This window comes from the organism of the source record quoted next, unplaced genomic scaffold, assembly GCF_019419815.1.
Source record: "Pyrus x bretschneideri cultivar Hongxiangsu unplaced genomic scaffold, Pyrus_bretschneideri_v1 Contig44, whole genome shotgun sequence".
Taxonomy (NCBI): Eukaryota; Viridiplantae; Streptophyta; class Magnoliopsida; order Rosales; family Rosaceae; genus Pyrus; species Pyrus x bretschneideri.
Window position 1 is genome coordinate 2,034,930 of NW_025999768.1, and position 117,939 is coordinate 2,152,868.

At 36.0% G+C, this 117,939-nt stretch overlaps 6 protein-coding genes, 6 long non-coding RNA genes and 1 pseudogene across 23 annotated transcripts; 6 read left to right on the forward strand and 7 right to left on the reverse strand.

Moving 5' to 3' along the window:
- Positions 1-8,210: 8,210 nt before the first annotated feature.
- LOC103960652 (disease resistance protein RPV1-like) lies at positions 8,211-11,682 on the reverse strand. The gene is made up of 5 exons (XM_048566960.1): positions 11,535-11,682; positions 10,819-10,882; positions 10,461-10,551; positions 9,888-10,407; positions 8,211-8,827 (listed from the first exon to the last, which is right to left on the reverse strand). The coding sequence occupies exons 1-5, from the start codon at positions 11,680-11,682 to the stop codon at positions 8,796-8,798; spliced, it is 855 nt and encodes a 284-aa protein (XP_048422917.1). The 3' UTR covers positions 8,211-8,795.
- A 2,080-nt stretch (positions 11,683-13,762) lies between these two features.
- LOC103960723 (GDP-fucose transporter 1-like) lies at positions 13,763-14,976 on the reverse strand. Its single transcript, XM_009373203.3, has one exon. It carries the CDS (start codon positions 14,435-14,437, stop codon positions 13,802-13,804), a length of 636 nt encoding a protein of 211 aa, XP_009371478.2. The 5' UTR covers positions 14,438-14,976; the 3' UTR covers positions 13,763-13,801.
- Positions 14,977-18,172: 3,196 nt separating this feature from the next.
- LOC103939144 lies at positions 18,173-20,577 on the forward strand. Its single transcript, XR_666080.3, has 3 exons — positions 18,173-18,613; positions 19,338-19,396; positions 20,318-20,577. It is a non-coding gene; the product is annotated as an uncharacterized LOC103939144 (long non-coding RNA).
- Positions 20,578-23,999: 3,422 nt separating this feature from the next.
- On the reverse strand, positions 24,000-111,461 carry LOC103939136 (disease resistance protein RPV1). Its single transcript, XM_048567300.1, has 7 exons — positions 111,327-111,461; positions 30,500-30,710; positions 29,525-30,085; positions 26,482-27,580; positions 25,983-26,258; positions 24,991-25,863; positions 24,000-24,878 (listed from the first exon to the last, which is right to left on the reverse strand). Exons 2-7 carry the CDS (start codon positions 30,655-30,657, stop codon positions 24,477-24,479), a joined length of 3,369 nt encoding a protein of 1,122 aa, XP_048423257.1. The 5' UTR covers positions 30,658-30,710; positions 111,327-111,461; the 3' UTR covers positions 24,000-24,476.
- On the forward strand, positions 37,689-40,245 carry LOC125469666. The gene is made up of 3 exons (XR_007251893.1): positions 37,689-37,853; positions 38,424-38,532; positions 39,448-40,245. It is a non-coding gene; the product is annotated as an uncharacterized LOC125469666 (long non-coding RNA).
- Positions 49,012-52,911, reverse strand: LOC103960722 (annotated as a pseudogene).
- On the forward strand, positions 53,751-66,534 carry LOC103939138. The gene is made up of 5 exons (XR_007251888.1): positions 53,751-55,305; positions 60,733-62,613; positions 63,922-65,636; positions 65,740-65,880; positions 66,370-66,534. It is a non-coding gene; the product is annotated as an uncharacterized LOC103939138 (long non-coding RNA).
- Positions 66,570-76,511, reverse strand: LOC108866578 (disease resistance protein RPV1-like). 4 transcript variants are annotated; one of them, XM_048567297.1, is made up of 6 exons: positions 75,310-76,511; positions 69,417-70,509; positions 68,904-69,185; positions 68,219-68,770; positions 67,531-68,094; positions 66,570-67,354 (listed from the first exon to the last, which is right to left on the reverse strand). In XM_048567297.1, the coding sequence occupies exons 1-6, from the start codon at positions 75,849-75,851 to the stop codon at positions 66,746-66,748; spliced, it is 3,642 nt and encodes a 1,213-aa protein (XP_048423254.1). In that variant the 5' UTR covers positions 75,852-76,511; the 3' UTR covers positions 66,570-66,745. The 4 variants fall into 4 exon arrangements, with proteins under 4 accessions (XP_048423254.1, XP_048423253.1, XP_048423256.1 ...); XM_048567296.1 differs by having other exon boundaries at positions 66,570-67,405; positions 75,310-76,507; XM_048567299.1 differs by lacking the exon at positions 75,310-76,511 and adding an exon at positions 72,332-72,695 and having other exon boundaries at positions 66,570-67,405.
- Positions 84,961-88,055, reverse strand: LOC125469662 (disease resistance protein RPV1-like). 5 transcript variants are annotated; one of them, XM_048567307.1, is made up of 4 exons: positions 87,279-88,055; positions 86,985-87,155; positions 86,308-86,399; positions 85,954-86,188 (listed from the first exon to the last, which is right to left on the reverse strand). In XM_048567307.1, exons 1-3 carry the CDS (start codon positions 87,374-87,376, stop codon positions 86,396-86,398), a joined length of 273 nt encoding a protein of 90 aa, XP_048423264.1. In that variant the 5' UTR covers positions 87,377-88,055; the 3' UTR covers positions 85,954-86,188; positions 86,308-86,395. The 5 variants fall into 5 exon arrangements, with proteins under 5 accessions (XP_048423263.1, XP_048423262.1, XP_048423264.1 ...); XM_048567306.1 differs by lacking the exon at positions 85,954-86,188 and adding an exon at positions 84,961-85,693 and having other exon boundaries at positions 86,985-88,028; XM_048567305.1 differs by lacking the exon at positions 85,954-86,188 and adding an exon at positions 84,961-85,669 and having other exon boundaries at positions 86,985-88,027.
- On the forward strand, positions 92,784-100,450 carry LOC103939813. 2 transcript variants are annotated; one of them, XR_007251886.1, is made up of 3 exons: positions 92,870-93,764; positions 94,220-96,392; positions 97,886-100,450. It is a non-coding gene; the product is annotated as an uncharacterized LOC103939813 (long non-coding RNA). The 2 variants fall into 2 exon arrangements; XR_007251885.1 differs by lacking the exon at positions 97,886-100,450 and having other exon boundaries at positions 92,784-93,764; positions 94,220-96,446.
- Positions 102,033-111,340, reverse strand: LOC103939141 (disease resistance protein RPV1-like). 2 transcript variants are annotated; one of them, XM_048567295.1, is made up of 7 exons: positions 111,166-111,340; positions 108,612-109,259; positions 105,216-106,308; positions 104,704-104,985; positions 103,995-104,558; positions 103,098-103,871; positions 102,033-102,922 (listed from the first exon to the last, which is right to left on the reverse strand). In XM_048567295.1, the coding sequence occupies exons 2-7, from the start codon at positions 109,139-109,141 to the stop codon at positions 102,374-102,376; spliced, it is 3,792 nt and encodes a 1,263-aa protein (XP_048423252.1). In that variant the 5' UTR covers positions 109,142-109,259; positions 111,166-111,340; the 3' UTR covers positions 102,033-102,373. The 2 variants fall into 2 exon arrangements, with proteins under 2 accessions (XP_048423252.1, XP_048423251.1); XM_048567294.1 differs by having other exon boundaries at positions 102,033-102,973.
- LOC125469665 lies at positions 110,278-111,597 on the forward strand. The gene is made up of 2 exons (XR_007251892.1): positions 110,278-111,220; positions 111,332-111,597. It is a non-coding gene; the product is annotated as an uncharacterized LOC125469665 (long non-coding RNA).
- A 1,041-nt stretch (positions 111,598-112,638) lies between these two features.
- On the forward strand, positions 112,639-116,348 carry LOC125469664. 3 transcript variants are annotated; one of them, XR_007251889.1, is made up of 5 exons: positions 112,639-112,884; positions 113,376-113,593; positions 114,487-114,541; positions 114,686-114,807; positions 115,152-116,348. It is a non-coding gene; the product is annotated as an uncharacterized LOC125469664 (long non-coding RNA). The 3 variants fall into 3 exon arrangements; XR_007251891.1 differs by having other exon boundaries at positions 112,643-112,884; positions 115,566-116,348; XR_007251890.1 differs by lacking the exon at positions 114,686-114,807 and having other exon boundaries at positions 112,666-112,884; positions 115,566-116,348.
- The last annotated feature ends 1,591 nt before the right edge of the window (positions 116,349-117,939 follow it).

Consider the following 117,939-nt stretch of genomic DNA (forward strand, 5'->3'; position numbering starts at 1 on the left):
CACATGGGAAAATGCTTTAATAGTAACCAAGCACGCATGGGAAGACTTCTGACAGCACACATGTACATGCACATACAGCTTGCCGTGCTGTATGCTTCTTCCAAGGTACATACACCCATGCTTGCCGACTAGGATTCTGCACTGCATGTGGAGCATCAAATCATGGAGTGGATGAACCGGCAGATTGACTTGGGTTAACACTTTCTGCTTCTTGATGCCTTTTCAATGCTCAGCTTGTGTTTTAATTTAATAAGCTAGAGATTTGTTTGCTTGTTCACTTTTTGGATTTTGTACATGTTCAGTTTAGTATTCAAACTAGTACGAAATTGAGCTAGATTATGGAAAACAACGGAAACTTACACTTTCGTAGAACTTAGTGATGAGCACTGTGTGCTTCGTATTCGTGTATGCAATATCTTGTATGCAGGAATTGATTCCAACTTGGTACTTAGCCACATATAATTTGTCTGTGCTCGGAGACCAATTTGTAGTAATCTTGTCAACAATTTCTTCAATAAGCATTGCTTCGCGCCTAAAATTGAATTTGCAAGCATTAGTGGATTTTATAATATATATATATATATATATATATATATATATATATATAGTTATATAGGCTCTAGTGGGATCTCCAATGGGGATAATGCTCTCAGCCGTCAGATCTCTTTTTATGAGATCGTGCGGCTGAAATTTAACAAGCTTTTTTTCCTTTTTTGTCTTTCGACGGGAGAAAGAATGACACGAACAGGGGGGCAAGAGAAAACAAGGGTAACGAAAGAAGACTAAATTAAATGATGTGTCATCAATAGAAAATGAATATGTTTATCAACGCTTAAGTAATAATTCAATTATTAATTTCTATGTTATTTAATTTACAAATTTTATCTACAAAATTAGTCTTCCTAGTAATCGTAGTCTTTGAATTTTCCTGTCCAAATTAGAATCAAATTTAGAGAATAACCAGACTTTTAAAAGAAAAAAAATCCCCTATTATTGAACCCAATCTCCAAAACTGGAATTAAAAAGAAAAAAAAAAAAACAGGAAAAGGAACTGCGAAATTGAATCAAGGAAAAGGACACTCAAACTGAATCCATTGTCCGTAAAATTGAACTGGAAAAGCCAAAATCCCAATTCCTTGAACCCATTTCTACATAAAACTAGAAAGAAAAAGAACCCTCTTATCATTGAATCCACTTATCGAATCGCCGAAAAAGATATATGAATTTGAAAGATGACACACCAGGGTTTCCGATTCGTCTTGTTCGCCAGCCCTTCTTCCTCCGTTGAGAGAAAAAATGGAAAAAAAAAAAAGAAAAGAAAAAAGGCATGTTAAATTTCAGCCGCACGATCTCATTAAAAGAGACCCCACGGCTGAGAGCATCATCCTCATTTTTAAGTTAAAATGGTGATCTCTCCTCTTAAAGAGTCTGTATAGCTTATATACTAAGAGCATCTTCACCAAATGGGTTAAATATAGTCTCTTTCAGAATTATAGCACTGCATAAAATTATTTTTAATAAACAGTGTCATGTCATATTCATATATTATCTTCAACTGAAAAGGTTAAACATAGTCTCTCAATAATTTATTATTTTTAAGTTTATTCTTAAATTTATTGATTAATTAAATTAAATTACCATATTAAAATAAGATTATCCAGACATGATTTTAAGTAATACGACAACATTTTAAGTTTGTAATATTTTTCAAATTTATTTGATATTGCAACATATTTTATTAAATATTCTCGAAATTGAGATATATTTACCCAATTGAATTTAAACGAACAAAGTTGATCAGAAACCTTGATTTGAAACTTTGCTTGAGATTAATTTGTTCTTGACATGGAATCATACTCAATTACTCAGAGAGTGGGTTCTTGAGATAATAATACCCATTAACCCATTGATTAAGCAGGAAACACAATCTTAAGATAGTAAATTAATAATTGGGATTATGGGATGAGGGTCCTGGTGATTTGAAAAAATTAAGGAGGACACGCAGCTATTTAATCACGTATTTGTGGCTTTTGTGTCGCTTTCAGGTTAGCTAATTGAAGACTTGCTTGCCGTTTAGTTTAATTGGATGCCTTCAAATCCCACCATAGGATTTGAAACGTTAATAAAGCCTGGCTGCTGGCCCATCAAACGGGCTGGAGTTAGCCAGCCCATTGGCCTTTCGGCTATTATTTGGCTTAGTGGGCTTTTTAGATTTATAGTCTAATCTTCTATTGTAGATGAATATTTGAATAAATCAGATTATCTTTTTACTTTCAGATTTTTATACTTTTCTATGGGAGATGGTCTAACTAGCTACACTCTGATTTTGTGACGAAACCAAGTCGTCCATTGACATATACAAGTTAGGTTTATTAATTAAACTCCAATTATGGTTTAGGTTTTATATGAGAGATTAAGGTGTATTAATTAATTAATCATGTTAATTTGAATAATCCAAGTTAAATCATGAAAAGCAGCTGAATGATTACCTATTGCCGATGGTTTGAAGATGGTGACCAGACAAATTTGCAGCTTTTGTAAGAGCCTCTCTCCACTGTTTTACTCTTTCTCGTTTGGCTTCACGTTTCTCGCCATCTTTTTCTTCATAGATGCTCTTTTCGTGATTCTTAAATGCTTCGGCAAAATCTCTGTTCTGCTTCCTGACATGTGAAGGATCAACATGATAGAATGTTGGCAAAACATATTGCCCCCGTTCGTCTTTGCACTTCATGATCTTCACCAGCTCGTCAAGACACCAACTCGAATCTGCATACCTCTTTGAGAAGACAATGATAGAGATCCTCGACTCTTCGATAGCCCGCAACAGTTCCTCTTTTATTTCTTTCCCTATTTTTAGATTGTCATCATCAATAAAGACCTTGTATCCTTTTGTCTTTTAATGCCTTGTGGAGGTGGCCTGTGAAGCCCATGCGCGTGTCTTCGCCTCTAAAGCTTAAGAACACGTCGTAATTCCAAAGTTTAGACTTGGAAGAGGATGAAAAGGAGGCTCCCTGGGCTGTCATGGCGGTATCCACCGTTATGGCACTGCAGAGCTTCAGATCACGACTGAAAAAATGGGAGTGGTTCACTGGTTTTGTTTGTATTCGAAGCGATGTTACTGAAATACCGAAGCCAAGTCAACCTTTCTTTAGTCCACAAAGGCGTCCATAATAATTAATCTTTCTTCACTGCAGGCCGGGAAGGTGCAGTGAAAGAGAGAGGAAAAGAGGAAACAAACAAACACGATAAAGACCATCCAAAAGATTCTTGACGGTGATTAAGCTATTCAAGTATCAATAATACATTATTTTAGGTTGAAATTTAAAAGTATTTTTGAAGCAGGATAGCAATAACACATAATAAACAAAAGTAATTTAAAAAGACCCAAATGTGAAAGGATAATTAAAACAATTATTCAAGATGGATGGTAAATGATTAAGTCATTTTCAAGATTTGAACTTAAGATCATAATCTACTAAATCGTTGTATTAACTATTAAATGGTGCTTTAATATACTATTTAGGAATTTCAAGGAGGTATATGGGGTGGACCATATATAGGGCTGATTTGGTATTGCTATACTTTGAAAAAAAACTGCTTTTGCTGTGATATGAGAATAAGCAGCTGTGAAATAAAGCAGCAGAGTGTTTGGTAAACTTATTTGTAAAAGTGCTTTTGAAAAAAAACAGTATTATAATGTTTGGTAAAGTTTTAATGTGAAACAGATGTGAAAAAAAGTCGGTTTTTCAAAGCTGAGTTTTTCAGCTTCTTGTTTTTGGCTTTTTTTCACCCAAAACTATGAAAAAAAACTAAAGCTGAATGTTTACCAAACACAAAAACAGCTCCCACCTTTTTTTGATACCAGCATTTTTCAGAATCACCTCAGTACCAAACCAGGCCATAGCTTTAGATGGGGCAAGTGTAATGTGGCAGAATAAAACTTGAATCATTTGAACGGTGGGAAAACCAAATTTCTGCTAAGTTTTGTCTGTATCAACGACCACACAAGAAACACATTCAGTTAACTTTCTAGAAAGTGATGCTCACGTGTTGTTACGGAATTAAAGATTGTTTGGATAATTATGTTTGAAATATTATCATTTTTTTTTCACACTAGATTATCAAAGTTAAATCTAGTGTAATTAGAGATCTCTAACATTCCAGTAGTATATAATTTTGCACTAATAAATATATCTTTAAGCTTTCAAAGGCGATTATTTTTTTTTAACTAATAAATGTATCTTTAACTTTCGACATTATTGTTAGCCCATTGTGAGGCTAGTCCAACCTCCTTCCTCTAGTGTAGATAATATTATTTGTTCTAAAAAAAAAAATATTTCAAAGGAGAATTTGAATTACATTATTACTAATCAATTGTAAGACTTAGCCCAAAGGGTAGATAATATCGTTTGTTCAACAAAAAAAAAATAATTGAAACTAATAGATTTGTTTTCTTCTGCATACTGGTAAAAAGTAACAGATCTTTCTTCTGTATACTGATAATTTAAGATTTGCTAAACGAATCCATAACTTAGGTTTCAAAGTGTACCATAACATAGATTAATCTAAACAGAACTTCCTCAGCAAACCAGACAATTTTATTTCCTCTTGAAATGTCCTTGTTTTGTTACTTTACAAAGCTAATTTGTTTCAAAAAATCTTGAAAACAAGTGGTTTTCAACTTTGAAAATCTCACACCATGAATAGATTAAAGAAACAGTTTCTTCAATTATATTCAACACCATGACATCATCTTGCTGGGAACAAAAAGAAATTTATATAAACAATCAGAAACAATATAATTGAAAATGTAAAGTTATGTGACCTAATGGTTAAAAACTATGTAAACCACCTCGACATCAAGCAATAAAAAGTATATGGGAACTGAGGACTTACTTGAGCTGAGAGTCCACATAATCCTTTTAAGAGTACTAAAGTTTTGTTGGATTGCGTTGCTTGTAATGAGATATCTCCTTTCTGCACAAAGGAGTTTCAAATTCATGTATTAGCCTAACTTAGATTTACAATATTTGAGAAATGTGTTTATACATAAATAAATACACACACACACACAATAAAAAAAGGAAGACAAAAAACGAGCTGTATGTATACTAAGATGCATGCCAAATATGATCGACAAAACAGATGCTCTTTTTTTTCTACGGAATTTCAGGGAGGCATACGGGGGTGGACCGTATAATACAACCAAATGGACCCATTTTTAGGCTCCACTGCTAAAAACTATTACGAAATGAACCATATAGTGAACTCAAATGGATGCCATTTATGCATATATAAAATTTGTTTTGAAAGGACAAGGGGTTGTCTTTTTATTTGACCTGGACTTGGAGTTCTTGCTGCAAATTGCATGTAATGACCTTCGAGCAGGTGATTAGCTAGTACAGCTATTCAACTCTCACAGTCTCACACTCTCCAAATGGTAAGGCCAAGAGAGTCAGGTGTCCGGCTGAATGTGGCCCGAGCAAATAGATGAATGATCAGGAGACAAAGAAACTGATGGATGCCACAATTCTCTATGAGAGTGTTAACTCTTTGTCAGTTTAAAAAGGGAAAGAGAGAGGAAAAGGGGAAGGAAATGAACACGAAAGGATACTCAACTATGAATATGTATAAAATATGATGTGAGTACATATGCAAGTAAGGAGCCCAAATCTTATTGGTGCTAATTAACTAATGTAATAAAATAATTTTATTAGACATTGGATTCCTCAGCAAGTGGAACTTTTTTTCTAGTTTAGAGGTCTAGTAGTGATTAATTAGTTGTGATTAGATCTTAAGAATTTTTTTTTTTTTCATCAATTGGAATCTATGTTCGTGTAACACTCATCACTTGTTAATGATTTGTGCTTTGGCAAGTTTGCTGCAGGATGGACTGAGGGGAGAGGCTTCTTTCAGATAGTCTGTATGAAATACTGGAGAATAAATTGTGGAGTAAAAAGAAACTCAGAAAATTCACGTGATTTTTATCACAATTGACTAGAATATCCCTATTAATTTGGCCACATCCGTTCTATGCGGAGTTCAACCACTACTAATGTAGTATTAAGTTTAATTTTATGTCACTTAGTTGCGGGGAAGAGGTCGAGAGGGGACCGATGTTTTTACACTTGGATTTGTTCACTGATTATTTCTAGTGGTGCATATATGGTTGCAGGTGTAAGTTGGCACGATAAAACTTGAATCATTGGAATAGAGGGTGAACGAAATTTCAGCTACGTTTTGTCTGTATCAACGATCACACAAGAAACGCATTTAGTTAACTTATTATTTATTTGTTATTAATGTTCTAAATTTTTTTTACCTTGTAATTGTTAGTGTTTTGTATGTTTTAGAATTGAACCAGCGGGGGTGCCTACCGTGATGCTGTAGGTTATAAAATCATATAAAACATTTTGAAAGTTCTAAATACATGTATGATAGACAATAATATTTACAATTAAAAAAAAAAAAAAAAAGAAGCAAAATAGGTGTCTAAGGAGGGAATGAACTGCATACTGTAAAAAGTATTTTAGCAACCCTTATACAGCAAATTGAGAAAGGGTGCCTAGACCTGCTTATACAGTTTGATAACCCGCAGCACAACGCGAGCACTCTTGCTAGTTTTTTTCTAAAGCCCAATTATATTAAATCACAAATTTGAAGCAGATTTGGACATGCAATAAGTCAATAAGATAGGAATTGCTTCAGACTAACCTCGATGGCAGGGCCTCTGGAATTGCCCGATCCGAACCAAGCTCCTAGGTTATAGGGAGATGACGTTGATATGAAATTCAACATGCAAACGATTGACGCAGCTTGTGGCGCTTGGTGGTGGCGGGGGTTCCACACTGAGAGAGACTCCAGAAGAGGAATCTAGTTTTCTAGTTCAGAGAAAAAGGAATGAAGGAAAATAGTGGAGAAGAGGGAAAACGATGTTGAAATCTTGCAGGAACAACCCTAGGTAGAGCTTTCAAAACCAACCCCTTTCTCTCCCTCGAATCATACACCCCCTGTGACTCTGTCTACCTGCAAGCCACATGCCTTCCTCTCACCAAATCTCTATCTCTCTCCCTCCCTGTCACTCTTCTCGCTCTGCTCGCTCGCTCTCTCTCCTGATGGCATGCTGTCACCGAGTCCCACTGTAGCTCACAAAGAAAGGAAATGAAAGTTGCTAACCCACCCAACCCGTTCGAAACCCTACAAACTAAAATTACCATCGCACCCCTGCCTTTCCACGATCATCAACACGCGGCATGAAGATCAGCTGCAGAGAGAGTCAGTGGCAGCCTCGTAAATAACGTGAAATTCGGCTCCAAATACTATTCATTTGTACAATGCAATTGCAAAGCCTTCTTTAGACTAAAGTAATAAATGTCTAATCATGAATATATGTTTAATTACTACAAATGAAATACATTACAATCTCAAAGATTTCAAATAAATGTTTTTCATTTTGTAAATTATGAATTGTAGCATCAATTTGAATTTCATTTTAGTTTGGAACCTGTAGTACAATTTCACATGAAATTTTTTTTGTTGAAGCTGTTAAAAATAATGTCATTGGCGTCCAATTTGATGCCCAATATTTTTTTTTTTTAAACCTGGTGGCAATTATTTGCAACGCTTACTTGCCGTCGGAAGCCTGTTTTAATAGTATTTGCAACGCACTCATAGTGTTGCCTATAATTGACCAACATTTACGATCATAGTTATTGCGATGCGTTACTTGCCGTTGCAAGCCCCATAAAAGGCCTATGGCGACACGTTTTTACCGTCCCAAAAGGTCCTCCTTTTTTTTGTAGTTTGGAATTTTGCTGATACTACATTGTGGATAGCCTTTTCTCCGCACCAGATGTAGCAACTGCGGCTGCAGATACAGAAGTTTTCTGGTCATCCTGTGAGTGTTATGCATTTGTATTCTCCTTTTTCATTTATATTCTCCTAGGGTGCCTAAACAATTGTACATACTTATATTCAGCTGAAATAGGAAAAATCATGTTCATGTCCAATTCTATACTTCTGCTTTAAAAAGGAAATTCTTTCTACATTCCATCTCATGTGTTTCCATTTTTCTCCCCACAGATCACTGATAGCTCGGAGCAAAGATGTTCCAAGGATTTGCAAAACGAGCACTTTGGACCAGTTAAAGTGGTGCTATGCATTTATAGGAAGCTGTTATCTTTGCGTAAGGAGCAAATGCAAGTCTGAGGTAGCTTAATCTTGTCCCTTAGCCCTTCACTGATTCTAAATTTTCAGTCTGTTCATAACCAACATTTGTACAAAATTGTATCAAAGATCAGTTATGCAAATTTGTTGTTTTATTCTTATATTACAATTTGTTTCCTCACAAAAAAGAAAAAAGAAATATGACATTCTAATCTGGAGGCAACCGAGGTTTGCCACCAACTGGAAGGATGTTCTCTAGCCCAAATTCTAGTACCCAAACCTTATAGATAAACGAGTGAGGTTCAACCTTACAATGGAAGGTGGTACATGTCTTATGGCTGTATCCTCTGCTTCAAGTATTTCAAATGATTCCATCTTCCCTATATCCTCATGCAGTTCTGTGAAATTCGGACAATTATTAAGACAAAGAGTCTTAACAGATTTTGACATACAGAATTGCCTTGGAAGAGAAATAAGACTAACAGTTTCTAAGGTTTACGGAAGAGAGATTTTCAAGCCAACCAATGAAGGGGTGAATCTTGGACAACCTGTCACAGTTTTCCAATATCAACTCTTTAAGATCTAGGACATGTGAAAAGTCCGGTGATTCTTTTAAGGATTTAGAATGACTAAGATTCATGATTTTCAACCTCTTCAGCGACTGTTGCAGAAAACCAAAGAAAAAGTAAAATTAATATCCAAAAGGAAGATGTCATAAAAAAAAAAAAAAAAAAAAAAAAAAGGAAATCCAAAAACAAATAGAAATAGAACATGATCATGTGTAATTGATTGTACCTTGGAACCCTCCCAAACTTGTACCAGTTTGCTAAACCGCATTTCTATAAAAATTAGGTTATCTTGACTAAAAAAGTCATCTGGTATGAACTCCAAATGTCATCTATACCAGCGCAACCACATTAACTCTTTGGAAAGATGTTTGTATTCTCCTTTGAGATGTACGTGGTATAGCTGGAGAAATTTCAATTTCTTCATTTTGGCAAATGCTACTGTACTGAGACTAGCATTGTTCGAGCTTTGGAAATCGATAATTAGTCCTACAACTTCTTCAGTTTCCCCCTTTTGATTTTTGAACAAACCTTCAGTTTCCTGTTAAAGAAAAGGTTGTACTGGGTAAGAAAAAGGATAATCTGCATATAATTTGACGTGATTTTGCCTAATTGAGCTTCTTAATGCAAATGCATATATTTACAAGTGAATGCTGTTTAATTTATAATAGACATACGTAGGTTACATATATGCTTTTCCCGTAAGATGCATTAATCCAAAATTTTATCGGAAATGCACTTACATAATCATTTGTCGATACGTCTGTGACCTCTCGAAGATTCCACAACCTACTCCATTTTCCAGGGTGACCCGAGAATATTTCAGAAATGATTTCTCTAGCCATTTCTCGAATCAAATCATGCATATTCAATACGTTGCGTTCAATAGTTATAAGGCAGCGTTCATAAAGAATGCTAATATCTATTGTTCCATCTAATACTTTTGCGACATATTCCTTGCTCCATCCAATAAAGAAACAAGATATGTCAAGGAATGTAGCCTTCTGCGAATCATCTAGCCCTTCAAAGCTTATTCTTAGTTGTTTTATTGTCTCTCTATCTGGAATTTTTTTCAATTTCTCCAAATGACTTTCCCATTCTGCTTTGGTTCTCGACTTCAAAAAAGAACCTAAAACTTTAGAGTTAGTGGCAAACCTTTGCAGTAAGAAACAACCTTTTTTGGGAGTAGACGATCATTTTTGTTAGGCCAACTCTCTCCAAAAGCATGCCAACTAAAGAGCTCCAAAGCTTCTTCATCATTCAATTTCTGAGCTGGATATATCCCATCCACTTTATTTAATAAATGTTTATCTCGTGTCGTTATGACAATTCTACTTCCTGGACCAAACCACTTGTGATTTCCAGCTATTGCATCCAGTTGATCCTCTTTATCTATGTTGTCCATGATGACAAGTACCTTTCTATGTCCACATTGTAGTTTTATCTGACCGATACCATGATCAACACTACTTATTTCAGGCATCTTTGCCAAGATGTCATACATAAGTGTTTTTTGCAAATCAACCAGACCGTCTGCTTGACTTGCAGTGTCCCTGACGCCGGAAAGGAAACTTTTGAATTGGAACCCACCATGAATTTGGTTATAAATGGCGTTGGCAATTGTTGTTTGCCCAATCCACCCATCCCCCAAATTCCAACCATGCGAACATCCGATTCACCGCATGAAAGAAGAGTGATAACATCTTGAACACGAGAATTGATTCCAACCGGGTGCTTGGCCACATCAAATTCGTTTGTAATTGGAAGCCATTTCATAACATTCTTGTCAACAATTTCTCTAATATACTCTACCATGCGCCTGAAAATTGAATTCATAAGTATTAGTGGGACTCAATAAGGCTCAGTAGGAGCTATCAGTGCATAAAAAAATTTCTTTCCTTCTTTCCTTCACAAAAACAAGAAAGGGAATTCCGATCGTGAAATTAGTTATAATTCTATCAGTATATGATTTTGTGACGAACTTTGGTTAAAAGTTAGGTGTATTAATTAAACTACAATTACGGTTTAGGTTTTATTTGAGAGATTGAAAAGCAACTTAAATCTTGAAAAGCAGTTGAATGATTACCTGTTGTCAGTGATCTTGAAAAGCAACTTAAATCTTTGAGTAAACTGGAGCAATAGTCCTTTAACTTCAATCCAATTAGAGCAATAATTCCTCAATTGAAAATTCATAAACCATTGGTCTCTTAACTTATCAAAACGTGTAACTATGGTCTTTTTCGTCAATTCATGAGAGCTTCCGTCAAAATGTGTCACGTGCCACACACGTGAGGTTGAATCAAGAGACAAATATGAAAAGTTAAATGAGAAAACTTGCAGCAACAGTCCCTCAATTTTAACTCAATTGAAGCAATGACTCTTCCAACATGACTAATTCTGACGGAGTTGAAATAACCATAGCTATTTGTTTTAATGAGTTAATGGACCAATTGCCATGAATTTTTAATTGAGGGATCATTCCTTCTGTTGAGTTAATTGCTACAATTTTCTTTAAATATTTAATTAATTAGAGTAATTAAAGTACTAGCTAGTATGTGATTTTGGAACGAACTTAAACAAGTCTCAATTTCAGATCTATTTCTTGATTTTATAAACATGTCTAAACTTCAAATCCATTTCTTAATTATATGAGAGATTCCGTCATTCACTAAAATGTTTCAGATCTTGAAAAGAAAGTGAATGATTACCTATTGTTAGTGATTTGAACAGGGTGGCCGGATAAATTTGCAGCTTCTGTAAAAGCCTTTCTCCACTGCTGTAACCTCTATTTTCTATCTTTACGTTTCCCGTCATCTTCTTCTTTACTGATGTCCTCTTCGTGCTTCTGAAATGCTTCGGTTAAATCTCCATTCTGCTTCCTGACATTCGAAGGTTCAACATGATAGAATATTAGCAAAACACGTCGCTGAAGTTCGGATTTGCACTCCATGATCTTCACCAGCTCGTCAAGACACCAACTCGAATCTGCATATTTCTTTGAGAAGACAATGATAGAGATCTTCGACCGTTATTGCACTGCAGTGGTTCAGATCACGACTAAAAAAAAAGGCAATGGTTGTGTTTGTGTTGCCGAACGGATGACATTGAAATACCTAGCCCAAGTCAAGCTACTTCAGTCAACATAAACAAAAGGTTATAATATAATAATGTTGGCGTATGGACTTGGGAAAGGACATACTTCTGGCCGGGAAGGTGCAGGGAAAGAGAGAAGAAAAGAAGGAAAAAAGGAACACGAAAAGACAGAATATCCAAAAAGATTCTTGAAAAGACTATCCAAAATATCAATAATGGTTATTTTAGGTTGAAATTAGAAATTCGATCCACATGTTGTTACGGGATTAGTAATTGTATAGATAAATATATTTAAAAAAATGTAAACTCGAATTTAGTGTAATGAACAGATGTCTAAGTTTACGATGGCATTTAAATTTGAACCAATAAATATGTAAAATGGAAAATTGAAAATCCATTTTGGTATATTTATGCTTAGAACCAATAGGGCGTGACCAAACGATCATCCCAATAAAGTAAACAACTTCATTTCATCAAGAAATATTTTTGTTTTGTTACTTTATAAAGAGAATTTGTTCCGACAGATCGAAAGCAAGCGGATTCAACTTTGAAAATCTCATAGTATTTAGTAGACTAAAGAAACAATTTCTCCAATTACATTAATAAATAGTCAAAAACAATATAATCGTAAATGTAAAGTCACGTGATTTACTGGTCAAAAACCATGTCAACCACTTAGATATCAAAAAATAAAAAGCATATGGAACTGATGACTTACTTGAGCTAAGAGTTTTAGATAATGTGAGTTGAAGCTCTCACTTTCATCAGCATAATAAAGTCGGCATTTGATGCAATTTTAGTACATGGAAACACCTGGCATCAACGAAAGAAAAGTAAATAAAAGAACAAAGAAATTTAAATTAAAGTTTTAGAACAATTAATGGACAAAATGAGAATGTAGGTATTAAAATTAGTACAAATTTGTGGACAAACATGAGTTAAATTACCGTAACAACATATTAAGACAGTGAAGATGGAAATTGATGTACTATTTGACAAAATGAAATGAAGTGCAGGAAGCAAAGTAGAAGGGATTGTAATCAGAGATTTCTGTGTTTGGGTATGTTTTTGTTTTGGGTTGAAAACTTGATGGAGGATTCAATTCCTGACCAAACTAACTGAAATGCTTCCATTCGCAAGCAGACCTCGTCGCCTTCCTTAACCCAAAACAAAAACGTACCCAAACACAGAAATCTCTGTGTACAATCCCTTCTACTTTGCTTCCTACTATCCCTTAGTCCCCATCCTCCATAGTCATTCTTCCACTTCCAAACTCCTGTTAAATTATCCACGTTTCCTCTAAAACCCATCAAACCCTTTTCTCACCCTTCAAAATCCAAACCACCACTTAAAATATACAAAATCACAGTTAAATAAAGATTACAATACACTATATCACACTCAGAACCAAAATGTACTAAAACAAAAGATGAACTCAAAATCCTAAATAAATGTAAGTGTTTGTATTTAAATTTTATTTCCAAGGTAATTTTCCTACCGGAAAACTTTGATCTACAAACCCAAATTACATTTTTCAGCTAAAAAAAAGGACAAACCAAAGACAATATAGAAATGCAGCAATTAAATTAAGCTTGATTTACATTATAGAAAGTCCATTCAAACAACTAAAAGAACATAAATGAAAATATTGACAAACCAACCTCTTTAAAACACTGCTGGTTCCACTCTTCTAACATCTTTAGTTTAACAGAACCAAATTAACCTGAAATTAAAATAAACGTCATTAATTAAATCAACCTACAGAAAACAAATTCACACTCACAAATGTATAAAGCAATACACACATCTACAATATATATATATATAATTGAATGAGATACCTTGATGGCTTGTGTATTTGCAACCGTGCCTGGAGGAGAATATCACACAAAAAGGATTTTAATGATGGAGTGTTAGGATCCCAATGAGAGCTGAAATCAGAAAAATTAAATTTCAATTCATGTACAAATCCTAAATCACAAAAATGTTGTATAAATTGGAGGAGCCATCATCAGTGACAAAAGATTGTTGTACAACACAAAACCCCATGTGTTCAACCCGAGATTTGTGACCATATGCTTAATATAAACCATCTCAGTTGTAATGGTCACCAAATAAGCAAACGCCCATGAATACGCAGTCAAAGTAAAACCCGAATCTGTGGCCACATAACCAACAGCTCCACCCAAAATGATCAACAACGACACAAAGGTAAGCTTAGACGGGATAGGCTGTTTCCTAAACGCAGTATCCGCCAACGCAACCAAAAGGGGTGTGCAGGATCTAAACACTACAAAAGTATCCACATTGGCATGGCGAAGAAGTTTGGTGTTGGTAAAGATAGCAAGGTAGAACACAAGTGCAGCAGGTAAAAACTTCTTCGCCGTCTGCCAAGTGAAGGGATCGTGGTGCAAAAATCCCGACTTTCCCAAAACCCAAACTCCCAAAGCAGAAGTAAGGTACTGCAATGCAGTCAAAAGGCCAGGGTAGTTGAATTTGGTAATGGCAAGCTTGTTTATCACAGCTAATAAGCTAGAACAGAGAGCATACCCAATCACTAGACTGCTCGTAGCGAAATACGGCTTAGCGGAATCGACTCTAATCGCAGACATTGTCACTAACTAGAATACCAATTCGAATTCAGAGCAAAAAAAACCAGTAGATCTTCAAAATTTCAAGAGCTACACGGACAGTGAAAGGCTACACTAACAGAGGCAAGCGAGTGAAATCGAAGAGGAGAACACTTCATAGAGAAATCTGAGATATGGACTTTGAAAATTATGCCGATCTACTATTTGGGTATGAAATTAATGCATTAAACGACGATTGATTCGACTGAAATTTAGAGTTATGGAAGAAATTGTACATCACCAACATACAGAAAAGCTCGGATCTTTGAAGCCAAAAGAGCAGAGGGCAGGCTTGCGGCGGAGGTTGAGATCTCGGAGGGAGCTCCGGCGAGCTCAGAGGAGGCAGGTGAAATTTCACCGGCTTTGAGATTTTGTTCATATAAGGGGAGGGAGAACGCGTTTTGAAGACTTTTTGGTCTTCTAATCAGGTAATTGTGAATATAATATCCCACCAAAAATTTGACAAAATTGTGAATATTATTTGAAGACTTTTCTCTCCTTTTTTTTTATTGATTACAAATATTTTGTTTCTATGTTTTGAAAAAGAGCTATCTGCAATGCTAGTTGATTGTTGAATTTTTTTTTTCTTTGAATTATTAAAAGAGTAATGGGAGACTAAATTTTTTAAATCAAATTTGTAAACCAAATGATTGGATTATTAATTAAGTGACGATCAATGTGACACACCCCGACCCAGAATGTCTACTAGGATCCCAAATCGAGCTGTGTTGGCCAACACCTGGAAGGTGACGAAGCCATAAAATGTGATATTGTATAAAAAGTGAATAAATTTGAATCTAAAAGTGTCTAAATACCAGAGTGCGCTACGAGTGGGAGCGAATCCATTTCACACGCAATGTCAGAGCATAAGTAAGGTACAGTAGTGTGGGTAAGAATTATTCCCTTAAAAGTAGCCACCAATACTAAGATTAGCTATATATCCTCGTCGATACGAACTCAGCAGTTAAAACTTGAAGGGGTACAAAACAGAAAGTGTGAGTAAGCAGTATAATCAAGCTTCCCAAAACTATTATCTTTCTAACAATAAAAACCCCTCACTGTAATTCCCTTATCGTTTTCTATAGGACAGTAGAACATATATACATATATCCAAACCATACTCAGAAATGACCAAAACCACAGTTTGCCATCAACTCCACCATACATTAATAAGTAGGCCAAATGAACTTAATCAATACAAAGTTATATATCAGTCAGAGTCATCTAAAATGACATGTACAACTTATCCATATCTCATCAATCATGGCTAGCATATAAGTCGAAGTCACCTATAGTGACCTGTACGACTTATCAATATCTCATCAATCATGGCTAGCCAATAGCTTAATAAGTATACCTGCACACAAGTCGGAACCACCTAAAGTGGTCTGTACGACAGGACTGTACACCTAACTTGGATCCAAGGTGAGCGTAAGGTGCGGGAGGTGAACATCACGTGAAGGACTGTGCCCTGGCCACGGGCAGGAGCATTAACATCGGGGTGCAGGTTTATGAGCTATACTATATCTCAACACAATCATACTCACTACCATCACTAACATCAACATGTACTCACCTGAAGCATATCTGGACGTTCGCGGCGTCATATAGCACTTCAAAGCATTCATAATAGTTAGGTTCAGGTAATATCCATATGAATATGCCATGATGCAATCTATACCCAAACATTTCATAATATTCCCAAAATATATAATATGGCGTAACATGTACAATCAATAACACCCTACTCCCAAACTATTTACTTTTGAGAGTAATCATCAGTGTTAAGCCCAATTAGACCCTAGTTACATTAACTATTATTACTTACCTTTCCTTACTTTAATTTCTTGATTCTTCACGCATTGATTCATGATCAACATTAATCGCCAAATCATAAAGCTAAATCTCACACTTCCCACCAATGTCCTTCACATTGCTCAATTCACTAAACAAGGCTATTGTCTCAATTATTTAATCTCATTTATTATATGGCTGCATTTAACGTCTGGTTAGACTGCATACGTACCCTAAACAGGGATCAAGCCATTCGTAGTTTGAAATGATTAATTTTAGGTAACAAGCATAGATCACTATAGAAGTGCTTGTGGAACTATCAATTATATGCCTATGAAAGAAAAAGACCCACTCACCTGGAGTCCACGCTATGATTATCTTGCACGCACATCGAAACAACACTATCTATCGTCGCCTGTGAACAATTATCAAATCACGTCTCACAATTTTTACCGATAGAATACATAATTTACATAAAACATATCCTCAATGACCTTCAAGAATAATTTGAGACCCATTAACCAAAAGTCAACTGTCGATTAAAGATCAACGGTAGGGTCTACAACCCTATATAGCTCGATTTGGAAGATCTGCATATCAGATTTCCAATCCGCAACTCCCAACGATCCACAATATGTTTCTAGAATAACATATTAAAATTTCATTACGATCCAACGGTTGGATCTCCGCCATTTGCCCAAAACCAAGTAGACGTGAACATTTATTTTACTAACTTACAAATTCAATTCGGGAGGATCCGTACATCAGATTCCCGATCCATAAATTCCTATGATCTTTAAATATTACTTACTATAATGTATCCAAGTTTGGTGACGATCCAACGGTCGGATTGTCGATTCACATTTTCATCAAGCAACGTATCGTAACGAATTTAGGTTCCAAAGATCAACCTATGTCATTCAAATAAAAAAACTGAATTCAAGACATTTGACATAGCCTAAAAATAGCATTGGCAGCCCACTGGCCACGCGCCGCCGCGGGTGGCGGTCAGCCGCCCCGACTCGCCGGAAAATCCAACTATTTCAAAAAATTCTCAAACTTCACATAAATGAAGATCTCAGTGAGTGGAGCAACTTTCATACTTGCCACGAAGTCCAAAAGTGGACGGAAGATGGTCAATTTTGCCCACAAAGCCGACGGGTGCCTAAAACTTCCTGATGTCGATTCATCTTCTACAGTGGTCCAACGGGGTCAAGGTTGGTTGGGTTTTTCTCCTGGGATGATGGGCTACAAATCCCAAGTGGTGACATCGGCCATCACTTTGCCGATTTGCCGAAAATCGAAAAGAGTGGCCGTAGCACCGTCGATTTTTGTCGACTTTTGTGGCCTCAAACCGCCACATACCATGGTTAATCAAGGTGGTTCTTGGGTGGGTTTTGTAGAGGGGAATGAGAGCTTCAAGATGGTAGTGGTGGCGTCGAAAAACTCCACAGGAGTTGGCCGAAATCGACCTTGGAAAATGGGAACTCGTGGTGGGTGCGGGTGGACGAGAAAGCCACTTCCGTTTTTTTTTCCTTTCTTTCTTTCCTCCATTTCTGATTGGGCTTCACCCCACAAAGTGGGGATTTAATTTAATTAACACTAAACCTTGAATAACCAATTTCGAACGTTCGTAACTATACCGTTATAATCCGGACTCGCAAATAGCTTTCGCCTATATGTTCGTACCAACGAGTACTACGCGGATATGCTAAAAGAATAAGTCCCCGAATTTACAACTAGTTTCTTTTAATAGATCTCGAACCCACGAATACATAGGCGAAAGCCGTTTGCGAGTCCGAATTATAACGGTATAGTTACGGACGTTTGAATTGTGAACTTTAGATTGTGGGAATTATTAAATTCCCACAAGTGGGTAAAGGTTAAGTTTGCTTTTTTTAAAGGGAACGATCAGTTTTTTTTTTTGGGGTTTATAAAAGACGTTGAGGGAGGTGAGAAGGGGACATTTTTCCCCCCCTTAATTTGTAACCCGTATGCCTCACCAACATAACTTCAAACCTGCTAAATTCAAGCCAATTCCTCCGATTCTCAGCTGACCTTCTTGTCTACTTCATTTGTAACTTGCTTGACTATCTCCTTCCTTCCATCTCCACCAAAAATCAAGTTTGTTTGAGGCTTACTTCAGGTAGAACTCCACCGGAGAACCCAGTGATTCTCAACGGCGATTCGTCATTCCGGTGAGTGTCACCATTCACCATCACCCTTATTCAACTTCCCTTGGACCAACTAGTGGTTGGGGCGTTGGAACACCAAAGAAGCCGAATTGAAGAACACCCATCTTAGGGTTTCGTTGGGTGCGAGCCAATTTGAGGGCCTTCCCGGCCAAATTGGACTCGGCCCCAGGTATAAAGTTTATTCTACTTGTTGAGATATTTGCTCTTGTAAAATTTGAGATTTTTTTTTGAAAAAAAAAAAAAGGGGTCGAATTTTTTTGTTGTGTGACATTGGTGTTATGGAAATGTTGATGATTGAATCAGACATTGGAATGTGAATTTTCATGCATTTTGTAATTCTAAGCCTACATTTGGATGCTTTATGTTAATGTGTTCAATTACATTAGAAACTAGCCTTACGTTACTGCCTTGATTTATAATGGGCGTTTGACTGTATTTTCATGCCTGCTTCTTGGGTATTTGAGGGAAGGTATGAAGAAAATGATTGTAGGAAAGGAGAGATTATGGAAGCCGGTGGGGAGGAGACTGTGTGATACCGGGCACCTACGTTTCATGTAGTTAATTCAATTGTTTAATTTAGTAGTATTGCCGTTGGAATCCCTACTTTTCGATTACGTAATTACTGGAATTTTTCCATCTAAGTGTGGTTATGTTCAAGTTTATATATATTTAAAGGATTTGGTATCACTCTGTTTCTGATAATGGGCCATAACGATACCTGGAGTAGTGAAAATCTAGTGATTGGGTCTTATGGAGTAAATGATGTAAGATCATGGACCCTGCCTTAGAACAATGGTTTGATCCCTTATTAAATGTGTTATGGGAGGCATATAAGAGTTTTGATTATGTGAATTATCGAAGGAAATCTAAATGTGGACTTGTGCTTTGTTCAGGAGGTGATAGAACGTGATGCCTTGACTATCGTGCTAAGGTGCATTAGCGTGGGTTCCAGGTGAGTGACTTCAATATATGTGATATTAGTGATTACCTTACTTTTGTAATTACTACTCTGTGAGGGTGTGACTTAGTTTTATAAATACATTTCTATTGAATTATTATGTTAATACCTAGTTTTGATTTAAGATTATGGAATGAGATTTGATTATTACATTCTGAAATATGATGTAAATTGTTTGATTGGCATAATGTGATGAAATGTGAGGGCTAGTGGTGGGTCATTAACCCATTGGGGATTTGCTGTTTTAATATTGTTTCATTTCCGATTCGTTGATCCATTCTAAAAGTTAGTATTTATGCCTTACTTCTCTTAGTTGAGCTTTTGTAAATGAAGCAACTTGTGCTAGTCTCAGTTCTTTGAACCGTTGTACATTATGGGTGTTGGCTTTCCACGATTCCGTTGAGTGATGGTCCGGAATCGTACCCATTCGGATTCCGTTGAGAGATGGTCCGGAATCCCTTCTACTCCGTGATTCCGTTGAGTGATGGTCCGGAATCGTAACCATTCGGATTCCGTTGAGAGATGGTCCGGAATCCCTCTTACCCCGCAATCCCGTTGAGTGATGGTCCGGGATTGTATCCACCTTGGTTCATTAAGTTTGGGTTGAGATAGTCGCAAAGGTGTAGGCTTTGGATAAACTGTGTCACCCTAATTTTACTTTCATTGTGTGTATGTGAAAATGGGTGTGAGATGTGATAGTTGTTTCAAATGAACTTTTGGATGTCCGGGTGACTCATTTGGAGTTTTAAAGGTTTGGTATTGATTGTGATCAAGGAATTGCATTCAATGTTTATAAATTGTGTTTGATGGATGATTTTAATAATTGTCTCTCATACTTGGTATTATTGTCACTCACACAAACTACGCAGCTTATATTGTGTGGATGGTTGCCGATGTACCATTTCGATGGTGTAGGCACTGAACTTACAGGTGACAGCTTGAGTAGACTTCGAGACGGTCGTAGGTGGGGGTAGCAGCACGGTATCAGAGACTTGGAGCGTTAGGTTACCCTTGATTCACTCATGTACTTTTTATTTTTGGGACTTTCTTTTGAGCATCTTGAACTTGTTTTTGTTCTGGCGAAGGTTGTACTTCTTTTTGAAATGTACATATTTGCAAATGTCAAGTAGTGAACTTAGTTATCTTCAAATTAAATTGGGTTATCATTTAAAGTATTTCCTTCAATCACTCCTACCGTATTCAACGAACGTTATTTTCCTAGTCACGTGTCGATTCTTGACGTATGTTGGGATCGGGGCGTGACACCACATCTCTCAAGTCGATGGTCAACGGAAGTCAAAGTCCTTGCCTCTAGGGTAATTTCGTAAATTCACACTTTTAAAATAAAATAAAAACGTAAAATTTGAAACGGGTTGTCACAAATGTGTTTGTTTCTTATTAATAACACGTCATTTGGTTTAAGAATTTAGTTTTCCTAGCATTATCCTTATTAAAAATAGAATTCCACTACCAACTGCTACATAATGTGGTTTACAAAATATGGTCTAAAAAGATGGTCTTCTCAGTATTTTCCTTCCGTTAGATCATATTTTGTAAACCGAATGATGTGATGTTCAATAATTGAATTCTTTATTTAAATGACTAAAGAAGGAATTCAATCATCAACCGCCACATTATATGGTCTACAAAATATAGTTTAAGTAGATGGCCTCTAGTATTACCCTCTGCCTAAATAGTTTCTGGGGTACGAACGTTTATCAAGTGCAACACTTATAAGACCATCGGATTGTGTATTCCACCAATCAAATTGTGTACTTGGCGTTGGTATGTTTGTGTTAATTGAAGTTAGTGAGTTAGTGTGTTTGTGTTAATTGTAATATATGGGTTGATTTTGTTGACCAAGTTTCTAATTTTGTGTTTGACTTGGTCTGATTTACTGTTTCCTAAGGCTAATGGAGGAGCAAACTCAGATTTGGGTCTTGCTTTGTTTGTCAAATTTTCATCAGTTCATTTGGACTTGTAACGTGCTAATTTGGATTTTCGGCATTATTTTCAGCTCCTTGGTTCGAAATTTGGGTGTGAGTAGCTCTTTTTCTCTGCTTGAGCTTCCAAGTAATGTGATAAGTTGATCAAACAATTGATTCGGGTATATCTAGGCATTTCTACAAGATATTTAGTGGCATCGTAGCGTTTTACTTTTAGTCAGTATAAATGTGTTGCTGCTGCATTATACTACTGATACGCATGTAAAAATTTGTCTTGTAAGTTGCAGTAATTTATCAAGAATCGATAAAAGTTAGTTACCTTTGGTGGCCTAAGTTACCACATTAGTTTTCCATACTTTTGAGTGTTTGTGCTCCTTTTTCTTAATCTTCGTAACAATCATTCAGATCTCTTTTATCTCTGCGCAGACGTTTTCCAAATTTATTTGGACAGAAAAAAGTTCATGACAGAATGGTGTTGGAAGGTTAATCCAAATTTAAGTTACCAAGAGTCATAAATCAGGGTTAAGAAAGATAGAAGTTCTAGAGTTGTGATGTTTGGAATTTCTAGAGTTAGTCATGATTTCCCTAGATGTTTTGATTATTAAGAAGCTTATAATTAGCTAAATAAATGATGATGTATTGTAGTGGCCATAAAAGCCATGTAGTGTTATGAGTTTGTTGTGTGAAAGAAATCAGAAGTCTTTTCAAGTTTAAAAACCTCTCCCCTCTCCTAAAATATTGGATTGAGACATCTTTCATAGAAACCTATTAAAGCATTTCTCTATCGCTCTTCCTCCTACAAATGGTGGGCATTTCTTTCTTCTGGCTCCTATTTCGTTCAAATCATGTTCATATGCAATACTATTTTCCCTTTTGATATTGTGTGTAAACCATCAATTCTATGTTGGGGGGAGGGTTAAATATCTTTAACGTTGTTGGATTTCTGATTATTCTTAAGATTTGGAGCTGAGAGTAGTTAAATTTCTTAAATTTATTAACTTGACCCATGAGGTATGCTGAAAGATGGAATGCTTAGTAGTGATAGGGACTCAAAACTTAGATGAATTCTAGGAGTTTTGCTACAGGGATAGCCTCTAGCTTAGATGAATTCAAGAAATGTACAACTTAGCCTCTTATAGTTTTAGACTGAACCCATTTCATGTCATTTTACACTAATCATGTCATGTGTGTGGATTTCTCTTGATGGATGCATTTAATGTAGAAGCTAATGGGATCAAAGCTCTGTTCTTTTTCTTCGAGATTGCTTTTTGCTCATATGTATCATATTAGCTTCTCACTCTTTGTTCCATTGCAGTGTGTCCTATTTCCAATAGCGATCACTTTCTATATCGCATGGTGGTTTTTTCACTTTGTGGATAGCTTCTTCTCTCCAATCTATGCTCAACTTGGAATCGACATTTTTGGTATGAAGTACTCTGAAATGCATTCCTTAAACCCCATTATTTGATCGGTACATTCCAACTTGCATTGGCTATTGGTCTTGGGGTATGACGTTGCTGAGCTAAGTATCTAGTCCATTTTCTCTCTTCATCTAATCCTAGACACAAATTTTGGTGCGATAATCCGAATTCAGTAAAGAACAGTTTCAATCCTTAGAGAAAGGAAATCCAGATGCTGGTGAAGCTTGGGGTTTGATTTTCTTTAACTTGGATGCTTAATTGTCTTATTCTTAGAAAAAGGTCTTTGATTGCACTAGTGCCCATATATCTTATCTAGAGTATGTAACAATAGGAAGAGAAAGATGTTGTGATGATCCAAAAGGAATTATTGGTTGTGGGATGACTAGAAAATCGAAGTGGTTCCCTGAAAACAGAGCAGAAGATGGAAAGTCGAAGAACTCGAGAACCAAGTTTGGATCACAAGGCAGAGAAGGATGTTGTGATCGCAGGGGAGTATCAGATCCCTTCATCTTTTGAGCTCATGTCCAGAGGAGCTCAGAAGCTGAGCCGCACGATTGATTCCTAGTCGAAAGGGATGAGGTTCGAATGGCAGCAGCCGAAAGACATTGCCAAAGACTTGTTGAAAGGAGCTCTTCATCTGCATGCTCTCTTGTCATGCTTGGCAAGTTGCTGGAAGCTTCACAGTACGATTCACTTGAACAAAAAACACATTTCTGTGACGGAATTTGAAAAACTGAGGCATTTTGCCGATGGGTTTTTGAAGAGTGGAAATGAAGAGCTTAAGAAGGTGATCAGAGACAGCCATGTGAGGCAGAACCTGGTGGAAAATACAGAATCTTTCGAAATCAGTTGTAAGTCTTCTTTGTCCCAAAATCTTTTTAGAAAATTTGTGCCATTTTTTTTTTTCTGCCATACAAATATAACTTTAAGAAGCTAATGTAGTAATGTTCTTTTTATGCAGACCAAAAATGTTGTGGGTGAAGAAAGTGAGAAAATAATTATTATGGACAATAAGAGTGACGCTTCCCCATTCAACGCTGGTCTTGCAGACGAAAACCCTAAGGAAGAAGAAACAGATGCCTATGTATCTCACAGTGGAGGTATGGCCTTCTTGAATTGCAAGTAACTTCGTTTATGTAATGTCCAGTGTTGACTATTAAGTATGGTTACGCGAGTAAAATGAGAAATGCATTTGACAAGAAAATGTGTGGTGCATTTGTAGGGCAAGTATTTCTGCGAATTCAAATGGTATTTCTCGAATCATTGGATGCTTGACTTATATGGGTTTTTGTAATGCTGAAATGTTTCTGAATGCAATATATCTTCAAAATTCAAAACAATTACTTACTGGAAAAATCACAAGAATCTGAAAGATATATGAAATATTGACTTGCTGATGATGAAGCTAGCGGTGATCTGTAGACCAAGAACTCAGATATGTGATGATGAGGATGAGCTTGATGATGACGATGCATCACCGCCTTGATCGTGCCTCACCATAGAACCAATCTGGTGAGACTTAATCTAGACAGGTGATGCTTTCACTTCACAATTTTTGCCTTTTTCCATTCTGTCATCTGTAGTAATTCCCATTTGATTACTGGGATGATTATTATCAGATGCGTCATGGCTTGGTCCTGCCTCACCATAGAACCGAGGTGGATATGGGTCAAAAACATAACCAGCACCATGCAAATCATGCATGTTTTACTTTACAGATTTGCCCCATAGTAGATTAACTCCTGTTCTCTTCATTCTATCACGATAATCCCTGTCTCCAAAAATTACATCAACTTTATCCCCACTTTGCAAATTGAGCTTATCGTTCGATATATGTCCTTGCCAAAGATAATCGCGCACATGTAATCTGATTGTGATGGTCTCCCGCAACTTAGTATGCTTGGTATTATTTACAATAGTAATGGCAAGAGGCCAAGCATTTTGGGAAATGCAGAACAGAGTCAGTCCTTCAAAATTATGATCCTCACTAGGGGGAATATCAAAACTGACTTTATTGCCATCATTGACAAACTCAAACCAATCAGGAACATAACTCGAAGGGAGGAAAATGCCACCGAGTCCGCAACCGAGTCCGCAGGAAGTCCATCCCTATATATACAAATACAAGTGTCATATACATACATGCACATATGCGTTTGTGTGTGCATGCGATCGATAGGAAGGCAATTAACTTAGGGGAGAGAGAGAGAAAGAGAGGTACCTGTAGGATGTTCTTCGTAAAATCAGCTGTGAGACTGGTGCAGTCAATCATATGAATCAATGTCATGGAGTTTAATGACTTATCCAGGCCTGGAACCCCAATGAGTTTGGGTGAATCTCTTATATACAGTTCTCTCATATTTGTCATTTCTGAAAAATTAGGCATTGTTTCCAATGCATGGCAACCATCGGCATCCAGAAATTTCAAATTTGTTGGTAAGTCGGGGATTGTATGAAGAAACTTGCATTTACTTAACAGTAGAGTTTCAAGCTTTGAAAGACCACTGAAGCTTGGTAGGGTATGAAAATCATTCCCTCCAAGATCCAAAAATTGTAAAGAACTTAGACTCCCAAGATCCTTGGGGATTCCATCATCGTTTAATGCGCCCATTGGGTGCCAAAGGATACGAAGGTTGGGGATTCCATCATCGTTTAATGCGCCCGTTGGCATACCGTAAGCATAAAAACGTTCAGCACAAGGCGCTGCCATTATAGATAAATGAGTGAGTTTCTTCAATCTTACTGTGGTATGTGGTAGTTGACTTATGGATGTCTTATCTGCTCTAAGTACTCTCAATGATTCCATCTCCCGTAAATCCTCATGCAGTTCTCTGAATTGATAACAACCATTAAGAAGAAGAGTCTCCACAGATTTCAACCTATAGAAATCCCTTGGAAGAGAAACAAGCTTGTTACACCATTCAAGGTTCACCAAAGAAAGTCTTGTAAGATTACCAATGGAGGGGTGAATTTCTAACAAACTTGTACAGCTTTCCAATATCAACTCTTCAAGATTTGGGACTTGCGAAAAGTCCGGTGATTTAATTAGGAAACCGGAACAACTGAGATTAATGATTTTCAAGTTCTGAAGCGACTGTTGCAGAAAAGCAAAGAAAAATTAAAATTAATATCCAAAAGAAAGATGACATGAAAAAGAGAAGGAAATCCAAAACAAAATAGAAACACAGCATCATTTTGTGTAATTGATTGTACCTTGGAACCTTCCCAAACTTTTACCAGACTGCTGCCGATCATCTCTAAAAATACTAGTTTATCTTGATTAAAAAAGTCATCTGGTATGGACTGCAAAGGGCATCTAAACCAACGCAACCATATTAACTCTTTGGGAAGATGTTTGTATTCTCCAATGAGCTCTACGTTCCGGAGTTCAAGCAATCTCAGTTTATTCATATGGGCAAATGCTTCTGTACTGAAACAACTAGACTTGTTAGGGAAATGTAGAGCAAGTCCTTCAACTTCTTCAGTTCCCTGTTAATAGAAAAAGGTTATAGTGGTAAGAAACGGATTATTTGCATATCACATACGGTGAAAATATGAAAGTACTATTGTTGGCTAGTTTAACATTCTTTGTGCAACCGCACATATTTACACATGAATGTTATTTAATGTGTAATAGACATACGCACACGGTTACATATATGCTTTTCTTGTACAATGCATTAATTCAAAATTAAATTGGGAATGTACTTACAGATTTCTTTGTTAGTACATGGGTGACATCTTGAGGATTCCACAACCTACTCCATTTTTCAGGCTGACGAGGAGATTTTTCAGAAATGATTACTCTGGCCATTTCTCGAAGCAAATCATGCATATTCAACTTGTTGCGTTCAACAGTTACAAGACATCGTTCACAGAGGACACTGATTCCTATTGTCGCAAAAAATTCACATTCATCTAATACTTTTGCCACATAGTCCTTGTCCTCTCCAATAAAGAAACAACATATGTCAAGGAATATAGCCTTCTGTGTATCATCTAGCCCTTCAAAGCTTATTCTTAGTGGTTTTATTATTTTTCCTTCAGGAGTTGTTTTCAATTTCTTCAATTCACATTCCCACTCTGCAATGGGTCTTTTAACCAAAAAAGAACCTAAAACTTCAAGGGCTAGTGGCAAACCATCACAGTAAGAAACAAACTTTTCTGAGAGTTCAAGAAATCCTTCGCTAGGCTGTCGATTTCCAAAGGCATGCCAACTCAAGAGCTCTAGAGCTTCTTCTTTATTCAATTCCTGAGCCGGATATGTCTTGTTCACTTTCCCTTGCTTTAGTAAATGTTCATCTCGTGTCGTTATGATAATTCTACTTCCAGGACCAAACCATTTGTGATTTCCAGCTATTGCATTCAGTTGTTCCACTTCATCTATGTTGTCTATGATGACAAGTACCTTTCTATGTGAAAATTGATCTTCTATCAGACTGATACCTTTATCAACACTGCTTATTTCAGACTTCTGTTTCAAGATGTCAAAAATAAGTTTTTCTTGCAAATAAGCCAGACCATGTTTACTTGTATTGTCGCGAACGTCGGCAAGGAAACATTTGAACTGGAACTTATGATGAATTTTGTTAAAAATGGCTTTCGCAGATGTTGTTTTACCCAATCCACCCATCCCCCAAATTCCAACCATGAGAACATCATCTGATCCATCACTTGAAAGATAAGTGATAATATCTTTAATCCGAGAATCAATTCCAACTTGGTGCTTGGCCGCTGGTAATAGGTTTATGGTCAAAAGCCAGTTCGTAATAACCTTGTCAACAATTTCTCTTATAACCGTTGCTTCGTGCCTGAAAATTGAATTCGTAAGAGCATTAGTGGGACTCAATGAAGGCAAAGTAGGAGCTATCAGTACATAAACAAATTTCTTTCCTCCATACACACGCACGCACACACTACCAGGCTGCTACTAGCATGTGATTTTGTGACCGAACTGAATAAAAGAAACAGTCATTCATTGATTTATAAAAGTTAGTTGTATTATTTAAGGGAACTGTTATTAACACTTTAAAAACTTATTCTATACTTCTCTCACAAGTATATTTTTTTTTTCTAATTATAGAAAGTTGGGAGTGTAAAATGAGAGGTTAAGGTGTATTAATTAAGCACACTAATAAATGTTTGGCTTCTGTAAAATATTAATTAAGCATGTTAATTATAGGGGCATTTATACTTAAGGACCTAAATAAGATTATTTTTTCATTATAACTAGGACACTTTTATAAATCTAACTTTAGTCCCTGATTCTAAAACTCATTATCACGTCATATTAAATACCCCTGCACACTTTTATTATTTTCAAATTTTCTTTCTAAAATTCCTAATTTAATCATCAAGTAGGCCTTAAAAATATGGTTTTTTATTTCTGCAAATCAAATTTAGCAATTTAAAATGGAAGATTTTTATAAACATCTTGTTAATGAGAATTAAACTATATATGAAAATTTGTACAGACAATCACAAAAAACCAAAAAATTGAACTAATATGCAGACATAATAAAAAATATACACTAATAAAGGTACATAATTATATATGTAGATACACATATTCACATAGATTCAGATGTATAGGCACATCAGTACATAAATATATAGTTATGTACATATGAATAGATATACAAATTGTACACACACACACACACACACACAGATATATATATATATATATATATGAGCAAACATATATGTAATATATGTATAGCATGATCATTATGGTAGTCTTTCTCTTCTATATATATATATATATATTTTTTTTTTTTCTTTTTTTTGTTTGAGGAAGTCTCTTCTATATTTTTAGGAGGGTCTCTCCACGGTGATGAAGTTAGTTTTTTTTTTTTTTTTTTGAAAAAAAATGCATGATATTCATTAACACATTGCAATTTTTTACCAGTATTGAATACACATTAAGTAAACATCCTCTATTTATAATAGTCAAAATAAAGCAAAACAAAAGTTCATAATTATTAGCTAGATTTCAGGTGATATATAAAGTCAAAGAACCAAAATCAGTATATTAATCTTACACTCAACTTTAACGAAAAATAGATCTTATTTAGGGCTTATAATCTAATTTTCTATTAATTATATTTTAATTAATTAATATTAGAATGTCAGAAGATTACTTTAGCACCTCAAGACTTCATAAAAAATATTTGGATGTAACAGCCCCTAAAACAAAAACAATTCAAATCTGACTGAACCAAATTCGCAGGCGTAATTTTGTAAAAAAAATAAATATAAAAAACAAAGATTACAAAAATATTAGAAAAGAAATCGGATAATTTTTGTTCAACTTGAATAAAAGGACGAAAAAATGTCCCTACTCAGCAGTACATAAACAATTTTCTTTCCTTCTTTCCTTCATACGTACATACATACATATATATACCCTTTAACAAGAGGGATCCTCATTTTTCTTTTTAAATCTTGACTTTAATGAAATTGTGTGGTTGAGATTAAATCACATGCCACACAATTTCATTAAAGTCAAATCCAATGATCAAAAGGCTGTCCTCTTTTTTTAGAAAAATGAGGATCCCTCTTGTTAAAGGATTCCTATATATACGTGTGTGTGATTAATTAAAAGAACGTAAGTCGTTCATTAATTAAACTCCATTTACGGTTTGGTTTTATATGAGAGATTAAGGTGTATTAATTAAGCATGATCAAATTGTATGAGAGATTAAGTCATTCACTATAATGTTTCAGATCTTGAAAAGCAGGTGAATGATTACCTATTGTCAGTGATTTTAAGATGGTAGCCAGACAAATTTGCAGCTTCTGTAAGAGCCCTTCTCCACTGGTTTACCTTTTCACGTGTCTTGCCATCTTTTTCTTCATGGATGTCCTTTTCGTGCTTCTGAAATGCTTCGGTAAAATCTCCATTTTGCTTCCTGACATGTGAAGGATCAACATGATAGAATATTGGCAAAACATCTCGCCCCAGTTTGTCTCCGCACTCCATGATCTTAACCAGCTCGTCAAGACACCAACTCGAACCTGCATACATCTTTGAGAAGACAATGATAGAGATCCTCGACTCTTCAATTCCCTGGTACAGTTCCTTTTTTATTTCTTTCGTTCTTTTTAGATCGTCCTCATCGATATAAGCCTGGTATCCCCGGTCTTTGAATTGCGCGTGGAGGTGGCCGGTGAAGCCATTGCGCGTTTCGCCGCTGAAGCTCAAAAACACAGTGTAATTCCAGAGTTTTGACTTGGAGGAGGATGAAGAGGAGACTTCGTGGTCTGTCATGGCGGAATCGACCGTTATGGCACTGCAGTTGTTCATATCACGACTGAAAAATAAAAAAATTGATGAGATAGGGACTCTTCAACTACTTCACGACTCTTCATGCGAAATCTTCTCCCTTTCTCTGTCAAGAAGAGGCAGCCTTGAAGAAAAGGAAATTGATGGTCTCAAGAGAAAATATATGAAAGTCCCAGGTGAATGAGGGAAGAAACAATCGAAGTTAGAGCCCACCATACATTGCCACCCACTCTCATTCATCTTGACTGAAAAAATCGATTATGGAAAATCATTGAAAGCTAAACCCCACAAAACCCAAGCCTCTGGAACCCTAAACCATGATTGCGGAAATCATTGAGCAAAAAATCCTACAATTTGAGATTTCAAAGACAAACTCCCATCCCAAACCAAACCCTCCCCAATTTACAGAGTACCATTAAAATATCTGAAACTTCAGAGGTACCTTGCGGGTCTGTTGAGCAAAATACGAGACTGATCGGAGGACGACAGAGCGGCGGCGAGACCTTCAGGCCCACGGTGAGGGTCGAAGGAAGCTGAAGCGGAGCCCAATTTTGGGGGGTCATTTGGGATTTTCCCAATCAACTTCGGCAAACCCTCCATAATTCGAATGCTTCGAGAGAAAACGCAGAGAACCCAACCCAGAACGCTTTATCCTGTTCACAATTCAGAAACCCAATTAGGAATTCCAATCTTAAGGAGGAGGAGGAGGTGGAAGATTGCTCGAGGTAGCCCTGAGGGAAGTAGTAAACGTTTGCGGGTGGGCTCGGGTGGGGAGAAGGCGCGGGGAAGACGAACTAGGTTTTCGCTTTTTTTATTTTTATTTTTTAAAAAATAATTATTTTAATTTTTTTATCAAGTGTTTAGTTATGCATAAATGTGGCAGTCGTCAATACAAATGATGATTTTTTATTTGCCACGTTATAGTTTATTTAATAGATTTTATAACGAATGTATGAAATTGAAATAAAATGATAAGCAAATATATGAAATTGAAATGTTTTAAAGATGTTGTAAGGAATTGAAATCGATTCTAAACATGAGGGAGTCAAATATAATTTACCCATTTTTCAAATATCCTTTACCCTTTCACATTTCAGTTTTTTTTTTATTCGATCACTTTTGTTTATGGTTAATGCTAAAGAAACTAAATTTATAGGTAAAAAATTGTAAACTAAATGACGTAAAAGTTAATAATTAGATTATTACTTAACTGTTGATTAACGTATTTATTTTTTATTTGTGACACATTATTTAGTTTACAAATGTAGTATATCTGCTACCATGCTACATCTCCAATGCTCCCAATTTTTAACATAAAATAATACATTATAGATTAGTTGAATAATTGTAATTACTCGAAGAAGTTTTTGTTGTAATTTATTGGATGTCTTTTTCCTTTCGTCATGGAGCAATGCCAAAGTCAAATGTATAGACAAGAACGCCGATATTCTAATTCCACCATCCTTTTGCTTTCTCCTTGCTTTTGGGGTCTAATTCTTCCAGAATAACTTATTAATCAGCGCCTTATAATACTTAGGCCATCTCCAACGAGGACCGGAGTGCTTTCTTTGGCCTTATAGTTTTTCAAGAAATTAATATTTCAATGAACAGTGTAGGACTTTATTTCTTACCATCTCCAACCGAGGGGTCAGAGGGTCATAGGCCAAACATAGTCCTGTGACAAAAAATCATCTCCAACCAAGGGACCAAAGGGTCATAGAGCCAAACATAATTTATTATTTAAAATTAAAAACTACAACAAATTAAATTTAAAAACTACAACAAATACCTACAATAGGATCTTGTTGCAAATATTTGGGCCAAAAGAAGCATGGAGTAGGCGTTTAAGTTTTATGTTGTTAAAATGTTTTTAAAAATGTTGTTTAAGTTTCATGTTGTTAATTTTTTTTATGTTGTTTAATATTGTTTAATGTTGTTTCATGTTATTTAATGTTGTTTAATAGCTTAAGAAGTTCTAGGGAAAAAAAATCAATATTTTTTTAAAAATTTTGTTAAAAAACAATCAAATCAAATATGACATCAAGGGCTAGCTCGAGGCTGGTTGGCTGGCTGGGTTGGGCCAGTCAGTTGCCCATTTGTCCATTTTTTGTCCCATGGGACTTACAAGCCCTTTGACCTAGCCCTCAGTTGGAGATGATTTTCAGGCTATTTTCTGGCATCTGGCCCTCTGGACCCTTTGGTTGGAGATAGCCTTAAGGACCCATTTACTTGCCTCTCCATATGTATTAAGGGGTGTGCTATCTACACATCTCTTCTTACTTCTTACATACCCCTTGTAGATTTCTATCATTTGATATTCTTCAATTCATCCAATTCAACGCTCGAAAATTAGAAGGGTGTCACATCCCAGCCCGGGTCCACCACATCACGGGCCCGCTCCACCACCATAGCACGATATTGTCGGCTTTGGGCCCTGACCATACCCTCACGATTTTGTTTCTGGGAACTCACATGAAAACTTCCCAATAGGTCACCCACCATAGGAGTGCTCTCGCGCGCTACTCGTTTAACTTCGGAGTTCCCATAGAACCCGAAGCCGGTGAGCTTCCAAAAGGCCTCGTGCTAAGAAGAGATAGGAATATACATATAAGGCATAGAGGATCGACTCCCTTGGGCAATGTGGGATCTAACAATCCACCCCCCTTAGGAGCCCGACGTCCTCGTCGGCACACTTCCGGCCAGGGATTGGCTCTGATACCAAATTGTCACATCCCCGCCCGGGGTCCACCACATCCCGGGCCCGCTCCACTACCGTAGCACAATATTGTCCACTTTGGGCCCCGACCACGCCCTCACGGTTTTGTTTCTGGGAACTCACACGAAAACTTCCCAGTGGGCCATCCATCATGGGAGTGCTCTTGTGCGCTACTTGCTTAACTTCGGAGTTCCCATGGAACCCGAAGCCAGTGAGTTTCCAAAAGGCCTCGTGCTAGGAAGAAATGAGAATATACATATAAGACATATAGGATCGACTTCCCTGGGCAATGTCGGATCTAACAAAAGGTGTGTGAAAAGTAAAAAGATATATGTGGATATCACACCCCTATATTAATATCACCAGAGCCCACAACCAATTGACTTAAACTAAAGGTACATTGTAATTAGTTCGACCATTAACAAAACATTTCGAAGGGATCGAGCAATCCTTCCTACCAGCACATCATAATTCCTCAATGAGAAATGTTAATGAGGCTCTCACAAAAGTGAGACTTTCCATGGATTCTATACCTCCTCATTTTTTTGGCACAATGTTTTATAATGTTAGTACAAAAGTTAAAATTAAAATGTGAGGTGATAGAAAGTTCATAGAAAATCTCACTTTAAAAATTCTCCTTAACATTTACCTTCCTCTGTTCATCAAAGCTAGTTAGCTTGCATCAAACCATCATCTCTACCGTATCTTCATGCTTCCTTGCACCACTAGGCAATGCTAATATTTGAAACGGGACACATTTGTTTTTCTATATAAAAAAAAAAAGTGAAAAAGAGAGTTAAGACTGTTGGATAAATATCAACAATCAATGATAAATTTATATACGCTAATAAATAATAAATGCGAACAAATAATTTAACAAAGTATGAAAAAAAAATATGAAATAATATTAAACAAACAAATTAAGGATCGAGGCTTGCGTACCGTAATGTCCTTGAAACAGAATTTCGTCTCTACTCTGTGATTGTAGTTCTACGGACGTCTGCTTCACCAGGATTCAACGATCTAAGTCGAGATTCCAGCACCAGAAAACTAGACTTCTGGCGAATTTCTTAAGAAGGTTTGGGATTGTAGAAGAAGAGTTTGATTTTTCTGTGTTCTAAATGTCATGCAGATGGATGTATATATAAAATTGGTTTTCTCCTCTAAAGGCATCTTCTTAGAGGGATGCTTTGCTTTTGGTATTCTTTCATCGCTTTAGACTTCATCTGAAAAAAATGAGTCTGTTGATATAAAAATTAATTAATTAATCGATTCTAAAATTAGTTAAAAAAATAAATAATTAAAGAATCTAATTATTAGAGCACGAGTTCAAATCCAAGGCCCATCTTTTGATAATTAATTAGCACACCCCAAAGCACATATCTAAGGTTGAGCCTAATTTTATTATCTATGGTCCATCAGTCCTACTTTCTAAAAAGGACAAAGCCTTATAAAGTGAGGGAACATTTTAGTCAGTGACAAAGCTACATATAAGCGATGAGGCGGCCACCCCTCCGCTCACTGGAAAACAAGCCCATGAAGGAGTCTTAAGCCCCTTTGCTTTGAGCGAAAACTGGAAAAAAGACGGTGGTTCTTCTCGTTCTCTATGCTGCTGCGTAGCTTACCTACGCGCAGGGTGTTATTTTTTATGTTTATACCCAGACAAAAGACGACATCGTTTTGGGCTTCGAAAAATAAAATTAAATGAAACGGTGCATTTCTTTTCAAAGGCATGTAGACAAAACGATTGAGACAGCGGTGGGTGAAGAGTCCAAAGACAGGCAACACACATAATGCTCCACCATGAAAGTAAACCAAGATGGGGAGCTTTTAGGTTTTGTTTTGATGGATGTATGGGAGGTAAAGGTGAGCCGAGATGTTGGGGTTGTCTGAGATGGTGATGTATTTAGAGAAGACACCAATTTTACGGATTTTGATTAGGATATGGGGGCACATATGACTCTAATTGTCGCCGCTTCATTGTGTCATCATCATGGACTTTGAGGAAAGGTTGGTTTTTAATGGTGAATTCAAAGGTGATGGAAGTCATTACCCATTAGAGAAGATGGATAGATTATGAAGATGTGTGAAACAAGAGGGAGTGAATGTACCAATTAATACATCGAGCGATTTGCATTAACTCATTAAAAAACAAGTAAAGAGAGATTGCATGTTTGACACTTGATTACCATGCAGTAACATCAAACAAATTAGCCGCTAGGTGTCTTCATCTAGCACTCACACCCATCAATTTTTTTTTAATTTTCTTTGGATTTGTATCACAAATAGTGACGTTTGACTAAGTTATTTTTTGTGTATTTGGTTATGAATTGTCAAACACCACTACATTACGAAATAAGAGATTAATTGGTTGTTTACATTGAGAGAGAAATTTTGTATTTTTATTGCTAATGAGCTTTGTATGCAACGTTTTCATGACATAAAAGTGATGAAACATTGACGACAACATTCATAACTTGTTTGTATTAATAAATTATGAACGACATTAATATTGTCTACTATTAAAATGATTTGGTTGTTAACAGTATTTTAAAATTGTTTACCCTTTTATATTTTGCCCTAATCTCAACAATTCATGGCTTCACCACTGCTTTTGATGGTGACCAATACGAGCTAATGAAATATCTACTCAAAATTTCTAACAAGACCGAGTCCAGATGGTGGCTAAAACGCTAGCAGATGTCGAAACAAGAGGATGAAATCAACTGCTGATGAACAACATGACGAGAAACCTCATCAGCCAAACAGAGTTTGCTTTTCATGTTCCAAATAACAAAAACAACTAGTGAATATCACAAATTAATTGTTTATAAAATGAGGACCAATTCATCTGATGCTACTGGACACTTTGAAGGATGCATGCAAAGGGAAAATCCGAATAGTCGAGCTGGGAAGATGAGAAAGAGGTTGATGACGACGTCGAGTGTGGTCTGTGCGAGAGTGCAATGCTTTGTGTTTTTGCCTTTCCCATTTCGGTTCATCTGTAGTAGTACTCATTTGTGTGCTGGGGATGATGAGAAGCGTCATGGTTTGCATGGTCATGAAGAAAGTTGAGATTCTACATATTTTCCTTTAGAAGTTTGCCCCCATGCTAGATTAAACCCCGTTTTCCCCACTCTCACAAAACCATAGTTTCTTGGACATCAGTTTACTAGAATAACAACTTTGTCCCTGCCTACCAAATTGAGTTTATGTTCAATAATTGCATGTCTCTACTAAAAATGAATCTCATATTGATGGAAATATGAATTTTACATATGCTTATAAATAGTTAGGTTATTGCCCATGAAACTAGTTGACAATATAGATACTACTCTAACTACTTATAAATACATGCAAAATTTTTCTTGTCATATACATGCAAAATTTTTCTTGTCATATATATATATATATATATGAACATGCCCTTAGCATTTCTCATATTTTATTGCCAAAAAAGAACACCAAATTGCAAGGCAAAAATGCTGGCATCCAATCATTGGAAGACAGCTCATCAAACATCAATATATAGTAAAAATTGAGAAACAAAGATGGTGCGTTTGTTATATCGGACTGTCTCAGACTGAACTGGTTTATACTAGACTAAGCTGGACTAGCTTAATGAAGCGTTTGATGTAGTACCGGACTAGAAAACAGGATAATGAGACAACAGATACAAACCCTTTAAACATTATGCAGCTTATTTGCATATGATCATCAAAATCCATGAATTCTACTAAAAAAGTTCCAAATCCAGAAGAAACTTAACCCAGTATAAATTAAGAATCAACCAATTCCAGAAATAAAGTTGGTAACTTTAAGCTATTAATCAACAAATTAAGATTCAATACAACATCAAAAGCATCAAAATCTTTGAACTCGGAAACGGATCTAGCAAATGAACACTAACCCAAATCATTCACCAAAAAGAGAGAGAAAAAAAACTAAAAAAAGAAAACCCAAATCAAAGAAACGAATCCAGCAAACAAATCCAGAATTCCAATCGATTAACCCATCAAATGAAAAGCAAGAAATCAAACAGTACTTGAGAAACCAATATTATGTAGGGAGGCAGAAAACCCAATTCAGAATTCAAAATTAAGAAAGCGGGACCCAAATTTCGTCTTCATCACACTCTTGACTCCCTCTGTGTATTTCTTTTCCATCTACTTCTAGAACTCCGATCTGGCGATGCGACAGAAAGCATCAAACTCGTGGGCGATGCAGGTCCGTCGTTGATCATCTACATGCTTCACGGCTATGAGGCGGTGCGACGAGGAAGGAGAGGGGAGCTGGCGAAGGTGCAAAGCAGAAGAAGACGACGAGAGAGCGGCTGCTGCAGCAGCAACTGATGCGGGAAGGTGTGAAGGGGAGAGGAGAGACGGGATTAGCTAAGACCTTCGTTTTTGGTGGGCTTCGCTAATACCTTCTAACGACTCATTAAACCTAATCCTTGTCCAAAACAAACATGGGACTACACTAGCAATTAATCTAGTCTAGTTCAGTCCTCCATAATCCACTCAAACAAACGCACTCAGAGAGTTTAAGCGAATTTGGATCCTCACCAGATCCTCATTGTGATGATTTTTGAGATCGATGAATCATGTTTGTTCATAGTAAATTGAGAAGAGTAACTGATAAAAACTAATCGCATAATATACTATAAAAGAACACGATTACAAAATTGTCAGACTTCTCATCAATCCTGAAAGGATCGTGTTGGAGATTCAGCGTTAATTAATCAGCATCTTGTTTAATTAACGGCACAACAGAACACGACATTTCCTCGAAGTCCACACATGCATGTAATAATCTCCACTATATTATTATATTTTTAAATAATTGAAAAAACAGGATTAACTATTTTCTTTCTTAAATAATCCTCACCCAATTAAAATAATAATTAAATTTAATTAAATAAAAACAAAATATTCGAAATGCCAAAATACAAAGGAATGGCGAGCAGAGACAGATTACCGCGAGATTGTGAGCTTCTCATTCCGGTGGCCGACTCCGGCGACGAAGACGCATCGTCTAAACCCTCCCCATCTTCACCTCCTCCCACCACACAGGCCGCGAGGTGAGTTTCGATTTCTGTTTCAAATTTCATTGCTTTGTGTGTTAGTGTTGTGTTTGGTTGCTAAGAAAATGAAGGAAAATTCGAGGGAAAAGCTGAAAGTTTTTGCATAGGTTGCGAATTAAAGTTGTTGAATTTCTGATTATTCTTAAGATTTAGAGCTGAGAGTAGTTGTTAAATTTATTAGTTTGAGCCATGAGGTATGCTGAAAGAGGCAATGCTTTAGTAGTGATAGGAACTTAAACTTAGATCGTTGCCATGTATTTGTAATCTATTTTTCTCTCTTTCTGAAAGCAGAAGTATATCATTTGTTTGAACGCTAGGAGTTATCTTACAGGCAAAGGAATAGCCCTCGCTAGTTGAATTCAACAAATGTACAACTTAGCCTCTTATAAGTTTTAGACTGAGCCCATTTCATGTAGTTTTACGCTAATTTGTCAGGTGTGTGTGGATTTTTCTTGATGCATCTGTTTAATGCGGTAGCTAATGAGATCAAGGCTTCCTTCTCTTTCTTCGAGATTGCTTTTTGCTCATATATATCATATTAGCTGCTCACTCTTTGTTCCATTGCAGTGTGTCGTATTTCCAATAGCGATCACTTTCTATATCGCGTGGTGGTTTATTCACTTTGTGGATAGCTTCTTCTCTCCAATCCATGCTCAACTTGGAATCAACATTTTTGGTATTAAGTATTCTGAAATGCATTCCTTAAACCCTATTATTTGATTGGTACATTCTAACTTGCATTAGTTATTGGTCTTGGGGTATCACGTTGCTGAGCTAAGTATCTAGTCCATTTGCTCTCTTCATCTAATCCTAGACACAAATTTTGGTGCGGTAATCCGAATTCAGTAAAGACAGTTTCAATCCTTAGAGACAGGAAATCCAGATGTTGGTGAAGCTAGGGGTTTGATTTTCTTTAACTTGGATGCATAATTGTCTTATTCTTAGAAGAAGGTTTTTGATTGCACTATTGACCATATATCTTATCTAGAGTATGTAACAATAACAAGAGATGGGAACAAAAGAGAGATCCGGAAACAGTGTGGCCTTTGGCATCACGCCAAAGGTGCATTGGAATCACCCCAATAGAGCAATTAGATAAATTCTGGCATCACAAAGAAGGTGACTGGAAATTTGGAATCACTCCAAGTCAACCTGTGCTTCACACATACGCAGGAAATCCAAAAGCTTACAAAGTAGCTCCTTTTATAAGCTAATTTTACATGGATCTGGAAAGATTCACATTAATATACTTGGAATTCTAAAGACTAATTTATGAACACCTAATACATTGATCTCGTAACATAGAGAGACTCAAAGGCAATGAACCTGCAGAGTACATCTGTAAACTGCATTTAGTACATCAGACACTAGGACTCTAATTCATTAAGTTGGCTCCTGCATCGCATATGGTATGGTCATTGTTGGATTTAGACAAGAAATATACCCGTAATGCAGCACATGATTCTACATGCTTCTTTTACATTCATTATATAATGCCTGGTTACGTACAGTCAAAACAGTACGTTTTCAGTGATTCTGTTTTGTCTTGGTTTTACAATGTATAACTGACCTTTCATCTTCAATGTCTCAGGAAAATCAGGAGAAGGGAATTAATTGATTAGCCTTTCGCTCTCTCCAAATGGTGAAGGCCAACAGAGTCAGGCGTCCGGCTGAATGTGGCCTGAGAAAGTGGATTGATGATCAGGAGACAAAGAAAGACATGGAAAGGATTTGCAAAGGCCCGCAAGAGGATCATCGTCAATTGAGTTGGATATCTGCTCTTCACTGTTACTGACCGCTGGATACTGTGGCTGCCGCTGGAGAAGTACTGGGAGATGATGAGGACGTGGTCGAGGTTGAGAGTGACGCTGTCGTGAGCGAGGTCGAATATGACGGCCTGCAGGGAGAGTATCAAGAGACAAGGAAAGACGTAAATGCGCTAGGCCTAGAGGATCAGCATCATGTACTGTTATTGGGAGTCGTTGTTTCTTCGTGGTCGTAACAATCACTTCATGTACTGTTATTGGGAGTCGTCGTTTCTTCGTGGTCGTAACAATCACTTCACCCGTAGAATTCCAAAGTTTTGACGTGGAGGAGGATGAAGAGGAAGCTTCGTGGGCTGTCATAGCAGTATCCACCGTTATGGCACTGCAGTGGTTCAGATTAAGACTGAAAAATATGGCAGTGGTTGTGTTTGTGTTGCCGAACCGATGACACTTAGATACCTAAACCCAAGTCAAGATCCTTCAATCAACAAAAACAAAAGTTTATAATATAATAATGTTTAGTTAGTGACTTGAGAAGGACTAGAATTCTCTCTTCTCCTCTTGTCATTCCCTTCTATCCCGTCATCTCACTCTTTATATTGTCTTTCTTTTTTTATAAAAATTAATATACATATTGACGTGGCTTAACCGTGATCGTTTAAATAAGAAGGCATGGAAGGGGAGAGGAAAAAAAAGAAGGAAGAGAATCCTTCTCCACTGGAGAAACAACATACTTCTAGGCGGGAAAGTTGCACGGAAAGAGAGAGGAAAAGAGGAAAGTAAGAAAGGAGCACGAAATGACAAAAGATTATCTAAAAGATTCTTGGAAACTCAGAAAGATGCTTTATTCACATTAAGGAAAAGCTAGGAGGGTCATCTTCGGTTCTTCTTTACTAGAATTTTGGGAATTCTCAAATCATGTTCGTTTATCATATTAATATGGACAGTTTTTATCAGGTACTATTCATATTTAATTTAAAATAATTTCTGACCGCATGATGTACGATTTGAAAATCTTTTGAATCCTCAAAAAGAGGATCCGAAGAGGATACTCATTGAAAAAAAAAAGTTATTTTCTATTATATTAATTCCAAACCAATATTGGTTACATTCTCATTTAAATTTTTGCGCTCTACGATTTTGTTTTGTTTTTTTATTTTGCAATCTCGTAATTTAAATATTTTATTTTGGATATTACTCCTTAAAGATCAATTATACTAAAGTTTAACCAAATTCTGTAATCTAACGGTTATATAATGGCTTGTTATATTAACACCTCACGTATTTTGAATACACCCCACATACTTACTACACCTCATATTTTCTTTTTCAAGTCAAATTTATCTTAATACACCCCACATACTTTCCCATAATACCCTCACACCCTACACTCTCAACATACACTTTGTATTTTCTACACTCGACATTTCTACATACACTTCACACTCTTCACACGTAGGTGCAAGTGAAAGATCATGGAAGTATCCTTCTTGTTTCAACATCATGATGTGTGTGCAGAGAGACATATGGAGAGAGCCAAGAGGTATGTCTAGCTCTTGGATGCCTGGATTGCTTTAATAAACAGCTCACAAGAGACCAACGGAGCAGAACTTATTTGGTATTGTACAAGGTGGCTTAGCTGCTAACAGTGCTCATTTGTCACCTAATTCAATGGTCCTCCCTAGAAACATTTCAGTTAAACGTAATTCATATTTGCCTTGAAAGATGAAACTTCAAACAGATAGGGTAATCCAACTGATCAAAGGATATTGAAGGTTCGAATCAAAACGAACCTTGATAACACAACTTGGAAGAATGTAGCACTAGATAGTGGTCTTGGACTTGGTTCTCCATCCTCATCTTTGGAGAACAGCCCTGAGGAAAGTAAGGAGATGATACCTCCATCTCAATGTGATTGTGGATGACTCTCCCACTAACATTATTCAAGTAAGCTAAGATATTTTAGTGCAGTTTCTATTGCTTGCAAATGAACCTAAAATGATTTGTTGCATTGATGGGCATTGTTTATGTTTTGTAACAAGTTATGACTTCCTTCCATGTTCTTGGAGATGCATTGACATCACCACTTCATGACAGTTTTCTTTGCTTAATAAGAAAGTGAGAGCTTTGTCAACAAAAACCAGTGCCTTCATCTAAGGGTCATCAAGAACATTCATCTTTTTTTGAGAGTAGAAGAAGATAAATAATCTTGAAATATATAAGTTAAAATGATTTGGGATGTACGTACAAATTTTTATTTTTTTAAGGTTGAAATTCTCATTGCGTAGTAGGTTCAATAAGTTATCTAGTATTAAATTTATTGTAGGGTGTATTCAACAATATATGAGATGCTAATAAAAAAAACCCTTATATAATAAAGAGAAATGCTAAGAAGATTCTCTCGAAGTGGGGTCTTCATTGACTCTCCGTTGTTTCACGTATTTTTTACACAATTTCTATGCCAACATAATAAAATATTGTGCAAAAAATATGAGATGATGGAAAATTCATAAAGATTCTCATTTTTAAAAGAGTTTCCTTAATATTTTCTTATAATAAATAGATAAACTATGTTATTCAAGTAAATATATGAAATTAATTAATGTTAATCAATGATTAAACTAATTCTTATTATTTTTTTTTTTTGAAACCCAAACTAATTCTCATTTAACGTAAAGCAAGAGCTACTTTTCCACATAATAGGACGGTGAATTTTTCAGGGGTTGCTTTTCGAAAGAAAAAAAAAAAAAACAAAGCGAGAGCTGCTTTTTGAAAAAGAAAAAAAAACAAAGTGAAAAAGAAAAGCAGGAGCCGCTTTAAACATGATTTAAACTTTTTATTTTCGAGGTTACCCTTTAAGCATGAACTATACTAAAGTTTAACCAAATTTGAAACCTTGTAATAATCTGATAGATATGTAATAAATAGATAAATTATGTTATTCAATAAACCTTGAAATTTTTGACGACTTTAATCAGTGGTTAAACTATTACTCATTTGGTTGATTTTTTGCAGGATTTGTTCTTAAATGGAGAATTAGAAAAATGATTCTGAAGATCGTATGGTACTATTTGATTATGTAACATCATTTAGCTCAAGACATACATGTTAGATATTTGTTATTTAATGTAACATTAGCTCAAGAGGAATCATTTTATTCTTTGTAGCATTGACTTCATGTCATCATATGATAAACACAATTTCAATTTTCATATGGACTGGTTGCCTACGGATCTATAATATAAGAAACATATAGAATTTTCTACCTAGAAAATACTTCCAAACAGAAAAGAAGAGACCACCGTTTATATACATGTACGGTCTTTGTTGTATTTTTAGCGTTTAGAGAGACTTAATAGTGAATACTTACAGAAAAAGTTATTGATATTCTAATGATTGTTTGAAAATTCTCTTAAAATAACTACAGACTGTTGATCATATTCAACAGTGAAAGTAGAACTGTAGACCATATCGATCTTTATTTAGAAATGTGGAAGGTAAAAAGTAGGGATAGAGCGATACAGTTTTGACACAAGTCGGGCAGGGCAAGGAAAAAGTGGATGGAGCAATGCCATAGCACTCAGATATATACAAGAACTCCTACGTGTACTCCACTCACATCCCGATCCAATATTTCATCTTATGATTTCTTCCACCTTACGATTTCTCCTTGCCTTTGCTAGTAGTGGCTACTTCGTTTCTTCTTCTTAATTTTCTTATTAATTGGGGTTTAATCATTCCAAAATAACATATTAATTAGTACAACGTGCTTATTGTTAACCAAGCTGTGATTACAGGAAGAAGTTCACAGTATTGTTCTAAGAATATGAAGAGAGAGAGGGAGAGAGAGAGAGAGAGAGTATTCTTCAACTGATGTTTTTATATTTTTCTTACTTACAATCTTACAGCCTCAAGATTATATACTATCTTTTACAAATCTTACTGCCTAAGTCACAACATAACCAACTCTAACTACCTTCTCTACCTTCTTTATCTTTTGACAAGTGTCATCTTTTACTACCATTGGATTATTACCCTTAACACTTATAACACTTTCAATGTGCCCACTTCTATGAGAAATTTTTTAATATCCTAGAAACACGGTCTGATACATATAGTGTTATAATACAATTAGTTAATTTTTTTTAAAAATTTTTTAAGCTAATTATATTTTGACATTTGTTATACCAAGCCGTGTATCCGACAAACTGATAAATCCCTGCACTCCCATGACCACTAATTAGTCTCTAAGAATTCTATTATCTTCCTCTCCATATATATTGTGGTACTTTTTAGTATGCTAGGAAAGAAATAGTATATCCTAATAATAACAAGTTAAGCTTGCACAATTTTGCTCCATATTTAACCATATATTAATGTCATCAGAGACAACAACTAATTGACTTAAATTGAACGCACTTCGTAAATAGTTTCGACTCTTAACGAAAAAATTCGAAGGGATTGAGCAATCTTACTAGCACGCTATAATTCCTCAATTCATTAAAGCTAGTCAGCCTGCATAGAAACATGAAAAATAAACTACTAATTTCTTATGCAGCAAGTGCATAATCATAACCACCATCATTGTTGTCGCCATCATTACCTTTCATAGATGCTGCTGGAGCACAGTCATAATTTGAATCATCGTCATTGCCATTACCTTCTATGCTTGCTACAGGGGCATAATCGTATCCGTCATCACCATCGTCGTCATCATCCCATGCTTCTTGCACCACGAGGCACTTATCATCAATTTTGAAAGGGAAATCAAATTGCCAAAAAAGACCTCTCTTATTTCGGTATTTCTTTGTTAGGGGTTGTTTGAGAGCACTTCTCTATATTTCATTATTATTAGGAAGAAATATATATAAAACTAGATGATACTGGGTTGTTTGAGAACGCTTCTCTATAAATACTTTTGTTAGTAGCACGTTTACGAAGTAGTTTGTTATTTAGTAAACAACCCAATATATGCTTTTATATTATAAAGAAGTGACTTTTACAGAGTAAATGACGTGTTTTGATATTGAGTAAAGTGTTCGGTGTGAGTATTTCTTAGTATATGATGTCTCATTTATGTTATATGATGTTCAAAGTTCAACGCACAAACTTTAAAACATACTTTTCAACTTCTTTAGGCTTCCTCAAACTTCAACTTTCAAAAAAGTCTAAAGTCCCAAGCCATTTTATGTCTTTCCTTTCACTTAACAAAAACCAACTTAAATTGCTTTTTTTTTTCCCTTCCCCTTGTTCATCTACAAATGCTATCTCCAATAAGATGAGATCTTTTAATTTGTAAAAGTTATTTATGTATCTACATTGCTCCACTTTAAATTTAAGGGAGTTTTAACGAAACACTTCCGTTATTGTTCACTTTTAACGAAAAATCACATTTTTACCTTTTCCTGATACTATTCACTACAACTTTATTTGTCATTTTTCATTAAAAATACGATTTTTTTTTTTAACTTTTCGTTAGTTTTCCTTAAATTTAATGGCAGAAATAGATGGGCATAGTGTTTTAAAAAGAGAGAAAATACAAAAATAATGTCAGAATTGGTAACACTTATTGAAGCCGTTATTTCATGTGACTAAAACATTCCAGTTAAAGCCAAACTCAATTGTGTTTTCTAAAAGTTAATGATGTCATTTAAATTTGACATCTTGTTTAAAACGCTCTTATCATTTTTCATTTTAAGTTCGATTCTACTCGTTCCAATTCGATCTTAGGAATACAAAACTGAGGTTGAATAATTTAAAAGACCATCCAAATTACGTTCCTGATTAAGAAGCCTGTATTTATAAATATTCAACAACTCTCTTATCTAAAGATTTCATTGCCAAAAAATTGAGAAACAATGAGAGATTAAGCAGTAATTAATCCGCCCCCTGTTTAATTAGCGGAAAAACAAAACACAACATTTCCTTCAAGTCCTTACATGCACGTAATAATCCGGCTAGCAGAGACAGAGAAGCGCGATCGTGAGCTTCTCATTCCGGTGGCAGACTACGGCGACGAAGATGCATCGTCCAAACCCTCCTCGTCTTCCTCCTCCTCCTACCGCACCGGCCGTGAGGTGAGTTTCGATTGCTGTTTGTTTTCATTGCTTTGCGTGTTGTATTGTGTTTGGTTGCTGAGAAAATGGGGGAAAATTCGTGGGAAAAGCTGAAAGTTTTTGCATAGGTTGCGAATTGAAGTTAGTATGTGTGTGTTAATTGTGATTTATGGGTTGATTTTGGCGATTAAGTTTCTAATTTTGTGTTTGACATTGTCTGATTTAGTGTTTCCTGAGGCTAATGGAGGAGCAAACTCAGATTTGGGTCTTGTTTTGTTTGTTCATTTGGACTTGTAGTGTGCTAATTTGGATTTTCGGTATTACTTTCCGCTCATTTGTTTGAAATTTGGGTGTGAGTAGAGCTCTATTTCTCTGCTCGAGCTTCCAAGTAATGTGATAAGAAGATCAAACAATTGATTCGGGTATATCTAAGCAGACATCGTTGTGTTTTACTTTTAGTCAGTTTAAAGGTGTTCCTGCTGTATTATACCACTGGTACGCACGTAAAAATTTGTCTAGTAAGTCAGCAGTAATTTATCAAGAACCGGTTAGAGTGTGTCAAGTTTGGTTACTTTTGGTGGCCTAAGTTGCTGCCGCATAAGTTTTCTCATACTTTTTGAGTGGTTGTACTCCTTTTTCTTAATCTTCATAACAATCATTCTTATCTCTTTTATCTCTGTGCAGAAGTTTTCTAAAGTTGTTAGATATTGGTCATCAAAAAAGTTCATGATAGGATGATGGCCATTTCTTTCTTCTGGCTCCTATTTTGTTCAAATCATGTTCGTATGCAATACTATATAGAGCTGAGAGTAGTAGTTAAATTTATTAGCTTGAGCCATGAGTTATGCTGAAAGATGGAATGCTTTAGTAGTGATAGGAACTTAAACTTAGATTGTTGCATGCATTTATAATCTATTCTTCTCTATTCTTCTCTCATTTGTTTGAAGTCTAGGAGTTTTGTTACAGGCAAAGGAATAGTTGGATAAGATAGAGAAATAGCCTGTCGCTAGATGAATTCAAGAAATGCACAACTTAGCCTCTTATAAGTTTGAGACCGAGCCCATTTCATGTAATTTTACGCTAATCATGTTGTGTGTGTGGATTTTTTTTGACTGCATCTGTTTAATCTAGTTGCTAATGAGATCAAGGCTTCGTTCTCTTTCTTCGAGATTGCTTTTTGATCATTTACACTCTTTGTTCTTATGCAGTGTGATCCTATTTCCTGTTGCGACTTTCTATATCACGTGGTGGTTAAAGCTTTTTGGGTAGCTGCTTCTCTCCAATATATGCTCAACTTGGAGTCAACATTTTTGTTACGTCGTATTCTGAAATGCATTCCTTCAACCCCATTATTGGATTGGTATATTCTAACTTGCATTAGTCATTGGTCTTGGGGTTTGACGTTGCTGAGCTAAGTATGTAGTCCATTTTCTCTCTTCATCTCACCCTAGCTAGAGACACAAATTTTGGTGCGATAATCCAACTTCAGTAAAGAAAGTTTCTATCCGACTTCAGTGAAGCTAGGGTTTGATTTTCTTCAACTTGGATGCTTAATTGTCTTATTCTTAGAAAAATGTTTTTGATTGCATAAGTGACCATATATCTTATCTAGAGTATGTAACAATAAGAAGAGATGAGAACAAAAGAGAGATCTGGAATCACTCTAGCCTTTGGCATCACACCAAAGGTGCATTGGAAATCACCCCAATAGAGCAATTAGGTAAATTCTGGCAGTCACACCGAAGGCGACTTGGAAATTTGGAATCACTCCAAGTCAAACTGTGCCTCACACATAAGCAGGAAATCCAAAAGCTTACAAAGTAGCTCCTTTTTCATCTATGGAATTGGAGGAGCCTCGTGCACCATTGGTTCGAGGAGAGGAAACTTTCTACACCAAAAAGATACCAAAAAGTTTGGGAGCAAAAGAAGGAGCTTTGAAGTCTGAAAAAATGCACCGAAAAATGGAAGCAGAAGAGATCCAATCATCCAAGCAAAAGGTTTGACAAGGAAGAAAAAGCTAAAAAGTTGAAAGTGACAGCAGAGAAACCTAAAGAAAGAGAGACCAAGACGAAAGAAAAGCTTTGAGAAAGTTGAAAGCTTCTCATTCTGCAGATCTCAAACCACATTGAAAGGAGGCAATTGACAAGAAGGTTGATAAGATCCAAATGGTGACTTCGGCTATTAGGAACTCACCAGAGAAAGATAAAGCGAAATCTAAAATGTGTCAAAGTGTCCAGAGGATCTCAGAAGCTAAACCACACAATTGATTTCTGGTCGAAAGAGATGAGGTTCGAAGGGCAGCAGTCGAAGGACGTTGTGAAAGATTACTTGGAAGGAGTTCTTGATTGGCAGGGTTCTCTTGTCATGCTTAGCAAGCTGCACATGAAGCTTCAGAGTACGTCTCACTTGAACAAAAAAAACACAATTCTGTGACGGAATTTGAAAAACTGAGGCGTTCTTCTGATGGTTTTCGAGGAATGGAAATCAAGACCTTAAGAAGGTGATCAGAGACAGCCTTGTAGGGCAGAAACTGGTGGAAAATACAGAATCTGTCGAAAAGGGTAAACTATTTTCAATATATGGATTCATGCTTGGATACTCCCTCCACCAACTCAACCCAGAGTTCTATGTTTCATACCACCAGTGACTCCATCATTGCAGCAACAACAGCTGCTTCGCAAAAGGCGGGGAAGGGGCAGAGTCTGATTGCCAAGCTCATGGGAATTGAAGAGTACCCCTCGAGACCTTTGCAGGCCGCTCTGAAGAAACAGTTTGAGGAAGGTGAGAAGACTGTTTCAAGTCAATATCTCAGCAACCAATTACTGCGACAATCACAATCTCGAAACACTCATCTCAGAAATGTAGCATGTAACTCAACTGAGCGGAAAAGAAATCACTTAAAGAAGGAAAATCCAGCCAAAGATCCTAAAGTAACTAAATCAGTTGTAAGTCTACCTTGTCTCAAAATTGTTTTAGAAAATTTCTGTTTTTTTTTTTTCACCTTACAAATATAACTTTAGGAAGCTAAACGTAGTAATGTTCTTTATGCAGACCAAAAATGTTGTGAGTGAAGAAAGTGAGAAGAGAATTATTACGGACTATAAAAGTGACGCTTCCCCAATCAAAGCTGGTCTTGCGGACTGAAAACCCTAAGGAAGAAGAAACAGATGCCCTTGTATCTCGTAGTGAGTGGAGGTATGGCCTTCTTGAATTACTAGAACTTGATTATGTAATGTCCAGTGTTGAATATTAAGTATGGTTGCACTCGTAAAATGATAACGTGCATTTGACAAGAAAACGTTGCTGCATTTGTATTTCTGCGAATTCGAGTGCTATTTCTTGAATCATTGGATGCATCTTATATCGGTTCTTGTAATATTGAAATGTTTCTGAATGCAATATATCTTCAAAATTCAAAACAACTACGTTTTGGAAAAACCATAGGAATCTGCATGCGCACAATAGCAAGGCAATTAGAACTTAGGGAGAGAGAGTGAGGGGGTTGAGAGATACCTATATGATGTTCTTGCCAAAATCAGCTGTGAGATTGGTAAACCTTTTCATATCAGTCCATGTCATTGGGTTTAACAACTTATCCAAGCGTGGAGCCTCAAGTGAGTTTGGGAGAATCACTTGCTTCCAGTTCTCTCATATTTGACATTTCCGAAAATTTGGGCATTGTTTCCAATGCAGGGCAATCAACGGCATACAGAAATTTCAAACTTCTGGGTAAATCACAGATTGTGTGAAGATATATGCATCCATTCCCTCCAAGCTTTGAAAGGCCACTGAGGCTGGGTAGGGTATGAACATCATTCCCTCCAGATCCTTAGGGATTGCATCATCAGGTAATTTGGGCAAATGACTAGGCACAGTACTCAGAGATAAAAGTGAGATTCTTGAATCCTACTATGGAAGGTGGTACTTGTCTTATGGCTGTAGAATCTGCTTCAAGAGCCCCAAAGAACCTCAAACTCCAAAGTAAAGGCTTGAAAAGATAGTCTTCATATAGTAGCTCCTCCCAATCTTCTCTGCCTACAAAACATTGCACGCATCAACCTCAGGATTTTCTCATGCTGAACTTTCACATTTGGTGGTATATCAGGGATTGTACGAAGATTAAGGCATCCATCTAACCGCAGAGTTTCAAGTTTTGAAAGACCACTGAGACTGGGTAGGGTATGAAAATCATTCCATGAAAGATCCAAAACTTGTAAAGAAATTAGACTCCCAAGATCCTTAGGGATTGCATCATCACCTAATTTGCATCATGAGAGATTTAATTCCCTTAAAGAGTTTAAGCCGTGTAACGAATAGGGCAAATGAATTCTTGGAACAAATGATAGGGATAAACGAGTGAGATTCTTCAATTCTACTATGGAAGGTGGTACTTCTCTTATGGGTGTACGCCTTGCTTCAAGTGTTCTGAGTGATATCATTTGCCCTATATCCTCATGCACTTCTCTGAATTTTCGACAGTCGTTAAGAAGAAGAGTCTCAACAGATTTTGACTTATAGAAATCCTTTGGAAGAGAAATAAGCTTATCACATTTTTTAAGGTTCACCAAAGAAAGTCTTTTAAGATGACCAATGGAGGGGTGAATCTCGGACAAATTATAACAGCATTCCAATATCAACTCTTCAAGATTTGGGACTTGTGAAAAGTCCGGTGATTTTTGTAAGGACCAGGAATGGCTGAGATCAAGGGTTTTCAAGTTATGAAGCGACTGTTGCAGAAAATCAAAAGAAAATTGAAATTAATATCCGAAATGAAGATGTTATAAAAAATAATAAAAAAAAATAATAAAGAGAGAAGAAATCCAAAAAACACATAGAAATAGAACATCATCAGGTGTAATTCATTGTACCTTGGAACCCTCCCAAACTTGTACCAGTTTGCTTTGGTGCATCTCTAAAACAACTAGTTTATCTTGATTAAAAAAGTCATCTGGTAAGGACTTTAAAGGGCATCCAAACCAACGCAACCGTATTAACTCTTTGGGAAGATGTTTGTATTCTCCACTAAGCTCTACGCAGCTGAAGCGGCCAAGGGATAAACGAGTGAGATTCTTCAATCCTACTATGGAAAGTGGTATTTCTCTTATGGATGTATACTTCGCTTCAAGTGTTCTTAGTGATATCATCTCCCCTATATCCTCATGCAGTTCTATGAATTCTGAACATCCATCAAGAAGAAGGGTCTCAACAGATTTCAATTTATAGAAATCCCTTGGAAGAGAACGAAGATTGGAACAACTTTAAAGGTTCACCAAAGAAAGTCTTTTAAGATGACCAATGGAGGGGTGAATCTCGGTCAACATCCAACAACCTTCCAATATCAACTCTTCAAGATTTGGGACTTGTGAAAAGTTCAGTGATTTCTCTAATTCCCAGGATATGCTGAGATCAAGGGTTTTCAAGTTATGTAGCGACCGTTGCAGAAAATCAAAAGAAAATTGAAATTAATATCCGAAATGAAGATGTTAAAAAAAAAAAAAATAAAAAATAAAAAGAGAAGAAAATGCATTCAGTTGCTCCCCTTCATCTATGTTGTCCATGATGATAAGTACCCTTCTATGTGAAAATTGATCTTTTATTAGACTGATACCTTCATGAACACTGCTTATTTTAGACTCCTTCTTCAAGATGTTAGAAATAAGTTTTTCTTGCAAATAAACTAGACCATGTTTACTTGCATTGTTGCTAATGTCGGAAAGGAAACTTTTGAAATGGAACATATGATGAATTTGGTTATAAATGGCTTTGGCAGTTGTTGTTTTACCCAATCCACCCATACCCCAAATTCCAACCATGAGAACATTTGATCCACCACTTGAAAGATGATTGATAATATCATGAATGCGAGAATTGATACCAACCGGGTGCTTGGCCACACTTAGTTTGTTTGTGCTCAGAAGCCATTTCGTAATAATATTGTCAACAATTTCACTAATAAGATTTGCTTCGCACCTGAAAATTGAATTCGTAAGCATTAGTGGGAATCAATGAATGCTCAGCAGTACATAAGCAATTTTCTTTCCTTCTGTCCTTTATGTGTGTGTGTGTGTGTCTCTCTCTCTCTACACACACACACACTAACTAGCTACTAACTAGTATGTGATTTTGTGACCAACTTGAATAAAAGAACGAAAGTCATTCATTAATTAAACTCCAATTACGGTTTGGTTTTATATGAGAAATTAAGGTGTATTAATTAAGGGTGTGATATCCACACACCCATTTTACTTTTCACACACAATTTTAATTTTCGGCCTTCAGATCGGATGAATTGAAGAAGATCAACGGACATAAATTATCAAAATGTGTGTGAGAAGTAAAATGGGTGTGTAGATAGCACACCCCTTAATTAAGCATGCTAATTAATGTTAAGCTTCTGTAAAATGTTAATTAAGCATGTTAATTATATGAGAGATTTAACCCATTCACTAAAATGTTTCAATCTTGGAAAGCAGTTGAATGGTTACCCATTGTCAGTGATTTGAAGGTGGTGGCCAGACAAGTTTGCAGCTTTTGTAAGAGCCTCTCTCCACTGCTCTACCTTTTTTTGTTTAGCTTCACGTTTCTTGCCATCTTTTTCTTCACCAATGCCCTCTTCGTGCTTCTGAAATGCTTCGGCTAAATCTCCGTCCTGCTTCCTGACATGCGAAGGATCAACATGATAAAATATTGGCAAAACATGTCGCCCCAGTTTGGATCTGCACTCCATGATCTTCACTAGCTCGTCAAGACACCAACTCGAATCCGCATAACTCTTTGAGAAGACAATGATAGAGATCCGCGACTCTTCGATTGCCCGGAACAGTTCCTCTTTTATTTCTTCCCCTCTCTTTAGATCGTCCTCATCCATATAAGCCTGGTATCCCGTCATTGAATGCCGCGTGTAGGTGGCCTGTGAAGCCCTTGCGCGTCTTCGCCTCGGAAGCTCAAGAACACATCGTAATTCCAAAGTTTTGACTTGGAGGAGGATGAAGAGGAGGCTTCGTGGGCTGTCATGGCGGTATCCACTGTTATGGCACTGCAGTGGTTCAGATCATGAAAAATGGCAGTGGTTGTGTTTGTGCTGCCGAACCGACGATACTGAAATACCTAAACCCAAATCAAGCTGCTTCAGTTAACAAAAGCTAAAGTCATCCACGTCCATTAAAATGAGATGAAATGGACAAAAATGCTATCTGGATCCCTCTTTGGTGACTTGACCTCTGATTCAATTATTGACTTGAAATTGTTTTGATTAGTGAAATACTCTTTCTGTCGCATCTGATCACTGGACGGCTAGATTCAAGTTCTGCAAAAGATCCACATTAAAGAAAAGAGTAAATTATAGCAATGGTTTCACAACTTTAATCAAATTAGAGTAATGATTTCTCAACTAAAAATCTATTACCATTGGTCCCTCAACTTATTAAAATGTGTAGTTATATTCATTTTCATCAATTTCATCAAAATTTTATCAAAATAAGTTATGTTGGAATAGCCATTTATATAATTATGGTCCCTCAACTCATTAAAGTGTCTAATTATGGTCATTTTCGTCAATTACATCAAAATTTTATCAAAACGATTATGTTGGAAGGACAATTGCTACAATTGGATTAAAATTAAGGGATCATTCTCTAGTTGAATTAAAGGTGAAGGACCATTGGTAATGAATTGTTAGTTAAGGGATCATTGCTCTAATTAAGTTAATGTTAAGGAACCATAACTACAATTTACTCTACAGAAAATTCTATATTTGCTTTTTAATATTATGGTAAAAACAATTAATTATCAGCTTTCCTCTGAGGAACACATGCTAGCAACTTTCACATTTAAATTTTCTCCCTCTACCTTTTTTATTTTGTTTCTCATACCGCAATATTGTAACCATGATTTAAACTTTTTATTTTTAAGGTCACTCTTTAAACATGAAGTATACTAAAATTCAACCAAATCCGAAACGTATAGTAATAGACAAACCATGTTATTTGATGAACACTGAAATTTTGTCAATTTTAATAAGTAGTTAAACTATTACTTATGTAATCATACGATAAACATCATTTCAATTTTCATATACACTAGTCGCCTCCGGATCTCTAATATAAGAAATACATAGAATTTTCTACCTTGAAAATACTTCCAAAGAGAAAGGGAGAGACCCCCGTTTGATAGTTAATACTTGCAAGAAGTTCTTAAAGTAACTACAGGCAGTTGATCATATTCAACACTGGAAGTAGAAAGGTAGAACCAGATCAATCTTCATGTAGAAATATTGCAGTAGAGAAAGTGGGGTTCAAGTGATATAGTTTTGGCGCATGACGGGCAGGGCAAGGAAAAAGTGGATGGAGCAATGCCGAAGAACTCAGATATTATATTATATATACTAAAACTCAGTTGAGTCTGACACTGTTCATAAATAGTGACAACAGAAATGCCCCTGATTTATGAGATTCAAACTTAAAACCTTTTTTTTTTTTTTTTTTTTTTTTGAACAATCGATATTATCTACATTAAGAGGAGAGGGTGCGGTGGGCTTTTAGCGAAAATCGAACCTAAAACCTTTCACTTATTAATGAAGATAAATACTACTAGACCGCAGTAATAAATGGCAAAACCTCCCATTTATAAATAAAGAAAACTACTAATAGACGTTAATTTTGGTCTATTGGCCCTCATTCTCACAAAAGAGGAACCAATACCCCCCTAAGACATTCGTTTGACCAAAAAACAAAAAAAAAAAGAAGCCACCTACGACGCCGTTTCATGACCTATTAGGGAGTCTGGGACTGTACCGTACATATGCCTTTTCTGCTGCAAAATTCGGAAAACCCCCAAAATCAAACTACGCGGCAAACTGGCACCAAAAATATGGAGGGGAGTTCCGGCGCCTCTTCCGACGCCGCAATCGAAACCCTAAGAATCAGATGATGGTGCTTCGGCAACCTCGAACAAGTGGAGGAGAAGATCCTGATCCATCCCGCCTTTTCCGACGACACGCGTACGGTAGTGAACTCAATGGAAGCCGAGCTCACCAACATGAACTTTAAATCCATCTCCGCCAGGTCCATGCCCGACCCGCATACGCTCCTAAGGTCCTCTCACCTCCTCGGCCCCAAAGTCCTCCAGGTAAATCACACCTCTCTGTATTTCTCGTTAATTTTTCTTGTCCTCACACCATTATGCACTGGATACAAGTACATTTTCATGAAACTCAATATGAATTTCATAAGAAGTTTTACGTGTCTCTCTAGTTCCACCTTCTTAAGTGATTCAGGGAAAAAGGTGAATAGATAAAGGTCGCATTTTGAGTTAACTGAACATCTTTTGTTTGTCCTACTTTTTGATCGGCAGGTCTGTTTGGAAGGTAAAGTTCCTGTACGTAACGGAATTTGGAAAGTCCGGCATCAGATGCCTCAGTGAAGACTGGAGTAGTCATCGGTATCTTCTCCATTTTCGAGTTCTTTCCAAAGATGTACCTAAACAGATTCCATCATCCAAATCATCCTAAGTGAAGAAGCACAAGAAAAGAAAAACATGATTAACTAAGGATAACGCCTCATCCAGAAACATCACCAAAACCAGCTGACCCGGACAGCTTGTCTACTGATCCCTCTACCACTACATAAGGTGCATACTTTCTTACCTGTGGAATCAAGACATGCATGGTAATTCAATTTTAGGCAACGAACGTGGCTTTAAGTTTTTACAAATACAACATAACTCGTACGAGGAAAAGCAAACACACCTCATAGTTTGCAGTTCTTTTTAGAATATCATATTTGGGTGTTTCCAAATCTGGAGTTTTGTAAATCCACAGCTGCAGAGGTTTTACAAACAAAAAGGGTTAGAATCTGTACAAATGTTCAAGGGTTAAGGTTTTTGCAAGTGAATACCGAGACTGCAGTACCTGCTTGAATACATCCAACAAACCTTCTAAAGAAAAGTAGTCATTCTTCTTTATAGAACCCCAGAAGTCCTACACATCAAAGGATGGTGAATTACTACAGTTGTTAGTACACAAAATATAGTTTACTTCAACCTAAGTTGTTATTCTAGAGCTTTAAACATGTATCTTTCTAGGTTTTGTAGAAAAATAATAGTCATAATCTAACTAAATAATAAAATGTACTTTATAAATATATTACCTAAAACCATGGGTTGTACTTCAGATTTCCCAAAAACTCAGAAGGTGTCGCATCCATATTTGGAGGTTGAATTATACGAGTACCGTCGACATATTGCTTTGAGAACTTGTTTAAATTGTCTTGACACACTCTCCTTCGAATGTTGAAAAGTTTCAACAATAACCCTACTGCGGATTGTATGATTGATAGTAAACAAGACCATGCAAACGGCCTCCTCCACACAAACTGATCTATCATCTTGTCGAAAGTTCAATTCTCTCAATGTCGAGCACAAATTCCTGAACGTGTTTTTATCCATCCTTACAATATCAAATAACTTATGTGGATGTCCATTCAATAATTCTATGAGATATTGGCGGCGGCCTGAAAAATGTGAAGTCATGCATGGCTCTTTATTTAAACGTGAGTAATGGTCATATAATCTTGTAACTATAAGCAACTCTCCAAGTGAATAATCCAAATCAAATGATGAATCATTTTCTGAACTTGAACCATTGTTGTCCACTTCATTTGAATCCATCCTATATAGGCAAACATATATTTATATTCTACAACTATCAAGTAATTAATAGCTAAACAAAGTGACAAGACAATACTATATGATAATAACATTAACATTAATCATATTACCAACACTAGTCATTTCCATACTCATTTAATTATAAATAGTTCATCATACAACAAAAGATCTCAATACGAAACATAAAAGCATATACATAGTCATCTTACTAACCCTTATCATAAATTCTAAGCAAATTCATCATATTACCAACACACTAACTAACAACCAATGTATTAAAAGTGTGAGGCGTGAGCAAGGGGTCCGAGGGATAGCCCACCCTAGGCGTCAGGCATGAGGCGAAGCCTCACGGGACCTAAATTTTTTAATATATACACTAAGCGTACACATATATTGTATTAAAAAAAAAAGATTATTAATCAATAATCACCTTGAGCACACATATATTATAAATATATTTATATATAATATATTATATATATTATATTATATATATATGTAATAGAGGATGAAAAACACAATGAGCACACATATAACAATGCACACAGATAGCACACACATCCATTATATAAAAAATAAAAATCAGAAAAAAAGGCAAAGAGACGTTAGTGCAAGGAAGAGGTATGAGGCAGTTAAAACCTACCCAAAATTTGGGTTTGGGAGTAAGGAAAAAAAAAAAAAAATCCCTTAGGCGCTCCTAGGCGGCTTCTGCGACGCCTTCCGCCCACTCCCTCAAAACAGAGGCGGCAACCCTCAAGCCCAACCTCACAGGGTGCCTAGGCGCGCCCTGAGGCGAGCCTTTTAAAACATTGCTAACAACCAACTTGGACTATTGAGCTTTCTTACTAGGGCTCTAACTATTCATTTTAGATTATTGAGCCATAACATCCTCCTCCAATCCGAGCTAGTGAACTTCTCCAAAGCTTTCAAATAAGCGGTATCATCAACATCTTCCAAACCCCCAAGTACTTCCATACAATCTTCAATGGTACTTAACTTTCTCAAGGATACTTCCTTCTCTCTTTTACGCTTAACCTTTTCCAATGTAGCCTCAGTCTTGGCATCAAGTGACTTTGCCCAAGCTGCAATAGCTTTGTCCATTTTGGTTGACTTGGATGACTTTGACTTTGAGGAAAGATCACTTGGAGGGAAAAGAGCACAACGCTTGGTGCTAGTTCCTTCATGTCCCTCACTAAAAGCCCTTAAACCACTTCCGGTACTTTGTCTAATGTGTGCACCAGTGGTAAGAAACCCAGCCTCTAACTCTCTCTAAGAATCAGAATTTGGAGGAGAATTGGTGGATGCAACTGCATTTGACCAGTAGCAGTGGTATTATTGAAAATCTGTCCAAGCACCTCATAATGAGAACACCCTTTGCTACGGAAACAGCTAGCAAACTTGTTTTTTTGTAAAATTTTAATATAGGTTGACCACACTTAGAAAATATTATAATAAGCATATATATAAAGAAAATACATTATATAATACAATAAATACCTTAATATAAGCTGCCCAAACTTCGTTCGATGCTTGAAAAGTGTTTGCAAAAGGGTCCCAACCCATCCCAGTATGATTAACAAGCTTGGCAAACTCACGGTGAATCTTCCTCAACCAATTATATTTTTTGCTTCAATTTTTCACGAGTGTATCTCTTACCATATTTGTCAAGTAACTTCATGTCAATCGTATCCCATTGATTCTTTTCTAAAGTGTTGCTTTGCAAGCCTTTTTTTGTCTCTTCATACAACATACTAATAAAGTAGTCTTTAATAGGTTTTGAATTAGCTTTATCATCAAGGTCATTTTCAAAGTCCTTGTTTGAACAATGTAAACAGAAATATCAAAACTAATACAAAGCTAAAAGCTACATTCAATTATGAATGTTAATGCTAAAGTATAATATTAAAATTTAAGGTATGAGTGTACAAAACACAAAAACAACAGAAAATTACACATGAACAAGACAAAAGTTTAACAATAACTGACAACGTATATATTTGGTGTAAAACAGAGACTCAGTTAATTTGGTGATGGTATGAGACTTCATTCAATTGTCTTGAATATTAGGACAGCATATGGCTGCCATGTTGGTGGCCTCAATAATTACATTGCACAACTATTTTAAGTCACTCCAAGTCCAAAAAAGAGGTGAACCATTAATAAGGAGAGACAGAGCAGTTCAAAGACAAGTTATAATATAATTTGTTTTCTTTGACACAACACAATCCATCCACATTTCCAAAGCAACTTCTCTCCAAATATCAAATGGGCATACCCCAATTGCTTTCCTGGCCGAGATAGTCCCTACTAGATAAAAAAAAAAAGAAAAAAAAAATAGAATGGTAAAAAGAAAGCAGCAGCAAATAAAGGGATTTGAGAAGGAAAAAGACCACAAACAAAAGGGGAAAAAAAAATATATATATAGCAAGTAAATAAATATACCACAGCAACAAAGGTTGCTTAAAAGGTCAGAAACTGTTGACAAAAGAGCATGCCTTAGCATTTCATTTACCTGGAAAATTTTGAAAAGAATCCAGCAAAAAGAAAATGGTGAGAAAGAGAGGGGAAAAACATCACAGTAACCAGAAACAAAAATTCCCCAAGGCGGGCAGATACAGACATATCAACAGAAGAATTACTTTCCAACACATAGATCGTCTATTTAACATGATGTTATTTGTACACCGGTGTAGACTAGTACTTTCCTTCATACTATTTGTAGGTAAGTAGATGCTATTTGTAGCAGAGAATCCAATGATCTAATGAATAAAAACAGGATATTCACAAAGGCTCCTATTGAAATTTATCAAGTTCGGTTAGATGGGAAGTGCTTCTGCCACTGCACTCATCCTGTCTTTCCAGCTTTTGAACATGATGAATCAATGGAGAATCAAAGCAAATCAAGGGTTCCAAAAAAAAATGAAGGGTACATGAGAACACAAGTGAAAATCACTACCCTTGTTGAATTTCAAGGGTTCAAATCCAAATTGCACATTTTCGACACCAAAATAAAAACGAGACTTCTCTTATTAAATCCAAACTGGAACCACTGCTAAAAAACACAACGTAATTCAAACACCAAGTCTATCATTAAAGCATTCACAGAGAAAATATGAAAAATTCATTTTTGAACTCAAACATTTGAATTCAAACACCAAATCAATCCATAAAATGCCATCGGTTTAGCATCATGGCACCAGATGGATATGCGTACATAACTCAGATGAAGAAAAAAAAGAATAACAAGTCTAATGCACGACAATTTTGGTCTTGTTCCACTCTCAGTGGACTCCCAAGTTATTGAAGGTGATTCAGCCACAAGGGACCTAAAAGCCTATGTCTAAGAACCTAGCGAACTCAAACCAATTCCAAAATAAAAGTGACAGATCCAGTTGTTCTTTAGGCTTAATTCCAAGAACTTCCCATCACAGAGTTACACGTGCCATGTGTCTCAGAGAAAACCCACATCACAACAAATTCAATTCACAAATCAATCCTCATGGGCACATCAGAAGACGTAAACAGAAGAGTTTTCAGATTAACAAATTGTGATTAAGGTCCACAAAAGATATTAATTACCAAGCTATGAGCTCGATCGAGCTCGGTTAGGTTAATATATATACACAGTACACAAATAAATCACACCAATTAGACAGATAAACTCAATTTCTCACAACCCAACAAATAAAACACATAAATCAAACTTTCCCATCATTTTCTCCATTTTCCGAGAAACCAAACAAAACGGTAAGAGAAAGATCCATTACCTTGATTGTTCCTGGCAGTGAAGAGAACGGCCCAGTCTCGTCCCCAATCAAGCACTCAGAGATTCGAGGCTTAAAGCTATTCGCCAGAACCTTCACCCTATTGGCCGGAATCTCTTGGTCGTTCGTGGTTGGTGAGGCGGAAGGCGGTCTGCGGGGCGCAGGTCACTCGATCTCCATCGCGATATATGAATCTGTGAAAAAAAATTGTTTTTGAGTTAAAAACTACGGCCTCAAATCCAATACCAAACAGGAAATCATAAGAATCTGAAAGAAGTATGAAATATTGAGTTGCTGATGGTGAAGTTGGCAGTGATCTGTAGCCCATGAACTCGGATATGTGATGATGAGGATAAGCTGATGATGACTATGCATCACCAGCATGATCGTGCCTCACCATAGAATCTATCTGGGTGTGACTTAATATAGACAGAAGATGCTCTCACTTCAAAAATTTTGCCTTTTTCCATTTCTGTCATCTGTAGTAATTCTCTTTTGATTACTGGGATGATTATCATAGATGCATCATGGCATGGTCCTGCCTCATCATAGATCTAAATCATGCATATTTTACTTCATATGTTTGTCAGACACTAATTAACCCATGTCCTCTTCAATGTCTCAGGAAAGTCAGGAGAAGGGGATTAATTGATTAGCCTTTCGCTCTCTCCAAAGGGTAAAGGCCAACGGAGTCAGGCGTCCGGCTGAATGTGGCCTGAGAAAGTGGATTGATGATCAGGAGACAAAGAAAGACATGCAAAGGATTTGCAAAGTCCCGCAAGAGGATCATCGTCCATTGAGTTGGATATCTGCTCTCCACTGTCACTGACCGCTGGATCCTGTGGCTGCCGCTGGAGAAGTACTGGGAGATTATGAGGACGTGGTCGAGGTTGAGAGCGCCTACGTGCACTCCACTCACATCACAATAAAAACCAACTGAACTTAAGGATCAAATGATCTAGACCATTAAAATTTGATCAAACAGTTACAAACATTAAATTTCAATAGTCCAGATCATTTGATTCTTAGACTCGGTTCCTTTGAATTCAGAGAGAATCCGGTTCCACAATCCAATATTTCACCTTATGCTTTCTCCTTGCCTTTGCTAGTAAGTGGCTACTTTGTTTCTTCTTAATTTTCTTATTAATTGGGGTTTAATTATTCCACACACATTAAGGAATTCAATTCCTAATTTTGAAGAAATTGGACTCTCTACATGAGGAAGGTATTCTAATTCCTTGACACTTGAGGAATCTGGAATGGATTTCTTCTACCAATTATGCTCTCACTTGTTTCTAATTATTCCAACATTGCCTTCATTTAACACTCATTATGCCATCTTTTAATAAATAAATAAAACCAATTTATATATTTTAATACAGATGAATTTTATTATATAAATTTAAGGATTAATCTCAGTTTACTATCCTAAAATTTATTGGTTTTCAACATTTGGTATATGAAGTTTTTTTTATTCTAGAGTGGTACCTAAAGTCATAATTTTGGAATAGTCTTATAAATCCGTTAAGGTTGCTATTAAGTCAACCGTTAATTAGTGACGTGGCGCCCACATGGACAATGATTGCGCGTCATGTATCAGTATGGGCCATATAAATATAAAAAATTAAAAAATTAATGCAAATTAAAAAAGAATTAAAATTTGCAATGGACAAAAAGCAGCTAATAGACAGAAAACATATCGAAATCAGATAATGCAGAAGAGAAATGCCAAATGAAAACTGATACAAAATTTGCAATGCACAAGAAGCAGCTAATAGGTAATGATCTTCTTTTTCATGCTTGCTAGATGCCCCAAACTTGTAAAAAAACAAAAATTGCTAAATGTAAACGAATCAATGTGTGTGGTGTGGGGCAGTAAATATATATATCGACATGTTCTCCAAGTGGTCTTAGCCATGAGTGTTCATGGCTTCCCAGACCATGCTCTTCGGGACTGGATTCAACAACTTTCCAGACCATTTTTGAACAACAATAAATAAATTTTTCTTATCACACACAAATCAAACCGAGAAAATCCTTTTGTTCACACGGTATATTTTTTTCTTTGGAACCCAAAAAAAGAACTTGGTAAGACATTGGGATAATCTCATATTTGATTTGGGTTTTTTGGATTTGTTTTCAAACTCTCTCCTTATCTCTCAATTTCTATTTTAAGAGTATATTAGTATTTACATATTATTTTTTGTTATAATTATCATAAATTTAAAAGAATGGCTATAGTTTTATCTGGTTTCAAATTTTGGTTATTTTTTCAAATTTTCCAAGATTTCATTGCCAAAAATTTGAGAGACAATGAGAGATTTCATTGCCGCCTGTTTAATTAGCGTTACAACAAAACACAACATTCATGCACGTAATAATCCGGCTAGCAGAGACAGAGAAGCCCGATCGTGAGCTTCTCATTCCGGTGGCGGACTCCGGCGACGAAGATGCATCGTCCAAACGCTCCTCGTCTTCCTCCTCCTCCTACCGCACCGGCCGCGAGGTGAGTTTCGATTGCTGTTTGGTTTCATTGCTTTGCGTGTTGTGTTGTGTTTGGTTGCTGAGAAAATGGGGGAAAATTCGAGGGAAAAGCCGAAGGTTTTTGCATAGGTTGCGAATTGAAATTAGTATGTGTGTGTTAATTGTGATTTATGGGTTGATTTTTGCGATTCAATTTCTAGTTTTGTGTTTGACATTGTCTGATTAGTGTTTCCTGAGGCTAATGGAGGAGCAAACTCAGATTTGGGTCTTGGTTTGTTTGTCAATTTTGCATCAGTTCATTTGGACTTGTAATGTGCTAATTTGGATTTTCGATATTACTTTCCGCTTATTTGTTTGAAATTTGGGTGAGTATAGCTCTATTTCTCTGCTCGAGCTTCCAAGTAATGTGATAAGAAGATCAAACAATCGATTCGGGTATATCTAAGCATTTCTACAAGAAATTTAGTGACATAGTTGCGTTTTACTTTTTGTCAGTTTAAAGGTGTTCCTGTTGCATTATACCACTGGTACGCACGTAAAAATTTGTCTCGTAAGTCAGCAGTAATTTATCAAGAACCGGTTAGAGTGTGTCAAAGTTGGTTGCTTTTGGTGGCCTAAGTTGATGCCGCATAAGTTTTCTCATACTTTTTGAATGTTTGTGCTCCTTTTTCTTAATCTTCATAACAATCATTCTTGTCTCTTTTATCTCTCCGTCAACGTTTTCCAAAGTTGTTAGATGTTGGTCATCAAAGAAGTTCATGATAGGATGATGGCCATTTCTTTCTTCTAGCTCCTATTTTGTTCAAATCATGTTCGTATGCGATACTATATCGATACTGTGTGTGTCAACCTTCAATCCTATGCTGTGGGGAGGGTCAAATATCTTTAAAGTTGTTGGATTTCTGATAATTCTTAAGATATAGAGCTGAGAGTAGTTGTTAAATTTATTAGGTTGAGCCATGAGGTATGCTGAAAGATGGAATGCTTTAGTAGTGATAGGAACTTAAACTTAGATTGTTGGCATGCATTTATAATCTATTTTTCTCTATTCTCCTCTCATTTGTTTGAACTCTAGGAGTTTTGTTACAGGCAAAGGAATAGTTGGATAAGATAGAGAAATAGCCTCTCGCTAGATGAATTCAAGAAATGCACAACTTAGCCTCTTATAAGTTTTAGACCGAGCCCATTTCATGTAAATTTACGCTAATCATGTTGTGTGCGTGGATTTTTTTTTATGCATTTGTTTAATCTAGTAGCTAATGAGATCAAAGCTTCGTTCTCTTTCTTCAAGATTGCTTTTTGATCATATTCACTCTTTGTTCTTTTGCAGTGTTATCCTATTTCCAGTAGCGACTTTCTATATCACGTGGTGGTTAAAGCTTTTTGGATAGCTTCTTCTCTCCAATATATGCTCAACTTGGAATCAACATTTTTGTTATGTCGTATTCTGAAATGCATACCTTAAACCCCATTATTGGATCGGTATATTCTAACTTGCATTAGTCATTGGTCTTGGGGTTTGACGTTGCTGAGCTAAGTATGTAGTCCATTTTCTCTCTTCATCTCACCCTAGCTAGAGACAAATTTTGGTGCGATAATCCAACTTCAGTAAAGACAGTTTCTATCCGACTTCAGTGAAGCTAGGGTTTGATTTTCTTCAACTTGGATGTTTAATTGTCTTATTCTTAGAAAAAGGTTTTTGGTTGCACGAGTGACCATATATCCTATCTAGAGTATGTAACAATAAGAAGAGATGGGAACAAAAGAGAGATCTGGAATCACTCTAGCCTTTGGCATCACACCAAAGGTGCATTGGAAATCACCCCAATAGAGCAATTAGATAAATTCAGGCATCACAGCGAAGGTGACTAAATTTGGAATCACTCCAAGTCAACCTGTGCCTCACACATAAGCAGGAAATCCAAAAGCTTACAAAGTAGCTCCTTTTTTATCTATGGAATAGGAGGAGCCTCATGCACCATTGGTTCGAGGAGAGGAAGCTTTCTACACCAAAAAGACGCCAAAAAGTTTGGCAGCAAAAGAAGGAGCTTTGAAGTCTGAAAAATGCACCGAAAAATGGATGCAGAAGAGATTCCAAGCAAAAGGTTTGACAAGGAAGAAAAAGCTAAAAAGTGGAAAGTGACAGCAGAGAAACCTGAAGAAAGAGAGGCCAAGACGAAAGAAAAGGCTTTGAGAAAGTTGAAAGCTTCTCATTCTGCAGATCTCAAACCATATAGAAAGGTGGCAATTGACAAGAAGGTTGATAAGATCCAAAAGGTGACTTCGGTTATTAAGAACTTACCAGAGAAGATATAGCGAAATCTGTCAAAGTGTCCAGAGGATCTCAGAAGCTAAACCGCACAATTGATTCCTGGTCAAAAGAGATGAGGTTAGAAGGGCAGCAGTCAAAGGACATTGCGAAAGACTACGTGGAAGGAGCTCTTGATTGTGAGGGTTCTCTTGTCATACTTAGCAAGTTGCACAGGAAGCTTCAGAGTACGGCTCACTTGAACAAAAAAACACAATTCTGTGACGGAATTTGAAAAACCGAGGCGTTCTGATGATGGTTTTCGAGGAATGGAAATCAAGAGCATAAGGAGGTGATCAGAGACAGCCTTGTGAGGCAGAAACTGGTGGAAAATACAGAATCTGTCGAAAAGGGTAAACTATTTTCGATATATGGATTCGTGCTTGGATACTCCCTCCACCAGCTCAACCCAGAGTTCTATGTTTCATACCACCAGTGACTCCACCATTGCAGCAACAACAGCTGCTTCGCAAAAGGCGGGGAAAGGGCCGAGTCTGATTGCCAAGCTCATGGGAATCAAAGAGTACCCCTCGAGACCTTTGCAGGCCGCGCTGAAGAAACAGTTTGAGGAAGGTGAGAAGACTGTTTCAAGTCAATGTATTGGCAACCAATTACTGTGACAATCACAATCTTGAAACGCTCATCTCAGAAATGTAGCATGTAACTCAACTGAGCGGAAAAGAAATCACTTATAGAAGGAAAATCCAGCCAAAGATCCTAAAGTAACTAAATCAGTTGTAAGTCTTCCTTGTCTCAAAATCGTTTCAGAAAATTTCAGCTTTTTTTTCACCTTACAAATATAACTTTAGGAAGCTAAACGTAGAAATGTTCTTTATGTAGACCAAAAATGTTGAGTGAAGAAAGTGAGAAGAGAATTATTACGGACTATAAAAGTGACGCTTCCCCAATCAAAGCTGGGCTTGCAGACAAAAACCTTAAGGAAGAAGAAACAGATGCCTTTGTATCTCAGAGTGAGTGGAGGTATGGCCTTCTTGAATTACAAGAACTTGATTATGTAATGTCCAGAGTTGAATATTAAGAATGGTTGCACTGGTAAAATGAGAACGTGCATTTGACAAGAAAACGTTGGTGTATTTGTATTTCTGCGAATTCGAGTGCTATTTCTCGAATCATTGGATGCATCTTATATCGGTTCTTGTAATATTGAAATGTTTCTGAATGCAACATATCTTCAAAATTCAAAACAACTACATTTTGGGAAAACCATAGGAATCTGCATGCGCACAATAAGAAGGCAACTAGAACTTAGGGGAGAGGGGGGGAGAGAGATACCTGTTGATGTCCTTGCCAAAATCAGTTGTGAGATTGGTAAACCTTTTCATATTAGTCCATGTCATGGGGTTTAATAACTTATCCAAGCGTGGAGCCTCAGTGAGTTTGGGGGAATCACTTGCTTCCAGTTCTCTCATATTTGACATTTCCGAAAATTGGGCATTGTTTCCGATGCAGGGCAATCAACGGAATACAGAAATTTCAAACTTCTTGGAAAATCACGGATTGTATGAAGATATATGCATCCATTCCCTCCAAGCTTTGAAAGGCCACTGAGGCTGGGTGGGGTATGAACATCATTCCCTCCAAGATCCTTAGGGATTGCATCATCAGGAAATTTGGGCGAATGACTAGGCACAGTACTCAGAGATAAAAGTGAGATTCTTCAATCCTACTATGGAAGGTGGTACTTGTCTTGTGGCTGTAGTATCTGCTTCAAGAGCCCCAAAGATCCTCAAACTCCAAAGTAAAAGCTTGAAAAGATAATCTTCATATAGTAGCTCCTCCCAATCTTCTCTGCCTACATAACATTGCACGCATCGACCTCAAGATATTACTCATGCTGAACTTTCACATTTGGTGGTATATCAGGGATTGTACGAAGGTTAAAGCATCTATTTAACCGCAGAGTTTCAAGCTTTGAAAGACCACTGAGACTGGGTAGGGTATGAAAATCATTCCGTGAAAGATCCAAAACTTGTAAAGAAATTAGACTCCCAAGATCCTTAGGGATTTCATCATCAGCTAATTTGCATAGTGAGAGATTTAATTCCCTTAAAGAGTTTAAGCCGTGTAACGAATGTGGCAAATGAATACGTTGCACACCTTGTAGGGATAAACGAGTGAGATTCTTCAATCTTACTATGGAAGGTGGTACTTCTCTTATGTCTGTTTGCTCTGCTTCAAGTGTTCTCAGTGATATCATCTCCCCTATATCCTCATGCACTTCTCTGAATTTCCAACACCTATTAAGAAGAAGAGTCTCAACAGATTTCGACTTATAAAAATCCTTTGGAAGAGAACAAAGATTGTGACACCTTATAAGGTTCACCAAAGAAAGTCTTTTAAGATGACCAATGGAGGGGTGAATCTCGGACAAACTAGAACACCATTCCAATTTCAACTCTTCAAGATTTGGGACTTGTGAAAAGTCCGGTGATTTCTGTAAGGAATAGGAATAGCTGAGATCAAGGGTTTTCAGGTTATGTAGTGACTGTTACAGAAAATCAAAGGAAAATTGAAATTAATATCCAAAATGAAGATGTTATAAAATAAAGAAGAGAAAGAAATCCAAAAAACAAATAGAAACAGAACATCATCAGGTGTAATTCATTGTACCTTGGAACCCTCCCAAACTTGTACCAGAAAGCTCCGCTGCATCTCTAAAACAACTAGTTTATCTTGATTAAAAAAGTCATCTGGTATGGACAATAAAGGGCATCCAAACCAACGCAACCATATTAACTCCTTGGGAAGATGTTTGTATTCTCCATTAGGCTCTACGTACTTCAATCCTACTATGGATAAACGAGTCAGATTCTTCAATCCTACTATGGAAGGTGGTACTTCTCTTATGGCTGTATTATATGCTTCAAGTGTTCTCAATGATATCATCTCCCCTATATCATCATGCAGTTCTTTGAATTGATAACAATTATTAAGAAGAAGAGTCTCAACAGATTTCGACTTGTAGAAATCCCCTGGAAGAGAAATAAGTTTGCGACACTGGTGAAGGTTCACCAAAGAAAGTCTTTTAAGATAACCAATGGAGGGGTGAATCTCAGACAAATTCAAACAGCATTCCAATATCAACTCCTCAAGATTTGGGACTTGTGAAAAGTCCGGTGATTTAATTAGGCAAATGGAATAGCTGAGATCAAGGGTTTTCAAGTTATGTAGCAACTGTTGCAGAAAATCAAAAGAAAATTTAAATTAATATCGGAAATGAAGATGTTACAAAAAATTTAAAAAAAAAAAAAAATCCAAAAAACAAAAATAAAACATCATGAGGTGTAATTCATTATACCTTGGAACCCTCCCAAGCTTGTACCAGTTCGCTAAACTTCATCTCTAAAACAACTAGTTTATTTTGATTAAAAAAGTCATCTGGCATGGACTTTAAAGGGCATCCTTCCCAACGCAACCATATTAACTCTTTGGAAAGATGTTTGTATTCTCCTAAGCTGATGTAGTCAAGGGATAAACGAGTGAGATTCTTCAATCTTAGCATCGAAGGTGGTACTTCTCTTATGGATGCATGCTCTGCTTCAAGTGTTCTCAGTGATATCATTTCCCCTATATCCTCATGCAATTCTCTGAATTTGGAACATCTATTAAGAAGAAGAGTCTCAACAAATTTCAATTTATAGAAATCCCTTGGAAGAGAAATAAGCTTACAGCAACCGTTAAGGTTCACCAAAGAAAGTCTTTCAAGATGACCAATGGAGGGGTGAATCTTGAACAAACTCTCACAACCTTCCAATATCAACTCTTCAAGATTTGGGACTTGTGAAAAGTTTGGTGATTTCTGTAAGGAACGAGACCAGCTGAGATTAAGGATTTTCAAGTTATGTAGCGACTGTTGCAGAAAATCAAAAGAAAATTGAAATTAATATCCGAAATGAAGATGTTATAAAATAAAAAAATAAAAAAAGAGAAGAAATCCAAAAAACAAATAGAAACACAACATCATCAGGTGTAATTCATTGTACCTTGGAACCCTCCCAAACTTGTACCAGTTTGCTCCACTGCATCTCTAAAACAACTAGTCTTGGTTGATTAAAAAAGTCATCTGGTATGAACTGCAAAGGGAAGTAACGCCAACACAACCATATTAACTCTTTGGGAAGATGTTTGTATTCTCCATTAAGCTCTACGTCGTAGAGCCGGAGCAACCTCAGTTTCTTCATATTAGCAAATGCTTCTGTACTGAAACTAGCATTGTCATAACCATAAGGCAAATGTAGAGCAAGTCCTTCAACTTCTTCAGTTCCCTGTTAACAAAAGGTTATACTGCGTAAGAAAGGGATTGCATATGTTTACATGTATTATTATTTATTAGGAAAAATCACGTAGAGTGAATATATATGCAAGTACTATTGTTGGCTAATTGAGCTTTCCTTGCGCAACCGCATATATTTACACATGAATGTTGTTTAAAGTATAATAGACATGCTTTTCTTGTACGATGCAAAAATCCAAAATTTTATTGGGAATGTACTTACAGATTTATATGTCAATACATCGATGACATCTTCATGATTCCATAACCTGCTCCATTTTCCAGGGTGATCATGAGATTTCTCAGAAATGATTACTTTGGCCATTTCTTTAAGCAAATCATGCATACACAACATCTTGTCTTCAACAGTTACAAGGCATCGTTCACAGAGGACACTAATTCCTACTGTTGCAAAAAATCCACATATATCTAATAATTTTGCGACATGGTCCTTGTCCTCTCCAATAAAGAAACAAAATATGTTAAGGAATGTAGTCTTCTCCGTATCATCTAGCCCGTTAAAGCTCATTCTTAGCGGTTTTATTATTTTTCCATCAGGAATTCTTTCCAATTTCTTCAATTGACATTCCCACCATGCTATGGTTCTTTTAAACAAAGAAGAACCTAAAACTTCAAGGGCTAGTGGCAAACCATCACAGTAAGAAACAACTTTTTCTGAGAGTTGAAGATATCCTTCATTAGGCCGACTATTTCGAAATGCATGCCAACTAAAGAACTCCAGAGCTTCTCCTTCATTCAATTTCTGAGCCGGATATACTTTGTCCACATTTATTAGTAGACGTTCATTTCGTGTCGTTATGATAATTCTACTTCCTGCGCCAAAACAATCATGGTTTCCAGTTATTGCATCCAATTGTTCCTCTTTATCTATGTTGTCCAAGATGACAAGTACCTTTCTATGTCGAAACTGTTGTTTTATCAGACCGATACCTTCATCAACACAGCTTATTTCAAACTTCATTTGCAAGATGTCAGAAATAAGTTTTTTTTGCAAATCAACCAGGCCATGTTTACTTGTAGTGTCGCTAACGTCGGCAAGGAAACTCTTGGATTCAAACTTAGGATGCATATGGTTATAAATGGCTTTGGCAGCCGTTGTTTTACCCAATCCACCCATCCCCCAAATTCCAACCATGACAACATCTTTCGATTCACCACTTGACAGGTAGGTGATAATATCTTCAACACGAGAATTGATTCCAATTGGGTGCTTGGCCACATGTAATTTGTTTGTGCTAGGGAGCCATTTCCATATATTTTCATAAATAATTTTTTGAATAAGCTTTGCTTCATGCCTGAAAACACAATTTGTAAGAAAATACAAATGACGGTGCAAACTTGTAGTAAGTTACCATTTGCAAGAATCAACTAATCAGAAGAAATATATATTGTTCATATAAAAACAAAATGTAGATGAAATGCGTTTCTAGTGGAGCTGATTTTCTTTGTGGACAAATAAGTGACCTATTATTACGTAAGTTGTCATGTCGCCAAATAACCTATTTTTACAAATTATTTACAGCTTACACCAGTAGCACCTATTATCAAATGTGTTCTTAAGCCATTAGATAACCTACACAATCTAGACAATAAAAGCTAATTATTTTCTTTGCGTGTTTTTAAATATTGTATTGTGTGTTCAATAATTATATCTGCAAGACTATGTACATTAACCTATGCATATTGAGCTTCTCGTAATTTACCTAGATTTATACTGATTTACTAATTTATATTCACTAATTTAATCGGCAAGACTATGCAGTATATATATTCACTAATATATTTGAGAACTATTATTAGCACTTCAAAAACAAAATTTCTATACTTCTCACAAGTGCATTTTTCTTTCTAAATGGAGTGTCAAATGAGACTTTTAGAGTGTTAATAACAATTCCCATTTAGATTACATATTCACTAATTTACTTTTTTTAATTTGTGGCATTGTGGGCTTATTGTACATTTTGTTTTTTTAAAGTAATTTACATATTTATTGCATATTCACCTAGATAGTATAGGCAAGTTATTTACCTATAGGGCATGTTTGGTGGAGTGGTTAGGCTAGGGTTGGATGGGATGGGTTTGGTTATTCATATACTATTTGGCGTGGATAAGGATGTCAATTCTAACCGTTAAACCCGATAATTGTGGATAACCATCTGAATAAATTGGATTTGGGTATTAAAAATTCAGGTGTATTTTGGGTATGGGGAAAAACCGTGAATATTATTTGGCTATGATTTTGGATATGCTTATAGAGATCTTCAATCCGTATCCGTATCCAAATCCAAACCTAATAATATATAATATAAGTATATATAATATTAAATTATTATATATATATATATATATATTCATTATTTAGCGAATCCATTATCTTAAGAATACAAAAATTATATTGTGTGAGTTACATTTTGTGCAAAAGTTCAAAAGTTTTGATATGAATCAAAATATATGAAATTCAATGGTGCTTATGGAAGATATCAAAGATCAGCCAACATTATCAATATTTAACTTTAATTTTAGGAAGTTTTAACGAAAAGCTCACGGTATTATTCACTTTAATGAAAAACCACATTTTTACACTAAAAAGTCAATCCTGGTACTATTCATTTTACCATTTATTTTGTCTTTATCATTAAAACTCAAAGTTTTCAAGCTCTTTTCATTAGTTTTCCTTTAATTTTATACTTCACAAGATCCATTCATTAAATCATTTTATACATCAAATATTTAATGATGAAAATAATATTTACTAAATTATCATGTGTCAATTAGACAAATATATTTTTTGTATTGACGAAGATGGATATAACCGTTATCCGATGAAAAATTGTTATCCGATGCGTATGGTTATAGATAATACCCGATAGTTGATTTACGGATATGGATATGATTAATTTTAATGGTTATAGGGATAGATATAACATTTCCATCTCAAAAACGAACCGTTGTCATCCTTAGGTGCAGATGATCTCATCTAGATTAGGATTGAATCGAAAAGTAGAAGTGCAAAGAAAACACAGAAAGGTCGATCCCACGCGCTAAACCCAACATTCCAGAAACGAAAACAAGGCAATTGAGATCAAAGAAAATACAAAAAGGATAGTAGAAAATTACTGGACAGGGGAGGGGGCGAAGACGATTGAAGCAGCAGAAGGGGATCAATCAAAGAGGGGATCGTAGTAACTGTGATCGTAATCGACTGTGGTAGAAGAGTCATCGGAGAAGGTTCGTTTCTGGAATGTTGGGCTTGTGCTTACGACGACCCCACGCCGCTGCTCCCGATGATTCCACGGCTCTGCTGCTGCTGCTCGCGACGACCAACCCCACCTTGACTCATAACCCATGTTAATGGACAGGTTATGAAACCAGCCCTTTTCTGGACTTGTAACCACAATTGGAATCCCATCATCCCTAATGCTCATCATTCGCGTCAAACGGCCGACAATGGACTTGAGTCCATTTTAACGGTTGACAGCCTATCCCGTCGACTCACAAAACGGGCCTATAGAGTATTATCATGTACAACAATTTACTTGACATCAATAAATAAATTATTATCATGCAACTTTGAAAATCTAGTTTGAAAATTTCGCCTATTAATGTCCATGCACGTTAAATTAATATAAAATTTTAATTCTTACAAAATTTAAAACAATCATTAATTAGTCAAATTTATAAACAAACATAACTAAATGTATCATCACATAATAAGGGGCTTTAGGACTACAAAATTATGTAATCTAAGTCATAAAGCAAATTTAATGAATTTTTCTAATTAAAGCCCAGTCAACGACCAAGGGTTTGATGTCCCTAGTTGCATGTCTCTTTATTATTATTTTTTTACATGTGTCATTTCACTTAATTTTAAAGTTAATATTGTTAATTACTAGTCGTCACTTAGTATTTCATTCTAGTGGTATTTTTCTTCACTTGTAAGGGACAGATCTTAAGCTCGATTCTCACCAAAAGCAAATTTGAACAACATTATTGCTAGCTCATTGTAAGACTAAGTCTACCTCTCCCCTTTAGTGTAGATAATATCATTTGTTCAAAATAAAAAATAAAAAAATTACTAGTCATACGCCCACACGTTATACATGCATAATTAAACTTGTCTATTAATTGTTATAAAAAAATGAAAAAAAAAAGGAAATAAAATTGGGCTGGAACTTGGAAGAAGGGGAAGGGGCTGACGTGGGAGACGTGAGCTTAAAAAAAACCTACTTAACTTTTTTAATCTAATTTTTAACCTTTTTTTTTTTTTGGTCATATAATAGATTTTATTGGATTATGTGTTAGATTTACCACCGACAAGATGTTATGTAAGAGCTCAACTATTTTCCACCACTGTAGTAAAAGGTTACTTGCATCTACTTTTTAACTTTTAAGTAGGGTGTGTTATGTTTACTAGGCTGTGATGTTTGTGTAAAAAAATAGCAAAATTTGTATTGTATATAATTACTAAATTGATCATGTATTCTGTTTTTGTACAATTTTAATGAGAGGATTAAAATAATACTTTTATGAACTTTTGGTTAATAAATAATATTTTATTAGTAGATTAATACGTATTTAAAATATATATACACATTTCTACTAATTAATAAAACATTAATTATCAACCAAAATCATATGAAATTATCAGTTTAACCCTTTAACTACAACAAAATATGAATAAGAAATATGGGTAGAAATGTAATTTTACATAACCAAATTTTGCTGTTTTTTCAAAGTCTCACATACATGTAATTCTAACATATTTCTAATTTTAAAAAGAAGAAAAAAAAAAAAAACTTCCCACTTCCAGATTCTCTATCACTCTCTTCCTCTCTCCCTTCTCATTCTATTTTAAAAACGAAAATAAAAAAAATTCACACACTTTTTGTATGTCCATAGGCTAGTAACTAATTAAAAAGAGTATTATTGACACTTCAAAAATCTTATTCTACACTCCTTACAAGTGTATTTTTCTTTTCTAATATAAAAAGTTTGGAATGTATAATGAGTTTTTTAAAGTGCTAATAACAATTCCCATTAAAATAACTAAAGCATTAAATTGTTTGACTTTGATTTAACACCTTGTTTCTAATCATGTCCGTTGTAACAAAAAGTTCGCAATACCTTTCACTTTAAATAAAAATTATATTTTTACACTAAAAAGTCAAACATGATACTATTCACCATACCTTTTATTTTATCTTTATAGTTAACAGTCAAAGTTTCAAATCATTTTTAGTTTTCCAAATTAATAAACCCCTGCGATTTTCTCACTAAGAGACCCCAAACCCTAACCCCCTTCCGTTTTTCATCTCCTTTTCAACCAAAAAAATATTAACGAGTAGTCCCGAGCGCTAATCACTCCCAAATCGCCGTTACATCAGGTCTTGATCGAAGGATTCGATGCCGAGCAGATATGGCAGCAAATCGACCTTCAATCGCAGCCACTTATCTCGACCCTTAGCCGCGATTTGAAGACGGAAATCATGGGCTTTGACGACGACGGTGAAGGGAGTGAGTGTGAGGAGAGAGATAGAAAGGATGAAGAGAAAAGAGAGGAAAATGAACGTGTGAAAGTGAAAGTGAAGGGGAAGGCAATAATGTGATAGAGTTCGGTGTGGTTGTCGGGTGTTCGTGAGTGTTAATTCTAGAGTTTATTTATTTATTTTTTTTACAATTAATTCTAGAGTTAAGTGGAGGGGAAGAGACACAAGTACGACGTGCAGTCTGGAAAAATGTAAATGATGGGCTAAAGGTAAAGAAAAAGGAGTTCTACAGGGGAAAGCTATGCGAGCATATTCTATTGAGATTTGAGAGATTTTAATAAAATTTTACAAAGTTTAACCGATTTGTAGATATTTTATATAAAATTTTGATTGAATTTCTTTGAAATCTTACGAGAAGGGGTAAGATTTGTGGATACTTAAAAATCCACAACTCTCACCTCTCCCATAAGATTTCAAGGGAATTGAATCAATAAACTCCATAAAAATCCATAGATTTATAAATCTATTAAAGTCTCTCAAATTCTCAATTGAATACAGTCTCTAAATTTTCCAGTTAAATAATTAAAGTAGAATAAAATAAGTAGTTACCCGTTCTCAGTGTTTTTAAGATCGTAACCAGACAAGTTTGCAGCTTCAGTAAGAGCCTCTCTCCACTGCTCTACCCTTTCTCTCTTGGCTTCCCGTTTTTTGTCATCATTTTCTTTACGGATGTTCTCTTCGTGCTTCTGAAACATTGGGGCTAAACTACCTTCCTGCTTCCTGATGTCTGAAGCTTCAACATCATAGAATATTGGCAAAACATGTTGCTTCAGTTTGGATCTGCACTCCATGATCTTCACCAGCTCGTCGAGACACCAACTCGAATCCGCGTACCTCTTTGAGAAGACAATGATAGAGATCGTTGACTCTTCGATGGCTCGCAACAGTTCGGGCTTTATTTCTTCCCCTCTTTTCAGATCGTCCTCATCAATAAAGGCCTTGTAGCCCTTTTCTTCCAATGCTCTGTGGAGATGGCCCGTGAAGCCCTTGCGTGTGTCTTCGCCTCTAAAGCTCAAGAACACGTCGTACTTCCAGAGTTTTGAGGAGGATGATGAAGAGGAGGCACCGTGGGCTGTCATGGCGATATCCATCGTTATGGTGCTGCAGTGGGTTCAGATCACGACTGAAAAAATGACAGTGGTTGTGTTTGTGTTGCCGAACCGATGATACTGAAACATACCAAAACCCAAGTCAAGATCCTTCAATCAACAAAAACAGAAGTTTATATAATAATGTTTACATAGTGACTTGAGAAACAACATCCTGCTGGGCGAGAAGGTACAGGGAAAGAGAGAGGAAAAGATGTAAGAAAGGAACATGGAAGGACAAAGACTATCCAAAAAATTCTTGGAAACTCTGAAAGATGTTTTATTCACGTTGAAGAGAAGGATCATGTTTGCTTTTCAAGAATAGGAGGGTAGAAACTTATATTTCCTCTTAATGTTAATTCCGAACCAATGTTAGTAACATTCTCATTTAAATTTTTTCGCTCTATGTTTTATTTTGTTTTTTATTTTGCAATGTCGTAATTTAAATTTTTTTTATTTTCGATATTACTCTTTAAATATCAATTATGCTAAAGTTCAACCAAATTTAATAATCTAACTATTATATAATGAAGAAATGCTAAGAAGACTCTTCAAAATGACTCTCTACGAATTCTCTACCACCTTATGTTTTTAACACAATTTCCGTGTCAAAATTATCAAATATTGTGTAAAAAACATGAGGTGATAGAAAGTCTATAGAGATTCTCATTTTTAAGCGAGTCTCCTTAGCATTTCCTTATAATAAATAGGCAAACCATATTATTTGTGTAAAATCTGAAATTAATAAATGTTAACCAATGATTAAACTAATTCTTATTCAAAGTAAAGCACCTTCAGTCTAGGCACTAGGGAGACAAAAGTGTACCGACACATAATAGGAAGCACTAGTTATGCGCTTTTTCTTGAAAGCACTTTAAGTACTTTTTGTAGATTTACTAGCATTTTTACTAAGGATTGTTTCCAAAAATATTTTCACCAAAAGCATCTTCAATCATTTTAAAAGTACATTCAAACAATGAAAAAGCACTTTACAAAAACGGATAAGCGCTTTACTAAAAGCACTTTAGAAACCACCTCTGTTTGTTTGTTCTTTAGAAGCGATTTTTGTATATAAGCACTTTCATTAGAAGCTCATCAAAATTTTTAGTAAAATTCTATCCATTAAAAACACTTCTATCCTTTAAAAGCATTAATCATTTTTCATACCAACATCGTCCCAAATGCTTGAAAATATTGTCTAAAAGCAGTTCTAACAACTCTAAAACACTTAAATGAATTAGCCAAACCAAGAGAAAGATGACAAATTAAAAGTTTTAAAATCATCCATTTTGAATAGAAAAGGGATTATGAGGATGGACTCCAATAATGCATATAAGCACAGATTAAAAAATTATTAACAAAGTGTAAAAAAAATAAAAAAAAAATAAAAAAAGGATTATACGACGAGCATGTCTATGATGCTCCACTGTAAAAAAACTGAAACAGTGCGGTCAACAAAGAAGAAACCAAGGGCAGTTTCTCCCTAATTGATGAGATAGGGACTTCCCAGCTAGTTCACCTAACATTTATGCGAAAACTCCTCTACAATATGGGTATAAATAGTAAGCTGAGTATTTAGATACAAAATATGAGTTCAAATAAAATTTTAAATATGAGTTCAAATAAAATTTTCCAATTATAAATGGTAATGAAGTAGTTGAAGAGTCCTTATCTCATCAATTAGAGGAGTTTTCGCATAAATGTTAGGTGAACTAGTTGGGAAGTCCCTATCTCATCAATTAGGGAGAAACTGCCCTTGGTTTCTTCTTTGTTGACCGCACTGTTTCAGTTTTTTTACAGTGGAGCATCATAGACATGCTCGTCGTATAATCCTTTTTTTTTTTTTTTTTTTTTTTTTTTACTTTGTTAATAATTTTTTAATCTGTGCTTATATGCATTATTGGAGTCCATCCTCATAATCCCTTTTCTATTCAAAATGGATTATTTGATTTATCTATCATTATCTCTTTACCCCCAATGTTATTTCCGAAACTGCCCTTACTTATCAAAATTCAACTCAATCAAATTTCTTTTTACCCCCAACTCAATCTACTTAACAATACAAATTAAAACCCTAACTAGTCCATCATCGCCATGGAGCAAGGCCCCTTCTCTCTCTCTTTAAAAAATCCTTCCATCTCTCATGGTTGTCATTCTGCACCCCTATCTACTCCTTTGTAGTCATCCAAACCTCTTCCTCTTCCTTTTCTTCATCATTTGACATCTCTAAATTTCTAGAGCACTAATTAGCTTTTAATTGGTATGTGTTTAATCGATTGGTTCAATTTTTATGTATTGATTCCTTTTTCTTTTCAATTAAACGAGCTTCTGGTTAGAGTGTTTAATGAGTTTGGTATGTTTCAACTAAATGAGAATCTTCTATTCCTATTTGTGGTAGAAAAATGGGTATGTCCATGATAACTTTTGGTTGATCAATGAATATTTTTAACCTTTTTTTTTTTTTTTTTTTTTGAAACCGTGGATATTTATTAGATACAAAAGTTGCGGTCAACAATTCACATTACATTGAATTGTGGCTAAAAAGTACATCGCCTTTGCACGTTTTAAAGGTGAACTCATAGCTAAGCAGTTTTTATTGTGGAGCAAAACTTCGGGAATTGATCTAACTTGGATGTGTAATTGAGTTTATACATTTTAATCATTAAACTGATAAATATTTCAACCACATAGGGATTTAATATCGTAGTATCTTTTAGTCTCTATATGCCACAAAAGTTGGGGATAAAAATTCACAATACATAGAATTATGGTAAAACAACATATCGCCTTTGCACATTTTATAGGTGAACTCATAGGTAAGCAGTTTTTATTGTTGACCAAAACTTCGGGAATTGATCTAACTTGAATGTATAATTGAACTTATACATTTTAATGATTAAATTCATAAATATCTCGACCGCATATGAATTTAATATCGTAGTATCTTTTAAGCCTCTATATTGGTATTTGTGGCAAAAAAAATGGGTACCTCCATGAGAAAATTTTATAGATCGATGAATATTTTCAATCTGAATATTTATTAGATATCAGAAATTATAAGTCTATTTGCGAAAGTCTAAGTCAATGCCATGCACAATATTTGTTAAGATATATTTAGGGAACTATTATTAGCACTCCAAAAATATCATTCTACATTTTGCACAAGTGTATATTTCTTTCTAATTATAAAAAGTTTGGAGTGCCAAATGAGATTTTTGGAGTGCTAATAAAAAATTTCTATATTTATATACATTTTATTTTAGTTTGGAAGTCGACTTCCTTTTTTTTTTTCTTTCTTTATCAAGTTGGGAGTATCACTGACTGTGACCCTGTGTAACTAGTTGTTGATTCGTTTTGAATAACCAAACATTATTTCTTACAATGTCTTGGGCGTATGAATAACAAAAAGAAAACGGTCATGCTACAAGCTGAATAAGAGTAGTACTAATTAGTAAACAACTTGTACATGATGTTTGCTTATAACCAAGTGGCATGAAGGGACAAATGCGTATGTTTCATGCATGACTTGGAATAGTAATAGTAAAGTCACACATGTCAATCAACTTGTTGGCAAGTGGCCTTTACCATAGTGGTGAAAAAGTGATGTACTCTTGCATGACGGCATGAGTTCGAATTCTGTTGGTGACTAATCTAACATCCAACTTTCTAATACTATCGCTCGACTCAAAAAAAAAAAAATCGAAATGTATGTAGTGGATAAACACAATCTCAAAATTTAATTAAACTCACATAACAAATATAAATAAAAAAAAAAAATCGAAATGTATGTAGTGGATAAACACAATCTCAAAATTTAATTAAACTCACATAACAAATATAAATAAAGGCATTATCACAACTTAGGGGTGGTGAGAAATCCCATTAAAATAGAACTTTATATATACATATTAAAAACAAAAACAAATTGATGCAAAATCTCCCGACGACTAATACTATTCCAAGTCATGCATGAAACATACACATTTGTTCCTTCATGCCACTTGTTTATAAGCAAACATCAATACTATTCCAAGTCCTGCATGAAACCTACACATTTGTCCTTTCATGCCACTTATTTATAAGCAAACATAACAACGATAAATAAAGGCATTATCACAACTTAGGGTGGTGAGAAATCCCATTAAAATAGAACTTTATATATACATATTAAAAACAAAAACAAATTGATGCAAAATCTCCCGACGACTAATACTATTCCAAGTCATGCATGAAACATACACATTTGTTCCTTCATGCCACTTGGTTATAAGCAAACATCAATACTATTCCGAGTCCTGCATGAAACCTACACATTTGTCCTTTCATGCCACTTATTTATAAGCAAACATCATGCACAAGTTGTTTACTAGTTAGTATTACTACTATTAGCTTGTAGCATGACCGTTTTCTTTCTGTTATTCATACACCCAAGACATTGTAAGAAATAATGTTGATTATTCAAAACAAATCAATAACTTGCACAGGGTCACAGTCAGTGATACTCCCAACTTGATAAAGAAAGAAAAAAAAAAAAAAAGAGGAAGTCGACTTCCAAACTAAAATAAAATGTATATAAATATAGAAAATTGTCATTAGTACTCTAAAAATCTCATTTGGCACTCACTTGTGCAGAGTGTAGAATAAGATTTTTGGAGTGCTAATAACAGTTGCCTAAATATATCTTAACAAATATTGTACGTGGCATTGACTTAAACTTTCGCGTATAGACTTCTAATTTCTGATATCTAATAAATATCCAGATTGAAAATATTCATCGATCTACATAATTTTCTCATGGAGGTACCCATTTTTTTGCTACAGATACCAATATAGAGGCTAAAAGGCAATACGATATTAAATTCATATGTGGTCGAGATTTTATGAATTTAATCATTAAAATGCATAAGCTCAATTATACATTCAAGTTAGATCAATTCCCGAAGTTTTGGTCAACAATAAAATTGCTTACCTATGAGTTCACCTATAAAACATGCAAATGCGATATACTTTTTAACCACACTTCTATGTATGTGAATTTTTGTCTGCAACTTTTGTGGCATAGAGAGGCTAAAAGATATTACGATATTAAATCCATATATGATCGAAATATTTATCAATTTAATCATTAAAATGCATAAACTCAATTACACATCCCTGTTAAATCAATTCTCGAAGTTTTGCTCCACAATAAAAATTGCTTAGCTATGAGTTCACCTATACACATGCAAAGGCGAGCAAAGGCGACATACTTTTTAGCCATAGTTCAATGTAATGTGAATTGTTGTCTGCAACTTTTGTATCTAATAAATATCCACGGTTAAAAATATTCATTGATCTACCAAAAGTTATCATGGACGTACCTATTTTTCTACCACAAATATGAATATAGAGGCTAAGAGATTCTCATTTAATTGAAACATACCAAACTCATTAAACACTCTAACCAGGAGCTCATACCGATTATTGAGCTAATTAGTATTCTAGAAATTTACAGATGTCAAATGATGCAGAAAGGGAAGAGGAAGAGGTTTGAATGACTATAGAGGAGTAGATGGGGGTGTAGAATGACAACCGTGGGAGATTGAAGGATTTTTTTAAAGAGAGAGGGAAGTGGATTTGCTCCTTGGAGATGATGGACTGGTTATTTTTTATTTTTAAATAGATTGAGTTGTGTGTATAAAAGAAGTTTGATTGAGTTGAGTTTTGATAAGTAAGAGCAATTTCAGAAATAATGTTGGGTGTAAATAGATAATGATAGATAAATCAAATACAATGTGGATATAAAAAGTAAGAAGGGTGTTGAGATACAAAATATGAATTCAAACAAAATTTTCCTTTGTAATTTTATACGAAAACTCCTCTAATTGATGGGGTAGGGACTCTTCAACTACTTCACTACCATTTATGCGAAATCTCCTCCCTCTCTCTCAAGAAGAGGCCGCCTTGAAGAAAGGGGCACCCTATTTTACTTCTCACATACCTTTCTAATTTTCGGCCGTTGGATCTGTTGAATTGAAAAAGATCAACAAACAGAAATTAATAAGGGGTGTGTGAGAAGTAATTTGGGATGTGTGGATAACACACCCATGAAGAAAAGGAAATTGATGGTCTCCGGAGAAAATATATGAAAGTCCCAGGCGAATGAGGGAAGAAACAACCGAATTTAGAGCCCAACAAACCTTACCACCCACTCCCATTCATCTTGTCAAACTCCTGAAAAAATCAAACACAAGCACCCATTATTTAAATAATGGTTTTTAATTATCCTTAATCCTTTCACATTTAAGTTTTTTTTTTCTTTTTTGATCACTTTTGTTTATGATTAATGCTAAAAAGACTAAATTTGTAGATAAAAATTTATAAACTAAATGATGTGGAAATTAATGATTATATTATTATTTAACTGTTGATTGACGTACTTATTTTTTATTGGTGACATATTATTTAGTTTACAAATTTAATTTACAAATTTAATCTACTTAACATCACTTTTTATTTATTTTATATAGTTGTTGTACATGCTACATCTCAAATGCTTTCAAATTTCAACATAAAATAATACATTATTGATTAATTAGTTGAATAGTTGTAATTACTGCGAAGAAGTTATTGTTATAATTTATTGGATGTCTTTTTCCTTTCGTCATGGAGCAATGCCAAAGTCAAATGTATAGACAAGAACGCCGATATTCCACCATCCTTTTGCTTTCTGCTTGCCTTTGGGGTCTAATTCTTCCGGAATAACTTATTAATTAGTGCCTTATAATACTCTTGATGTGCCCACTCCCATGACCACTAATTTGTCTTGAAGGACCCCTTTGCATCTCCATCTGCATTAAGGGTGTGCTATTCATTCATCTTTTATTAGTTCTCATATATATTTTATTAATTTCTGTCTTTTAATATTCTTCAATTCGACGGCCGAAAATTAGAAGAATGTGTGAGAAATAAAAAGAGGTGTGTGGATATCATGTCCCTATGTTAATATCACCAAAGACCACAACCGATTGACTTAAACTAAAGGTACATCGTAATTAGTTCGGCCCTTAACAAAAAATTTTGAAGGGATTGAGCAATCCTTCCTACCAACACTTCATAATTCCTCAATGAGAGATGTTAATGAGACTCACAAAAGTGAAACTTTCTATGAATTCTCTGCCTCCTCATTTTTTTGACCTAATATTTTATAATGTTGGCACAAAAAGTAAAATTAAACTGTGAGATAACAAAAAGTTTATAGAAAGTCTCACTTTAAAGAGTCCCCTTAACATTTACCTTCCTCAATTCATCAAAGCTAGTTAGCCTGCATCAAAGCATCGTCTCTACCATATCTTCATGCTTCCTTGCACCATGAGGCAATGCTAATATTTGAAACGGGACACGTTTTTGTTTTTTTTTTTAAATTAAAAAAATAAGTGAAAAAGAGAGTTAAGACTATTGGATAAATATCAACAATCAATGATAAATTTATATACGCTAATAAATAATAAATGCGAACAAATAATTTAACAGAGTATGAATACAACGAAATAATATTAAACAGAATAATTGAGGATCGAAGCTTGCATACCGTAATGTCCTTGAAACAGAATTTTGTCCCTACTATGTGCTTGTAGTTCTACAAACGTCTGTTGATTCAACGATCTAAGTCGAGATTCCAGCACCGGAAAACTAGACTTCTGGAGAATTTCTTTGTGATTTTCTCAGTAAGAAGGTTTGGGATTGTAGAAGAAGAGTTTGATTTTTCTGTATTCTAAATGTCATGCAAATGGATGTATATATAATATATTTATGCCTGTTTGCAACATGTGTGAGTATGGAATGCGTCTATTAGGAGACAACTTCTCAGAGGGGTGCTTTGCCCCTTGACATTCTTTCATCGCTTTAGATTTCATATGAAAAGATGAGTCTATTGATATAAAAATTATTTAATAAATTAAATATGAAATTAGTTCAAAATAATTAATTAAAAAACTTAATTATTAGAGCATGAGCCCAAACCTACGGCCCATGTTTTAATAATTAATTATAGATTAAGTATATATTAATTATCAATTAATTAGCACATCTCAAAGCTCATCTCTAAGGTTGAGCTCAATTTTGTTTTATATGGTCCATCACTCCAACTTTCTAAGACAAGAACTTTTTGGTGGTAATCAATATGAGACAATGAAACATCTACTCAAAATTTCCAACAAAGACCGAGTCCAAATGGTGGTTAAAATGCTAGCCGATGTCGAATCAAGAGGATCAAATCAACTGCTGCTGAACAACATGACGAGAAACCTCATCAGCCAACAAAGTTTTCTTTTCATGTTCCAAATAACAAAAACAACTAGTCAATGTCAAAAATTAATTGTTTGTAAAACGAGGACCAAATCATCTGATGCTACTGGACACTATGAAATATGCATTCAAAGGGAAAATCCGATTAGTTGAGCTGGGGAGATGAGAAAGAGGTTGATGACGCCGTTGAGGGTGGTCTGGGTGAGAGTGCAATGTTTTGTTTTCAAAGTAGTTTTTGCCTTTTCCATTTCGGTTCATCTGTAGTAATACTCATTTGTGTGCTGGGTATGATGAGAAGCGTCATGGCTCGCATGGTCATGAAGAAGTTGAGGTTTTACATATTTTTTTTCAGAATTTTGTCCATGCTAGATTAACCCCCGTTTTCTCCAAACAAAACCATAGTTTCTTGGACATCAGTTTACTAGAATAACGATTTTGTCCCCACCTACCAAATTGAGTTTATGTTCGGTAATTGCATGCCTCTATTGAAAATGAATCTCACATTAATGGAAAGATGAACTTTACATATGTTTATAAGTAGTTGGATTATTTCCCATGAAACTAATTAACAATATAAATAATAGGATCCTTACTAAAAGGATCCACTGAGGATACCGGTTAGAGATTAAGCGTTAATTAATCGGCGCCTTATTTAAATAGCGGTACAACAAAACACATTTCCTTGAAGTCCACACATGCACGTAATAATCTCCACTGTATTATTATATTTTTAAATAATTGAAAAAACAGGATTAACTATTTTCATTCTTTAATAATCCTTGCCCAATTAAAATAATAATTAAATTTATTTAAATAAAACAAAATATTTGAAATGCCAAAAATACAAAGGAATAGCGAGCAGAGACAGAGTACCGCGAGATTGTGAGCTTCTCATTCCGGTGGCCGACTCCGGCGATGAAGATGCATAGTCCAAACCCTCCTCATCTTCCTCCTCCTCCCACCACACAGGCCGCGATGTGAGTTTCGATTTCTGTTTCAAACTTCATTGCTTTGTATGTTAGTGTTGTGTTTGGTTGCTGAGAAAATGGAGGAAAATTCGAGGGAAAAGCTGAAAGTTTTTGCATAGGTTGCGAATTGAAGTTGTTGGATTTCTGATTATTCTTAAGATTTAGAGCTGAGAGTAGTTGTTAAATTTATTAGGTTGAGCCATGAGGTATGCTTTAGTAGCGAGGAACTTAAACTTTGATCGTTGCCATGTATTTGTATTCTCTCTTTCTGAAAGCAGAAGTATATCATTTGTTTGATAAGATAAAGAAATAGCCCTCGCTAGATGAATTCAACAAATGTACAACTTAGCCTCTTATAAGTTTTAGACTGGGCCCATTTCATGTAATTTTACGCTAATGAGATCAAAGCTTCCTTGTCTGTCTTCGAGATTGCTTTTGTTTGATGCATCTGTTTAATGCAGTAGCTAATGAGATCAAAGCTTCCTTGTCTGTCTTCGAGATTGCTTTTTGCTCGTACTAGAAAATGTGCCCGCGCGTCGCTGCGAGACTTGAATGCATCACCTTGAACTGCATGAATAAGATACATTTTACCTGAATAAATTCAACACAATCATAAATGAAGAGAGTGATAGATAAGTGAATGGGGTCGGTAAGATATGCAGCTTCGTTTTTATATACACTCAACTGAGCTGACATAAAAAGACATTGTACAATGAACAAGACGAAACTGAACGTTTTGGTTCCCTAACCTGAAACCCCTTGTCTCAGACACCCAATACCTCTCTTCCTCAGATAGCCCTAAATGAAGTGCCTCGTAGCATGGAATTGGCATACAACACCCCCAGGCGAGATTGAGACTACTTTTCGTATTTTCATTTTAATGTACCAGCAAGGAAATGATAGTATATTCCAAAATTAGCAGTTTACAGAGAAATATAAATATTGTTTTCAAGGAATTAATATGATTGCAAATGTAATAACTCCATACATAGTGGGGTAGGATAAATGATGGAAGACTAAAATTTGAGGTCCATAGGTTGAGAAGAGTCCATAGCATTTATCCATATATGGATAGCTTGCACAGATCTAAAATTCAAGCTCCGAACAAAGTATCAATTTATCAGCAATTGTGACATTCATTATTTCTAAAAAAGTTATTGATTCACAAATAAACAAATGAAAGTAATCGGAAAAGAAACGCTTACCACATGCTAGCTGAATCCGAACTCAAAATGACCATGATATTTTCCCAGCAATGATCACAAAGAGATTGCTGCCGGGGACTTCTGTCCCTCACCTGAAAACAATGGAATAATACATCCATTAAAAAACGTCACAAAAAGATTTACGGTAACTGTCCCAACTATTATAATTATATGGTTCTATTGGCATATTCAGAATTCAAAATAAAATCTGGCAGTTGTTTGCACTTGTAAACAATTTCTCTTTACAAAACTACATAAATATGACCCAAGAAATCAAAATTTGATTCGGCATTAGAAACAATGTTACCTTTTGGAGAAAAGGATGCCAAACCAAACGGAAGCCCAAATTTAAAACAACAACTGAATGAGAATCTGACGTTATAAAATTCGTAAAAAGCGTGTAGTGCGTCTAATTTAAAATGTCTCTCACACATGTAATCTCACACACATTTTTAATTTTCGACCGTCAGATTGGATGAATTGAAGAAGATCAACAGACATAAATTATCAAGGGATGTGTGAGAAGTAAAATGGGTTGTGTGGATAACACACCCCTTAATTAAGCATGCTAATTAATGTTTAGCTTCTGTAAAATGTTAATTAAACATGTTAATTATATGAGAGATTTAACTCATTCACTAAAATGTTTCAATCATGGAAAGCAGTTGAATGGTTACCCATTGTCAGTGATTTGAAGGTGGTGGCCAGACAAGTTTGCAGCTTTTGTAAGAGCCTCTCTCCACTGCTCTACCCTTTTTTGTTTAGCTTCACGTTTCTTGCCATCTTTTTCTTCATCGATGCCCTCTTCGTGCTTATGAAATGCTTCGGCTAAATCTCCGTCCTGCTTCCTGACATGTGAAGGATCAACAGGATCAACATGATAGAATATTGGCAAAACATGTCGCCCCAGTTTGGATCTGCACTCCATGATCTTCACCAGCTCGTCAAGACACCAACTCAAATCCGCATACCTCTTTGAGAAGACAATGATAGAGATCCGCGACTCTTCGATTGCCCGGAACAGTTCGTCTTTTATTTCTTCCCCTCTTTTTAGATCGTCCTCATCCATATAAGCCTGGTATCCCGTCTTTGAATGCCGCGTGGAGGTGGCCTGTGAAGCCCTTGCGCGTGTCTTCGCCTCGGAAGCTCAAGAACACGCCGTAATTCCAAAGTTTGACTTGGAGGAGGATGAAGAGGAGGCTTCGTGGGCTGTCATGGCGGTATCCACTGTTATGGCACTGCAGTGGTTCAGATCACAACTGAAAAATGGCAGTGATTATGTTTGTATTGCCGAACCGATTGTTGAATTATAAGTGTTGAGCTGAAAAGTTTAGAATAAGATTTCTTAAATTGGTGTATCCACTTGTGCAAAATAATGCCAAGTGTAAAGTTCTGTTTTGTAAAAGGCCATGAGTGCCATGTGTTGGTTGATCCATTTAATTAGGTAGATGAGTGACTAAGATGAAATGTAGTGTATGTGTGGTCCCAAGTTAAAGGCCAACAGTTATGTAAAAGCAAGAGCTTCGTGCTCTCTTTAACACACAGAGAAAATATTCCTCTGCAACTTTAGCAAGAGAGAAAAGAAACCATTCAGCTTCCAATTTGTTCATTGTTGTTTTTTCTGTCCAGCTCTCTCTTTAGATCCTAATCGAGTGAATTTATTTACACTAACATGGCCTCAGAGCCAGGTTGGATTTAACAATCTGGGCGTAAATTTATGAAGTTATCGAGCTCAATTGAAGCTCTCTTGAAGTTCCGTGAAGGTTGTCGATTCAGATAAAAAACATGTCTAGATCTGGAGGCTCTGAAGTGAGGACTCCCATTTTCTCCAGTGAGAACTACGAGTTTTGGAGAATTAAAATGGCAACAATATTCAAATCTCTTGGGTTATGGAATCTGGTAGAGAAGGGGATTACAACCTCCAATCCGAAGAAGAAGGAAGCTGGAGAAGCATCGAAGGATGATGAAGAAATGGTAGCTGTTTTGATGAAAGACACAAAGGCTTTGGGAATCATTCAGAATGCAGTGTTGGATCAAATCTTCCCACGAATCACCAATGCCGAGTCAGCTAAGATGGCATGGGATTTGTTGTACGGAAAATATCATGGTGGTGATCAGGTACGATCTGTGAAATTGCAGAATCTTAGAAGAGAATTTGAATATGCTAGGATGCGAGATGATGAGTCTTTATCTAGCTTATCTTACACGGTTGAATGAACTAATTAATCAGATGAGAACATTTGATGAATCTCTGTCGAATGAGAGACTTGTGCAGAAGGTTCTGATTAGTCTTAGTAAACCTTATGTTTCTATCTGTTTGGTTATAGAAAATACAAAGTGTCTAGAGACTGTAGAATTGCAGGAAGTAGTTGCAATCTTAAAGAGTCAAGAACAACGGTTTGATCTGCATACTGTTGATATTATTGGGAAAGCATTCTCATCTTTCTCAGTGAGTCCAAAAGAGCAAAATAGAGGCGAAGGTCAATCTGGTTCATCTCAGTTCCAGAAGAATTGGAATAATAAGGGCAAGAAATGGGGTTCAAAACCCAAGTTTCAGCAGAAATTTCCTGCTAATTCTGCACATAATGCACAGTCAATGGGTCAAATAGGTACAAAACCACAGTGGTATGCTCTAAGTTTCACTTTGGACAATGTAGGTATAAAGGGAAACCTAAATGTTATAACTGTGAAAAGTTTGGACACTGGGCTAGAGAGTGCACAATAGGCAAATCAGTGCAAAAGGCAAACAATGCTAATCAAGTAGAGGTGACAGGGAACCTGTTTTATGCAAATAGTACAATCACTGAATCAAAAGTGAATGGAGAATGGTATGTTGACAGTGGTTGTAGCAACCATATGATAAGGGATTCAAAGTTGTTGATAGACATGACGACAAATATGGTTGGCAAAGTTCAAATGCCCACAGGAGAACTCATGAATGTGGCAGGTTTTGGTACACTTGTGATAGACACAAACAAAGGTAGAAAATATGTCAAAGAAGTAATTTACTTACCTGGTTTGAAGGAAAACTTGTTAAGTGTGGGTCAGATGGATGAACATGGTTACTACCTGGTATTTGAAGGAAAGATGTGTAGTATCTTTGATGGTCATTCTTTGGATTGTCTGGTACTCAAGGTTGAAATGAAAAACAACAGGTGTTATCCTTTGACACTGATACCAAATGATCAGGTCGTACTAAGAACAAGTATTTCTAAGTCTACTTGGATATGGCACAAAAGACTAGGCCATCTGCATTTTAGAGGTCTTCAACAGCTTAAGAACAAAGAAATGGTGCATGGTCTTCCAGTTTTAGAAAAAGTGGATGAAGTTTGTGAAGGCTGTCAGTTTGGGAAACAGCATAGAGAATGGTTTCCAAAGAATCAAGCATGGAGAGCAAGCAAACCTCTAGAGCTGGTGCATGTAGATCTTTGTGGTCCTATGCAAAATGACTCTCTTGCGGGTAACAAATATTTTATGCTTCTTGTAGATGACTGTACAAGAATGATGTGGGTTTATTTTCTGAAATACAAGTCAGATGCATTGATCTGTTTTAGAAAATTCAAATCCATGGTGGAGTTGCAAAGTGGCTTTAAAGTAAAATGTCTGAGAAGTGACAGAGGGGGTGAATTCACATCTTGTGAATTCAACAAAATGTGTGAAGATGCAGGGATTCAAAGACAGTTTTCTATGGCTTATACTCCACAACAGAATGAAGTGGTAGAGAGGAAAAATAGAGCTGTAGTTGAAATGGCAAAAGCTATGCTTTATGACAAAGGATTACCTTACTATTTATGGGCAGAATATGTACTCACAGCTGTCTACATACTGAATAGGTGTCCTACAAGAGCTCTTGGAGAAGTAACTCCATTTGAAGCATTCAGTGGTCGAAAACCTGGAATTGCACATCTTAGAATCTTTGGTTGTTTGTGTTATGTACACACACCAAGTGAGTTGAGACAGAAACTAGATGCAAAGAGTGTCAAGGGCATATTTGTAGGTTATGCAACCTGTGAAAAGGGGTACAGAGTGTATGACCCCCTTAGTAAAAAAAAGCTTATACTCTCAAGGGATGTAGTGTTTGATGAAAATGTAGCTTGGGAATGGAAGAAAGCTTCTGAGAATTATGTAACTGTGTTGAATCATAATGAGTTATCTAAGATGCCTAAATGTACTTCATCAGGGACAACTTCAGAAGATAATGACTGTGCTTTGTCACCAAGTCTGGTATCTTCTCATGAATCTGTAAGTGATGTGAACAGCAGCATGAGAAAGACTCAAGCCTTTGATCACACTCCATTGAGATGGAGGAATCTAGATGATGTTCTAGCACAATGCAATCTTTGCATTATGGAACCTGAAAAGTTTGAAGAGGCAGCTAAAGATGAATCATGGATGAAGGCTATGAAAGATGAATTGTCAATGATTGAGAAGAATGCAACATGGGATCTAGTGAACAGACCAAGTGATAAACCTATAATTGGGGTTAAGTGGGTGTTCAAGACTAAGCTTAATCTTGATGGGACAGTGCAAAAGCATAAGGCAAGGTTGGTAGCCAAGGGATATGCTCAGAAACGAGGTGTTGATTACAATGAAACGTTTGCACCTGTAGATAGACTTGATACAATTCAGACTCTAATTGCTTTGGCAGCTCAGAAAAGTTGGAAATTATACCAACTAGATGTAAAATCTGCCTTTCTGAATGGAGTACTCGAAGAAGAAGGTTATGTAGAACAACCAGATGGGTTTGTGATCAAGGGGAGTGAAGACAAGGTGTACAAGCTTCATAAAGCTTTGTATGGTCTAAAACAGGCACCAAGGGCCTGGTATAGTGAAATTGATACCTACCTTGCTCACTGTGGGTTTGTGAAAAGTCAAAGTGAAGCTACTTTTTACATCAAAGCAAGGGGAGGAGAAATTCTAATTGTTTCAATTTATGTGGATGACATAGTGTATACTGGAAATAGCAATGAGATGTTGAAGGAGTTCAAGGAAGACATGATGATAAAGTATGAAATGACAGATTTGGGACTTCTTCACCATTTTCTTGGTATGGGAGTCATTTAAACTCACATAAGCATTTTAATCCATCAAAGAAAGTATGCAGCTTCCTTGTTGGATAAGTTTGGTTTGAATGATTGTAAATCTGTGTTCGCACCTCTTGTTTTATCAAAAAAGCTATGCAAAGATGATGGCAGTGGTTTAGCAAGTGAGGAACAGTATCGAAGAATTGTGGGAAGTTTGTTGTATCTCACAGCTACTCGACCGGATATAATGTATGTTGCAAGCCTTCTAGCCCGATTCATGCACTGTCCTACAAACAAACACTTTGGAACAGCCAAAAGAGTGCTTAGATACATCAAGGGAACATTAGATTATGGTCTGGAGTATGTAAAGGGAAAGAATGCAATGTTAATCGGATTATGTGATAGTGATTGGGGAGGATCTGTTGATGATAGCAAAAGTACTTCTGGTTATGCATTTTCTTTTGGCAGTGGAGTGTTCTCATGGGCCTCTGTGACAATACAGCTGCAATTGCAATCACTAAAAATCCAATTTTTCATCAGAAAACCAAGCACATTGACAGAAGGTATCATTTCATCAAGAGTGCACTCCAGGAAGGGATAATCGATTTAGTGTACTATCCAACAAATGAGCAAGTGGCAGACATATTCACTAAGGCTTTAACAAAGGATCGGTTTAACTATCTTAGGGAAATGCTTGGTGTGAAATCAGCTCAAAACTTAAAGGGGAGTGTTGAATTATAAGTGTTGAGCTGAAAAGTTTAGAATAAGATTTCTTAAATTGGTGTATCCACTTGTGCAAAATAATGCCAAGTGTAAAGTTCTGTTTTGTAAAAGGCCATGAGTGCCATGTGTTGGTTGATCCATGTAATTAGGTAGATGAGTGACTAAGATGAAATGTAGTGTATGTGTGGTCCCAAGTTAAAGGCCAACAGTTATGTAAAAGCAAGAGCTTCGTGCTCTCTTTAACACACAGAGAAAATATTCCTCTGCAACTTTAGCAAGAGAGAAAAGAAACCATTCAGCTTCCAATTTGTTCATTGTTGTTTTTTCTGTCCAGCTCTCTCTCTAGATCCTAATCGAGTGAATTCATTTACACTAACACCGATGATACTGAAATATCTAAACCCTATTCAAGCTCCTTCAGTTAACAAAAGCTAAAGTCATCTACGTCCATTAAAATGAGATGGAATGGACCAAAATGCTCTATGGATCCCTCTCCGCAGACCTGACCGGTGATTCAATTATTGACTCGAAATTGTTCTGATTAGTGAAATACTCTTTTAAGTCTCCTCTGAAAGCAAAGCACCTTCAATTGAGGCCCCGGTGAAACAAAAGTGGTCTTGTAACCCTACCAACACGTAATAGGACGGTGGAAAAGTAGGAGCTGTTTTTTGAAAAAAATACCAAGGGAAGGACGTTTCCAGTGGAAAACCACGATGCCATTATCTGATCACTGGATGGCTAGATTCAAGTTTTGCAAAAGATCCACATTAAAGAAAAAGCTATATTTGCTTTTCAATATTATGGTAGAAACAATTAATTGTAGCTTTTCTCTTTGGAACACATGCTAGCAACTTTCGTATTTAAATTTTCTCCCTCTTTAAACATGAAGTATACTAAAATTCAACCAAATTCAAAATGTGTGGTAATAGACAAATCATGTCATCCGATAAACACTGAAATTTTGTCAATTTAAATAACTATTACTCGTGTAATCATACGATAAACATCATTTCAATTTTCATATATATTAGTCGCCTATGGATCTCTAATATAAGAAACACATAGAATTTTCTACCTAGAAAATTACTTCCAAAAAGAAAAGGAGAGACCCCCGTTTCCTGTTGCAAAATTCGGAAAACCCCCAAAATCAAACTACCCGGCAAACTGGCACCAAAAATATGGAGGGGAGTTCCGGCGCCTCTTCCGACGCCGCAATCGAAACCCTAAGAACCAGATGATGGTGCTTCGGCAACCTTGAACAAGTGGAGGAGAAGATCCTGATCCACCCCGCCTTGTCCGACGACACGCGTACGGTAGTGAACTCAATGGAAGCCGAGCTCACCAACATGAACCTTAAATCCATCTCCGCCAGGTCCATGCCCGACCCGCATACGCTCCTAAGGTCCTCTCACCTCCTCGGCCCCAAAGTCCTCCAGGTAAATCACACCTCTCTGTATTTCTCGTTAATTTTTCTTGTCGTCTGTTTGGTTGCTGAGAAAATAGATATAGAGAAAGAAAAATGTGGTCTTTCCTTTGTGTTTCGTTATCAATGGCTTGGGTAAGGGACGTTGCTAAAAGCAGTACGGAGGATTTTTCGATGAATTTGAGTCGTCGACGGCTTTTGATGCCTGACGATCCCTGACGACGGCCACAGCTGTGGAGTACTCTCATACCCCGGCAATCCCTGACGACGTCGTTCCTGGAACTAGGGTACTTTCTGCTTCTTGATGCCTGCTCAATGCTCAGCATGTGTTTTATATTTAATAAGCTAGAGATTTCTTTGATTGTTCACTTTTTGGATTTTGTATATGTTCAGACGAAATTGAGCTAGATAATGGAAAACAACGAAAACTCACACTTTCGTACAACTTAGTGATCAACACTGTGTGCTCCGTCTTCGTGTATTTTCATATGTGACATTAGCTCAACACTGCACTGGAAGACCCTGACAAATTTTTTAGTTTTGGCAATTATTATGTGGAACACCATTATGCACTAGATATAAGTGCTTTTTTCATGAAACTTAAAATGAATTTCACAAGAAGTTTTATGGGTCTCTCTAGTCCCACTTTCTTAAGTGATTCAGGGAAAACAGGTGCGTAGATAAAGGTCGCATTTTGGAGTTAACTGAACATCTTTTGCTTGTCCTACTTTCTGATCGGCAGGTCTGTTCGGAAGGTAACGGAATAGTATGTTTGAGTCCTAAAGTTGTGACTGTTGGGAGATGTTGTTCAATCAATTTACGAAGAATGGCAGAAGAACACAAAATATTCCGAGTTTTCACATTCATCTTTAAGGATTTCACAGGAAAGTGATGGTAACGGCCCCCTCCATTTGAGAAGTTGCAAGTTGGGGCAGCTAAAAGTCGGTTTCCTCGGCAGGACAAGTTTTCACATCAGTATTCTTGAGCTATTGATTTCATAATATTAGTTTATGTCTTTTAACGTAATGTTAAACCACTCATTATTGCTATTGCATGCATATCTCATGGGCAAGATGCAATCATTGGCAGATTACTCTGATGTTAGCTCCAGGAGTAGTGAGCCTATTGCCAGAATTACTGAGGTTAGACCAGTTGGAAGACAGTGGAACCTTCAATTGAAAGCAAATGACGAGGATAAATCTTGTAAAAAAAGTGAGATAGATAACACTCGTAAGGTAGATTCCCTTGATGAAAGAACTCAAGACTAAAGAAGGTGGATTTTCATTCGTGTCCAAATTGTACCTTGTTTAGGGATGAATAGACTTGAGCCCCTAGCTTGAATTTACCTATCAAGTCCCAAACCTGAAAATGATAGATTAAACTAGAGACGGAAAGGAGTTGCTTTTATCTCCATGAAGTTGTATTTATCATCTATGCAGTGTTGACTATTAAGTATGGTTACGCCGGTAAAATGAGAACGTGCATTTGAATAGAAAACGTTGGGTGCACTTGGAGGGCAAGTATTTTTGCGAATTTGAGTGGTATTTATCAAGTCATTAGATGTGTGTCTTATATCGGTTTTTGTAATGTTGAAATGTTCCAGGATGCAATATATCTTCAAAATTCAAAACAATTATTTCCTGCAAAAATCATAAAAATCTGAAAGAAGTATGAAATATTGAGTTGCTGATGGTGAAGCTGGCAGTGATCAGTAGTCCATGAACTCGGATATGTGATGATGAGGATGAGCTGATGATGACTATGCATCACCGGCTTGATCATGCCTCACCATAGAATCGATCTAATATAGACAGAAGATGCTCTCACTTCAAAAATTTTGCCTTTTTCCAATTCTGTCATCTGTAGTAATTCTCATCATAGATCTAAATCATGTATATTTTCCTTCATATGTTTGTCACACACTAATTAACCCATGTCCTCTTCAATGTCTCAGGAAAATCAAGAGAAGGGGATTAATTGATTAGCCTTTCGCTCTCCCCAAATGGTAAAGGTCAACAGAGTCAGGCGTCCGACTGAATGTGGCCTGAGAAAGTGGATTGATGATCAGGAGACAAAGAAAGACATGCAAAGGATTTGCAAAGGCCCGCAAGAGGATCATCGTCCATTGAGTTGGATGTCTGCTCTCTACTGTCACTGACCGCTGGATCCTGTGGCTGCCGCTGGAGAAGTACCGGGAGATTATGAGGATGTGGTCAAGGTTGAGAGGACGCTGTCGTGAGCGAGGCCGAATATGACGGCGTGCAGGGAGAGTCTCAAGAGACAAGGAAAGACGTAAATGCGCTAGGCCCAGAGGATCATGATCATGTCCTGTTATTGGGAGTCGTCGTTTCTTCGTGGTCGTAACAATCGCTTCACCCATAGAATTCCAAAGTTTAGACCTGGAGGAGGATGAAGAGGAAGCTTCGTGGGCTGTCATGGCGGTATCCACCGTTATGGCACTGCAACGGTTCAGATTAAGACTGAAAAATATGGCAGTGGTTGTGTTTGTGTTGCCAAACCGATGACACTGAGATACCTAGACCCAAGTCAAGATCCTTCAACAAAAACAAAAGTTTATAATATAATAATGTTTAGTTAGTGACTTGAGAAGGAAAGATATCCTCTCTGAATCTCTTCTTTCAAAGTTCACGGATCAAGTGATCCGTATCCTTAAAATTTGATTAAACGGTAAAAAATTATTATAACTTTTAAAAGTTTTTACTAACTTTTCTGTTTTTTAGCCGTTTGATCAAATAGGTTCAGATCACTTGATTTGTGGACTTTGGAGGAAAAGATCCGGAGAGAGGTGTACAGAAAGAGAGAGGAAAAGAGGAAATTAAGAAAGGAACCCGAAAGAACAAAAGACTATCCAAAAGATTATTGGAAACTCTGAAAGATGTTTTATTCACGTTAAGGTAAAGGCTATTTCCTCTTACATTAATTCTGAAACAATATTGGTTACATTCTCATTTAAATTTTTTCACTCTATGTTTTTGTTGCAATCTCATAATTTAAATCTTTTATTTTGGATATTACTCCTTAAAGATCAATTATACTAAAGTTACCAAATTTAGTAATCTAACGATTATATAATAAAGAGAAATGCTAAGAAGACTCTTTTAAAGTGGGGTTTCCATAGACTCTCCGTCGCTTCATGTTTTTTATACAATTTTGGTGCCAATATAATAAAATATTGTGCAAAAAAAAAAAAGATGGCGGAAATTTCATACAGAGTCTCATTTTTAAAAGAATCTCTTTAGCATTTTCTTATAATAAATAGATAAACTATGTTATTCAAGTAAAATCTGAAATTAATAAACGTTAATCAATGATTAAACAAATTCTTATTCAACGTAAGCAGGAGCCATTTTTCCACATAATAGGACGGTGAATTTTTTAGGAGTTGCTTTTTGAAAAAAAAAAAAAAACAAAAACAAAAACGAAGTGAAAAAGAAAAGCAGGAGCCGCTTTTTGAAAAAAAACCAAGGGAAGGACGTTTCCAGTGAAGAACCACGATGCCGCTATTTGATAACTGGATGTCTAAGATTGAAGTTTAGCAAAAGATTCATATATGAATACGATCGAGATAATTGGCAACGTGTTTTGTGGTGGGACCAATATGCTTTATACATTAAAGAAGAGGCTAATGTTTGCTTTTCAATCTTATGGTAAAAACAATTAATAGTCATCTTTCATTTTATGAACGAATACTAGCAACTTTCAAATCTAAATTTTTTCGCTCTATCTTTTGTATTTTGTTTCTCATTCTATAATGTTGTAAACATGATTTAAACCTTTTATTTTCGAGGTTACCCTTTAAACATGAACTATACTAAAGTTTAACTAAATTTGAAACCGTGTAGTAATCTGATAGATATGTAATAAATAGACAAATTATGTAACTCAATAAACCTTGAAATTTTTGACAACTTTAATCAATGGTTAAACTATTACTCATTTGATTGATTTTTTGCAGGAGTTGTTTTTAAATGGTGAATTAGGAAAATGATTCCAATAATCGTATAGTACTATTTGATTATGTAACATCGTTTGGCTCAAGACATACATGTTAGGTATTTATTATTTAATGAAACATTAGCTCAAGAGGAATCATTTTATTCTTTGTAGCATTGACTTCATGTCATCATATGATAAAACAATTTCAATTTTCATATGGACTAGTCGCCTACGGATTAATAATATAAGAAACAAACAGAATTTTCTACCTAGAAAATACTTCCAAAGAGAAAAGAAGAGACCACTGGTTATGTACATGTGCGGTTTTTGTCGTATTTTTAGCATCTAGAGAGACTTAATAGTAAATACTTACGGAAGAAGTTATTGGTACTCTAATAATTGTTTGAAAGTACTTTTAAAATAACTACAAGCAATTGATTATATTCAACAGTGAAAGTAGAACTGTAGAGTGGACCAGATCAATCTTCATTTAAAAATGTTGAAGGTAGAGAGTAGGGCTAGAGTGATACAGTTTTGGCACATGACGGGCAGGGCAAGGAAAAAGCGGATGGAGCAATGCCAAAGCACTCATATGTAATACAATTGGTTGATTTTTTTTTTTTTTTTTTAGTTTTAAGCCAATTGTATTGCGATACTTGTTGTACCAAACTGTGTATCCGACAAACTAACAAATCTCTGCACTCCCATGACCACTAATTAGTCTCGAAGAATTCCATTATCTTCCTCTTTATATATATTGTGGTACTTTTTAGTATGCTAGGAAAGAAACAGTATATCTCAATAATAACAAGTTAACCTCGCACAATTTTGCTCCATTTAACCATATATTATTGTCATCAGAGACAACAACTGATTGGCTTAAATTGAACATACTTCATAAATAATTCGACCCTCAACAAAAAATTTCGAAGGGATCGAGCAATCCTACTAGCACGTTATAATTCCTCAATTCATCAAGGCTAGTTAGCCAGCATAAAAACATGAAAAATAAACTACTAATTTTTTATGCAGCATGTGCATAATCATAACCATCGTCATCGTTGTCGTCATCATCACCTTCCATAGATGCTGCTGGAGCATAATCATAATTTAAATCATCGTTAGCGCCATCACCTTCTATGCAATCTGCAGGGGCATAATCGGCATCATCCCCATGCTTCTTGCACCACGAGGCACTTATCATCAATTTTGAAAGGGGAAGCAAATTGCCAAAAAAACCTCTCTTATCTCAATATTTCCTCGTTAGCGGTTGTTTGAGAGCACTTCTCTATACGTCATTATTATTAGGAAGAAATATATATATATATATAACTAGACGAATACTCGGTTGTTTGAGAGTGCTTCTCTATAAAACACTTTTGTTAGTAGCACGTTTACGAAGTAGTTTGTTATTTGGCAAACAACCCAATAGGTGCTTTTATATTATAAAGAAGTGACTTTTACAGCATAAAAGACATGTTTAAATATTGAGTGAAGTGTTTGGTGCAAAAATTTCTTAGTCTATGATGCCTGATTTATGTTGTATGATGTTCAAATTTCAACACACAAACTTTAAAACATACTTTTCAACTTCTTTAGGCTTCCTCAAACTTGTTAGAATTCCTCTATCCCGCATCGGCCAGAAAGCTTGAGAACAAGTCATTTAAATAGAATTACCTCACTTTAACTAATACCGAGGCCTTTTGCAATAAAACCCCACATCTGATGGATTGAGCATGTAGCCAAGTGAAGACAGTAGATGTGTTGTTAGAGTGGATCCTTGGGCCTGTCTACCTGAAATTTAACAAACTTCAACTTTCAAACATGTTGCAATCATAAGGAAATAAGATGTCCAAGTCTAAGTCCCAAGCCATTTTATGTCTTTCCTTTCTCTTAACAAAAACCAACTTAAATTTTTTTATTTATTTCCTTCCCTTTGTTCATCTACAAATGCTATTTCCGATAAGATGAGATCTTTTAATTTGTAAAAGTTATTTATGTATCTAAGTTGAGCTCCACATTAAATTTAATGGTAGATATAGGTGGGCATGGAGTTTTAAAAAAGAGAGAAAATACAAAAATAATGTTAAAATTGGCAGCACTTATTGAAGCCGCTATTTCATATGACTAAAACATTTCAGTTAAAGCCAAACTCAATTGTGTTTTCTAAAAGTTAATGATGTCATTATAAATTTGACATATCATTTAAAAACGCTCTTATCATGTTTCAGTTTAAGCTCGGTTCTACTCATTCCAATATGCTCTTAGGAATCCAAAATCGAGGTCGAATCATTTAAAAGACCATCCAAATTACATTCTAATTAAGAAGCGTGTATGTATAAATATTCAACAACTCTCACATCTAAAGATTTCATTGCCAAAAAATTGAGAAACAATTGAGAAACAATGAGAGATTAAGCATTAATTAATCCGCCCTCTGTTTAATTAGCGAAACAACAAAACACAACATTTCCTTCAACTCCTCACACGTAATAATCCGGCTAGCAGAGACAGAGACAATGAGAGTAGTTGTTAAATTTATTAGCTTGAGCCATGAGGCATGCTGAAAGATGGAATGCTTTAGTAGTGATAGGAACTTAATCTTAGATTGTTGGCATGCATTTATAATCTATTTTTCTCCATTCTTCTCTCATTTGTTTGAACTCTAGGAGTTTTGTTACAAGCAAAGGAATAGTTGGATAAGATCGAGAAATAGCCTCTTGCTAGATGAATTCAAGAAATGCACAACTTAACCTCTTATAAGTTTTAGACCTAGCCCATTTCATCTAATTTTACGCTAATCATGTCGTGTGTGTGGATTTTTTTTTGACACATCTGTTTAATCTAGTAGCTAATGAGATCAAAGCTTTGTTGTCTTTATTCGAGATTGCTTTTTAATCATATTCACTCTTTGTTCTTTTGCAGTGTGATCCTATTTCCAATAGCGACTTTCTATATCATGTGGTGCATTGGAAATGACCCCAATAGAGCAATTAGATAAATTCAGGCATCACAGCGAAGGTGACTAAATTTGGAATCATTCCAAGTCAACCCGTGCCTCACACATAAGAAGGAAATCCAAATGCTTACAAAGTAGCTCTTTTTCATCTATGGAATCGGAGGAGCCTCGTGCACCATTGGTTCGAGGAGAGGAAGCCTTCTACACCAAAAAGATGCCAAAAAGTTTGGGACCAAAAGAAAAAGCTTTGAAGCCTGAAAAAATGCACCAAAAAATGGAAGCAGAAGAGATTCCAAGCAAAAGGTTTGACAAGGAAGAAAAAGCTAAAAAGTGGAAAGTGACAGCAGAGAAACCTGAAGAATAAGAGGCCAAGACAAAAGAAAAGGCTTCGAGAAAGTTGAAAGCTTCTCATTCTGCAGATCTCAAGCCACATAGAAAGGAGGCAATTGACAAGAAGGTTGATAAGATCTAAAAGGTGACTTCGGTTATTAGGAACTCACCAAAGGAAGATATAGCGAAATCTAAAAATGTGTCAAAGTGTCCAGAGCATCTGAGAAGCTAAACCGCACAATTGATTCCTGGTCGAAAGAGATGAAGTTCGAAGGGTAGCAGTCGAAGGACATTGTTAAAGACTACTTGGAAGGAGCTCTTGATCGGGAGGATTCTCTTGTCATGCTTAGCAAGTTGCACAGGAAGCTTCAGAGTACTTCTCACTTGAACAATAAAACACAATTCTGTGACGGAATTTGAAAAACCGAAGCGTTCTGCTGATGGTTTTCGAGGAATGGAAATCAAGAGCTTAAGAAGGTGATCAGAGATAGCCTTGTGAGGCAGAAACTGGTGGAAAATAATCTGTCGAAAGGGGTAAACTATTTTCGATATATGGATTTGTGCTTGGATACTCCCTCCACCAGATCAACCCAGAGTTCTATGTTTCATACCACCAGTGACTCCACCATTGCAGCAACAACAGCTGCTTCGCAAAAGGCGGGGAAAGGGCCGAGTCTGATTGCCAGGCTTATGGGAATCGAAGAGCACCCCTCGAGACCTTTGCAGGACGCTCTGAAGAAACAGTTTGAGGAAGGTGAGAAGACTGTTTCAAGTCAATATCTCGACAACCAATTACTGCGACAATCACAATCTCGAAACGCTCATCTCAGAAATTAGGATGTAACTCAACTGAGCGGAAAAGAAATCACTTAAAGAAGGAAAATCCAGCCAAAAATCCTAAGGTCACTAAATCAGTTGTAAGTCTTCCTTGTCTCAAAATCGTTTTAGAAAATTTCTGCTTTTTTTTTTTTTTTCACCTTACAAATATAACTTTACGAAGCTAAACGTAGTAATGTTCTTTATGCAGACCAAAAATGTCGTGAGTGAAGAAAGTGAGAAGAGAATTATTACGGACTATAAAAGTGACGCCTCCCCAATCAAAGCTGGTCTTGCAGACGAAACAGATGCCTTTGTATCTCAGAGTGAGTGGAGGTATGGCCTTCTTGAATTACAAGAACTTGATTATGTAATGTCCAGTGTTGATTATTAAGTATGGCTGCACTCATAAAATGAGAACGTGCATTTGACAAGAAAACGTTGGTGCATTTGTATTTCTGCGAATTCGAGTGCTATTTATCGAATCATTGGATGCATCTTATATCGGTTCTTGTAATATTGAAATGTTTCTGAATGCAATATATCTTCAAAATTCAAAACAACTATGTTTTGGAAAAACCATAGGAATCTGCATGCGCATAATAGGAAGGCAATTAGAACTTAGGGGAGAGAGGGGGAGAAGGGAGAGAGATACCTGTATGATGTTCTTGCCAAAATCAGCTATGAGATTGGTAAACCTTTTCATATCAGTCCATGTCATGGGGTTTGAATTTAATAACTTATCCAAGCGTGGAGCCTCAGTGAGTTTGGGAGAATCACATGCTGAACTTTCACATCTGGTGGTATATCAAGGATTGTACGAAGGTTAAAGCATTAATCTAACCGCAGAAATTCAAGCTTTGAAAGACCACTGAGACTGGGTAGGGTATGAAAATCATTCCCTGAAAGATCCAAAACTTGTAAAGAAATTAGACTCCCAAGATCCTTAGGGATTTCATTATCAGCTAATCGGCAACGTGAGAGATGTAATTCCCTTAAAGAGTTTAAGCCGTGTAACGAATGTGGCAAATGAATACTTTCCACATCTGATAGGGATAAACGAGTGAGATTCTTCAATCTTACTATGGAAGGTGGTACATCTCTTATGTTTGTTTGCTCTGCTTCAAGTGTTCTCAGTGATATCATCTCCCCTATATCCTCATGCACTTCTCTGAATTTCAAACACCTATTAAGAAGAAGAGTCTCAACAGATTTCGACTTATAGAAATCCCTTGGAAGAGAGCAAAGATTGTGACACCTTCTAAGGTTCACCAAAGAAAGTCTTTTAAGATGACCAATGGAGGGGTGAATCTCGGACAAACTCCAACAGCCTTCCAATATCAACTCTTTAAGATTTGGGACTTGTGAAAAGTCCGATGATTTCTGTAAGGAAAGGGAATAGCTGAGATCAAGGGTTTTCAAGTTATGAAGGGACTGTTGCAGAAAATCAAAAGAAAATTAAAATTAATATCCGAAATGAAGATGTTATTAAAAAAAATAGAGAAGAAATCCAGAAAACAAATAGAAACAGAACATCATCAGGTGTAATTCATTGTACCTTGGAACCCTCCCAAACTTGTACCAGATTGCTCCACCGCATCTCTAAAACAACTAGTTTATCTTGATTAAAAAAGTCATCTGGTATGGACTTTAAGGGGCAATCTTCCCAACGCAACTGTATTAACTCTTTGGGAAGATGTTTGTATTCTCCTTTGAGATCTACGCTGATGCGATCAAGGGATAAACGAGTGAGATTCTTCAATCTTACTATGGAAAGTGGTACTTCTCTTATGTCTGTTTGCTTTGCTTCAAGTGTTCTCAGTGATATCATCTCTCCTATATCCTCATGCAGTTCTCTGAATTTTCGACAGTAATTAAGAAGAAGAGTCTCAACAGATTTCAATTTATAGAAATCCCTTGGAAGAGAAATAAGCTTATGACAGTCTCTAAGGTTCACCAAAGAAAGTCTTTTAAGATGACCAATGGAAGGTGGTACTTCTCTTATGGCTGTTCGCTCAGCTTCAAGTGTTCTCAGTGATATCATCTCCCCTATATCCTCATGCAGTTCTATGAATTTTGAACACATATTAAGAAGAAGAGTCTCAACAGATTTCAATTTATAGAAATCCCTTGGAAGAGAAATAAGCTTATGACAGTCTTTAAGGTTCACTAAAGAAAGTCTTTTAAGATGACCAATGGAGGGGTGAATCTCGGTCAAACTCTCACACCCTTCCAATATCAACTCTTCAAGATTTGGGACTTGTGAAAGGTCCGGTGATTTCTGTAAGGAACGGGAATAACAGAGATCAAGGGTTTTCAAGTTATGAAGCGACTGTTGCAGAAAATAAAAAGAAAATTGAAATTAATATCCGAAATGAAGATATTATAAAAATAAAAGAGAAGAAATCCAAAAAACAAATAGAAACAGAACATCATCAGTTGTAATTCATTGTACCTTGCAACCCTCCCAACCTTGTATCAGTTCGCTCCACTGCATCTCTAAAACAACTAGTTTATCTTGATTAAAAAAGTCACCTGGTATGGACTTTAAAGGGCATAGGTCCCAACGCAACCATATTAACTCTTTGGGAAGATGTTTGTCTTCTCCTTTGAGCTCTACGCTGATGTGGTCAAGGGATAAACGAATGAGATTCTTCAATCTTACTATGGAAGGTGGTACTTCTCTTATGTCTGTTTGCTTTGCTTCAAGTGTTCTCAGTGATATCATCTCCCCTATATCCTCATGCAGTTCTCTGAATTTTCGACAGTAATTAAGAAGAAGAATCTCAACAGATTTCAATTTATAGAAATCCCTTGGAAGAGAAATAAGCTTATAATGACATCCTGAAAGGTTCACCAAAGAAAGTTTTTTAAGATGACCAATGGAGGGGTGAATCTCGGTCAAACTCTCACACCCTTCCAATATCAACTCTTCAAGATTTGGGACTTGTGAAAAGTCCGGTGATTTCTGTAAGGAACGGGAATAGCTGAGATCAAGGGTTTTCAAGTTATGTAGGGACTGTTGCAAAAAATCAAAAGAAAATTGAAAATTAATATCTGAAATGAAGATGTTATAAAATTAAAAAAAATTAAAAAAAAAAAAAAGAAGAAGAAATCCAAAAAACAAACAGAAACACAACATCATCAGGTGTAATTCATTGTACCTTGGAACCCTCCCAAACTTGTACCAGTTTGCTCCACTGCATCTCTAAAACAACTAGTCTTGGTTGATTAAAAAAGTCATCTTGTATGGACTTTAAAGGGCATAGTTTCCAGCGAAACCATATTAACTCTTTGGGAAGATGTTTGTATTCTCCATTAAGCCGTACGTTTTTGAGATGAAGTAGTCTCAGTTTCTTCATATTGGCAAATGCTTCTGTACTGAAACTAGCATTGTCATAACCATAAGGCAAATGAAGAGCAAGTCCTTCAACTTCTTCAGTTCCCTGTTAAAAAAAGGTTATACTGCGTAAGAAAGGGATTGCACATGTTTACATGTATTATTATTTATTAGGCAAAAATCACGTACGGTGAATATATGCAAGTACTATTGTTCGCTAATTGAGCTTTCCTTGCGCAACCACATATATTTACACATGAATGTTGTTTAAAGTATAATAGACATGCTTTTCTTGTAGGATGCAAAAATCCAAAATTTTATTGGGAATGTACTTACAGATTTATATGTCAATACATTGGTGACAACTTCACGATTCCACAACCTGCTCCATTTTCCAGGGTCACCAGGAGATTTTTCAGAAATGATTACTCGGGCCACTTCTCGAAGCAAATCATGCATATTCAACTTGTTGCCTTCAACAGTTACAAGGCATCGTTCACAGAGGACGTTGATTCCTACTGTTGCAGAAAATCCACATACATCTAACAATTTTGCAACACGGTCCTCATCCTCTCCAATAAAGAAACAAGATATGTTAAGAAATGTAGCCTTCTCCATATCATCTAGCCCGTCAAAGCTCATTCTTAGTGGTTTTATTATTTTTCCATCAGGAGTTCTTTCCAATTTCTCCAATTGACTAATCCACACTTTTGGGGGTCTTTCACACAAAAAAGAACCTAAAACTTCAAGGGCTAGTGGCAAACCTCCACAATAAGAAACAACTTTTTCTGAGAGTTGAAAATATCCTTCGTTAGGCCGTCTATTTCCAAATGCATGCCAACTAAAGAGTTCCAGAGCTTCTTCTTTATTCAATATCTGAGCCGGATATACTTTGTCCACTTTTAGTAGTAGATGTTTATCTCGTGTTGTTATGATAATTCTACTTCCTGGACCAAACCACTTGTGATTTCCAGCTATTGCATTGAGTTGTTCCACTCCATCTATGTTGTCCATGATGACAAGTACCCTTCTATGTGAAAATTGCTTTTCTATCCAACAGATACCTTCATCAACAGTGCTTATTTTAATCTCTTGATCCATGATGTCAGAACTTAGTTTTTTTTGCAAATGAACCAGGCCATGTTTACTTGTAGTGTCGCTAACGTCGGCAAGGAAACTTTTGAATTCAAACTCATGATGAATTTGGTTATAAATGGCTTTAGCAGCTGTTGTTTTACCCAATCCACCCATCCCCCAAATTCCAACCATGAGAACCTTATTTCCTTCAGCACTTGAAAGATAAGTGATAATTTCTTGAACACGAGAATTGATTCCAACTGGGAACTTGGCCACATGTAATTTTTTTGTTCTGGGGAGCCATTTCCAAAGATTCTCATAAATAATTTTCTTAATAAGCTTTGCTTCATGCCTGAAAACACAATTCGTAAGAAAATACAAATGGCGGTGTAGACTTGCAGCGACTTACTATTTGCAAGAATTAACTAATTAGAAGAAATATATCAACAAGTGACCTATTATTACATAAGTTGTCACGCAGACAAATGAATGACCTTATTATTACAAATTATTTACAACTTATACCAGTAACACCTATTATCAAATTTGTTCTTACACCATTAGATAACGTACACAATCTAGACAATAAAAGCTAATTATTTTCCTTGTGTGTTTTAAATATTGTATTACGTGTTCAATAACTATAATCTATGCATTTTGAGCTTCTCGTAATCTGCAAGACTGTATATTGTGTGTGTGTGTGTACATACACATATATTCACTAATTTAATTAGATTGCATAGTCACTAATTTACCTTTTTAAATTTGAGGCATTGTGGGCTTATTGTAATTGTGCAATTTGTTTTTTTGAGTAATTTACCTATATATTGCATATTCACTTAGATAGTATAGGCAAGTTATATACCTATAGGCCACGTTTGGTGGAGTGGTTAGGTTAGGATTGGAAGGGATGGGTTGGGCTATGCATCTACTGTTTGGTGCAGACTATCCCACCTAGATTAGGATTGGATTGAAAAGTAGAAGTGCAAAGAAAAGCAATTGAGATTTTTTTTTTTTACATGAGTCATTTCACTTAATTTTAAAGTTAACATTGTTAACTACTAGTCATCATTTAGTATTACAATCTAGTGATATTCTTCTTTACTTGTAACTGACAGGTCTTAAGTTCGATTCTTGTCAAAAACAAATTTAAACAACATTATTGCTAGCCCATTGTGAGGCTAAGCCTACCTCTTCCTTTTAGTGTAGATAATATTGTTTATTCAAAATAAAAAAAATTAAAAAAAAACTACTAGTCGTATGCCCACACGTTATGCATGTGTAATTTAATTTGTCTATTAATTGTTATAAAAATATTTTGTCACTTCTTTTTCAAACAAAACTTTGTAATTAAATTCGTGTTATTAATTTTTATAAAAATATTTGTCACTTTTTTTATGAACAAACATATTATCTACACTAAAGAAAGGGAATGAGCTTAATCTCCCAATGAACTAGCAATAAAAAAAATTATAAAAAAAAAGGAAATAAAATTGGGCTGGAACTCGGAAGAAGGGGAAGGGGCTGCAGTGGGACACGTGAGCTTAAACAAAACCTACTTAATTTTTTAATCTAATTTTGAACTTTTTTTTTTTTTTTCTGTCATATGATAAATTTTGTTAAATTAGGTGTTAAATTAATTACCGACAAGATTCGAATCCACGACATCATACAAGAGCTCAACTCATTCTCACCACTGTAGAAAAGGGCACTTACATCTAATTTTAACTTTAAAGTAGGGTGTGTTATTATGTTTACCAAGCTGTGAAGTTTGTGTAAAAAAAATAACAAAATTTGTGTTGTATGTAATTACCATATTGCTCATATATTTTTTTTTGTACAATTTAATGAGAGGATTAGAATAATAATTTTAAGAAGTTTTGGTTAACAAATAAGATTTTATTAATAGGTATTTAAAATATATATACACATAACTAATTAAAAAAGGGTTGTGATATCCACACATTCCATTTTACTTCTTACACACCTTTTTAATTTTCGACTGTCAAATCGGATGAATTAAAAAAGATAAACGAACATAAATTATCAAAGGGTGTGAAAAGTATAATAGGATGCACACCCCTTAAAAAAACTAAAGCATTAAATTGTTTGACTTTGATTTAAGACCTTGTTCCTAATCATGCCCAAATTAATAAACCCTCTCTCAACCATCTCTCTCTGCGATTTTCTCACTGAGAGACCCCAAAACCCTAACCCCCTTCCTTTTTTCATCTCCTTTTCAACCAAAAAAAAAATATTAATACACAGCACAAGTAGTCCAGAGCGCTAATCACTCCCAAATCGCCGTTACATCAGGTCTTGATCGACGGATTCGATGCCAGGCAGATATGGCAACAAATCGACCTTCAATCGCAGCCGCTCATCTCGACCCTTCGCCGCGATTTGAAGCCGGAAATTATGGGCTTTGACGACGACGGTGAAGGGAGTGAGTGTGAGGAGAGAGAAAGTATGAAGAGGAGAGAAAGGTAAATGAATGTGTGAAAGTGATAGTGAAATGGAGGGGAAGAGACACAAATACGACGTGCAGTCTGGAAAAATATATATGATCGGTTAAAGGCAAAGAAAAAAGAGTTCCATGGGGGAAAGCTAAATTTTTCAGTTAAATAATCAAAGTTGAATAAAATAAATAGTTACCCGTTCTCAGTGTTTTTAAGATCGTGACCAGACAAGTTTGCAGCTTCAGTAAGAGCCTCTCTCCATTGCTCGACCCTTTCTCTCTTGGCTTCCCCTTTTTTGTCATCTTCTTCTTTACGGATGTTCTCTTCGTGCTTCTGAAACATTGGGGCTAAACTACCTTCCTGCTTCCTGATGTCTGAAGCTTCAACATCATAGAATATTGGCAAAACATGTTGTTCCAGTTTGGATCTGCACTCCATGATTTTCACCAGCTCGTCGAGACACCAACTCGAATCCGCGTACCTCTTTGAGAATACAATGATAGAGATCCTCGACTCTTCGATGGCCCGCAACAGTTCGGGCTTTATTTCATCCCCTCTTTTCAGATCGTCCTCATCAATAAAGGCCTTGTAGCCCTTTTCTTCCAATGCTGTGTGGAGATGGCCCGTAAAGCCCTTGCGTGTGTCTTCGCCTCTAAAGCTCAAGAACACATCGTACTTCCAGAACTTTGAAGAGGATGATGAAGAGGTGGCACCGTGGGCTGCCATGGCTATATCCACGGTATAGTACTGCAGTGATTCAGATTACGACTGAAAAATATGGCAGTGGTTGTGTTTGTGTTGCCAAACCGATGATACTCAAACACCTAAGTCAAGATCCTTCAATCTACAAAAACAAAAGTTTATAATATAATAATGTTTAGGTATTGACTCGAGAATCAACATACAGCTGGGCGAGAAGGTGCAGGGAAAAAGAGAGGAAAAGAGGAAAGAAAGGAACACAAAACAACAAAAAACTATCCAAAAGATTCTTGGATAGAAACAATTAAGATCTACCTCATTATATTTCCTCTTACATTAATTCCCAACCAATGTTAGTCGCATTCTCATTTAAATTTTTTCGCTCTATGTATTATTTTGTCTTTTATTTTGCAATTTCGTAATTTAAATCTTTTATTTTCGATATTACTCTTTAAATACCAATTGTGCTAAAGTTCAACCAATTTCAATAATCTAAATATTATATAATAAAGAGAGATGCTAAGAAGATTCTTCAAAGTGAGACTCTTAATTCTCCACCACCATATGTTTTCGGCAAAATTTCTGTGTCAACATTATCGAAATATTGTACCAAAAATATGAGATGACGGAGTCTATAGAGGACTCTCATTTTTTAGGGAGTTTCCTTAGCATTTCCTTATAATAAATAGGCAAACCATATTATTTGTGTAAAATCTAAAATTAATAAACGTTAATCAATGATTAAACTAATTGTGCAAAAAACATGAGATGGTGGAGAATTCCTAAAGAGTCTCACTTTGAAGAGTCTTCTTAGCATTTCATTGTAATAAATAGAAAAACCATATTATTCGTGTTAAATCTGAAGTTAATAAACGTTAATCAATGATTAAACTAATTCTTATTCAAAGTAAAGCACCTTCAGGCCTAGGGAGACAAAAGTGTACCGAAACATAATAGGACAGTGGAAAAAAAAACAGTGGAAAAGCAAATGCTGGAGTTGCTTTTTGAAAAAAAAAAAAAATTAAGGGAAGGACATTTCCAGCGAAACACCACGACGCCACAATCTGATCACTAGACGTCTAAGATTGAAAGGAGTAAAGTAGAAACTTAAGAGTAGATACTTACACGAAGTTATTGACATTCTAAGAATTGTTTCGAAGTACTCTTAAAATAATTATAAGCGGTTGATCATATTCAACACTGAAAGTAGAACGGTAGAACCAGATCGATCTTCATGTAGAAATATTGAAGGTTGAGAAAGTAGGGTTAGAGTGATATAGTTTTGGCACATGACGGGCAGGGCAAGGAAAAGGTGGATGGAGCAATGCCAGAGCACTCAGACATATACAAGAACTCCTACGTGTCCTCCACTTACATCCCAATCCAATATTCCACCTTTCGCTTTCACTTTGCCTTTGCTAGTCATGGCTACTTTATTTCTTCTTAATTTTCTTATATTGGGGTTTAATCCTTCCAGAATAACTTATTAATTAGTACCACTTGCTTATCATACTCTTAATGTGTCCACTTTTATGAGAAGTTTTTCAGTACCCAAAAATACGATTTGATACACTAAGTATCAAATAAGGGGTTGAAATGTTTTTTTAAGTGCCAAACCAATTGTATTATGACACATATATAATAATGTGATGTTTAATGCCGTGCTTCGAACACGTTGAAAAACTCTCCAGTGCTGGTTCATATACAGTTGCAAAAAGAAAATAAAAATGTTAGAAAGACCATCTTTTTAGATTACAAGCAAAGAGTCCTTACGATACTGTGGGTTTTAAAACTGTTAAACAGATACTGTGGGTTTTAAAACTGTTAAACATAATAAAAACAGTTGGTGCAAAGTTGTAATGAATAGTTTGTAACGAACAGTTTCATGACATGTTCATGTTTCGGTAAATAATATTCACATTAATAAAGAACTTGGAAAATGGTATGGAGCTCCAACCGTTTACATCTTCCCATCTTGTTCTAAAAGTAAACACCACATATGGGTTGTTCCACTAGATGATATCCATTTAATGGAAGGACATATAACATACCCAAAAAATAACAGTAGTGTTCCAATGCTGCCAAATCTGAGATTGATGAACTGAGGTAGCAAAACGCAAAATGCCCTTTTAAGCACGAAAGCCTTGACAAAGCACTGCAACTCACCACAAATCCAAAATAAAAACTTTAATACAGCTATTATAGAATGTACCTGAGTTCAATAAAATTTGTTTCACAATGATCTGAAGACAGCCCGCTCCCAAACCGCGCTACAAATTCGCCAGAAATCCAGCGACAACTCCGGAATCCCAAACGGCAAAAGAAACAAATACTATGAAGTTTTGGCCCGCCAATTGCAAGTTTAAGAACCCTAGAAACGAGTTTTATGACTTTCCACAAAACTCCCAGAACCCTAGTTCTACAGCAAGCTTTACAGAGGAGCACAACTTCCCTCAAAACGGAGAGCGCAAACGAAATCCCTTTAAAAAACGAAAATCAGGATCTGTTTGGTGAATATTTTGTGAAATAAGGAACGAAAGATTCGAGAGCAACGGAGGATTCAAGAAAAACAGAGGGCGAAAGGAAGACACGAAAAGCACAGATGAAACAAAAGGTAAAGCGAACAAGAAGGCACGGTCGAAGTACAAAGATTAACAATGAAAAACGCGTGGCCAACAAGGGCAAAAGGGGCTTTCCACTGTAGAAAAACTGAAACAGTGCGGTCAACAAAGAAGAAACCAATAATGCAGCCTTGAAGCCGCAAAAAATCAAACGCGAGCACCCATTATTTAAATAATGGTTTTTAATTATCCTTTATCCTTTCACATTTAAGTTTTTTCTGTTTTATCACTTTTGTTTGTGGCTAATATTAAAAAGACTAATTTGTAAATAAAAATTTATAAACTAAATGGCATAGGAGTTAATAATTAAATTATTACTTAACTGTTAATTAATGTACTTAATTTTTTTTATTGGTGACATATTATTTAATTTGCAAATGTAATTTACAAATTTAGTCTACCTAACATCATTGTTTATTTATTATATGTGGTTGTTGTCGGATTATCTTTTTAAGAATCTCATAAATCCGTGAATTGTGCTCGTTTATCGTAAATTGTGCAGTCATAAGTTATTTTAAATATTTTTATTTTAAATTAAACACAAATAATATCTAACAAAAACTCACCGCATGATATATAATAAACGGATACGATTCCCGAATCATCATAATCCTCACCATAAAGATCCAAAGAGATTATGTTGGACATTAAGGGGCATTTGTTGCGCCGGACTATTTCGGACTGGATTAGCTTCTAGGACTAAGCTGAACTGGTTTAGACTAAACTAAACTGTACTAACTTAGTGAAGACTAATAGCTAGTCCAGTCTAACTTAATAAGGATAAACAAACGCCCCTTAAGCGTTAATTAATCGGCGCCTTGTTTAATTAGCGGTACAACAAAACATAACATTTCCTTCAAGTCCTCACATGCACGTAATAATCTCCGCTATATTATTATATTTTTAAATAATTGAAAAAACAGGATTAACTATTTTCGTTCTTTAATAATCCTCACCCAATTAAAATAATAATTAAATGAAATTAAATAAAAACAAAATATTTGAAATGCCAAAAACACAAAGGAATGGCGAGCAGAGACAGTACCGCGAGATTGTGAGCTTCTCATTCCGGTGGCCGACTCAGGCGACGAAGATGCATCGTTCAAACCCTCCTCATCTTCCTCCTCCTCCCACCACACAGGCCGCGAGGTGAGTTTCGATTTCTGTGTCAAATTTCATTGCTTTGTGTGTTAATGTTGTGTTTGGTTGCTGAGAAAATGGAGGAAAATTCGATGGAAAAGCTGAAAGTTTTTGCATAGGTTGCGAATTGAAGTGGTTGGATTTTTTTATTATTCTAAAGATTTAGAGCTGAGAGTAGTTGTTAAATTTATTAGGTTGAGCCATGAGGTATGCTGAAAGATGGAATGCTATAGTAGTGATAGGAACTTAGATCGTTGCCATGTATTTGTAATCTATTTTTCTCTCTTTCTGAAAGCAAAAGTATATCATTTGTTTCAACTCTAGGAGTTTTCTTACAGGCAAAGGAATAGTTGGCTAAGATAGAGAAATAGCCATCGCTCGATGAATTCAACAAATGTACAACTTAGCCTCTCATAAGTTTTAGACTGAGCCCATTTCATGTAATTTTATGCTAATTTGTCAGGTGTGTGGATTTTTATTGATGCGTCTGTTTAATGCAGTAGCTAATTAGATCAAGGCTTCCTTCTCTTTCCTCGAGATTGCTTTTCATTGGTAAGTGAGAGATCTGGTAGTGTTTCTCTTAGCTGCTCACTCTTTGTTCCATTGCAGTGTGTCCTATTTCCAAGAGCAATCACTTTCTATATCGCGTGGTGGTTTATTCACTTTGTGGATAGCTTCTTCTCTCCAATCCATGCTCAACTTGGAATCAACATTTTTGGTATGAAGTATTCTGAAATGCATTCCTTAAACCCTATTATTTGATTGGTACATTCTAACTTGCATTAGTAATTGGTCTTGGGGTAAGACGTTGCTTAGCTAAGTATCTAGTCCATTTTCTCTCTTCATATAATCCTACAGACAAATTTTGGTGCGATAATCCGAATTCAGTAAAGACAGTTTCAATCCTTAGAGAAAGGAAATCCAGAGGCTGGTGAAGCTAGGGGTTTGATTTTCTTTAACTTGGATGCTTAATTGTCTTATTTCTTTTTTATTGCACTAGTGACCATGTATCTTATCTAGAGTACGTAACAATAAGAGATGGGAACGAAAGAGAGATCTGGAATCACTCTGGCCTTTGGCATCACGCCAAAGCTCCATCGGAATCACCCCAATAGAGCAATTAGATAAATTCTGGCATCACACCGAAGGCGACTTGGAAATTTGGAATCACTCCAAGTCAACTTGTGCTTCACACATAAGCAGGAAATCCAAAAGCTTACAAAATAGCTCCTTTTATAAGCTAATTTGTACATGGATCTGGGAATATTCACATTAATATACTTGGAATTCTAAAGACTAATTTATGAACACCTAATACATTGATCTTGTAACGTAGAGAGACTCAAAGACAATGAACCTGCAGAGTACATGTGTAAACTGCATTTAGCTAGGACTCTAATTTATTACCTTGGCTCCTGCATCGCATATGGTATGGTCAATGTTGGATTTAGACAAGAAATATACCCGTAATGCAGCATATGACACTACATGCTTCTTTCACATTCATTATATAATGCCTGGTTTACAGTCAAAACATACGTTTTCAATGATTCTGCTTTGTTTTGGTTTTACAATGTAGAACTGACCTTTCATCTTCCATGTACATGTTAGGTCCTGGAATTGTGAACATGCATTCGGGTTCATCACTTCATCCGTTGTCCTTCAGGTATGCTAATAACTTTTCATTGTGAAAAACGAGAACACAACAGATGAAATGATGTTGTACAGGTTGTGCTTTTAAACGTAATTGGTTTTTCAGACTGTTTGTAATGGTGACTTATTTGTCCTTGTCCCCAAAATTATTTTGAAGAGCTATTCTGAAGATGAAGTGTTGTGTTTATGTTCCCACGAACCATCTTTACATTGGTGATGTGTTCCTGGTCAACACCAAGGTTGTTATCAGACCAAATTTATCCGTACAGGAGGGAATTGGTGAGTAAGCTTAGGGATGAATAGACTTGAGCCCCAAGCTTGAATTTACCATGTCCCAAACCTGAAAATGATAGATTAAACTAGAGATGGAAAAGAGTTGCTTTTATCTCCATGAAGTTGTATTTATCATCTAAGCGGTTTGTTCTCTGTTGAAGTATGGTTAAATTATGTAATGTCCAGTGTTGACTATTAAGTAGGGTTACGCTGGTAAAATGAGAACGTGCATTTGACTAGAAAACGTTGGGTGCACTTGGAGGGCAAGTAGTTTTGCGAATTCGAGTGGTATTTATCAAGTCATTAGATGCGTGTCTTATATCGTTTTTTGTAATGTTGAAATGTTCCAGGATGCAATGTATCTTCAAAATTCAAAACAATTACTTACTGGAAAAATCGTAAGAATCTGAAAGAAGTATGAAATATTGAGTTGCTGATGGTGAAGCTGGCAGTGATCTGTAGTCCATGAACTCGGATATGTGATGATGAGGATGAGCTGATGATGACTATGCATCACCGGCTTGATCGTGCCTCACCATAGAATCGATCTGGGTGTGACTTAATATAGACAGAAGATGCCCTCACTTCAAAAATTTTGCCTTTTTCCATTTCGGTCATCTGTATTAATTCTCTTTTGATTACTGGGATGATTATCATAGATGCATCATGGCGTGGTCCTGCCTCATCATAGATCTAAATCATGCATATTTTCCTTCATATGTTTGGCACACACTAATTAACCCATGTCCTCTTCAATGTCTCAGGAAAATCAGGAGAAGGGGATTAATTGATTAGCCTTTCGCTCTCTCCAAATGGTAAAGGCCAACAGAACAGAGTCAGGCGTCCGGCTGAATATGGCCTGACAAAGAAAGACATGCAAAGGATTTGCTAAGGCCCGCAAGAAGATCATCGTCCATTGAGTTGGATATCTGTTCACCACTGTCACTGACCGCTGGATCATGTGGTTGCCGCTGGAGAAGTACTGGTTGATTATGAGGACGTGGTCGAGGTTGAGAGTGACGCTGTCATGAGCGAGGCCGAATATGACGGCCTGCAGGGAGAGTATCAAGAGACAAGGAAAGACGCAAATGCGCTAGGCCCAGAGGATCATGATCATGTACTGTTATTGGGTGTCGTCGTTTCTTCGTGGTCGTAACAATCACTTCACCCATAGAATTCCAAAGTTTTGACTTGGAGGAGGATGAAGAGGAATCTTCGTGGGCTGTCGTGGCGGTATCCACCGTTATGGCACTGCAGTGGTTCAGATTAAGACTGAAAAATATGACACTGGTTATGTTTGTGTTGCCGAACCGATGACACTGAGATACCTAAACCCAAGATCCTTCAATCAACAAAAACATAAGTTTATAATATAATAATGTTTAGTTAGTGACTTGAGAAACTACATACTTCTGGGTGGGAAGGGCGCACCGAAAGAGAGAGGAAAAGAGGAAATTAAGAATGGAGTTTTAACGAAACATTTTTTGTACTGTTCATTTTTAAAGAAAAGCCACAATTTTACTTTTTTTCTAGTACTATTAATTACATTTTTATTTGTCATTTTTCATTAAAATTGAAGTTTTTCTTTAACTTTTTGTTAATTTTCGTAATTAAGAAATGAACGTGAAAGGACAAAAGTCTATCCAAAAGATTCTTGAAGATGCTTTATTCACGTTAAGGAAAAGGCTATTTCCTCTTACATTAATTCTGAACCAATATTGGTTACATTCTCATTTAAATTTTTTCGTTCTATGTTTTTGTTTTGTTTTTTATTTTGCAATCTCGTAATTGAAATCTTTTATTTTGAATATTACTCCTTAAAGATCAATGATACTAAAGTTGAACCAAATTCAGTAATCTAACAATTATATATAAAGAGAAATGTTAAGAAGACTCTTTCAAAGTGGGGTTTCTATAGACTGTCCGCCGCTTTATATTTTTCACACAATTTTCGTACCAACATAATAAAATATTATGAAAAAAACATAAAATGATTGAAAATCCATAAAGAATCTCATTTTTTTTTTAAAGTCTCCTTCGTTTAATCCAGTAGCTAACGAGATCAAAGCTTCGTTCTCTTTCTTCGATATTGCTTTTTGATCATATATATATATATATTACCTGCTCACTTGTTCATTTGCAGTGTGATACTATTTCCAGTAGCGACTTTCCATATCACGTGGTGGTTACTGACTTTTTGGATAGCTTCTTCTCTCCAATATACGCTCAACTTGGACTCAAACATTTTTTGTTACGTCGTATTCTGAAATGCATTCCTTAAACCCCATTATTGGATTGGTATATTCTAACTTGCATTAGACATTGGTCTTGGGGTTTGACGTTGCTGAGGTATCTAGTCCATTTTCTCACTTCATGTGTTTGATTTTCTTCAACTTGGATGCTTAATTGTCTTATTCTTAGAAGAAGGTTTTTGATTGCACGAGTGACAATATATCTTATCTAGAGTATGTAACAATAAGAAGAGATCTGGAATCACTCTGTCTTTTGGCATCACACCAAAGGTGCATTGGAAATCACCCCAATAGAATTAGATAAATTCAGGCATCACAGCGAAGGTGACTAAATTTGGAATCACTCAAGTCAAACTGTGCCTCACACATAAGCAGGAAATCCAAAAGCTTACAAAATAACTCCTTTTTCATCTATGGAATTGGAGGAGCCTCGTGCACCATTGGTTTGAGGGGAGGAAGCTTTCTACACCAAAAAGATGCCAAAAAGTTTGGGAGCAAAAGAAGGAGCTTTGAAGTCTGAAAAAATGCACCGAAAAATGGAAGCAGAAGAGATTCCAAGCAAAAGGTTTGATAAGGAAGAAAAACCTAAAAAGTGGAAAGTGACAGCAGAGAAACCTGAAGAAAGAGAGGCCAAGACGAAAGAAAAGGCTTCAAGAAATTTGAAAGCTTCTCATTCTGCAGATCTCAAACCACATAGAAAGGAGGCAATTGACGAGAAGGTTGATAAGATCCAAAAGGTGACTTCGGTGATTGGGAACTCACCAGAGAAAGATATAGCGAAATCTAAAAATGTGTCAAAGTGTCCAGAGGATCTCAGAAGCTAAACCGCACAATTGATTCCTGGTCGAAAGAGATGAGGTTCGAAGGGCAGCAGTCGAAGGACATT

Excerpts from the sequence above, each read along its gene's own strand:
- LOC125469662 (XM_048567306.1), bottom strand. The coding sequence starts at position 87,376 with ATGGATGAGGACGATCTAAAAAGAGGGGAAGAAATAAAAGACGAACTG.
- LOC103939136 (XM_048567300.1), bottom strand. The coding sequence starts at position 30,657 with ATGGAGGGTTTGCCGAAGTTGATTGGGAAAATCCCAAATGACCCCCCA. Across the intron at positions 26,259-26,481 it reads ATGTACTAACAAAGAAATCT|GGAACTGAAGAAGTTGAAGG; the intron begins GTAAGTACATTC and ends TTCTATTAACAG. Across the intron at positions 25,864-25,982 it reads AAGTTTGGGAAGGTTCCAAG|TCGCTTCAGAACTTGAAAAT; the intron begins GTACAATCAATT and ends TTTCTGCAACAG.
- LOC103960723 (XM_009373203.3), bottom strand. The coding sequence starts at position 14,437 with ATGTCTGCGATTAGAGTCGATTCCGCTAAGCCGTATTTCGCTACGAGC.
- LOC103939141 (XM_048567294.1), bottom strand. The coding sequence starts at position 109,141 with ATGGCAGCCCACGGTGCCACCTCTTCATCATCCTCTTCAAAGTTCTGG. Across the intron at positions 106,309-108,611 it reads CTTAAAAACACTGAGAACGG|GCATGAAGCAAAGCTTATTA; the intron begins GTAACTATTTAT and ends TTGTGTTTTCAG. Across the intron at positions 104,559-104,703 it reads AAGTTTGGGAGGGTTCCAAG|TCCCTACATAACTTGAAAAC; the intron begins GTACAATGAATT and ends TTTTTGCAACAG.
- LOC108866578 (XM_048567296.1), bottom strand. The coding sequence starts at position 75,851 with ATGGATATCGCCATGACAGCCCACGGTGCCTCCTCTTCATCATCCTCC. Across the intron at positions 68,771-68,903 it reads AAGTTTGGGAGGGTTCCAAG|TCGCTACATAACTTGAAAAT; the intron begins GTACAATGAATT and ends TTTCTGCAACAG. Across the intron at positions 68,095-68,218 it reads AAGCTTGGGAGGGTTCCAAG|TTGCTACATAACTTGAAAAC; the intron begins GTATAATGAATT and ends TTTCTGCAACAG.
- LOC103960652 (XM_048566960.1), bottom strand. The coding sequence starts at position 11,682 with ATGGAGTGCAAATCCGAACTTCAGCGACGTGTTTTGCTAATATTCTAT. Across the intron at positions 10,883-11,534 it reads AGAAGAAGATGACGGGAAAC|TTAAAGGACTATTGCTCCAG; the intron begins GTAAAGATAGAA and ends ATTGGATTGAAG. Across the intron at positions 10,552-10,818 it reads TTCAAGATCACTGACAACAG|GCGCATGGTAGAGTATATTA; the intron begins GTAATCATTCAA and ends TTCAATTTTCAG.